The sequence below is a fragment of the Acipenser ruthenus genome, chromosome 25, assembly GCF_902713425.1.
Source record: "Acipenser ruthenus chromosome 25, fAciRut3.2 maternal haplotype, whole genome shotgun sequence".
Lineage (NCBI taxonomy): Eukaryota > Metazoa > Chordata > Actinopteri > Acipenseriformes > Acipenseridae > Acipenser > Acipenser ruthenus.
Genome location: NC_081213.1, coordinates 27,684,027 through 27,806,654, shown reverse-complemented (window position 1 = coordinate 27,806,654; position 122,628 = coordinate 27,684,027). Strand labels below are relative to the sequence as shown.

General features: G+C 43.1%; 1 protein-coding gene across 8 annotated transcripts; it reads left to right on the top strand.

Moving 5' to 3' along the window:
- The first annotated feature begins 41,248 nt into the window (after positions 1-41,248).
- Positions 41,249-87,029, top strand: LOC117412230 (cyclin-dependent kinase 17-like). 8 transcript variants are annotated; one of them, XM_058999952.1, is made up of 18 exons: positions 41,249-41,745; positions 53,355-53,513; positions 56,642-56,803; positions 67,642-67,775; positions 69,683-69,808; positions 74,102-74,158; positions 76,978-77,092; positions 77,565-77,659; positions 78,102-78,164; positions 79,881-80,004; positions 80,671-80,791; positions 81,774-81,871; positions 81,968-82,073; positions 82,624-82,666; positions 82,905-82,995; positions 83,328-83,405; positions 84,068-84,185; positions 84,972-87,029. In XM_058999952.1, the coding sequence occupies exons 2-17, from the start codon at positions 53,384-53,386 to the stop codon at positions 84,166-84,168; spliced, it is 1,644 nt and encodes a 547-aa protein (XP_058855935.1). In that variant the 5' UTR covers positions 41,249-41,745; positions 53,355-53,383; the 3' UTR covers positions 84,169-84,185; positions 84,972-87,029. The 8 variants fall into 8 exon arrangements, 7 of the variants coding, with proteins under 7 accessions (XP_058855935.1, XP_058855934.1, XP_058855931.1 ...); XM_058999951.1 differs by having other exon boundaries at positions 41,250-41,996; XM_058999948.1 differs by lacking the exon at positions 41,249-41,745 and adding an exon at positions 42,307-42,383.
- Positions 87,030-122,628: the final 35,599 nt, after the last annotated feature.

Sequence of the window (122,628 nt, the reverse complement as noted above, 5' to 3'; positions counted from 1 at the left end):
GCCATCTGAAGAAGGCGGAAGACGAAACGTTGTAGCTGATTATTACAATAGGGAGTTGTCAGTTTATCAATGACTTTTCGTCTTCATTCAGTATTTCTAGTGATTGGATCCTGATTGTCCTTTGATATAGAGCTGTTTGCTGTTTCTGAATTCTCTGTACTATCTATCTATCTATCTATCTATCTATCTATATATATATATATATATATATATATATATATATATATATATATATATATATATATACAAGCTTTTCCTGAGAGCTCTAACTGTCTTACTGCTGCTGATGCCCTCTCTTCAATACGATCAGGTTACAAATAGCTGCGCTTGTTTGGAACTTATTGGAAAGCGACTCAAAAAGCAGCTGAACTTGGCTGTGAATCCTGTCTTACCTCCCTGTCAGCTAAGCCAGCTCTCACTAAAGTTCCCCATGTCCAGGCTTCACTTTCCACTGTGCTTTATGAATGCTCAACGCCGATCCCATCAGATTTGATATATGTTGCCAGAGGCATTAGATTAGGAAATATTGCAGTAAGTTGTTGTGGCGTGGAATGTAATAGCTGGCATTAAGTGCTGTGGTGACAGGTAGGGCCGTTTGGGGTCCCCTATCTGGAAGATTAATTATCCCACAGCAGTGTTCAGCATGCAGACACCCTGTCAGCGTGGCTTGTTTACTGACAGAGCCTGCCAGCCACCAGGTTAGCAATCTTCTCTGGATCTCTTCCCCTTGTACTCAGTGGAGCATGTCAATTTAGCAACCCTGCACTGCAGACTGCTCCGGGCTAGGAATTTAATCATGTACCTCTATTTCTGCCATTGGTTATTATTGAAAAGTATCTCATTCATGAATCTAATCACTCAATCATAGAATATTAAATAAATGTCAAGCCTCTGATGACGGTGCATATAATACCAGCAGTTATCTTTATCACCATGTGTTTTGTTATTTCATACTTATTAAAAGGATGTTCTAAGGATAAGATCAGTAAGATTTAACACAAGGGTTAGACTAGAGTCATTTTCTGTGGTATTTCTTGAAACGTTTGTCTGCTAGACAAATGTTTTCTACAGTTTTTACATTATTTTGATGAATGTATTTACTGATTTTATCTGAAAGTGTTCCACAGTGTTTTGGACGCTGTAATTTGTACTAGTTCATGTTAGGTAATTGCTGGGTTTTAATGTATTTCATCTTTTTCTATTTTGTTCTTCTTAATAATGCAACACTTTAGCGACATGTATTGAGAAGCATCTCACATCACCTCTAGAAATGTTAAAAATCTATAGTTGCAGGGACGCTGGAACTAGGGGTGCTGGGGGTGCGGCTGCTGTGCACCTGCTTCCATCATATGCAGGGGTTGCAGTTTTGTTCAATGGCTTTCAGCACCCCCACTATAAAAATTGTTCCAGTGCCACTGTATAATTGTATTTAACAGAATTTTAACACAAATCCACTTCTGGCCTTTTTATTCTGCAATAAGGGGACCAATTCAATGATCTTTTGCCCCTTTTCTCAACAGATCAGTTTTGCTGCTCAATTCTTAAAGGCTGTCATCTTTTCAAGGACCATCCTCTTCAAACAAGCATTGCTGGAGTGAATTGGATTCCAAAGTATACTTGATGTTTCTACCCCAATGTTAAAACATGTACTCAAACTCAAAGTTTATTGCATGAAGTTTCACTGGGTGTCAATTCTTATGGGAGCTGCAGTGATCAGCTTGTAAAATACATTGTTACCAAAAGGAATAGTTAAGTTTTTCAAAAAGTTCTTACAGTATGCCTGTGTCGTTTCACCTGCTTCTGATATACTGAAGTTATAAAAGGGTTTCATTTGAAGCCTACTGTTCAATTTTTCAAACTCAAATTCCATCCTAGCCTCTGAAATCTCCCCCATCACTCACTGTGATGAAAAGATTTAGGAGTGCCACAAAACCAGTGCAGAATGACTCGCCTTTTGAAATGCAATTTATGTGAGGCCCTGCGGTGAAAAGGAAATGGGTTATTTTTAGAAAGTGTTGGTGAGGGAGACAGACAGTGAGTGAGGGAGCAGGAGAGGTGTTCAGCGAGCTTGTCCTCCGATGTTACAGCATGAGTCACACGTTCCTCACAGAAACCACCTCTATGATGCCTGTCGATATCACAGTGCAGCCCAGCGCCCCAGCGGGTGGTTCACTGCACCACATTTCTTCTGGTCTTGGGAAAGCCTCACTCAAATGAACGAAACCCCCTAAAGAGGTCTGCAACCTCACAAGGGTCGGTTTAGCGCTTGCATTTGTAAGAACTCTCAAGCTCTCATCAGGCATCGGTTTGGTTGTTAAAACTAGACAGACCTGGGGGTACAACACTAGCACACTTGCGTATTAACATCTGTGTGTTTTGTAACTGCTTAATTAACATATGGTGATCACGGTTATACTCTTTATTTCCCATGGTTTACCCCGGTTTGCCATGTTTATTAATATGCTTTCCCATACCTCGTTATTCTTTATAATGCTTCCCTACCCTTATACCCCATTATAAGGGTAGTTTCATATTGCACGTGAGCTGAACACGTTTTGGCAGGATGCTGCGTTAAGCGAGCCTTGCTCCATCAGCAGACACATCAGACACAGTTAGTACTCAGCCACAGAAAGGACAGGGATTAGGAAACTTAGTAAAAGCCCCCCTCCCTCCCCAGCACTCAGAGTCTTAATTAAAGAACACAGTGCTGATTGCGATCATGTCAAGAACTCCCCTTTTGACTTCACTCCAGCTGAAACTGGGAAAAAAAGGCTGCTTCAAAATCAAGTTGGGTTTCTTTCAGTAAACAACGTGGCACTGAGGAGTTTAGGATGGGAAGCCGAGCTGTCTGCACCTGCTGCTAATTAACTCAATCTGTCAGTAAAGGCTGCATGTTCATTGCTTTTCATCTGGCAGCGCGGTCAGCCTTTGGGAGCCTGAACCGGGAGGAGGTTGAAACTGGTCTTTCAGAAAGATCATTGTCAGCATCCTCATTATTATTATTATTATTATTATTATTATTATTATTATTATTAGTAGTAGTGGTAGTTACTAGTTGTAGTTACTAGTAGTAGTTATTTTAGTAGTAGTTACTAGTAGTAGTTCAAACTAAAATGTGCATCTGCCTAGCTGAGACATGTTTTAGTTTTGCCCGGTGCTCCTGAATTGTTTCTTGTAATTTGATTAACTTGTTTGTATCGGTTGTGCTCATTTGAATTTTTGTGGGGTTTTTTTTTTATTATATGCCACCTTCTTGACCAGATCTCCCTTGCAAAATAGATTTGAATCTCAACAGGACTTTAAAGGTTAAATACAAAAATGCATAAGTGGTAGTAGTGGCTGTGTAAAGTAGGGTTATATTAGGGGTATCAGTGAGTCCACTCAAAACACAGCTGATAAGAATAAAACAAGTTGTATTTTTGGGGGATGAACGAGACAGATGGGCGAGGGATGCGCTGGAGTGCACTGCATGTCTTCTGATCTCGAGAGGATCTTAGAGCTGAAATCAATACGAGCCGGGTTATCAGGACCGAGCAGATCCCATGAGGATTAACTGTCTCTCTGTGCTGACCGGCCCCTGCAGTCTGCTGCTTTCTTTCCTTCTTCCTGTGTTTCACTTGGAGGTCCCTCCGAGATTCAAAGGCACCTGGCAAAGCAGGTCAGAGCCACGCCCGCTGTATTGTATAATGGTTTAAACTAAATCCAGGGTGCAATTTACATTGTGAGAATGGATAATGGATAATGGATAACCCTAACCCTAACCCTAACCCAACCCTAAGTGCTGCTTTGGATCATTTTGATAATTGGGGTCAATTGTGTATTATTATTATGAATTATATCAAAATATCTTGCCTACCTGCTCAAAACCTGACAGATTTTCCATGTTTCAGTTAATAACAAATGGTAGGCTTTTATGCTGATGCTGTTTAAATCTTAAACTGTAATTACCTTGAAATCTCTGCTGATGCTACACCACAAAAGTACTGCTCACTAGCGCACATGCTTTGTGCATACGTTTTAACAAATCAAAACAAAAGCTTATTTTCTCTCCCCAAGGTTCAGGATATTTAGGGCATTTAAAAGTGAGTGTTTGTGTTGAGTCCCGTTGCTCTTCACCTGTCACTCTGAAAGCCATTAGAGGCACGACAGCTCTGCAGATAGCTGAGAGGACTGCAGATGATCAGCAAATTAAAATCACTTTTATGGGGAAATAATTGGCAGTAAATGCGCCCGCTGATTTACCTCTGAATTAGCTCCCGACGACTGCGGCTAAAATATAAGCCAGCCTGCGTAGGAAGCTAATGGGCCAGATATACAAACAGGACAAATCTTTTTTATAGATTGGCTAGGAAATAATAATATTCTCCCTGCGGTCTGCAGTTTACCATGGGAGAGGAGGCTATAAATATCCAGGCGTATGAATGATAACATCATTATTTAAATGTCCCAGGTGGCACAAGAGACGATGTTTGAATTCTCCTGCTTATACTGTCCTTTTCATCACCATCTCCAGTGGCTGTTTGTCTAGAGCTCAAGGAAGAGCACATGTTTTTAAATTAAGCTGGGGTCTTGATCCAGATACCCTTTTCTGGGGCAGATTCCTTTTTGGGATACCCCATCTAGGGCAGTTCCTAGAGGGGATACAAGTCAATGGAACTCATGTTAAAACTACATAATGATCTAGACCTGTCCCTTAAAGTTTAGCCTGGTAAATTTGCACAGTAATTCTTGTCCAATGGTTATAATATGAATTTACCATGTTTTTTTTATTATGCTTTACCATGCCTATCTGGGCTGACCTATGCTTTAAAGTGCTTTATTGCACTTTGCTATGCTTTTACTGTGGAACCTTTAATAAGGGCTATGCTGTATGAGCTGCTATCTTTAGCAGAGCTACGAAGTGGAAGCACCAATAGCTGTGCTGATCTCCACTACAGTTCTACAGATCGGCCCCCAGTTACATTATAGAATGATGTAGATACTGCAGAAAAGGGCAACTGGGCTAACCCCAGGACTAAATGGCAAACACAGGGGACACAAACGTAATCTTCTTCTTCTTGAGCAAAGAAAAGTATATCATGGAAAAGCGATTCAAAATGCAGTGAAGTTATAGCAAAAGCATAATCAAAGCATGCCAGCGCAAGCAAGCATGTTAAGACACAGGTGAGTATGGTAGCTCTATAGTATAAGCATGGGGGAAGCAGAATTACAAGGGAAGTAACTGTCAGGTGTGGAACAGGACCTGCAACGCCTGCCCAGCTACTCTTTGGAATACCAAGCAATGCCAGAAGCCAGAGGCACTGATGTGATGGATATGCAGGTTAGGAGAGGGGATCCCAGGGGAGGGGATCTGTGTCACCCCCCACAGTCAGAGTGAGAGTGACTGGGCGCCTGCATTAGCACGCTTCAGAGCCGTGTCAGCGAGGTCACTGCTCTGCAAGACTACAAAAGAGGGGCACGTGCCTTACAGGGGGGGTTAGGCTTTTACTGTGACTTGATATGGACACGGGCCCCTCCCAAAGAACAAGCAGACTCATTTAGACAAGAAACATATGTAATGAGCTTGGCCCCTTTGGAACTAGGCTTGTGAGGCTCTGTTTCAATATCCCCGAGCCAGCTTTAAAAAACAGGAAGAGTTATCCCGGGGGTTCTGGTTCCCCAGGACAGTTTTTTGGTGCAGCATACAGTATCTAACCTGTGCAGGATTCAATTCCTATCTTTTGGAAAAATAAGGTAATTTTATTTCTTTGCATATTTGTTTTCATCCAAATATTCGATCTACAGTTAATTGATTCCTGTACTGTATACTTTTTCACATCCAGCATTCATCACTTACAGTGCCATTAAATTGTATACTACGCTAATGTACAGTATGGACAGCTTGGCCATGTTATTAGGACTGGCACCTAATAGCGGGTTGGGCCAGCGTTTGCCCTGATTGTAGCCTTGACACGTACTCGACTCTGCAAGGGGCTGGGAGGTGTTTTGAAGGATGCCAATCCATTCATTCCATCTTTAATATTTAAGATCTGACAAGCCTCTCGAACAGGCTTTTTTCACCCACTGGCTTTCACCTTTCCCCATTCTGGGTAGACTGTTTGCAACTGTGCTGCTCCCACAGCTACATAGTGCTGCTCTACAGTAATTTGCATCTCTAATTCAGGGTGGTGACTAGTCCTAATAAAGCATTATCCTTACTGTGCGTGCGTGCGTGCGTGCGTGCGTGAGTGTGTGTGTGTGTTAATGCACAGTAACAGCTCAGGGTCTGTTTCTGGTTTTGATTGGTGTAGCACATCTGTTCTGATCATCTCTCCCTCAGACAGGTGACCACTCCGCTGCTCTCGCAAGAGGTGTGCAGGGTCCTTCTGGACCCTGCCGGCAGCGTCTCAAACCAAATCGCTTTCTCCGGTGAAGCGGCTGGGTTGCCAAGCACCTGTGGCCCCTGCTGATTGCACACATGCAAGGATCAAAGTAAGCCCTGGATTTGAGACGTGAGAAGCATGTCGACACCGGGGACTGTCTGCAGACAGAGCATCTCGTGATCTCACAGCTCTGCACTCCAATACATCCAGTGTGTGTGTGTGTGTCTGTGTGTGTGTGTGTGTAAAAGTATATGTACATTGCGGTATTTCTAACATGAAAACAAACAATGGCAGTACTTATAGGCTTTTGATGCCATGGTAACAACACTCATTTATTTCGATTTCAATCTATTAATGTGTTTGTGATGTCATTTACTACATAGTTAATGATGCAGTGATCTACTGTTCCTTTCTATTTAAACCTTCAGGCATCTCGGTATATATATAGAAATGGTTGTGTAAGGCAACAAATCCCGTCTCTCAGGGCAACTCCTGCGATTTAGAAAATAAAAACAGTTGACAGCATGAATTACAGAATGTTGTCTTGGCCTCGCCTTTCTAGACTCATGGTGATGTCTTGAAATGTAGGCAGGGGTTGGGGAGGAGAAGGAGGAGGAGTTAAACTCAAACGCACTGCACAGACTGAAATAAGAGGCAGGGTTTTAGGAGTTAACTCCCTCGTCCAGTCTCTGACTTTTGGAAACTGTTGTAAAGTTTAAAATCTCGTGGTCATATTTGCAGGTGTATTTAGTTTGCATGGCTTATTTCCTTTTTTTTGTTTGCTTTTTCTTTTATTTATCCTGGGAAGTATAGAGCCTTACGGATGGTCTTGGCTGATTAGGCTGGGAGTAAAGCGATGCGGTATCAAGCAGGAACGTCCTCTGCAGAGAAGAGTGATGTTCTGTTAGAAAGTATAGGGCAAAGAAACTGAGCATCCAGGTGTATAAAAGGTTGATATGGATTTAGAGTTTGCTTCTTGGTGGGTTCAGCATTCTATCCTGAAATACAGATTCATTTAAAAATGTATAAATAATACACTTTTTTTTTTCCTTCTTTAATGTCCATGATGGACAAATCCAAAGAAATTCCAGGACCACAGAGGTTAAAGCCCCAGGCAGATCCTGTTGTAACACTATTGGATTTCCTGCGATACTGGGAGAACACTGCAGCACTTTTGCATAATGCTAAGCCTGAGGAATGACAGCGGTACCACTCCTCACCCCGGCAGCCTTTGTCTGTCTCCCAGCACCTGACAAGCTTTTCAATCACTTTTTCAATGGTGTGTGCGGCTCGATGCCATGCCAGCCAGTCTCTCATTCTCTGGCCCTTGTTTGGAGAATGGCTGGGGCACGGCTGCGATAAAGATGTTTACTTCATTCCATCTCTCTGGCGTAGCCATGGCAACCATTGCAACTGCAGGAATATCAAGCTGTCTTGTAGTGGGCTACAGAATGGAGTTTGGAGTGGGGGTAGTGTGTGCAGGGGAGGGGGGAGCTGGCATATAAATACCTGTTTGTCAAGCTGACTCTGGTCTCTTAGGGAACCAACAGCAGGCTTCTATTCATGCCTGACCAGACATCCTCACCCCTACTAAGGTCTGCAGACTCAGTGCTGTGCTGCTTCCACTGTGCTCTCTGAGAAGTTACATGCAGGAGTACAAAAAAAACCTCAAATACATTTTATATTACTGTTAACTGGAAAAGTTAAAAGCAATAAAAAACAAGCTTTTTAATGTACTGTGTTTTGAAATCCCACGTTGTATACTTTCAACCCCAGCTTATCTGACGGTCCTAACTGCCTGGCACTGACTGCCTCATTCCATTCCAATCACAGGACAATGGGACTTTTCAACTCTGCCAGGCCCGTCTACTCTCTTTCTCTCTGTCATATATGTGACATGGAGTAGGCGGGGCTGGCAGAGTTGAAAGGTCTAATTGTCACGTGATTGGAATGGAGTGAGGAAGTCTGTTCAATACTAGGCAGATAGGATTCTCCAGCCAAGCTCAAAGCCAGATCACGGCAAGGTAAAAAACAGGCACAGAAAAAAATGATTATAACTTTAATATTGGAGAAACATAACCCGGAATCAATCAGAATGATTGCATTTATCATAAAAAATAATGGAAATGGAAATATTCAATTCAAAAGACATTTGAAACTGGTACTATTTAATATTCTCCTAGATTAAGCACAAGAACATAAGAAAATCTACAAAGGAGGCCATTCAGCCCATCAAGCTCCTCTGGTTCCTAGCAGCTGTCAAGATGGGTCTTGAAGGATCCCAGTGATTTCAGCATTAACAACATGACTAGGTAACCCATTCCATCCCCTCACCACTCTCTGTGTGAAGAAGAGTCTCCTTCAACAACATGACTAGGTAACCCATTCCATCCCCTCAGCACTCTCTGTGTGAAGAAGTGTCTCCTTCAACAACATGACTAGGTAACCCATTCCATCCCCTCACCACTCTCTGTGTGAAGAAGAGTCTCCTTCAACAACATGACTAGGTAACCCATTCCATCCCCTCACCACTCTCTGTGTGAAGAAGTGTATCCTAACTATTGAAATATACCAGAAGAAAATGTAAGGAAATATAAAGAATCAATCAAAAAAAAAAAATTCCTTACTGTATCCTGCGATCTTGTTTTCTGCGCTGCTCTTGAAGTATACCAGAAAAAAATATAAGGAAATGTAAAGAATCAATGAAAAAATATGACACTAACTCTTTAAAAGCAGCATTGCAACTGCACGGGAGGCTTATTGTGGATGGCAGTGCAGACGCAGGTTTTACTGGGCGTTTCTCAGCACAATGCTGTGTGCACTCTGAGGAAAGGGGTGCTAGCCTGTACTTGGAAGGATTGCATTATTAATATGTAATGCAGGGCCATGTTTGAGAGAACGTCTGCTGCTGCTGTGCTGTTCCTGCTTATGCATAATGAATGCCACAAATTTCTATCTGGTGGCCCTGTTGTACGGAGGCGGCACTTTTGGAATTGGATACACCGCGTGCTCAGAATACGTCAATTGAGGAACCACATTGCACAATCAGCCACTCTGCATCTGTAAGACCACTGGTTTTAGTTTAAGCCGTTTAGTTAGATTTTAGAAGAGTTTATGGTGGGATCTTTCTGTTAGAGCTTTCAGCCTGTCAGTGGTGACTGTTATACTGGTTTCCAGTTTGTCTTGATGGTTAAGAATGGCTGGCAAAAAAAAAGACTAGTTTAAGATCACCTGTTACCCTTATTAACGTTTACCGCAGTGTCTTTGCATGGTATTTTTGCAGTTTACCATGCTTTTCCTGTTGTTATGCTATGCATTTACCATGTACCCTGGTTTGCCATGTTTATTAATATGCTATACATTAACTTGCTATTCTGTACAATGCTTACCTGTGCCTCACCATGCTTCCACTATGCTTTAAATACATTGTAACTATGCATAATAACATTGTAATGATGTGTAAGTACACGTGTATTTACAAAGTAACTACCATGTAAATCCACAGTAATTAGAGAAGCTTCATGGAAAGTGTTACTGCCTTTTTCAACTTCTGAAGTTTACTTTTATTTCCTCATCAATAAACAGGATTGAAACTCGGAGGGATACAGTGACGTGCCCTCAGCAGAGAAACCCAGCATGCACTGCTCCCTTGCCAGCTACCAGGCTTGATCCCTGACTAAACTGAGTAAACACAGTGACTCCATTATCTCTGAACTCATTGTATGCTGGGAGCTTTATAGGAATGAAAATGGCCTCTCAGTTCCACCTCTCGCATTTTGTTAAACCATGGTAAACTATTATTATTATTATTATTATTATTATTATTATTATTATTATTATTATTATTATTATTATTATTATTATTATTATTATTTTATGCAACTTACTGAAATTAAACAAAATATAAAATACATTTAAAAATTTCCAATGTTTTTTGTAAGAAGGAAAAATAAAATAGAAAAAGAAAAATAAGCATGAGAGAAGTGGCAGATGAAAGGACACAGCAGACATATAAAAGCAAATGAAGAATTATAAACATTTAAAGTACACAGCTAACTAACTAATGAAATAACAGCTCCAAAACACGCTGCCGCTCACACTGGCAGGGAAGACGAATCCGTAGCAATCCTTCATCGGAGGCAGCACAAACAGGCGTGTGATGGACGCAGGTGAAAACAACAAAGTCCAGTTACTGCTTGAATGAGAATTGAAAACAAAACAGCTTTGCTAAATGCATAGCACAACTATGGGAAAAAGCATGAGGGGAATCTGCTAAATGACCATGTACACCTACTGCTCTACAGGGTCCTGCAGTTCAAATCTTGTGTTTGGCTGTTTTCTGAGTGATTTGCACTTTTTACTGTATTTGTTTTTTCAATTGACATGGCACCTGTGCAAGTCGATGATGTTTCCGCCTCAGTTTTGCGAGTTTACTTTTATTCATCATAATGACGTCATGGTCGAGTTACTAAGCTCCCCCGCGTGGAAACATGAAAAGGTTTATTTGTCAACTAAATGAATCGCAAAGCTATTGTTTGACCGCAGCTCCCGAAACGCCCTCGTGAATAATTGCCCCAGTCACCACTGTGATTGGGTGATTTAGACTTGCTAATCCGCATGCCTTTCCAGAGCTCTGGGGAAGGGGGTCTGTTTCCTTGGAGCGCTGTGGAGTGCGGAGATTTGAAACCGGAGAGGTAATTAAAATAATTAGAATGCTAATCAAAGGCAGTGTTGCAGGAAATGAGATTCAAACTGAGGGGAGAGGAGAGAGGTTCATCATTGTGAGCACTAAATGTCATCTCTCAGCTAATCGCCTCCGAGAGAGAGAGAGAGACAGAGAGAGAGAGAGAGAGAGAGAGAGAGAGAGATAGACAGAGAGAGAGACAGAGAGACACAGAAAGAGATAGACAGAGAAAGAGAAGATAGACAAAGAGAGAGAGATAGACAGAGAGAGAGAGAGAGAGAGAGAGAGAGAGAGAGAGAGAGAGATTGAAACATTTCAGTACAAGAGCCAGCCCAGCACTAAGGATCCCAAAGAGCTAATGCATGAATTCCAGTTTGTTTTAAAAGTTTGCATAGGATTGTTTGAGTTATATCATGCATCGACCATGCTTTACTTGTTTTTTGACACCTTACCACACCAATCGGCGCTTTAACACATTTTCACTATGAAATCAGCACTGCTGAGCTGAAAGCTAGCATATTTCATGCAATGTGATAAACATAGTACTGGAGATTTGAATGCCAGGACACCCATTACAGTATAGTATAGAGAACTCAGAACTGTCAATCTGAGAGCCAACAAGTTCAGTATAAAATAGAGATCTCGGTACTGGGGATTTGAGAGACAGAAAATTTCCGACTCAGTATTGGGGATTAGATTTAATACAAGGATATAAGTTTTGGAGATCTGACAGTGACCGCAACGAGGGTTCAGAATTGGTGATATGAGATCCAGCAAACTCAATTCAGAGCCTGCAGTGCGGGAGATCGTATTTGAGATGCAATGAGACCAGTTTCCGTTGATTTCTGACCTCAATAAGTGGTGTAATTCTGCTGAGCTGGGGCAGGCTTGCTCTTAATGAAATCCTTATCTGTGGGTTTGGAGGAACATGTCTGGTGAAGTTAATCAGAAACCTGCCTCTCTCTTTTTACCTTCCGCTCAGGACCATGTTAAAGGCCAAAGTGCTCTTCCGTGTAACATGGGTCGCCTGCAATAAGCAAGCGAGTTACACGCTTGATCACACAAACCCATACACCTGCATGCATTGGTCAGGGCGTGACCCTTAGACAAGTTTCCCATAGTAAAAGCATAGCAAAGTGTAATAAAGCAGTGAAAGCATGGTAGCATAGGTTAGCTTTGTAAAGCCTAGAGAGGTATGGTTAAAGCAAGTTAAAAAAAAAAAAAAAAACATGGCAAACTATTGTAAATGCATAGTATAGCCATGGGAAAACCATGGGAGAACTGCACAATGACATGCAAAACTACTGTGGTAAACTGTGAGGGGAAATGATTGATAAAGCTGCAAATAACAAAGGCAGTGTTCTAAATCATTCTTGTCCTCGCATCATTTTGCACAGTACCATGCTGGCCTACGCTTTTCTATATTTTGCTAACCTTCACAGTTCTGATGGACAACACTGTAGTCCTGTTATTGTTATTAATAATACCTATCTAATATATACAGTACATGTATATATATATATGTTAAAACACCTCTTCTTAAGACATTAAGATGCATCACTGACTTTTTATCCATAACTTGTAAAAATATTAGAATGGTATAATCATGGGAGGCTGTGTGGTCCAGTGGTTAAAGAAACAGGCTTGTAACCAGTTGGTCCCCGGTTCAAATCCCACCTCAGCCACTGACTCACTGTGTGACCCTGAGCAAGTCACTTAACCTCCTTGTGTTCCGTCTTTTGGGTGAGACGTAATTGTAAGTGACTCTGCATCTGATGCATAGTTCACACACCCGAGTCTCTGTAAGTCGCCTTGGATAAAGGCGTCTGCTAAATAAACAAATAATGGGAAAAGCCTGAGGGGGTAGACTGCAATGAATAAATACCGTGCTGAATATTTCTCAAGGATTACATTCATTCAAGATGAAACTATTCATGCTCTTGTTCTCCCTGCAGCCTGTCTACTGTACAGCAGCAGCACTGGACTGACGTTGCAGAGTGACGTTGGACAGTGCTGTTGGACAGTGATGTTGCAGAGTGATGTTGGACAGTGCCGTTGCAGAGTGACGTTGGAGAGTGATGTTGCAGAGTGCTGCAGCATGCCCAGCAGGTCTGCTGTAGTCTCTTCTATGTTTGTTCATGCTGTGATGCAGCCCCGGAGCCACGTACTGTAGCGCCTCTGCTCCAGCCATTAAAACCCTGACATTAAAAAGATGATGTTAACAGAGTAGGGGGTGACGGCAATGCACAAAGAGAGACTCTCTGAACCGTCAGCTTAAATAAATTCATGAAAATAAAGAAAGAAAAGAATAAATAAGCACATAAACTCAGCGCTGGATTTGAATCTGTCACTACTGACCTTTTCATCGCTTCCCAGGAACCTCTTTCGAAGCATGTACTGTATTCCTCTAGGAGGAGTAAATCAGTGGCAGCAGAATAAAACCAGCAAGAAACAACGTAGACCAGGGGTGTCCGATCACGGTCCTGGAGGGCCACTCCACTCCAGGTTTAACAGGTGCAGTGAGATCATGAACCATTCCATGGTCTGGATGGAGGTTTCATCGGTTCAATTAAACCATTTAGAACAGGGTTGGAACAAAGACCAGGAATGGAATACCCCTCCAGGAACGTGATTGGCACACCTGACGTAGACGAAGGAAGCAGCAGTATAATGATAGGTTGTTTTATACAGCTGCAATAACCACTCTGTGTTAACTGCACTTTCCCCACAGTTATCTGCATTTACCATCGTTCACTGGTTTGCCCTGTTAAGCATTGTGCTTTGCCACACCTCTCTGCTTACCCATGCTTTACCATGTTTTAACTGTGCATTATTACACTTTGCTATGCTTTTACTATGGAAAACTTTTATAAGTGTAGGGCCCTAAATTACAAAGAACAGATTAATACTTTAATTAATCTATTGCTTTCAGCTTTTTTGTGTGTTTGTTTGAATAAAATGAAAGGAAATACAAATTTAAAAAAACGCTGTTTAAATTTGCAATCTATAGAGTACTGAGGGATCTGATTTCAAAAACGCCCACACAGGCAGTGATTTCTTTTCACTTTGAAAACAAACACAGAAGATGACTCCCTTGATGCCTTGAGGAAGTGGGTTGTGAAGAGGTGATGTGGAAAGAGGCAGTTAAACGCCCTTTTCACCGTCTGTCTGTCTGTAATCTGTACCTGCGTTTCAGCAGTAATCCCACACTAGAGGACTTCAGCTCTGTACCAGGGGCACAGGGCGTGAGAAATCCATAGTCCGAGTCTACATGCCCATACATGGCATTAAAGGATAGCAAACAAACTCTACGAATCCACCTTCTCTAATCTTTCTTTAAATTTAACAGTGCCTGTTTTGTTGTTTCAAAAGAATACTTTGAATTCCATAACCTACATTGGGTAACACTTTATATTATGTCTCTAATTACTGTGTATTTACATTGTAGCTACTTATTAAATTCATGTGTAATTTCAGATAATTACAATGTTTTTTATGCATAGTTACAATGTACTTCACGTGTATATTTTTTACACTTAGGGGTGCGCTGAAGCTCGTACTCGGAATTGCCTTTAAGAAGTATTTATCGTCCGGTATTGAATAAATCCATTCATTAATGTGTTGATTTCAAAACACAAGAAAATCGGTCCTTCCCTCACCTTTACAGTTGGGTACCAATCAATGGCAGTGAACTTCCGCATTGTGCTTAGAAGCCAACTGGAAGCTGACATTTCTACTCCCAAATGCAGCGCCCCGGATGAGAGGAAAGTTTGCTTCCAATCTGCTTTTAATGAATAGATTTATTTCAAACCTGACGATTTATACATACTTCTAAGAGTTACAAGTACAGCACCAGCTCACCCCTGAGTCCCTGCCAAAACTGCTTCTGGTAAGCTTCTTCTAGGCTGGTGGTGGGGGAGTATATTTGGGTTCCACTGTGCTAATAAGATCAGTCTTTTATGGGATCTTCTGCACCCATAGTGCACACATGAGACACTCTTCTATCATATTGATAAAGGGTCCGCAGTACATATCAACTTGTATTAAAAAGATAGATGTAGATGAAGCAAAGTGTATGGTTTACAAGCTCAGCCCCAAAGGCAGCAGCAGGGGGATCGACAGGGCCAGCCTGCTCAGTTAGCAGGATTCAGTGCTGAAGCAGGCTTTTCTGGAAGCGACGCTGGGACCAGCCCAGAGAATAGCCCTGCGCTGTGGCTGCACAGCCACTGTCCCCCGATAATGCACAGCCATTGTTTCTCTAAATCCCCCTGAAATTAGCTGCCCTTTGTCGCTTCCATTTAGGGCATTTGGCAGAAAGCTGAGATGGGATTTTTTTTTTTTATTGAAAACTTCCAAATCAGATGCGATGACCAAAGTGTTTTTATTTTCTTTTTGTCTTGTTCCAGAGGTCAAGCGGTCAGCACTGGTGCACCCAAACCCTGCTGTGTGTTTGATGTGTTGCTTTGCTCAGTAAACTGTGAGTGTCTTTGATTGTGTTTTTACAATGCAATAGCACATTGGCATTGGCAGCACATGGGCTTGCAGGTTGAAGCAACGTTGCAGAAATTAAGAGTCTGTTGCATGTTTCTGTCAAGCAAAAGCAAACTGCATCATACCCTTTCATAGCTACGTTGAGGTGCAGTTTGCAGTTTGTGTTCTGGAAACTGCCTATTAGCAGAGACTGTACACTGTCTCTAATTAAGTTGTGTTGAAAAACTACCCTTCATTTAAGTTATATAGCCCAGTTTAAGGGAAATGCATTAAAAAATAATATAACAGTAAAAGGAAAATATAAAACCAACATAATTAGAGAAAGTGTGATTGTAGCATCATTTTCTTTACCTTACTAAATTAAATAAGTCACGTCTTATCTTTACAGCACAGTGACAAAACAGGAGTTTCATGACTGATGTATTTTTCAACGGTTCTGTGTTATCTGTGTTTGATAGAGCCATGGATTTTTGCTTTGAGAACCTAGCTGGGCCGACACGGCAGTGCTTTCTCAAGTGTTAGGAAACGTGTTGCTCCTTTCTGTAGCTAACAGTTCCATTAGATACTAATTATCGCCTCAGGCATGGCGGATGTTACTGCAGATCTCTAAAATTACCAAAGGCTCATAGAGAAGTAAATTACGTCTCCATTGCTGCCTACATTTTCTTGCAATAATCTGTCTGAGGAAATAAAGTACCGGTAATTGTAAGTGAGTGTTATTTTATGTCTGTTTGCGCGACTTCTCAATGCACTCGATGTATAAATCCACTTAAATAAACACAGTCTCTGCACAATCTGTTCACCTCTGGAGGCTTGGGGAAGAAATGGCTATCATCCCAAGCAAAATGATTTTTGTAACCTGAAAAAACAGCAGACAAATTGGCATGACTTTATATTTGAACATACAGTAGCCAGTCTGGTGGCAAATAGTTTTTTTGTTACCATGTTCCTTACGCCACTGTTCCTTACCATGTTTGAGACCTATGCTCTTCCATGCATGCTCCACTACACTGTGTCTTTACCTTTTACATCAGCTTTTACAAGGGGACAGATCAGAGTCCGCTCCCTGCCTGCCCTCGGCTATGAAAAGCAGGGACAGCATTGGCTTGCTACTCCTTGCCAGTCTCCCGGGACCCCACTGCCCTACTTCACTCAATTAAAACTAGGTTACTACTCTTTCTATTTTTGCAGCATTTTTTTATTTTTCTTTTAGACCCCACTGAACGGCAGGCAGGAAAGAATGAGCCTTGGAGTGCAGCCGAAGGGCAGCCACAGCTCTCTCTCTCTCTTTCTCTCTCTCTCTCTCTCTCTCTCTCTCTCTCTCTCTCTCTCTCTGAGCTGCTGTGAAGTGGAACAAACCTGCAATCTGTTACAGGCGAACTCTTGATGCACAGTTTTTAATGCTCTCATTTTTGCCACTGGAAGGCAATCAAAAGTTACAGCAAACAAAAGCATGGCTGATGACGGCCTTGACACGACTGCGTTGGAAGGGTTTAACCCATTCAGTCCTGGCGGTTCACACAGGCAGAGCCGGGGAGGCGGGCAGGGGATCTTTGTGACCCATGCGTCACTCCAGTTCATCCCAAGCATGCTCAATAGGATTGAGATCAGTGGATTGCGATGGCTGTGGAGGATGCCTGAACTCTCTCTGTCACGCTCCTCAGAAAAATGATGATCAGGGTGATGCAAAGTCCAAATACGTAGACAGGTCCTGATATGCAGTATATAAATATATATATATATATACAGTAGATATAGATATAGATATAGATATAGATAGATAGATATATATTGTTTTGCTCTTGCAACTTGCCTCAATGTTTCAGTATGTATAACACACATATATAGGCCCTGTGTTTGCAATAACCATTGGTACCAATTATGGAACTATTACTACTGAAGCTGTCCGTGGGCTGCCATTGGCCATTGTATGATTCAGTGGGACAGAACCATTATCACTTCTATTGCCGCTGCATGGCAGGTTCCCTTCTGCTTATCGGAATTCGCACATAGAAATGTTCTGCAGGGGTAAGGAGTGGCCAATTGTTAAATGTTTGGTTTCCATGAAGTAAACACAATCCTTTCTTGTGTTCTTCTTAAGCTGCTCCTGCCTTGTCCTGTGTTTGTGTGTTTTCCAGCTGTGTGTTTAGAAGCGGGCCAGGATGGGTTGGGGGGGGGGGGGGGTAGCTTTCATTTTTGTATCCTCCCTCTTTTTTGTGCCTCAACACCCTTTGTTTCTCCTTAGTCCCCATCTCTGTTGTCACGGCAACCAGTAAGCATGGCCGCATCTTGTTATTACCATCGGAATCCTTCTTAGCCCAGTGATTGCAGCACACACAGACTGTACTCACCTACTACTAATGAATAGGAACATGGAGCTGGCATTTCCAACCCCACTTAGAGAGAGAGAGAGAGAGAGAGAGAGAGAGAGAGAGAGAGAGAGAGAGAGAGAGAGAGAGAGAGAGAGAGAGAGAGCGAGCAGAACAATGCTTTCAAGCTGTGTGTATATATATTTGTCTCTCCCCATTTCTCATAAAGAGCCCCCCACACTACAGGGAGGTTGACTCAAAATCAGGTAGGCTTCAGGAAGGCGTTCTTTCATTCACCGTCATCGCTTCCCATTGGTTACCCAGCCACTCAAGTCTTTTGTTCCGCTCTCTCTCTCTCTGCGCTGCTGAATTGATACAGCCCCTCAAGCAGCACATTCTGCAAAGCACAACTAGTGAAAGTGGAGAGAGAGAGAGATTGAACGGGTAAGAGCGGAGTGCGGTAGAGGGTGCATTCACAGGGTTTGTAAAAATCCACCAGCCCGTTGCCCTGCTCGCTTGCAACCTCCAGTACCTCCCCTTCACCTGTCGGCAGCCGCTGAATACCAGCGGGTCTTTTACTTACTCTACGCAGTGCAGGAGACCCGAGGCGTCAAACTGGGTGCTTGCACCCCGGCGATACTATCGCGGCGGTCTTCTGCAAGGGGCATTTCAGAATACAAAGGTAAGATTGTTATGTCGTTGTTGCATGCAATTCCATCAAAATGATAAGTAGTTTGAGCACAGCTTTGCAAAGAGACTCTTTTTTTAAAACATAGGTTAACTTATTTTGTACTTTGAAAGCGTTCTTCTCTCTTTACGGATAGCTGCGTTTTCATTCTACACTGCGATGCACAGATACTAATGCCGATGCGCACCTGCATACATGCAGCTTACTTTGTCCGAAATATATACTTCTTTCCCCAGGTGCACGGTTACCAAGTACAGTAGCTCCCTCCTTCCACTCCGTTATCTGGTGTTCGCTGCATCCCCCGCGGGTATGGAACACAAGCATAGAGCAGCCCAAAACAGTGCGCAGTGAGCCGGGGAACCCTGTCAGAGACCCGGGGCACCTTAAACACTCAGGTGCGAGTCACTGCAGTGATGCATCGGCTGCACATAAACACAATACCGTCTTAAACCTCTCAACAACACATAAACAAACAAACAAATAAATGCATACATACATACACACATAAAAGAATCCGCCGTGTGATTTAATTAGTTTGTAAATCGAATCTAAATATAAACATGTGAATAATGAAGTATATGAAGTATAATAATCACACTGCCAGTTTGTATCTCTGAGCGGCACCTTATAGTACTTTCATGGACAAAATGTTCAATTAAGTTAATCATGGTAGTTGAGATTTGTATGCTGTATTTTAAAGTGTATACATTAGATTAAAAGTAATTTCTAAACAGAAATAAACATGTTAAAAAATATGTATTGAAAAGCTACAACATTTTGATTTTGCTTCAGATAGCTTAGATGTTATATATATATATATATATATATATATATATATATATATATATATATATATATATATAAACTGTGAGCTATCAATTACTTATTTTTTTCATTAAGGATTGCCAGTGATTGATGAGTATCATGTTGGATCCTTATATATTGGCTATGGAGCTGTTTGCCGTTTCTCAATTCCCCTTCCAAGACTGATCAAACATCAATGCATTATAAAATAAGAGAGAGACAGGAAAGGTAACATGGTACAATGACTGAAGAGTCTAGTGCATGTATGTAAAGCACAGAGAGGACTAGAAGCACAGCTAATAGCAGCCTCACTGTTTCAGCTCGGGTTCGATGGGGGCTTGACTTCCTCACACTACATGCCTTCACTATCTCTTCTCTATAGAGCCTGCCTGTACACCTGTCTGCCTATCTGTTCATGGCCAAAGGTTTCACATCCCCTACAGTTTTAGAACCGAGACATTAATAATAATAATAATAATAATAATAATAATAATAATAATAATAATAATAATAACTACCGGAAGTAATACAGTATTTCACGTTAGATTTTCCAAATGTCACATTGTTCAATTTGTCAGTTTCTCATTAAGTATATGGAAAATTACAACGCGGTGCACAATTCAATATGTTAACTTAACATTATTCAGCAGGTTAATTCGACTTTATGAAGCAAATCGAGTTAATTCTATAGGGTGATGCAAAACATTTAGCCATAGCTGTACATAAGCTTTAATTTCTGTGCACAACCCCAGCGGACTGATTGCGTTGGAGTCCCACTCATGGATGGGTTTCTGCATGTGGCTCTTTGAAAATGAACCCTACAATGCACGTTATGCACCAATGCATTATTATTATTATTATTATTATTATTATTATTATTATTATTATTATTATTGTTATTGTGCTCAGAAGAGCTGGTTTATTCCCAAACTGTATTTTTTTAAACCTGAAAACTGAAACATTAAAAAATGGATTAACCTAACAGATCCCTTCAAAAATATCTATATATAAGTCTGCTTTTCAAGGCAACCTATCTTTTTGTGTGTGTGTTAAGCTTATTTTAAATGGAATTATTTTCAAAGTTTATGCAGCTTTATTTGAATAGTTATTTTTTTTGGGCAAAAAAATATATGAGTTTTCTGACTACATTGAACATCTGATTGGAGTTCTGGGAGGGAGGGAGGGAGGGACAAATATCTGATAATCTCTTTTCAAAGCTTTAAACTCCAGCCGAAGAGCCCTTGTAAAAGTTATGAAAGTTTCCCATGGTAAACGTGCACAGTGAGATTGTTTTTCTCATGGTTACACTGTGCATTTGTAACAGTTTGCCATGTATTGCCATTCCCCATGGAACTGTAGCCTGTCCCATTGAAAATGAACCGGGGCTGAAATTGAAAGGAGGCTCCTTAAAACATAGCTGGGTTACAGCTTCCCTGAGACGCAATTCTCAGGGATCTGTTTTTAGCCTGGGGGAATGGCCATGTATTCCTCTGGAACAATTTGACAGTGTTGTAGCTGGTGCTTCTGCTTTGTATTTATTTATGTTCATTTATGTGCCAGTACATAATATACAAGGCTTAACAATTTCTACTAAGTCATTTCAGCCTTTATGTAAAAACAACAACTGTGATACATACTATAGAGCGGCACTGTAAATTTCAATCAGTAGGTGGCACTGCTGTGCTGCGTGCTAGCAGATATACCCTGCGTATGTAGGACCGGGATCGATTGCTGTGACTAGGGGAAGGATCAGTGTTTTAGAGTAAACAGCTAGCTCAGTGGAAGGGTTTCCAGTTGGATTAATGTGCACTGTGGAAATCCCAGGTGTGAGTCTGCAGTTTGAATGCAAGTGAAATTAGAACTTCCCTCCTCGGCAATGTATGCAAATATATGTGGTCAAGAACCACCTTTGCTCTTGAGGCCCTTGTTTTGCATCTGCTCCAGAGCAGCCAGGAAAACTTGTTTCAGTCACACTTAATCTCCTGAAATAATCACGAGTGGCAGTTCAGTTTAAATGCTGTTTACCTGGCCTGGGATGCAAGAATCCGTTTCCATTCCTCTGCCTGCTCCCTGCCTCCCTGGTACCCTGTCTCCCTGCCTCCCAGCTCCCTGCCTTCCTGGTACCCTGTCCCTGCCTCCCTGGTATCCTGCCTCCCTGCTCCCTGCCTCCCTGGTATCCTGACTCCCTGCATCCCTGGTACCCTGTCTCCCTGCCTTCCAGCATCCCTGGTACCCTGTTTCCCTGCCTCCCAGCTCCCTGCCTTCCTGGTACCCTGTCCCTGCCTCCCTGCCTTCCTGGTACCCTGTCCCTGCCTCCCTGCCTCCCTGGTACCCTGTCTCCCTGTCTCCCTGCCTCCCTATCTCTCTGCTCCCTGTCTCCCTGCCTCCCTGCCTCCCTGGTACCCCCACTGCCCACTATGGGTCCCCAGTTAGTTCTGCTGCAGTGTGCGTTATTAATGCGCTCTCTTAATGAGCACTCCGTATCGCACCCGGAAATTCAGAGTAATGCCCTTTATCTTTCAGCCGCGAGATTAATTCTCCTCATCCATAATTAAATTGACTTTCATTTTCTCTAAATTATGTCTGCATGCAAAAAAGCAAAAAAGAACAACATAACAAAGTGGGGAGGGAAGCAGACCTTTTCAGTGTCATCTCTGCTGCAGATATTGAACACATGCAGAGGTCCTGAAGCAGCAGAGAAACAGATGTGAATACTGCCGGCAGTGGAACGCATGCTGTTTCTGGGGGGAATTATTTCATGTTTACTTATCAACGCTATTGCAGAGATGTCGTTTTGCACTGTACTTTTCATTGGTTATAAAAGATTGACACAATGTACAATTTGAAGTTTTTATTTGTTCCTTGCTGCCGTTTTAGATGTTTAGAGTCCTATGATATGTAGTGATACTTGGCATGTAACATATACTGTACTGTCTCTAAAAGAACACTCTATCAGATCTACTGTCGTGTCTATTGTGACTGAAATGGACAATTGCAGACTTTTAGTTCAGTACTACAGCCCTAAAAACAATGCTGCTGTGTCAGAGGTGTGCATGTGAGGCATGCAAAATGGGTGTTTTATTACCTTTCAAATGAATTGTAAACAGCTGGCTTTAGTTTAGCTGCATGAACTGCTTTATTTATTTATTTATTTATGTATTTATTTATAGTGCAGAAGGGAAGGCATCAGTATATTTCACACTGGTTTAAATAACAATTGACCACAAACCTGTAAAGGGTTCATCTTAATTTAGGCAGAGTTTAGGTTTCAGGATTGGAGAGGATTTAATATATTGACATGGAACTGTCCGGCTGTGCATTACAGCTATCTATCTCTAAACAGACAGAGCCAAGAGAGGTCCAGACCTGAATCTGGTGTTACCCAAAGCTGCAAAATTGACTTTTTAGCTGCTGTTAGGCGAGCAAGTAGAGTTCTACACTGAATCAAAGAAAGATTAACCAAAGAGTCGTCATTCATTAAAAAAAGAACAAGATTCAGCTACTAACTGTGAGCCAGTCAATTTAGAAACACCGAAGCTACACAGCTCCAAAAAGAGGCAATGACGGGACAGTCCCAGAACACATACAGACTGGTGTTGGTGTGCCAAGTTTACAATCTCGGTGTTTTTGAAGGCTGGGGTATGTAGCACTGAGGTATACGTGCCCTGGTGAGACTTTGCTTTTGAAAGAAAAAGACATTTGAATTCCTTCATAAGAAGCAACAGTACGAACGATAAAAAAGAGAAGAAACAGAGTCAAATAAGGGTATGTATATTCCATGCACGCTTGTCTGTATTTCTGGCAATTGAGATATTTAGTTGAAGCGAATTTCGCTCTGAGATGCTTCAGCGCTTTCCCCACCTCCTTGCTTCTCATGTGAGCCCGAGCCCCAAACCCATGCAGGCTAACTCTGCTTCAACACCAGGAAAGAAACACAACTGCATGCACCATCACCCCCTGACAGCTTTCCTGCGTTTACAAAGAGAGAGAGAGGGAGAGAGAGAGAGAGAGAGAGGGGGAGAGAGAGAGGGGGGAGAGAGAGAGAGAGGGGGGAGAGAGAGAGAGAGAGGGGAGGCTGGATTAATTGGCAGCTTGCTACAGGAGCTGGAATGTATCTTCTCGCTGGGGAGGGAAAGGGGGGGGGGTCACGGTTGGTCGAACAATAGAGATCCAAGCTTCATTCTGCTAATGAGCTTTGTTTAGTTTTAATTCACACTCCTTCCTAAATAGTTTGACACTGTTTTCTTTTTCTTCTTCTTCCTCTTCTTATTCTCGCTGTTAATTGAATTGTGTAAACACCCGTAGGCTCCTGGGGCTCTGGCTAGAAATGATTTGGTATTTAAATGTGGCTGACTGACAGCGGGCGGGATGTACACAGTGAAGACGTGGAATATCTCTCATCAGCAGCCCTGATCCACGGGGAATGGACACCGCGCGTTGTTTGTATGCTGTCAGTTTTTAATGGAGAAGCTAGTGGGTCCTCAAGGACAACATGTCAACATTTACTAATCAACATTAGTAAACTTCTTAATTAAGGTAGTTTAGGTCAGCCTGGTGAGGATGTCGGACGCTCGTGAACAGTAATTACATTTACAATCATATATATGCTATAATCATTTATCTAAAGGTACTTCCAGATACATTATCATAGTTTAAATTGTGTGTTTGCAGTCCACTGACTCTTCACTCTGATTTGGTTCTTACAGCAAACAGTAAAACACTGTGTTTTGTTTCACGTGATAATATAGTTTGTACCAAGGGGCATTTTGACCTGAATTCAGGAGCAGCACTTCAGCTCTGGTTACCAGATTCTCTTTCACCATAGATATATGTAACACATGCTAGATCTGCAATCTGTATATATCTGTATAGTTGCAAAGGACAGTGCCATCTAGTGCACAGCTAATGTGTATTGCCAGAGGGAGCTGTCTGGTAATCCTATGTGCAGGCAGTGTTACATAGGTGTGTGTTGAAAGAGAATGGAACAACTCCATCTAAAGAGCTGCTCCTGAGCCCAGGTAGAAGCATTGTGCTTGTGCAATACCCACTCGATGGAGAGAGAGATTGGAGAATGGACTCTTTGAGTAGAAAGGGCTTCCTTATAATAAACTCTTCCTGTTATTTCCCTGTGCAATCTGTTTTACTGTTGCAGTTTTCTTTGGATGCATGTTTACATGTTGAGGTTCTTTAGCACCCTTCTAAAAGTCTACCATGGTAAAACTGCACAGGAAATTACCCTCATGCTTTTTACCTGAGCAGCAGCTGCTTCAGAGCATCCTGGAGCTATGCACAATGTAAAGCTATACCCTGGTCCTTATAAAACCACTGCATCTAATGCGTGCAGTCTTGCACAGCTGGCCTTGCAGCCCAGGTTGATGACTAATTGCTGTGGCAGGAGGTTAAGGGGTTCATTTTTAAACATGTGCCCATTTGTTTATTTCTCTCTGAGTGAGTCTCGCGTATAGAAAAGAAGGAGAAAAAAACTATTTGTACTCTGAAGCCCTAGTCTGATAACACAACACATCACTCGATCCATATTAGATAGCAACGAAAGGGCTGCGTGTGTGGGTGGGAGTTCACAGCAGTTTATTGAAAGTGGAAATAAATACAGTGTAATTACATCCTTCAACAACAAGCAAACACTGCTTATTTTTAAATACATTGTTGCTAGTATTGCATTTTTCAAGAGTAGTACGAGTGTAATGCAGAGTTGTTCTTAAGCAATCGGCACAGTCACCCATACGGGCCCCTCACCCTGATCTTGTAGTGGGTGACCCTGATGGGGTTTCTGGGTTGAAGATTCAGCATGTAAGTGTTTAAACAGAGCGTAACACCATAGGGGAGAGTGTCAAGCTGAAGTACAGATTGCAGAGTTTTAGTTAACAATATATGTATAAAACATCACCTATATAGTGCGTGCCGGATTTCATAACTAGCTATTTGAAATGACAGGTCTAAGAGCTCGCTCTACATTCTTTTGTTTTGACCTCCAATAATATGACATCTATATTGGAGAGAATCAGATGTCTCAGCTGTAGCTGGAAGTGTGGAGCTGTGAAGCATTTCAAAGTGATTGCCCGATTGCTAAGTCTTTGAAATGTTAGCTCTTGAAATTTCAGGGGAAAAGGAAAAAAACAAACAAAAAAAAAAAGAATGTGATTCAGTCTGCCTGTCATTTTCAAGGGTTCTCAGATCAGCATGGCAGCTGCAGTTCAAGGTGCTGTTTGTGAAAGGAGCTGGAGACGGTCAAAAAGACCCTCACAGAAGTGTGTCACGGTAAATTTGCACAGTAATTTTGCACTTTGCCATGCCTCCCCTTTGCTTTCATGTTTGGTTCACCATGGTTAACCACTACTTTTGCCAGGCTTTACCATACTTAGCTGTGATCGTGCTCACTTTCACTTTGCTATGCTACGCTTACACAGCAGCACTTTGACCATGTACACCTCAGTAAACTTTTATAAGAGTATACAGTGCTTCCTTTATACAGAGGCACAGGTTATAGGCGGTACGGTAATGGCTCCCCTTTGCACCATAATCCTATTAGACTCGCACTTGAATTGCGCAGTCTCCTACCTATGGCTCCCGACTGCAGTGTTATAAAAGGGAGCCCTGTATCTTTCCTCACTTCATTTCAGTCCCTTTGCCAGGGGTCAATGTGAATGGCAATGCAGGACCTCAGTGTAAGAACAAGATTACTGCATGCGTTGAAAGCCGATGAGGAAATGGCATGAGTCGGGGTGCAAAGTCTGAACTGAGGGTGAATATCTTTATGGATTCCAAGCAGATTCCAATGTAGGTTATTTGAAGGGTTTTTAAGTGTTGTCTTTATTAGGATGTTGAAGCATAAGGATGGTCTCTTGTTGTCCATGGCATAGTTGAATGAATGTGCAAAGTTGTTCTGAATGGGGAGATACAAACTCACAATCAAACCTTCAGTCTTCAAATACATGCTGCAAGCACAGTGTCCCAAAAAGCACCAACAAAAGTACTACAATATAAAACTGAGCAAATTAGCCATGGCAGATTTAAAAGATTACTGCCAGGTAATTGCAAAGACGAGGGACTGGCTTCTATCCAGATTTTTCAAGTTTGCAAAATACTAGATGAGTTCTCCCCCTTCTCAGAACAGTGTTTAAATATCTTTTGTCTCCATCCCATCTATACTGTGTAAATGGAAGTCAGATAGCAGCTCACAGACAGCAGTGAATTTAGCTGAAGTGAGTCAGAGACAGCTATAGGGGAACACATTATTAAAAGGCAGAGCTGGGGTTAGAGCAGCTTGGAGACACTCTGATCGATTGCAAACATCACAGCAAGGTAAAGAAAAGGATGTTTGAAGTAAAGCAAATCGCCTACACCTGTTTGCTTTGATTCGTTTGAAAAGGAGTTCCTTTAAAAGTGAATCCTGGGTTCAGTCCAAAGGGTCCCTGGACAGTGCCCTCCTTCTCGTGCTGCTATGATAGGAAGCACTTGAATCTCCTGTGTGAATTCCTGCACACAGATCTAATAATGAGAACAAGTGGGATCAGCTTTAACATCCACTTTCTCTGAACAGAGCAGAGTTTCTTTTACTGCAGTAATTGCCCAGCAGGATGACCTAGACCTTCAGCTCTCCTTTTACAGCCCTTGCTTTGTGATAACGCGTTTGTCAGCTGTAATCCCCCAGTACATATATAAACTTGCCAGATTTGAAAAACATTTATATACTCTAAAACATGAAATGTTTGCAGGCAAGAAATATGCATTAATTGTTTTTTAAATAAAAAATCCACAAAAATAAATGCAGATTTTTGTGTGTGAGTTGCTCTGTGATGTGAGGCTGACGTGTGTTCATGTGTGTGTACGAACACTTTTGGGCAGTTACGTGGTGCAGTGCCACAAACGACCATTAGGAGGGCACTCCTTATTAGACTGTAGATAAGGTTTATTCAGTGTGCATATTACACACTTTATACTACACTGTAGTACATTTCAAAACCAGTAGTACCTTACCTTCAGCTGCCCTGGACTCTCGTATGGTATTTTACATTGTGAGATGAAACCCTGTCATCCTTGTCATGTTTTGAGTCACAGCAGATTGCAATTGATTGTCTCTTAAGCGTTTCTTATCTTATTTGAATTCAGCAAGCGTGACACAGCAGGGAATACGTGTAGGCAGATACGGTATATGGAGTCATTACATTTGATTATTGTGTGTGTGCTTGTGATCTAGCAGGATTCATTCATTCTGTTTCTTTTGAAGAAACCTTGCAAGCAATTTTCTTTTTTCCTTTTTCTGCTATTTTTTCCACCATTTTCAGCTGGGACTGATCGCTAGCTCTCCATATTCTCCTTCTGAAATCATCCTTTGAAAAAAAACATGCCTTCTTTGTAACATAGAACCGTCACTTTCTTTTGAACTTCCAAAAGCTCAAACATCTATAAATAGTGCTTTCTCTTTGCTGCCATTGAACTGTTTCTTTGCTGAGTCTTTGTAGCAGCTAATAAGCTATTCCAGGTGTCACTCTTGACTGATTTAATAGACAGTCTGTGGAGATCAAAAACTCAGGGCGATGACAGTGTAACAGGAAATGTTGTGTGATGCACTGCCATTGCAGATCTGCCCCTTGTTAGTGAGAAGTTTAAAACCCTTTGTGTTATTAAAAAAAACAGCACAGTGTAACAAAGCATAGGTAAGCCCCAAAACACAGAGAGGTATGGTCAAGCATGTTAGAAAAAACCATGGCAAACCATAGCAAATGCATGGGAAATGCAGACAAGCCCCGCTCTTTTGCACTGCGCTGAAGACGATTGCTTCAGGTGTGCGTAGTCGCAGGTTTACACCCTGTTACAACATAGAGCTCGTAGTAAAACCTGCAGAAGATTACACACTGCACACATCCATGGTGTGTGTGTTCCCCAGTGCATGCGTAGCTTAATGTTACTGTGGAAAATATATTAGTATTATTTATTTCTTAGCAGACGCCCTTATCCAGGGCGACTTACAATTGTTAGAAGATGACACATTATCTTTTACATACAATTACCCATTTATACAGTTGGGTGTTTACTGGAGCAATCTAGATAAAGTACCTTGCTCAAGGGTACAGCAGCAGTGTCCCCCAACTGGGATTGAACCCATGACACTCTGGTCATGAGTCCAGAGCCCTAACCACTATTCAACACTGCTGCCCCATATATATATTAGAGTGGAGGTATGGAGCAGCTGCCTAAAAGCATGGGGCTGCTTAATGGATGGGAATGACCTGCATGAGGTTTTTGCTATTAGATTTGTCACGCTTAGCATGGTGAAGTATAGGTAAGCACTGTAAAGAAAAACGAGGTATGGTAGATCACATTAATAAACATGGCAAACCAGGGGAAACTCTGGTAAATGCATAGTATAAGATGGGAAAAGCATGACTCACTGCAAAAATACAGTGGTAAACTTTATAAGGGACATTTACTACATAAACAATTACAATGATAGATTTATACATTTTAGGATCATGAAAGTAGACCCCATCTGTTCTTGACTGTAGATGATGTGGATGGATTATGACAATATTCTTTGCAGGTAATTGACTGAATCGCTAACAAGTTTTCAAATGGATTTTTTTTTTTTTTTAGTTCAAGTTTGGACCTATTGTAATATTTTGTGTAAAGTCTTTGATTCAGGTCACAAGATCCAGAGTTGTGAAATTGAAAAGAAAGTATAAATTTCAACTCTCAAGGCTTCCATTACCCTTTAAAAATCAATATAGAAGATCTCATATTGTACCAATTTGGACGAGGCCAGTAAAAACGCAGAGCTGTATTCATGACATTTCTACCTTCTAACTCCCTGTGGAATCTGGTCTAGATGAGAATTTCAGAATAGAACGGGAAAACCAATCAACTTAATTGCAGTACTTGTAGTAATTCTTATTTAATTTGATTTTCCAGTAAATTAATTCTACCATGCAACTCATAACTCGATTTAGCAAGATATTCAATAGCTTAGTTATAAAATTAGATGTTAAACCTTTCAACATCAAGCTCTTGTTGCTGAAAATATTATTTTGAAAATTCTTGTCTCATTTTTGTAAGATGAAAAAACGACAGGTAGTTTTGCAATATAGACCCGAACAGCTCTTCAACATCCTCATATTTTTTGTTTCTCTTTTTATATAATTATAATGTCCATTTTATGAAAAAATCAAATAAATTACATTTACAAACTGCAGTTAAATGGTTTTAAAAAAAGGATAATGATCTTACCCATCTGTCATTCATGTTTTCAATTCCTGTCTTTTTCTCTGTCATTTAAGCTTATTTTGAAAAAGTTTAGACTCAGCAAGAACTGGGAATCAAAGAACACGAATGACCCGTGGGTTAGAGAATAGTACTTTATTTATTCTTCAACCCTTTCCTTTCCAACTTTGAAAATATGACCTCTTGCTTAACCACATTAAGTACCAAATTCATTTTTCTTTTTAAAAATCTGAACCCAAGCTCTAATGTCATTCTGATACATTCTAAATCGATATGCTTCCATTCTAAAAGTTTTTAATCATTTTAATTTGTAAAATGTACAGCATATATTCCCGGCGTCCTGTTCTGAGGACAGTTAAGTTAGACGTTCCTGTGATCAGACCAGCGAACTGGATCATTTTTAGGCTTCAGTTTCTTATTTTATATTGAGAAGGGCAAAATTTGCTAAATTAACAGTTACATTCAGACTTAACTTTTAAAGTTAATGAAATTAAAGTTATCATAAAGAGAAAATTCAAATAACAGGTAGATACCAGTTAAAAATGTGCTCAAATGAGGACAATGGCACTTAATGGGTTAAGCTTTTTTTTTCTTACATTTTTCCCGGTCAGCGATTGTACCCTGCTGGTCCCCACGCCATTTAAAAAGAAACCTTGAAGTAAGAGTGATCCTCTTGCTTAAACCCGGGCTGTATCTAAAGGGCTTCTTGTGTTTGGCAGACTGTCTGTTGCCAGGGACCCCTGTTCTGGTATCCGCAGTCCACACACAGAGCACCCTTAACAGCCTCCCTGGCTTTGAAAGCAACGTGACATTTCTTTTGAGTGCCTTTTTAATGTATATCTTTGCTTCGTTTCTTTCATGTGCAGCGGGTGAATGGACAGAATGTTCTGGTGTACTGTAGGAGCACTTACTGCCCAGACTTACTGCCATGTTTCACACTTTTCTATGGATGTGTTGCTCCCCTGAATCGTGAGATTCTTCCTTCTCCTCGTCCTGTGTCTGCGTGTGCTGTTAATGGAACATTGCTTGGACAGGGACATTTTCCAGTTAACCTTTTCTCTGTGTTTGCGGGACTACCTTCAAGACACTTCTCAATTCTCAAGTTACCCGTGTGAATTCAATGATATTGCACTCTAGATGTAAGCATTAATAGCAACACTTCCCACTCTTTAAGAAATATTGGTCTTGAAAAAGTATTGTTTTAGTTACATGTCTTTAACTTGATCCTTGGACCAAGCCAACAATACTTCTCAATGCTAAAATATTGCTGTCACTTTTGCTATTGAAATCCCTAACTTATTCAACATGCAGAATGCTGAGTTCATACTGCATTGTGGCATTTTTAGGCAGTGATTCACAGCAATGCAGAGAGGTTGGCTTGTACTAGATTAGAAATGAAGTGATTGCCGTGTCCTGGCTGATAGCGCTGCCATGCTGAGAAGTGTTGCTAAAGTGATCAGGTGCCAACAACCTAAGAAATCAGAGTTGTCAAACCTGTGAAGGCAGTCTCTGCTGAGTCTGGGGGGTGCTCAATTGATTCATCCTATTCGCACTGCCTAAATGTGCGATCAACACGCACGAAAAACGTCCTTGCCACGCGACTGCCATTTACTCAACGCGTGATGAGCACGCACTGTTTCAGTAGCGTGAAAAGAGCGTTAGTTGAAGCAGGAAAAGAACCAGGTGCATCATTGATGGGTTTAGCATGGGCCTGATTGCTGACACAGTCCTGATCGTTTTAGTAGTTCTAAAATTTTTTTTAAAAAAAACGGACAAGTACAATCCTTCCAGTCAACTTTGGTTGGATTTTCTCAGAACTGTTCTGCAGGAGAGCAATGCACTTTCCCAGCATTCGTGACATGCATCTGGAAGCGGACCAGGAAACGGTGTACTGGAGTTCATAGTTTCTACAGAGTGGTTGTTAATTAGTTTTAGGCTTTTTGTTGGCCAGTTTTGGGCTGTTTGAAAATGCTGAGTCCCAGTAATCCATTCTGCGTTTACAGGGACTGCACTATTGAATCAACAGCAGAACTGGAATTGAATGCTTGACTCAACCATCAATTAGGCAGCCAGAGCTGGGAAAACAAATATCGAACAAGGTTTCATGAAAAACGGAGTTGAGGAGAGTTGTTTGTGGCACACCCGAGTGGTTTCCTGGTTTTGCAGAATGAAAATCAATAAAAATTCAAATGAGACACGGAGCTGTTAGTTTAGAGGAAATTTCTTGAATTTGAATCTGATTTGTTGTATGCTGTCAACTATAAGTCCTGATCAGATGTCTGAATTCGCCTCACAGTGCATTGTATTAGCAGTGTGCTTAAGGCATGCAAACAGTGCGGAAATGATAACTGCGGATACTGCAGTCCCTGGCATGACCCAGACAGGTGCAGTGGCAGTGATAAGGCACACTGCAAAGGGAATGGTGTTGAGAAGCTTGGTGTAGCAGGATGGAGGCTGGCACGAAGCAGCAGCCAGGCAATCCCCAAGCGAACGTCTTAACCACTGTGCAAGAGAGCCGGGCTGACTTGCATGGGCAGTTATAGAGCTTACCTCATAACCTCGTCTCACCAGCAGAGGTCAGAAGACGAAACAGTAGTGCACCACATGTCAATGGCTTCCCAAGCCATACTCACTGCAAATCCACTTCTAGTTTAATTTGCTTTTCAGTCAGTAGAGTGTTATGTTGGTAATTTGGTCTTGTCTCTGAGTTTTGTGTTGCAGTGACAGAGCGGCTGCTTATTCAAATACAGGCAGAGAGACCAGGAACTGAAACAAATAAACACAATGAACTTAACGAGTATCTGGTCTGGTTACTGGAATCGATAAGACCTTCTCTACTGCAGTACAGCAAGGCTGTATCACATCTCTTCTGAAGTGCACAGCACTGACAACAGCATGCTGGGGTCCTTATGGGGGCTCATAGCAGGTAGCCCTTTAGGCCATGTATGTGCATGCTAGATTAATAGGTTCACTTTTTATTCCTAACTAAGGCCCTCCTTAGAAAATAACATTCCTGCCTAAAAGGGTACCTAAAAATAAAAATCCTTCCTGACTTCTCCGTCCCATGTCGGTGCAGATCAAAGGAAGACCAGATCCCCCCTCCCCATCCCCTCCTTTCAACTTAACATCTATTTCCTTCTTGGATGGCTACGTCGTCAATTAAAGAAATGAGCCTTCCAGCGTGTGATTTGGGGTCGTCACCTCAGCTCCCAAGCTGCAGCAGAAGGGTGGAGGTGCACCCTTGCGTGTTCTCTGGAGCTGATCAAATGAATCACATTAATTACACATGACCTGCTGACCTTTGGAACTTTCAGAATTTTAACTCTTTCAGCACCCCAGCTCACTGTTCAGGTCTGGGAAACTCTGCTGAGATAGGAACATCACTCTGGTTGTATAAGAAAGATAGATAAAACAGACAGCTGCTTTAGTTTTTATTTGGCTAGTCTGCGAGTCTTTCTGCAAAGTTACACAGCTCTGAAAATTGATCCTGTGAGTGCCTGCTGTCTCGTTTTGACCATTTGGAGGTTATTAGGGTAACCCAGTTTCCCAAGGTTTAAGATTAAACCATAGGAAATGTGTTTACATTAAATCTCCTGAATGAACATGGATTTGAACATTCCTAGATTCTCTTTTAAGTTTCAGTGAATTCTTCAAATTTCTCTCGTTTCTATTATTACACCCTGAACATCATTAAAGAAATGCTTAATTAAAGCAGTTTTGTTTCAGTGGGTTAGGTACTTCCCAGGGCTTTGTGGTTTATGGGCAGCAGTGTGGAGTAGTGGTTAGGGCTCTGGACTCTTGACCAGAGGGTTGTGGGTTCAATCCCCAGTGGGGGACACTGCTGTTGTACCCTTGAGCAAGGTACTTTACCTACATTGCTCCAGTAAAAACCCAACTGTATAAATGGGTAATTGTATGTAAAAATAATTAAATAATGTGATATCTGTATAATGTGATATCTTGTAACAATTGTAAGTCGCCCTGGATAAGGGCGTCTGCTAAGAAATAAATAATAATAATAATAGTAATACTCACATAAATAAATCATGTTGGGCACCTTTTGATTTTAAAAACCTTCGTTGCTAAACCTTTCATTTTAAAACGTGTAGAAACCTCTAGGAAAGAAACTGGAGCTGTTTGAAGCGAAGATGTAAAAATGCCAGCATCCAGCATCCTGGGAATGAGTGCTCAGTGCTCAGTGATACTGTGCTGGCGCGGGTCTCCGGGGAGCCGAGTGTGCTCCTGCAATGCAGTGCAGTAAACAGCTGCCCCTGCCTCCCGGCTCTTTATACAGAGCTTACAATGCCGATTATTTACTCATAAACCCAGCTCCCCTGAGAGGCACTGCTTCATTAACAGCTGCTTTTCAGATGCTAATTGCAATAGGATGCACCCCATTTAAAAGACACAGCTCCTCAAGAGTCAGAGAAAAGATTCCTCCTCACACACACACACACACAGTTACTGACACATGCACACACACACACACACAGGAAAGGCAGACAGGCTGGGTTCCATGGAATCCGAATGTTCAGCCACACTTACCTGTGTGAGTCATCATCACCAGCCATTGAGTTGCGTCTCTGCCTGTCTTTCACTGCACTCCGGGCTTGGGGTCTGCAGTGCATTCAGCGCCTTCAGAAAATGAAGCAGGTCACAGCGGCAGATACAATCAGGGGCACTTCAGAGGACGAGCGCTCACAGAGCAGGCAGCAGGTTGCTGCTGTTGTCTTTTTGACACATGAAAAGTGCATTACTCATCATGCTATTCCCAGTTTTGAATGTCAGTCTAATCATTCAAGTAAAGGTTGTGTGTTGTTGTAAATGTGCATCATACTGGCTTTGCTTTGATCCACCACCCACTCCCCAAGGATATGTGTGCCCAAACGCCCATATCACTTGTGCGTTCTGTATGCAGAGTTAAATTGGATTCTGTTTGAACTTTTTCTTCCAAAAACATCACTTGTCAGCAGTGATCCTGTTATGTGCTGCAGCTGTTAAAATGCCTTGTTTAAGTTTGAAAGAAAAATGGCATGAGAGTTGTACCCTGTATTTCAGCAAAGCCCTTTACCAGACTCCCAATGTCTTGGGGTCCCTCACTTGGGGGGCAGGCAGACAGACAGGCAGGCAGGCAGACAGACAGGCAGGCAGGCAGGCAGGCAAACAGACAGACAGACAGAGAGACAGGCAGGCAGACAGACAGATGGGAGCTTCAGTCTACAACGCTGTCAGCCCATCATGTATCCAAGACATTAAACCCACCCCTGCTATGATCAGACAGAAGGCTTTCTTCTCACTGCTAGTTTTTTTTCAAGAGAATACAATTCTGTAATGATTTAAATATATATATGAGAAGGGAAAGCACATATTTAAGGTATTCTGCGCAAACCTGCCCTTGCCATCAGTGACAAAAAAACAAATACTTTAGCAAGTGACTCCTGATTTTAAAAAGACAACACTTCCCAGAGCCCTGTTAATGAGGCTGGCAGGAGCCCTGGGCTGGATGCCTTCAGAGTCATTAGTGCTGGTGCACAGGGGCTCCATTCCATATGAGAAATATCACACCAGCCTCATTAAGAGCACAATGTGCTGCTGCAAGAAACACCATAACATTGCAGGGCGAGCAAGACACTGAAGCCCGTGTCAACACAAGAGCTGTTATTTATGCTCCTGTAATGGGTCTCATTAGGAGACTAAGCAGATAAGAATGCAGTGTTCCACTAAAAATACAAAATACATAGAAATCAGAAACGCGTCTCCTCTGGGTTTCTCCTGTGCGGTACGGACTGGGGCTGAGAAATCTGGGCTACAGGAACACCCATTGCAGCTCTGTCTGCAGCAGCTGGGATACAGCGACATACAGAGACAGACCAGACCTCCTGGCACAAATGCTTGAGCTAACCCTCATAAACGGATATTACAGCTGATCAAAGCATGACTAACAGTGAAAGCAGGGTAACAGCCATGGCACATGCACAGTATATGGAGGGAAAAGCACAGTGAAGTACATAGTGAGGGTTCAGTTTGTTATCTGCATTACTGGGTTGTTACGGGGTTTGCAGTTTGTGTTTGTTTGTGTTTTGGATCATTGAGTAATGTGTCGTGACCCTGAAATTTCATTGTGTTCAGCTCAGAACATTAAGCAGAGTCACTGAGCCCCACAATGCAGTCATGTTTCCAGTGTATGAATTGTAACATTTTCAGCCTTATGTCATACTCTGTTTAGTGAGGAGCCTATAAGATAGGCTGTAGTGACCCCTTGTGGTTCAAACGAGGAAATGCACTTCTACAGTGTGTGAAGATGAGTGGAACCCATTGACAAGGATTCGGGTTAAGACTGCACTTTTAAAGTTATAAAGTTGTTGTTGTTGTTGCTGTAGACATTTGACATTTTATCTGACATGCTTGCTGAAACGTTTATTTAAATTTGTGTTGCATTACGTCAGTAGGAGAAGCTGAATCTTAAGATCCTGTTTCTCGCAGTATGCAGAATTCTACCTGTTACGCTTTCTGTTTTAGGTTCAGTGCTGCCAGATCCTGGATCCACTACTGTAAGGAGCATGCTAAAACCTGCATGGAAATCCTGCTGATCTTTACAAACATCCCAGTGCAATGTCAATGGTCCCTTCTCCTCTCCTCTTCTCCTCCTCCCCTCTCCTCTCCTCCCTTCTCCTCTCCACCCCTCTCCTCCCCTTTCTCTCCTCCCCACTGTGTTCTATGGCTTTTTATTCCTATCTGATGGTAATGTGGATTCATATAGGGATGGAAGCCATGCAACACGCTGGGTAATACTCAGCCAGGATTCTATGAGAAGAATGGCTCAAGATCCTTGAGAACAAAGTCATGGGACTCCAGTGGCATTCTGTGCTGAAGACACTCAATCTTTTTGTCCTTTCAGATTGAACCGTTTTGATGCCCTGTTGCCAGTATATGTCCAGCCAATCTGTTTCAGGGCCCCCCTTTCCCCCTGTTTATTTAAGCTGACACACTGCTGCAGATATTCTGTCTGAAACAGTCTCTTTCCCAGCCCTGTTTACAGTCAGTTTTCTGAAGCAAACTCCGAGCAGCTGGCCAGTTTCGGGGTGATGGGATCAGAAGTGGAACAGACCTGGGAACAGTATTAGAGATAGAAATGCATTCAGTAATATTTCTATTGTAATATAAATAAATACATAAATGGTGACCTCTCTCTCATGGTGGCTCGTTTACACCAAATGATGGGAAATGATTCTAGAACTGCCGCCATGCGCCTGTGAGAAGTGCTGTGGTGTTAGCTGCATTAAAAAGGCTTGTCTCAGAGAAGGGTGCTAGATGCTGCTCTTTCACAGGGACGCACCACATGTCTTGTCTGACAGCATCCTTCAAATTGGTTTGACGTGTTTTTCTTTTCTTTTCACAGCATCATTGCTATGTAGCAAACTGACCTCCTAGTCACCCTGTCCTATGACAGTAAGCCTTTACCAGAGTATAGGGTTTAATCCCTTGTGGAGCCCAGCACAGCAGTTGCATTCGTACTGCTTTCCACTGTGCTCAAGTGAAAGGCATGATTTATTCAATAAGACTAAAATATAATGCTGCTGTGTATTCACGCTTTCTGCAATTGCATCTGTTTTCAGAGTTCCCTTAGCCCTTCAATCACATTTATTTTCATAATGTGCCTCTCTTAAAGTTTTATCTGAAACGAAGGGGAATTTTTCAATTGAATTAGAGGAGGTGGTAAACCCAGCCGCTTTTTCCATTGTGATGTGTTCTGTTTTGTCACTGTTTCATGTTTTTGTTTTATGTTATTAACAGACACATTCACATACTTTATATTCAAAATAAGTAGCATTTGTAAGAAGAGCACAGAGCCCCCACGCACATTGTGATGAGGTGCTGATAGAATGAGGTTATCACTAAATCAGACAGGGCCGTGCCCACTCACATCATACCCCTCGCTGGCTTCTAGCGCAGCTCATTCCCTTTGGTTTTCTTATGACAATCTATATGCATTTTCAGCTGATCCTAATAAAAAAAATAAAAAAAACACGTTGTTGTACATTTTTCACATGTTACCGTTATGGAAATGTAATGTGTTTGAATGTTTCCTTAAGGCTCTTGATATAAGAATAAAATACTAATCGGAGCCACAAGCTTCCAGTGCAGCACGGATCCTAGAAGGACGCAGGTTTCAGGAGGAGAGGTAAACCGGCATGAAACTTCAGTCATTCACTTGCACATCAGTCACTGAATTGCACTGTTTTGCGGTGGTGGTTATTTTTGGTGTTTCAGCAACCCTACAGCTTTCGGTAATGTAAACCAACTTACCAGTCAACGACATGTGCTTTCCATCAGCTAAACTACAGAACCCCAAAGTGGTTTATATTTCAATATGATGGTGAGGTTGTGCAGCTTTAAACACAACTTGGTTACCCCTTGTTAAAGTTTACCATAGCCAAGTCTAATAATAGTGAAAGCATAGTAGATCATAGGTAAGGTCTGCCAAGCCCAGAGAGGTATAGTAAAGCATATTAAAAGTCATGACAAGCCCTGCAAATGTATAACCAGAGTGAATACATGAGATCCTGCAGACACCCTTTCTCTTTGTCATTGTCACTTCAGCACCTTCTCTCTAATCCCTTCACACAGGAGTCTATGACACGGCTCTTCTCATGCTGATAGCTCACTGTGGAAATGTGAAAACCACATACAAACAGCAACCTCTGATCACACACACCAGATACAAACAGCAATCCTCTGATCACACACACCAGATACACACAGCAATCCTCTGATCACACACACCAGATACACACAGCAATCCTCTGATCACACACACCAGATACAAACAGCAATCCTCTGATCACACACACCAGATACAAACAGCAATCCTCTGATCACACACCAGATACAAACAGCAATCCTCTGATCACACACCAGATACACACAGCAATCCTCTGATCACACACACCAGATACAAACAGCAATCCACTGATCACACACACCAGATACAAACAGCAATCCTCTGATCACACACTAGATACACACAGCAATCCTCTGATCACACACCAGATACACACAGCAATCCTCTGATCACACACACCAGATACACACAGCAATCCTCTGACCACACACTAGATACAAACAGCAATCCTCTGATCACACACACCAGATACACACAGCAATCCTCTGGCAAGAAAACAGACATTGAATCTGACGAAAACAAACAAACACATCAAAATATCTGCACCAGTATCGCCTATTTAAAACTTGTGTGTGTTTCTTCCTGTGGCCAGTGGATCCTGTTATACAGTTGAACAGGGGTCCCCAACCCTGGTCCTGGAGAGCCCCAATCCTGCAGTTTGTCGAGGTGTCTTTACATCATCACTGGCTAAAGATCTGGAACACCTGTTGCTCTTGACTAGTTAAGCCAATAATTGGTTCAAAGAAGTAACGGAGCGCTGGGTTGAAATGAATAGCAGGAGAGTCAGTCGCTCTCCACCAGGGTGCAAACCCCTGCAGTAAGCAATGGTGGCTTTTATATTTTGGAAACCACAGTGCTTTTAACATTCTTTTCATCAGTTTAACAACACTAATGGTACAGAGCTCTGTGAAGCAGGGCTGCACCGTCCCCTTTGCAACAGCCTCGTTCGGCCTGGGGCTCTCACAGTCTGCTTGTGCTTGTGGAAACCGGGTATAACAGCCCCATAGCGGATTCAGCTAACAGGGTACTCACACTCACAGAAGCTAATGAGCGCTTCTTCGTTTACTGCAAAGCCATTCCTACAGCCAACAAGCAGTAAGAAAATGGATGGCTGTACTGAGAACCTGATTGGCTGAGCTATTTTGTGTGAGGTTTGTTATTATTTTTTTTTATTTTTTATTATTTGTTTATTTAGCAGACGCCTTTATCCAAGGCGATTTACAGAGACTAGGGTGTGTGAACTATGCATCAGCTGCAGAGTCACTTACAATTACATCTCACCCGAAAGACGGAGCACAAGGAGGTTCAGTGACTTGCTCAGGGTCACACAATGAGTCAGTGGTTGAGGTGGGATTTGAACCAGGGACCTCCTGGTTACAAGCCCATTTCTTTAACCACTGGACCACACTGCCTCCTGTAATAAAGGATTAAAAAGAAATGCATGGGATGACCAGGGGTTTGTATGGAATATTTTAGCTTGCACTGCCCTCTAGTGGCCAAGGTTTCTGTATAGTTTCCAGTGACTGATCTGTAAATGAGAGTTGGGGGCTCTGTTACAGTATAGAGGGGTACAGATTGAGGGAGAGTTGGGGGCTCTGTTACAGTATAGAGGGGTACAGATTGAGGGAGAGTTGGGGGCTCTGTTACAGTGAAGAAACACGGAGGAAGGGCTCAGTAATGTGCTGTGCATATGCTACACGGAGACTGCAGTTCACAGACTGCACGGCAGGTGGCAGCGAAGGCTTAAAGAAGGACGTGATTCTGCAGGGAGTTCATTTAATACTGTTAACATTGGGCGGTGCTGAGCTACTTTGAGCTCTGGTTTGGGTTTGCAATATGGATTGACAGCCACCCGTTCGGCGAACATGGATTAAATCTACCTTTACTTATGTCAAATCAAGTAAAGTGAATCTCAATACACGCCATCATCTGAGTCTGCTTGCATATCATCACAATGAATGAACCAGCTGGACCTGTATCTTTGATGTAGTCGTCTGTTTGGGAGTGCATAACCCACACTGTAAGGCTGACACCAGAGATGTAAATAAGACTCCCATCGCATAGCAGTTCGATCCATTCCTGGTTTCACTATGAGTTCAGTAAAACACACCTGAGCGTGTTGCCTATACACACTGTGGCTAATCAAGCGTGCAGTAAAACCTGGAATGAGAGAGGCTGATATGCAATAGGAGTCGTGTTTCCATCCCTGACTCACTCACTGTATATACATAATGTGAGTGCCAAATCCAATCTGCTTGATCTGTGCCTCTGTTTGTTTTCCAGGGATTTAGTTTAATAATCCGCCTATCTGCAGCCGTGTAATCTCTGCGCAGCATCTCAAACGATACATCCCATTTATTTTACTTGCCAGCAAACTCATTGCTTTCCTCCTTTTTTCCCCATTCGAAAGGAGTTTTGTTGGCAGTCGTGGTGCCAGTACAGTATGTTTTGTGGGCCCAGGCAGTTTACAAATAGGATTGCTTTGGCATAAAGCGATTGGTATCACTTAGGCAGCCAATTTGGCTGTGGGCTTCTTTAAAACAAAATGTGATCCAATTTTCAGATGGGCTCAGACTGGTTTATGTAATCTGGTATATGTTTATACATAGCTTAATAGGGATGCCACCTAGTAGTGAACAGATGTGTTCATTGGAATACAAACCAGGGAACCGTTTGAAAGTTTAACTAAATTATCAAACCCCGCATTAATTAAGCCCCCCTCACAACTTCCCACACGACACAAACCTTCTCTCCTGTGTGTGTGGATGATTGTGGGGTGGGTCATGTGAGTAGTCCAGACCCGTTGAGAAACTATCATCATCATCATGTAAGGAATACAATAAAACACGATTAAACAGTGGCGCCAGAATTGAATGTTGCTGGCGCTCTATGAGGTACCCTAGCGCCAAATGCGTACCCTTGCAAATCACAAGAGGCGAGATATTCCAGTGTGGGATAGACCTTCAGTCTGGTGGCCTGACTGACACAGCTGACCAGGTCACTGGTCAGCTTCGGGATGATTACAGTAATAGACTAACACCCCGGGGCGTGCACGGCGTGGGTGTGTGACTGTGATTAATATACCACAGACAGTGTCGACACTGTGTGCACAAGCGCTAGGGGACTCCTGTACCTTGCACTGTTCAACACCGGCCGGGCAGTACCGCCTCCGGACTCCACTCTAGTGTCAGAGCGAAGAAACTTTGTGGTGTTGCGCTTCGTCTCTGTTTCCACCTCGCCACTGGGATTGCTGTGCAAAGATCGGTTACAGGAATGTTTCTACCTGCGATGCCGTGTTGGTAGAGGCGGGGAAGCAGTACTACACAGTACGCACCACAGCAGCGTTCGCTTTGCTGGGTTGATTTCTAGGAACCCTAACTTGTAAAACAGAACGGAGATCCTGAGTGCAAAATACGACACGTCTGGAGTTTGACAGGCGTTGAAATTATCTGTCCTGCCAAGCATTGACTTGGCTCCGCTGCTGATCGGTGGGTGACAATCGAAAATAAAAGATTTATTTTGGTCACGGCGATAGATGGCTTTCATGCAGACTCCTCTGTCTTCGGGTTCTGTAGTCAGTGTTTTCCGGGATCATGAAGCTGCCAGCCTCCTGAGTTTTATTAATCGTAATAACACGGCAATTTACTAGTAGTAGAACCAGCCCGAACAGGAGAAGCAAATTATTATTACAAGCACGACCCGAGATACGATTCCGTCATCTCTCACAGTTTGCACGCTGGTAAGTGGTGAATGTGCAGTTTGGATGTCTTTATATACATATATATAATTGAAATGTTTTGGTTTGCAGGCTACTCTCCTCGTTTTTTTGTTTTTGATTTGTTTGTTTGTTTTATTTACAAATACTACGGTTTTGCAAATAATGTCAGTTGTTTTTGGTAGTTTTATTCCAAAACATAAACAGAAAAGCTGGACTTGTTAATCTTTATGATACAATGTATATATTTTTGCTGTTCACAGCGTGATACATTGTTTCAGAATTGCTCGGTTTTTGGTATTGTTTGGGTTCATTGTTTCTCGCAACATGCCGGGATTAAACAAGCAGTCCGGAGTATGCAGTGTGTATTGTGCTGTGAAACTTCTGCTGGAATACCTCTTAACTGCTTTGGTGGGTTTTGTAGCCTAAAGTTAACACATTATAAATGACAAAGAGACGTATTTAAAAATGAAATGCCGCAGAAATGTTTTTTTTTTCCGCTAATGAAAATTGCTGTGTTATTTTTGGCTACATTATTTATTTTTTTTAACCCAAGGCCAGGATTGTAGAGTCGCTACGCCGTATTGGAGGGAGCGCCTCTGGCTTCTGGGAAGCAGGAAAATGCGATTGAACCCCGAAAAGGGAGGATAGGCCTAGACGGATTTTATTTATTTATTTATTTATTTATTTATTAAAACCAGTGTTTTGTATCCACTCTTCTTAAACCATCCAGTTTTTAACAGTCACGGAATTCCCAATAATACGACACATTATGAATGGGCCATTTTTCGGGTTAGGGTAGGTTTGTTTCCTTAGGCAGTGTGGAATAGCGCATTTGCCTATGTTTTCTGTACAAATAATAATAAGACTATTAATTACCAGTTATACACTACAATAAATAGCCCTCCGTTGTCCTGGATCATGCAATACATTACAGTATGTGATACATCCTCTTAGTATCTTAAGACGTAGCGCGTCGTGTATGTACAAACAGCTGTGTACATGTATTGAGCTGAGGATGCGGTCTGCAGCGGTGGTTTGATAAATTGCGATTCTCATTATTGTAGAACATACTGTGCTACGACATTGAACTACACATAATACATACATACATACATACATAACATCCTGGCCATTTTGTTTGTAATGATGCATTTTCGCTTGTCAAGGTCTCGTTTATGTGATAGAATTAAACAAGCATGTATTTAATTTGAGTTGTGTGCATAATAATAATAATAATATAAAAACGTGTTTAAATAGGTTATTGTGTAAGAAGACTAGTATAAAAATAGCTCTGGTATATTTTTTTATACATAGATAAATAGGGATGACACCTAGTAGTGAACAGAGGTGTTCCTTGGAATACAAACCACGGGTGGCGAGATATTCCAGCGTGGGACAGATCTTATTTAGGGCTGACTGACACAGCTGACTAGTTCCCTGCCATGAAACGCCGCCAAAACATCGGTATCATTCCAGTATTAAACTAGCACACAGCAAGCAAGTGAAAAGATCGTAATGAAGACACATTTCACCAAAGCTATTGCAGCATTAGTAATGTGCATGCTGCTGCAAATCAGACGTGATTGAAAATGTGCCTCTGCCTGCCACGCACGCACACACACACACACACACACGTGGACACACACAGATATGCTTGCCCAGCAGGGATAATAAAAGTAGTGTTTTGGAACAGCAAAATATATAGCTTTCAAACCAGGGAAAACAGTATCAATTATTGTCCATTTTGTTTACTATAGTTGCAGATTAACTGTAATAGCAGCTCTAAGCTACAGAAATAACTTTTATGTTTTCAGCAAATTACTGTTTACATGAAAGATGTGGCTTGTTGAAAACAGGATTGTGGGGCTCAGTGAATCCCAAGCTCTGACTGACTGAATTCCTTATTTTATTTATTGCTTCTTAAAAGAAAGTCTGAAGCCACTGGCAGTTTAGCAATCCCAAACTATCAAGATGGTCAATAACCTGCAGATGCGCTCTCTCTATTATTATTTGATGCACAGCATGTCCTCTACACAGGAGTCTACCTTGCTGTGATTGAGGTGTGAAGTAAGGGGGTATCGCAATAATTAAAATGTAAAATGAAAATCTGTTTTCATACCATTTAAACTCTTCCAGCCTTAGTCGAAAGTTACCAGCGATTTCGGTCAGTACTAGAAAATGTGGAGGATAGCTGCTGGAGAAATGACCCCTTGAATTTTTAGTAATTAGTCCCTGTGTCTGCATGGGCAGTAACACTGGAGTGGCTCTACATGTCTGTCCTGCGTCCTGTCCTGTGCAATCGCAGAAAAGATATTGCACACAGCACCACCTGTATGTTGTTGACTAGTATTGTCTGCGGTCTTGCTCTTTGCCCCTACGCTTTCCTTTGCCATAAAGTTTGCTGATCAGCTTGTGTGTTTTATGGGCCTGTCTGGTTTATGACGCTATAAATTCTGCGCTGTCGTGTTGGAGTGGGTGTGCAGCCACCGGCCACGTGCCAATGATATATCCGCGGCCCTGATTAAACCCTGAACTTTGACACTTCCCAGAACCAGAATGTGTCTTTGAGTGAAAATGCGACAGAATTTAAAATAAAATGTAATGAATAGGGGTCTGGGAGGCAGGGTGGGCTAGTAGTTAGAGATGAGGGACTGGGAGGTACAGTTGCCTAGTGGTTAGAGCTGATGGATTGGGAGACAGTGTGACCTAGTTGTTAGCGCTTAGTGATGAGGAGGAAGTGTGGCTCTGATTATCCAGAGGAAAATGTGCTTGATATTTGCATTTACTGGTCTGTGTGTGCCTTTCCAGTTAGAGCCGAGGGAGTGGACAGCTTGCGTAGTATTTAATGCTAGTAAAGGGCTTGGTGGTAGGATCTCAGTAACCATGCCTGGTGTATTAGTTTCTTCCTGGTGGGCCTGGGTACTGGACGAGCAGTGGCAGGGATCCCAGCTGGAATCTGGGTCAGTCTCTAACAGCTTGACACGCAGACTGGGACTGTGGTACCAATTCAATAGAGCAGAATGCAATAATCCCATCTAATATACATGCACAGTAAATGCTGTGGATTTCTTCTTCTCTCAAAGTACCCTTTTTGCTGTAAAGGCATAGACGCAACAGCTTTGCTGTAATAGAATTATTTCTTTCAGCCGTGCTTAACCCTTTACCTGCTGGGCAGCCTTCCCAGAAAGCATGGCAGATTCCAGAGCTTTGCTTTTACTTCCATATGCTGTGTTTTATTTTATTTATTTTTTTTAACAGTTTTTTATTTTCTTAAGTAAAGTGCTTAATATAAAGTGATCTCAATTTTAGCTATGAATACACACTGATAACATGTAACACTGCCATGGTAGAATTGGCAAACATTTTCTGATTTATTTTTTTATTATATACCTTTCAGGAAGGCTTGAAAAGCCTGATTTTTTTTTTTAAATTGCTGTTATGTTTTTATATGGAGGTGTATAAAATGATATACTGTTGAACAGTCTTTGCCTGAGTTCTCGTGATTGCTTGGGTCATAGTGTACTAATACAGCTGTCGCCTCAGTTTGATGAAACATTACATGTACTGTAAAGGTTACAAGAAGTTTAACATGCTGTGAATGGAGGTCAGGATCTCCATATTTACTGTATAACGTCATCTACATTCCTTTCATTACATCAGAACAGGTTAGAATTGAGGAAACAGTCCACATTGTTGAGGTTATCAGCATCTACCTCACCTACAGTACTAGCAGTATGCGTGATTGTTGGATTTTGATTTGTTTACTGAAGGCTGTGTCTCAGGAACTGCTTCACCTGGCATTGATAATTTGTTCCAAGCAGGGATTTGATCATGCAGTGCACTCTGTGCGACTTGCATTACAGTAAAAAATCTGTTTATATGCTTGTGCTTGCATACAAGGCGTTTCGTGGCTTATGGTGTGATTATAAAAATGCTCCTGTGTGAGATGACTATATCCTCTAGCACGGTGAATCCAATACCTAAAGTCATTCGGAGCTTAACAGTTACACGGTTGGTCTTGCAGGGCAACATCATGCTGTAAGCTATGAAAGTACAGTACCATGCTATTAAAGGTGAAAAGCGTTTGAGGTAAAGATGCTGGGAGCCGTACCATCGTGTTGTATACAGTGACCGTGAAACAGAATGCATCTTCTGATAGAATGTAATTTACTGTAGCAGGAATTGAAGTAAGTGTGTGCGTGTGTGTGTGTGTGTGTGTGTGTGTGTGTGTGTGTGTGTGTGTGTGTGTGTGTGTGTGTGTGTGTGAGTGTTAAAAGTTCCAAACTTCTAGAACACCATAGTGTTCCGGAACGGTGAGATCAATAGATGAGGTAAGGCTTCAGGCAACACAGCAGCATTGCACAGTGTTCAAAAACAAACCCATCTTGTTATCTGCAGTGCTTGAGAATCCAGCTAGCTTAATTGGAGGAGAGCTAGCAGTGCACCACATGCAGCTGGGCTAATCACCTGAAGCTGCCTGCACTGCACTGTAACTAATGTTGCATATTCAGTTGTTGTTGTTTTTTTTTTTTTTTTTTTAATTATTGCTGCTTATAAGGGTTAGCAGCAGGCTTCCAGTCTGTACACACTCCAGCCACCACTCCCATTCCTCATTAGCCAGATGAAACAAACAGCTTCATTAGGGAGGAAATGTGCTTCTTTCTTTCCCGGGGAGGCACTGCACAGGCCGTTTCTCTCTGGGGACGGATGCTTTCTGTCGGCATGATTTATCCAACCGCAGACAGTCCTGCGTCTCCTTTTTCCAGTGACTCAGATTCAGGCTTTATTGCTTGTTTTATTGGATGTAGCTTTATGCTCAGTCTATGTTTTCCTGTCAGGACAAAGCTGGGTTTTATTTCATTGGCGTATTCTCTGTGGTGTTTTCAGCAGTTGCTGGTGCCTTAGGCATAGATGCTAACTGCTCACGGTTACTATAGGGCTTAGTGTGGACCTCTCAGCTACTCCCTCTTGCTACAGCTGAAGAGCTGCTGGACAGAGTGGCTAAACTGATCTGAGTCTGCAGGGAATACTGCACCCTCTTAAACCAAGAGCCATTTTTAATACAGCTTTACTAGAGGTGGATAAAGCAGCCCCAACTAAAGATGCATTTGGACTGCTTTCGAAAGCGTTCTCTGTGGTGCTGTTCTGAAGATTGCCATCCCCCCCCCCCCCCTCCTCTCTCTCTCTCTCTCTCTCTCTCTCTCTCTGCATGCAAGTTCGTTGAGATCTCTGCATGGATGGTTTACTTAAGCAGTTAAGAGTGCTTAAATAATAAGAGTTATTAAACCACAGTCTCAATAAATACTTTTTCTTTACTGCTGGTAGAAAGCATTATTTTAAAATTTTGGGTGTACTGTACCTGAGCAAGGCAGCTCCGGGCAGGGAAAACGTGTGTCTGCTCTGAGTTTCTGGGCTGTTTCTTGGGCTGGGGTATCTCCACTTTTTCTAGGATGAAGGTATGGAGTAGCTAACTCTGAGGCTGACCAGGAATCTGACCCTAATTGAAAGACGATTTTTCTTAACATTGAAAACTGGCTTTGCCGTGCTCGCAGTGCGAGTTGAGAATTTAAGAGCCGTTGGGATGTAGTTAAGATGATACATTATTTGGTTCAAAGCAGTAATAAACACACAGTACTATGCATAATTTGCAATGGCTTGTTTGCATCAGTAAATCAGCATGCTAATTACAAGTAGCATCTGCATTACTGTTTTTATAAGATGAAGAATGTTTTAATCCCGGATACCCTGTGGTTGTAGTTGGAGGAGAGATTACCCAAGCATAAATTGAGGTCAGAGAAAGGGAATTGATGACTTGCTGCAGATTGCAATCACTATTTATGCAGATCCATTCTGCATGTGGAGTCTTGGTTGGTCAATCTACGGCAGGGGTGGGCAATTCCAGTCCCCCTCCTGGTGTTTGTTCCAACTGACCAATTAAGCTTCTAATAAGCACTAAATTGGTCCAATTAAGTAATTTAGGGAACAAAAACCAGGAGGGACAGCGGCCCTGAAGGACCGGAGTTGCCCACCTCTGCTCTATGGAGTTGTCAGGTATGCAACAGTGTACGGATTATTAAAAAAATAATAAAGGGTTACTACACTACTGGAGTCCTGCCATGCTCTTGCTGTAGCACAGTTTAATAGCACTATTTTAAATGGTACAGTAACACATGCACAGCCATGGATAAAACAGAGGGGCTGACTCAGAGTTTCCTTCTCAACTGTAATGTGTTTTATAATCTGCTTTTGTGGTTCTTTTGCATCAATGGCAATGTTGTGTTTTGGTTCCAGTTTGTTGTGTTTACAGTATGGTGATGAAGGGACAAATGACAGGGCATGCCAGGGGAGAAGTGTGTGCTGTAGCATGATGAAACTTGGCAGGCAGCAGCTGTATTCCGTTGGGACAGCTGACCCTCCGCAGTCCTGCAGTGAGCTGTGCTGTACAGTAGCAGTGCTCTGGCTCCCTGACTACCTGTTGTTGTGTGGAGGAGAAGCAGGGAGTGCAGCTCCCCACAGACACACAGCTCTGGTTGGGACACCGTGCGGAGGAGAGGGATGGGATCTGAACTGCAATGCAGGGGCTGGCTGTGGACCAGCATGTCCCTGACACACACACGACACACCAGATGTTGAGATCAGGCACTCCATTGTGAGGCTGTTCCACCGTGCCTGCTTGAATGAGTCATAACAATTAGAATGATTGAATCAGCATTTATGTAAGAACACTACCTCTTGATGGATGGTGTCCTTCAAATATGTTAATATTGTGTGTGTTTTATTTTTATATAGCATAAACTGGCCAGTTCTCTCTATAGCTACCCTGGATGGACATTAACCCTTGCACCTCCGTGCCTCACCGTTATCGCTAGCAGTGTCTGTTTCTGTCTACTGATCCTTTTAAAACTAGTTGTGTTATTCTTTGCTGTCATTAATCTGTACAGTGGATGCAGGGAGTGCATTTTGCATCTTTGTTCTGGACAGACTGGAAGAAACGGAGGAGGTTCAGGTTACCCTACAGGCTTCCAGTGGTCGGACTGCTAGTCATCTTACAGCTCCTGTCCTCGAGGTTGCTAAGCTGTTCATACAGCTGTCCTGTAGTTAATATGCTGGTTCCCCGAGGTGCGGGGCAGAGTCAAAGCTCATTCTGTCTATTAGTCAGAGCTGCACTTTTCAACTAAAAGCCACGGCTTGAGTTTCCAGATCGATGCTCTCTGCAGCAACTGCATGTTTTATAGCCTTCCGCTAATTGCCGTACTGCAAAACCCTCCATTTCAGACACCTCCTTCTCCAAATCCCAGCTACTTGAAGGTATTTCTAGTACAGCTAACGTGCTACCCTCATTTCCAATCTCCGATACAAGGCTGCAGCTACTCTCTGTGCTCTAATATTGTCTCTGAATTATCATGCTGATTCACTCCCCTGGTCCCTGGCTCTGCTATCGATTCTGCTTTTTTTATTTTTTGGGCTCTTAGCTATATTGAGTATAAAGCTGATTACATGCAGAAAACTAATCTGATTCAAAAGATTCTATGCACTTGTACCGCTGTCTCAGATTACAATGCTCCTTTTGTATTTCCTGTCTGACTTGCACATCAAAAACTCGTCCGATTTTGAAGATGGGGAATTAGCAAAGGGCTTTTATGCGGTGGAATATAGCACCTGTACAATTCAAAGTCAGCGTGGCCAATCCGCGAGTTATCAAAACGTAAAACGATAAGGGAGCGCTGTAAGGCTGCAATTCTCTTCACCCCGTAATAAGGCTCCATGTTAATGTGCATACCCTTATAAAACGTTTACCATAGTAAAAGCACAGCAAAGTGTAATAAAGCATGGTGAAGAATATAGAGCTAAGGTACTATGAATAAACATGGCAAATCAAGGTAAACTGTGGTGAATGGTATAACCATGGGAAATGCATGGTAAAACTGTAAAAATACCCCAGTCAATTTTATAAGGGTATCGATTGACTCAATTTGAATGCCACGCTTCTCTCTGCAGCTGTCATCTTCCAGCTCCCCCCGATAGGTCACCAGCCTCACGTGGGCAGGTCTGCAGTTGCCTTAAATGGGACGTGTGCAATGCATTACAGACGCGGGACACAGTGGTCCTTGATTTCCTGTTGCAATTACAGTCTAGGAATACTGATCAGGCCACTTGGAGCCCATTATCATGTCCATAAATCTTTGCTGCTGCCCACCAACTGAAATTAACCGCTAACTGGCCTTCAATAATGCATAGTACTGTAGATCCTGTAATAGATCAAGATCTTTTGAATATCACCCCCACCCCCCCTCCCCCCCGATAAAGTTTCCACACCCTGCAGGATACTATACTCCCACTCTCAATGTGCTTTCCGCTGCTTTAAAAGCTTACATTTGCTGCTGTAACAAATGGAAACCGATGCACAGAACAGTACTGCAGGTGCCTGTTTGCTAGACGTGCAAAGCGAAAGCCTCCACTCAGCTTGAATTGTGTTTGCAAGCGTTCCTCTCTGACACTGCAGTGGGGTTGATGATGGTGCTTCTCTGCCCACCGCAAGATCAGGGGTCTGAATCGCAGCGCCTCCGCACTGCTGCAGCGACTGCACTGTGTATATTAAATAAGGAGAGCGGACCGCCCTCGGATAAAAACAAGTTTTAAAAGTTTTTAGGAACTGGTGTGCAGTTAAGTGTGATGTTTTAGGAATGTTTTTATTATTATTGCAATGGCCAGGCAGGTTCCAGGTGATTGACTGGAATAAATTATTACTGGATGAGTAAGTCCTGTGTGAGTCTGTAGTTTTACTGATAGGAGTTATCCATGTCGCTATAGAGGAAAAGCATGTGCCTGATTTGCTCTGGCTGTTGATCATTTTAAATAGGCTAATATACAGCACTGAAACCCAGGACTGGGTGCAGGACCGGTGTGGTTTTTCAAACCCTGTTCACGTTTGCATCAGTGTGGTTAGCTTGCTGCTTTTTTTCTGTCAATTATTCCACCATGTTTCCTGTGGCTGTACCTCTAGATTCACAGCTTTCCTATTGCACCTGAGCAGCAGGGCACACCCTCAATCTGGAGGTGGGTGGTTCTTCTGGACCTGAAAAACCACATTGCTGGGGGTGAGCACAGCGGATGTTTCCAGCCCCCCTGCTGTTCTGCTTCTCAGCTTGGGGGTGAGCTCAGCAGGGCTGAAGGGTGCATGTGGAGTGCTTGTTCAGACAGGTTTCCATGGAAACGAGATCTGAATCAACACCAGCCTTTTCTGACTCGCCACCTCTCCTAGGTGGGAGATGGGACTGCAGTGTCAGAAATCTGGCACGTGTAAAAAGTGCCAGGGGAGGAAAATGGAAAGTAATGGGGGGGGGGGGGGGGGAGGGGTTGGTATAAAGATGTAATCAAAATTGGGGCTTGTGTCTTTATATTTCGGGGGTGGAATGGGGTTGCTTTATATTTCTGTAAAACTAGCACAGATGACATCTTGTTTTATTGCAGCTGATGATTAGTGTGATTCGGAAACGTGAACGGAATGGAATTCTAGCGATTTGCCGTCATTCCATTAACCCACGACTTCCCACAAAATTTCACAGCAGAGGCACTTTGCTTCTTTCACATTCCTGTTGTATTCAGCTGTTTTTCTTTCACCATGGTGGATCTATAGACCTCTAGTGCTTGGATCATTTAAATCAGGGTGCTTTGTGTGCCAAGGGTAGGAAAATGAAACGTCCAACAGGGCTCGTGTGAGCCTCTGTTAGTATGTATCTGTCTCAATGTCGTAGAGGCCCTGCTTTAAAACTATGAAGGTAATTAGATCAAATTGATTGATCTGTTGTGTGTTATAACTCTGCAACTCTCAGCTCTACCCCTGTCTAAGCAGCAGACGGTATGCAGGAGGGAGAGAGACAGAGAGAGAGACGGAGCGAGAGAGACGGAGACATTACCCTTACAGTTATCCTAGAATAGACTGCAGAGAGAAGGCTAATGTATTGACCCACAGCACCGCTGAGAAACAGTAACCCATTTTGTTGCAGTACATGATTCTAAACAGTAAAGCAGAATACGTTTGTGTTTGTGGTGTCAGGGCTGTGCCTAAGCTAAGCTGGAGTTTATCTTCTACACCCATAGCGTGCAGATTCTGGCAGAGCTGTTATCTGTTAGAGAAGCCAGGCTGAGGCAGTCTGGGGTTCATCAATACCTAGCCTCCCTCATAGTGCTCGTATACTGGGGCTGCTTTTTGTGGGATCCTTGGGGAGGTCCGTGTGTCTGTCTGGGATCTCCTCTTCAAACCAGCTGGTCTGGTAAATGTCGTTTTTTTTTTTTTTGAGGATTTTGCTGTAAATGGGCAACACTTATTATAATTTTGGTAAGTCTAGTGGCATGATACTGTACGTTGGCACACGTATGTTAATGACACTGCCAAAAATGTCCTTATATTAACTTTAGTACTTTTATGGTTTTTGTATTCGGAGGTTAAAGTAAAGTAACAGAAATTGTGTGAGCCATCTGGAGAACTATAGGAAGGGGAAATACAGTACAGCATGTGAGTTCATCGCAAGCAATCTAATCAACAGTCTCATAAAGCAAATCTCATCCAGGATCTACAGCACAGCACACGAGATGCACAAAGAACAGTAAAGCATCTTGTGACTTTGAAAGATGTTGAAGTCGTGTCTGTTCTGTCGCTGCATCGGGGGGATTGTCGGTGTAGAGTGTGGTCTCGGCTCTGACAGAGCTGTTCTATTCAGCCTGAAGGCTGAGAGACCCGTGTCTCTGCATGTGCTGCTGCTGCTGCTCTCCAGCTCTGGGATTCTCTGCCACCTGACAGACACTTCACATTGATTCTGTACTGCAGCTCAGTCCTCTGTGTGCCCTGGGGAAGTGACGAAATCTAAAACTTGGGTTTGTGAGGAGGGACAGCCTCCCTCATGCACGCAAAACGTGTCTCTCACAATTAACCAGTAACCTAGAAATATAATCTGCTTGCAGTGTGTGTTCGTGAACCTTTGTAAAATCTCCACTTTTGCAGCTAACCCTTGGTTTAACTACTAAAGCAAAAGAGGTGGTTCTCAGTTGTTCTGTAAACCCCAGAACCCACATACAGTAAATGACAAGGCACGTTTACACTTGGAAAATATAAACATCGCTACTGCAGGTAGGGAAATAAGACTCCTACTGCTTAATAGTTTCACCCATTCCAGGTGTTACTACGAGCTTGATTTGTCACAGTTTATAGGTAACAAGCTCAGGAGTATCTTAATAAGCTCATCGCAAAACCAGAATGGATTCAACTGCTATGCAATGGGAGCCTTATTTCCATCCCTGCTGCTGTACTGTACAGCATGCATCCTAAGGTGTTTTGAGGTCCGTATTTCATCTCTTTCTGCTCTCTATCTGCCCCTTCAGGCACTTCCCCCCCGCGAGGCTCTGACTGGATGGATAGGATGAAGATAATCAAGCGTCGCCTGTCAATGTCTCTGCGCAGCGCCCGTCCCGTTGACGACTCGCTGTCCGAGCTGGCAGAGCAGATCACGCTGGATGAGCCCAACGGTGCCCGCGACAACGGTAAGAACCACAACACCCCCAAAACCCCAGACCAACCCCCCAAAATCCATACAGTACGAACCATCTGTGCTCACCACTGCCTGAATGCTCACCATTGCAACCACCAGCCAGGGAAAAGCATGTGAAGGGTGTAATGCCCCTTAGAGTTTTAAAAAAAGAATTGTTACATTTCAAGGATGTTGACTCACAATCCACATGTTTTATCATATCATCTGTCTGTAAGGGTAAGATTTTTCTTTTTTTTTTTTTTCATTTTTGTTTTGCTTTCTTGACCTACAACAGGTCTTAAAGATTGCATTATATAACCTCCAGCTGCTGCAAGTTGTAACAGAAGAGCGGCTGGTTGGTTCAAATAGAGGGACAAGAAGGCTTCAGAGGGGTTCAAGGGATTAAAACAAGTTGGAAAGCCAATAGAATCTGGTTTCAGTACAACACACAGACAGGTAAACCAAAGGGTAGCAAACTCACCAGGCATCATATTTTAGTATAATAATAATAATAGTATTGATTTGTATGTTGTGGTACACTTCAGCTTCAAGCTGTTTTGTGCTTCACTCTGGACAGTCACAGACCTTTATGCTGGGCCTGTGTCCAGTGAGTCAGCCAGTGTAATAATTGCACAGATCTTGCTGTCCCAAGGTTTTCTTCCCTCTTGTCTACGTGGCAAGAATAATGTCTTGAGTTTTCTATCGCTGCAATGTCAGGTTTGTCACGCGCGTGCAGTCAGTACATCTGCAGTAATTCCTGGCAAGTTCCCATTCAGTTGAGGAATTCAGACCTGCACTTGGAGCAATGCGAGGGAGAGCGGAGGGGATGGGCGTGCGGAGGGGATGGGCGTGCGGAGGGGATGGGCGTGCGGAGGGGATGGGCGTGCGGAGGGGATGGGCGTGCGTGGGGTGAGCGGTGCGAGGGAGAGCGGAGGGGATGGGCGTGCGTGGGGTGAGCGGTGCGAGGGAGAGCGGTGCGAGGGAGAGCGGAGGGGATGGGCGTGCGTGGGGTGAGCGGTGCGAGGGAGAGCGGAGGGGATGGGCGTGCGTGGGGTGAGCGGTGCGAGGGAGAGCGGAGGGGATGGGCGTGCGTGGGGAGAGTGGAGGGGATGGGCGTGCGTGGGGTGAGCGGTGCGAGGGAGAGCGGAGGGGATGGGCGTGCGTGGGATGAGCGGTGCGAGGGAGAGCGGAGGGAAAACAAAACATGGTCATGCATGCATTGTATACATACAGGACAAAGGAAGTCCAAGGAGATTTCAGTGATACGTATAAACAAAGGCGATGCTTTGCCCAATGTGTTAGCATTTTTTCTTTCTTTTTTTTTCTGTGACAGTCTCTCCCCCCCCCCCAACCACCAGCACTGTGGGGTCAAATCAGAGTTTTCTTTTTTAAAAGTCTACTATTAAAAATGTTAAAAGATAACACTTGCATCAATGCGCTATCAGAAGCATGAGGCGCTAGTAGTACACGAGGGACATTCCATGACATCATGTGTTGCCTGGGGAAATCATAAATACCAGGCAACTGGCCAACCCGGTTTGGTGATGAAACGTCTTTGCCATCTCCACAGAAATCTTGCCATTCAGTCTGGTTTTATGAAGGTTGTAACAAAGGTACTGTTTTCATGGAAAAAGACCAGCATGTGCCGCCTTTGGTACGCTGTGAACATCAGGGATCAAAATAAGACCCCTATTGCATAGCAGTTTCACCCATTGCAGGTTTTACTGCAAGCTTGATTAGCCACAGAAACAAGCTTGGGTGTATCTTATTAAACTCGGTGAAACCAGGAGTGGATCAAGCTGCAATGCAATGGGGGTCTTATTTCCACCCCTGAACATGTGTAACTAGCAAGGAAGGCCTTTGACTAGGTAGGGTGCCCTGGCATTGTGGAGGTTAAGAGACCACTCTATTAACGTGGTATTGTTGGGGTTTTTTAGAATTCAAACAATCAAAAACAAAAACCCATTTGAAAAAACTTCCCAATGTTTTTTTTTTTTTTTTTATGACTTGGTTATTTGCTAAAGGAGTCAAGGTCCATGACAAGCAGCCTCATTGGAGTTCTTTGATCTCGGTGACTTCGTTCTCTATTCAAGTTCTGAATGGTGGTTAAAGGTTAATTTGTCGTCGGGTGGTTTGTGTGTTTGTTCCTTAGTTCTAATGTAACTTTGTAGTTAAGTAGTTGTACAGCACTTTGTGTTTGGGCATTTCTTTTTGATGTGCCTGTCTGTTTTTGAAGGGGTTAGCTGCAGCCTCATATTGGAGTTTCGTTTCTTTAGTTTCACACAGTAAATATTTAAAGCTCTACTAGTAGGTGCAGAGTACAGTGTAACATTTTGTCAGATTAGACCAATTTTGACAATTAGTCTTTCTCAATGTCATTTAATTTCTTGTTGCAGCTTTCTAATGAGACAAGCAGTCAACTTAGGATTAGTCTTTGGTTTGAGTGTCTCCTTGTGAGCTTGCTAACCTAAATATGTCCATTAAGCACTTTCTGTTAGCTTCAGTTTCGTGTCAGTCACGCAGCATGTTTCCCTAGGTCATCAGCACCACATGGTTCCATTGCCTGTCGCCATGGATTAATGCACACATTCATATACCGGTATAGCAGGGATGGATATAAGACTCCTATTGCAGAGCAGTTTTACCCATTGGAGGTTTTCTATGAGCTTGAATAGGCACAGAGTGTATAGGTGCTGTAGCAAGCTCAGATGTGTCTTATTAAACTATTAAAATATTAAATAGTGAAACCAGGAATGGATCAAACTGCTGTGCAAAGGGAGTCTTATACCCATCCCTGGTATTGCCTCATTCAGGCCACGTCTTGCCTCTTCCTCCTCTAACCCTGGCTGTTGAGTTTTCATTGAGTTTTGTTTCAATGTTGTCGTGTCTGTGTGATTCAGGGGTGGTGGTGGGGGGCTCCATCTTGATTTGAACCTGGATCCCTCGGCCAAAAAGACCCCTTCCAGTATAATTGGAGCCCCCAGTGCTTAAAGAGTCTTGTACTGTGTCAGCTACAGCCAGTACACGACTAGAAAGCCTTGAGTACACGTTGTTTTTGTTTTGTTTGTATTTTATTTGTTTGTGTTGGCTTTTTCCTCTCTCTCTCTCTTGTTTTCCTGGCCCCGTCCCTCTCTTGAGCAGAGCCGATGGTTCGGGTGGCACACCCCCCTGCCTCTCACAGCGCCCCCTCTTTCCTGCGGCAGTACGCTGGCTCGTTGGGGCGCGCAGCCCTGCTTAGGGACCCAGGATCCGGCCGGCTGGGTGAGCGGCCCTACCTCTCCCTCGAAAGGACAAGCTCGCTCGGTGAATCTCTCTCTTTCTCTCCTTTTTTCTCTTTTCTCTTTTATACGCAGGGCTTGAGACTCCCACAAACCCTGTCCCCAGTCCTGGGTTTAAGAATTTTATTGTTTTAGGTACTGTATTGAAATGACCAGCTGGAAACTGGAAACCAGACTCCTATTGCATAGCAGTTTCACCCATTCCAGGTTGTACTATAAGCTTGATTAGCCAGTGTATAGGTAACATGTTCAGATGTGTCTTATTAAATTCATAGAGAAACCAGGACTGGATCAAACTGCTGTGCAGTTGGAGTCTTATTTCCATTCCTGTCTCAGGAGTTTGAACAGTCAGTCTCACCTGAGTGTGTAGGTTTGCCAATATGAGGAGTTCATGCATCTATAGGGAGAAACAATTGTTTTAATATACTTAATTTAGTTGTGAAACGGGGCAGGGTGCAGCAGACCAGGGCTAGTTAGTTTCAAGCCGTGTATATGCATGGTAACAGTCGCTTTGTGTCTGTCTTTTACCCGCATGCACACAACACGGTTTATCAAATGGGACACATTTTATCATGCTTTTATCACCATTGAGACAAAGAATCGTATCAGTTGCACTTTGGTCTAAAGACCTGAACACATCCAGCCATTGTCCCTGTTTCTGTATCCCTATATCCATGGAATACGCGGTTTCGAATATTATAAAATGGCTATTGAATCTACTGAATAATTGACAATGACTGCACCCTGAACATTACAGTACAGTGTTATTGAAATGAACAGCTGGTTAATAAATATCACCAGTCTGTAGGGTTTTCAGTTGGTTAGCTTTATTGTGAGTGTCCCGTTGCTACTTTGTTTCAAGCAAGGCACACCTTGCTCTGTGTTTGCACTACTGAAGTACAGTTCAATAGAGTAATTGCACGCCTTGGCTCTTGTTGCCTCACGCGCTGTGCCACTCCTCGCTGGTGCGCTCACACTCCTTGCTCTCCACTTCTGTTCTTGCAAGAGCAATGAGGTGTGCGTGCGCGCGTGCGTGTGTGGTAGTGCGCCTTACAGTACCTGACATCTATGTTTTGTGTTTTTATTTTATTTTATTTTTTTTAATTGTGCAACATGTCACAATGACCTGAGTAGCTCAAAATCACAAGCCCAAAGCTTTGAACAAGGCCAGGAAATCTTGCTTATTTCCCATATAATCAGGGCTGAGGTCGGAGATGTAGCTCGGAGATGTGCCCATGTGGTGCAAAGATTTATTTTTTGTCCAAAAACAAAACTGGTTTTCAGATGGAGCATGGTGATGCAGTACAGTGTCTGCAGAAGCCTACGTCTTAATTTTAGAAATTATTTTTCTTTTGAATTTTCTCTTTACATTTTATATAAACGTAATCCTCATCAAACGCCTGTTTACCTAAAATGGCCACTGACTGAAGTTTTGGGTGCAGCAAAGTTTACCAGGCACTGGGCAGTGTCGTACTGGTAAGCAGATAGCTGACGAAGGGCAAGGCAGTGGGGCGGATGGGTGGGTGATGCAGGCTGCTGATTATAGCTTGGTAATGCTGTGACAGAGGTGCGGATCCAAGCGGTGCGCTCAGTCTGGCTTGTAATAGATACTGTTGAGCTGGAGTCTGTACTGGGGTTACATTGCCCTCTAGAGGTTACTGTTAGCAACATCATGTACGACTGCAGTTTATGTTTGATGTACTTTGGGTTTGCCATATTTTTTTATTTTTTGACATGCAGCACCATGTCACAACAAATGAAAGCAGCGGTGGTAAAGCTGGCCTTTCCACTCCTAAATCGTTTAATTGAACCCATTAAACATCCATCCAGACCCTGAAGTAGTTAGCTGATTGATTAGCAAATTTGACTTGTTAAACCTGGGGTGGAATGGGCCTCCAGGGACTGTGATTGGACACCCCTGCCTTAAAGATGAACTTCCGCTCAAGTAGACCAGATTTCTAGATCTGTGGTTGGTGATTTTATAATGGTGCATCATCTTTTGAAGCGTGTGCAAAACAAAGAGCTTTGCAACTCATTTCGATGACTCATTTAGAAAGCTTGTTTCAACAACAGTTGACTTAATTGTCCTTTTTTGTATCGCGCTCCACACCGCCTGCAGCTAACGAATGCCTTGAAACTTTTGAGGTGAGGAAATTAAATCAAAGGTCACCTTTACTGTAGTTCTGAACCACTGTAATAATTCAAAGTCTTCATCTGACATTATAGTTTCGAGCAGGCGTTTAACCACAGACCTGTCAGGATAAAGCTGGCATTTGATTCAGTGGTTCAAGAGGATGAATGACTGATGAATAAAGTATCACTCTGGCTAATGCCTTAATTGAATGAGTAGTTAAGAGATTTGCACAGCATTGCGTAATCCTAATTTATTGAACCATGTAGATTAGGGCTATGCTGTAAGTAAAAACACAAGTACAACCTCAAGTCAAGCAGATTTATTAAAGACAGCCACTTTCACAGTAATGGCCTCGTTTTATTAGAAGTACGACTTGCCTTGTCAAATAAATCTCCAGTTGGGTGGCATGCAGGCTGCCTGAGCAAACGATCCTGTGCTCCGAGTGTGTGATCAGGAAGAGAGTGGCTCGTCTTATTTCATTTCTGTTTGGGAAATACCATGACTTATTTCCAGTAGCAACAAGGCTGCTTTTTTGGGTTTTCCAGCAAGACAAGCCCTGTAGGTAAATTGTTTTTATACACAGTGGCTGGCGTGTTGGAGCAAGGGATGCTATTGTGATCCAGGTGATTGCTGTGAACTCTGGAATCGCGTCTTGATGTATTCATTTGATTTTTTTCTTAGAATGTGCGTGTGTTGCAGAGCCTTAACCTTGATAATTAGTTAACAAGATTATTAATCGATAGAGAGTAGGTATCGAAGGCTATCCTCTCGAAGCGGCAAGTCTTTGCTGTTGAACCAGATCAGCTCATCAAAGCGTGCAGGAAGACCTCTCGACAGTAAGGTACGAATCCCATCTTTTGTCCATATAAATGATGAAGGTGTCCGTTTTACTTTTGATTTGAATTTGATTTCTCTTTGGCTGTCCACTGTAAAATGCTGATCCAGATATAGGTCTAGTAAATGATTATAAAGTTCACAATGAGATACTTTTTAAATGTATTTTCTTGAGTCATCTTGTATAGTAATATTACACAATCTAATAATCCACGAAATAAATCAAACTGTATTGCTGTGTTGGACTGACGCTGGGCAGACTTAAAGATCACATGGCTTCCGTGTTGGAACCCATACTGAAAACACGAGAAGACAACAAGACAGAGTAGTGTACTGTAAGGGTTAAGAGCGACTGGAGTGAACTGCCTGTCATATGAAGCATACTTGCATCTCATCCATCTCTGGGTGCTGAATGGGAAAGTGTATTTAGTTTGTTTTGTGTGAACAGAATCCTGCAGCTGCTTGCCTCTACCTGCTGAGGGTGCTGCAGAGCTGGCACTGTCAGCCAGGCAGACATGGTGATAATTAAGGGGAAGGAAGCCCCTCATGCTGTATCATTTTAACATGTGTTTTCAGCGGAATTAAGTTAGGATTAGTTCTGCTAAATAGCTAATCAGGGGACGCTAATCAGACTCGCTCATTGCCGGGGACATCCGTGGAGATTTATTATAGAGCTGCTGGAAAATGGGATCATCGCACAAAGAGCCACTTGTTCTGACGGAATGGAGTAGGTGTGATGCTCTTAACTGGTCTCGCTGAATCCCCGCCCTCAATCCCTACTGGAACTGGAAGAGACAGCTGCCAGCACCACAGACATTCACATACGTTGCATTGCAAGCTGCTACAGTCATTTGACCACTCACTACTGAAGCATACAGGAAGCCGTTCTCTACAGACAGGTCCTCCATGTAGTCTTAAACTTCCAAAGTGGAGTTTCAGTGTGACGAGGGTTCTATTGGGACTGTATCTAAAACCACCTGTCATTTCAAGACGATAGTGATTTTCTTAGAACAATTGATCGCAAAGTACGTTCACATGAACATAGCTGTTTGTGCTAAAATAAAGTGTTAAATATATCATGAATTTATCGGCAGTTCAGTTGGACTATTTATGCTGCTTATCATAAAGTCCTTGAGTATAAAACTGGAATTACTAAAAAAAGCATGCAGATTAGACCCGTGGAGTGACTGCGCTCCCTCCCCCTGACACCCTGTAAGTTTAATTGGATGACATGATTCCTGAAGCTCCCGCCAGCACCCCTGCTAATTTGATTTGTAGTGTATTAGAGCAGAGTAGCGAGAGAAAGAGGCAGGCAGGCTCTGGTTCGGGAGCGACTGTGTCTCCGTGCTGGGTGATCTGGAACAGACAGCTGTCCCCCCAATCTCTTCCATCAGATGGGATGTCTTCTTTGGGGCTTGCAATGCATGTGGCAGTGACAAACAGATTGAAGCTTTCACACAGGGAAATCCAGTGAGCTCCTGGATGGTCTACAAAAGGTCTTGAAGGACAGTTGCTTACGCTCTAGTCTATTGATTTCCTGTAACTGGACACCAGGGTAGCGCACCCATGTGTGAGTTGTTGTGCTGTGCTGTGGATCTCGCCGATGGCCGAGTTTATTGATTGGCATTGCTGCGCCAGCGCAGTGGAAACTGTCTCCCCTCCAGAGCTGAATCCAGCTGAGGCAGCACAGCTCACAGGAGCTGCCTCTTTCGAAACAGGCATTAGTTCCTCTGGTTGGAGGAGAGTCATCACAATGGTTTTGCCTGGAGGGGGTTCCTGACTGTAATGAGGCTGGCGAGGGAAGGTGCACACACACACACACACACGCTGTGCAAACTGTAGTTCAGGCCACTTGCGCAGCCCATTACCCCGGCTAATGCAACTAATTGTGTCTGTGGCAGCAGGGCAGCTGTGTCTCTGCCTTTTGATAAGCCAATCCACCGCCCGCTAGGTCTAGACTAGACTGCCAGTGGGGGAGTGATGGAGAAAAGGACAGGAGCTGTGCAGTTTGTTAAGTCTTGTTTTTTTGGTGTACCTGCTTCCTTACATCCCTCCTTCCTCCCTCCATCCATCCATCCATCACTCCCTCCTCCTAGACTTGTTCCCGTCTTCCCCTGTGGTGTTGCCTGAAGCTTCTCCTTGTTGTTTCTCTCTGCCTGACTGAGTTTACAGAAGGCGGTGAGTGTTTCAAGGCGTTTCTTGCACAGGTCTCGCACATAATTATCCCAGCCTCCGAGTTCCTCTAGCACACTACAGACTCCAGTAATCGCTGCTGATGAATATTTGCAATAACTGTGACAGTTCTGCTCCAAATGAATTGTGCCAATATACGGCAGTTCTGCGTGCAGAGTCCCAGCCATCACTGACTAAAGGCTGGAACTTAAGCAATTGATTTTGAACTGCTTCTTTAAAAATTGCCTTGCGGATCAATTTGCGGCATCCAAAATAAAGCTAATATAATTTAATAAGCTGCTTTCTAAGCCGTTTAACCACTCCTCTGTAGTTTTTTTCACGAACACGCTGCATGGGGGAAAATATCAGATTTGAATATGAAAGTGTCATTTAAAATCTGCAAACGAAAATACTGCGTGAAGGCATGCAAATCAGTATTGCAGTGCACCCCCTTTGCAAGGCAGCCCTTTCACACTGCATTCCATTGCAGTGCACCCCCTTTGCAAGGCAGCCCTTTCACACTGCATTCCACTGCAGTGCACCCCTTGCAAGGCAGCCCTTTCACACTGCATTCCATTGCAGTGCACCCCCTTTGCAAGGCAGCTCTTTCACACTGCATTCCATTGCAGTGCACCACCTTTGCAAGGCAGCCCTTTCACACTGCATTCCATTGCAGTGCACCCCCTTTGTAAGGCAGCCCTTTCACACTGCATTCCATTGCAGTGCACCCCCTTTGCAAGGCAGCCCTTTCACACTGCATTCCACTGCAGTGCACCCCTTGCAAGGCAGCCCTTTCACACTGCATTCCATTGCAGTGCACCCCCTTTGCAAGGCAGCTCTTTCACACTGCATTCCATTGCAGTGCACCCCCTTTGTAAGGCAGCCCTTTCACACTGCATTCCATTGCAGTGCACCCCCTTTGCAAAGCAGCCCTTTCACACTGCATTCCATTGCAGTGTACCCCCTTTGTAAGGCAGCCCTTTCACACTGCATTCCATTGCAGTGCACCCCCTTTGCAAGGCAGCCCTTTCACACTGCATTCCATTGCAGTGCACCCCCTTTGCAAGGCAGCTCTTTCACACTGCATTCCATTGCAGTGCACCCCCTTTGTAAGGCAGCCCTTTCACACTGCATTCCATTGCAGTGCACCCCCTTTGCAAGGCAGCCCTTTCACACTGCATTCCATTGCAGTGCACCCCCTTTGTAAGGCAGCCCTTTCACACTGCATTCCATTGCAGTGCACCCCCTTTGCAAGGCAGCACTTTCACACTGCATTCCATTGCAGTGCACCCCCTTTGCAAGGCAGCCCTTTCACACTGCATTCCATTGCAGTGCACCCCCTTTGTAAGGCAGCCCTTTCACACTGCATTCCATTGCAGTGCACCCCCTTTGCAAGGCAGCCCTTTCACACTGCATTCCACTGCAGTGCACCCCTTGCAAGGCAGCCCTTTCACACTGCATTCCATTGCAGTGCACCCCCTTTGCAAGGCAGCTCTTTCACACTGCATTCCATTGCAGTGCACCCCCTTTGTAAGGCAGCCCTTTCACACTGCATTCCATTGCAGTGCACCCCCTTTGCAAGGCAGCCCTTTCACACTGCATTCCATTGCAGTGCACCCCCTTTGTAAGGCAGCCCTTTCACACTGCATTCCATTGCAGTGCACCCCCTTTGTAAGGCCGCCCTTTCACACTGCATTCCATTTGCACTTTCATTCTCACTATAAGGCGTAACACAACTGGCAAGGTCTTGTAGCTATGGCTCCTGATTATAGCATTATAAAGGGGCGACTATATGCCAAAAAAATCACTTGGTGCATCTTTGTCATCTTCACTCTGCCACCACTTAGCGGTGTCATTAAAATCTGGGAAACAGCAACCGATTTACATCTTAAACTGTTAAGAGCACATTGATCGGAAAGCAGTTTCAATAAATCAGCAAGCTGTGAACAGCACCACAAATAGGTCAGCTCATAGTAACCTGTTCATGATATTTTTTGTTATGCTTGTTTTAATTTCAGTTTTGCTTTGTGCCGTCAACTGGCAAGAAAAACAGTAACCCATAGTGACCAATTTGGTCAATGGAGAGTATTGAAAGCTGCTGTAATTGCTGTACAGTAACTGTTAATGACACTGTCTGTGCGTTTCCCGATCGTGCGATCCTCATGCAATACAGCAACCATAATAGAATTGTTATGAGCCCATTTCTCTCGGCAGAAATAAACTTTGAATGGGGGAGGAGACTGTGTCGCATCTTGCATCCAAGAGTCTCTCAAGGGGCATGCAAATGAGGTCTCCCATCGAGTCATTCATCACCCATTACATCACGCTAACATGCGGAACACTGCACATGGAAGATAATTAATGGCATGTCATACTCTCTCTGATGTATTAGGTACATGTTTCTATTACAGTCGTCTGAATGAGTGTTTTTAGTTATACATGGCGAGTGATCTGTTAAAAATGTGTCTGAGTTTGCAGTCTTCTTTACTTTGTCTGGGAAAGTATTACGTCAAGTAATCCTAATATATTACAGCTGGCTTTAGAAGTACTGTTTGATTAACGCTCTAAATAAAGGGAGCTCCTTTCATTTGTTGTTGTAATCGCTTTGCTCTTCAGTTCACATCTACTGTATTTTGTGAGCTTGTTTTGTTGTTTTACCCTCCAATACAATACTTGATTGTTCACATTGGTACTGTTATGGCAGACAATGCACATATTTCCAATGTATTTGGTGTGTTTTTGCGTTCTCTCTCTCTTGTTCTGAAACCTTAATAGTGAAATACCCTGCCTATTCCTAATACAGTAGCAGGGCGTGCCTGTACAGTGCTGTGTAGTGTGCTTGTTTTAGGTTGCACCCAGCTGTACACTTCTGGTGGTGCTTTTTCATTTTTGCACAGGCTGGAAGGCAGGGTGGGTTAACTCTCTTTTGGGTGTTAAAGCGTTAACTCTGCCTCGGGTCCCCCTCTTTCCAGGGGGCTCCTGTCTGATAAATAATGGCCTGTGCCGGGGCTGTCCCTGGGGAGGAGTGCAGCTCAAATACAGGCCTGTGCTGCTGCTGCTGCTGCCGCCGCTGGGAGACAAGAGCTGCTTTGATCTCAGTGCTTTACATTGAGAGACAGCAGAGGTAAATAGAGTGCTCTCATAGAGATCAGGTTTGGCTTTTCTGCTGTACTGTATTGGGGACAGGGAACCTGAGACTGGCTTTGTCCTCTGTTCAGGAGAGGGAGGAGGAGAGGGAGGGACCTAAAGAGCAGGTCTGTATTTACTTCTTTATTCGGGGAGGGGGGTGGGAGAGACCACTGCTGGCATTTCGATAGGAGGACAGGCAGCGTAGACAAAAGAGGAGAGAGAGAGAGAGTGACGGAGAACAACAAACACAGACAGGAACACACACAGAGAGAGGGAGAGAGAAAGAAAACAAATAGGAAACTGCAAAGAGACAGGGAGAGAGAGAGACGGGAATACATTACTCAGAGAAAGGGAACGGGAAAACAGAATAGACAAAGAGAGCGATAGAAACAGAGGGCCCATGCAGAGCCAAAATAATATTGTGGTGTTATGATAGGAATCCTGTTATCGTGCACCTACATGAGAGCTCAGCTTGCTTCTTCCCGTGGCTACAGGCCACACTAGGGAGTCATCGCCAGCCTGCCCCCCTTCAGAGGCACGGAGAGCATTACAGGACCTCTTCTGGATACGCTCAGCTGCGTTGCATACCTAAGGTGCTGATCAAAGGCCTCTCCGCTACTCATAAGGAAGAATCGGCATCTTAGCGTTGATTGATTGCTGGGATCCTGTGTGAGAAAGTGAGAGAGGAGGGAAGTAGGGAAGGAAGAGGCTTTTAGTTGCGTGCTCCACAGTCTTGTGGCCGTGGCGCTCTCCCCTCGAAACCAGCTCCAGGGGTCCCCCCGTGGGGTCAGGATGGGGGATACTGGCAGGGAGCCCCAGCGCCTCTCCCCGTTCAGGATGCTTAAGTTACTGGAGACGTGCCGGCCAGCTGCCAACCGCATCGGTGAGTCATGGAGAAGAAGGGGGAAGTGGGGTTGTAGGTCAGTGGTACCAAACAGCGTACCTCAAATTTTACACAAATACAAATGGGTCTTTGAGACACTGAATCTGGCTGGCTTGGGTCATTAAAATGCAAGTAAATGCATTGCAGCTTGTAACAAGACTGTCGAGGAGAACCTGGTTGTTTTGATAAACCGAACGTATGAAGCGAGTCGATGGCTGCGTTAAGAACTTTCTCAGCTGGTTATTTGTGATTTGTAGCCGAGCTGGAATGCTAGAAATGCATTCCAGTCTCTCAGGAGGGCTGGGGTTATGGTCAGTTACTGGGCTCTTCTCTCCTTTTTTTTTTTTTTCTCTCGCTGTTTTGTTGTGATGTTATAGTGTATCACTAACAGATCCTCCTGCGTCTATCTTTATCAGATTAAGAGCGTATTAGTTGAAGTTGGGTGGTTTTCACAGGGGCCTGTGTGCAGCACTGTATTATTCTCAGAGCAGACAGTCCCTCAAACCCTTTGATGCTTCCTCCCACCCCCTTCCCAGTGCGGTTTGGAGGCAGGCAGGCAGCCTGCGAGGAGGTGGGTTATTATCCAGATCCCCTGCAGTCCTGGCAGTGACTTCAGGACCAGCTCGCTCACTGCACTCATTGGATTAACTGGAGGAATTGAAAGCAAACGCAATCCAAGTCCCTTCCTTTTTAAACCGAACAAATCAAACTATGGTGCAACAAACAAAAATACAAAACGAATATGCACAAAATTCAGCTCAGCGTAAAACATATTGGTTTTGGTGAACTGTTACTGTGCCGCTGTTTTAAGTTGAGGTCCAAAATTAAAATAGCTTTGTCCTTTGCATGTTATACTGTGATGCGGAAAGCACTGCGTGAAAATTGACCTTTTTTGTTCTCTGCAAACTTGCATTTTGTAACTCGGGGCAGTACGTCTCCTAAGCTAGCCGTTATGTCACGGATAGCTGTGGAAACCTCCTGCCGCCCCCGCTGCTTCATCTCCAGCCCACCTTAACAAAGAAATATGGCTTGTGTGCTCTGTTCATTGCTCTCTGTATGCTGCTGATTTAAGTTTGAACCGCAAATGTTTTTTTTATTTATTGTGTTTTAGTACATGTCTTTTTATACATTAATGAATGAGGCCTTGGTCTCGATGGGTAAAACTCCTGGTTACATAAATAAATAAATACATTAATTAATTAATAAATAAAAATTGAAAAGGGCAGCTTGGAGAACGTGAGATTTGTGTCTGCATTAATATTTCATACACTGTATAAACAGTACACACTGGGAAGCAGGAATCTGTCATTGATCAGCTGTGCTATAAGATTGTTTTCTTGCAAGCTCCCCAAGCTATTTAAAAACAAAACAAACAAAAAAAAAACTGGTGGATTATCTTCCCTAAGGAAATAGGGGCAGGGAGGGGAGTGCTTGCCGTTTCCTATTACCCCATAACAGCGGTACAGGGCAGCAGTGTGGAGTAGTGGTTAGGGCTCTGGACTCTGGACTCTTGACCAGAGGGTCGTGGGTTCAATCCCAGATGGGGGACACTCCTGCTGTAAATAATAATAATAACAGCTGTGGCTCAAAACCTGAATCAGAATCTGATATAGTGAACAGACACAACTAAATAAGGCAAACCTGCTGAAATTTACATTTAAAAGTGATGCAACAAAATGCACCTGTTTTGACAGGCCTCTCTCTCTCTCAGGTATCGTCCATGAGAATGTGAAGATGGGCTCCGACGGGGAGAGTGACCAGGCCTCCGGGACGTCCTCAGATGAGGTGCAGTCCCCGGTACGAGTGCGCATGAGGAACCACCACCACCGCCGCATCTCCACCGAGGTACGGCACGGCAAGCTCTGTAAAAACAATACATTCCACTTCTTACTATTGCTCTTGCCTACACGACCTACTGTATCGAGCACCATTCACACATATGCAATCTCTGATACATGCAAAACCCACACCCATACCACCTTCTAATGAGAGCCTTGACACTGCAGGGACACACGTACCACCTTCTAATGAGAGCCTTGACACTGCAGGGGTATCACGAAACCCACACCCGTACCACCTTCTAATGAGAGCCTTGACACTGCAGGGGTATCACGAAACCCACACCCGTACCACCTTCTAATGAGAGCCTTGACACTGCAGGGATTAACATATCACCCAGTGATTATAAAAATGTGAACCAAAACTCATTTCAGGGCCTTGAGAGCAGCCTGACTCTCTCTTACAAGGGGGGGTCCTTGTGGGGTGAACCACACATCAGCAGTCTGTTATAAACACAGGAATATTTTTTACTTTTATAAAAATTGCATTTCCAAGGATTCCTTGGTGTATCCCAAACTGCACTGTTGCTTTTGTATTGTGTGAACTCCTATGGGGTGATTATATTTTTATTGGAAAGCCAGGGGTGCTTTAGCCCTGTTCAGTTATTTACACTTGCGCAGTGGCATGCACTAAGGCACTAAGACTCTCTTCCTAGACAGCCGTACTGTATCAAGCATTCAGGCTCTTTGTAATTGAGTCGGTGCAAGGTGAAAAGCTGTAGTAATAATTTAGAGGCTGTGAACACGTTGGGGCATCTATGCATACAGTAGAAAAGGATGCAAATCAAACAAGAAATGAATCTCTTGTTATGATTGTGCCCCCCAGTGTCTCTGGTTTTCAAAACCAATCATCGCAACAGGATAGAAACACACCTCCGGCAGTCAAGTGTACAACCTTGTTTTATTTCTGCTGCACTGTGCCCTCTGGTGCCCCCTGGTGCAGCGGAGGTCCAAGTTAGAGTCCTGGGGCTCTGTGTGACCTGGTTACCAGTCAGTCAAGCCATCCTCCTGGTTTAGTTTATTCAAGCCTCCTAATGCAGCGTGCTCTTCAAGGCTCTGAGCAAGCCTGCCGCCCCCTCAGCTGAATAAACCTAGGAAATCTATTGTAGCTGTGTGATTTGCCAATGACCTTGTATTGAACCAGCACTCAAAAACAGCGTGGGATGTTTACTGGTTTTGACTGTTGCAACCACTGTGCTTTTAAATTTACTGCTAATACCTCCATTGTATTGTACTGTACTGTACTATATTAGAGAATATATTGTATATGACCATTTAATAACCATTTAACCTACAGTGCAATCTGATTTAAGAGAATCGCTGGTTAATGAGATCAACCTCCTGCTGTAATCAAGAATTGGGAGTCTTCTTTCCATCCCTGTACAAACGTGGTCACATTTAAGATATTTGTATTCCTCGGCACTCTAATGGTTAAGCATATTTTTATGAAATGCCCCAGGTCAAACTTTAATGCTGATTGTACGACAGGACAAGTGAACCGGAAACATTATTGGCTTGATTTAATTCAAATGCAGTTTGTCAGAATACAAAAAAAAAAAAAGATAGAGAAAATGAGACAGTAGATTTTATCCAGTGAGCTGTCTCTTATCTCCTCCCCACCCCCTCTCTCTTCTCCATTTTATTTCTCTCTCTCTCTCTCTATCTCTCTCTCAGCCATAACATACATTTTTCATACTATACAAATATAATCTCTCAGGAGCATTGTACATGCACATTTAAAAAAAAAAAAAAAAGGAAAATCTCTACTAGCTAGCATGGACAACCAAAATCTGTTAACCGATGTACGGTTTATGTTTTAACAAAGTATTTTGCTGAAAGCAAAATCATTAAATACATATGTGCATGCATGCAAGATGATGTGGAACTAATAACATGTTTGTGTCTCTGTTGCAGGACATTAACAAGCGCCTGTCCCTGCCTGCGGATATCCGGCTACCAGAGGGCTACCTGGAGAAGTTTGCCATGAACAGCCCGCCCTTCGACAAGCCCATGAGCCGGCGGCTGCGGCGTGCGTCCCTGGTGAGTGAGGAGGGGTGTGCGTGTGTTACAGATTGCAGCAGCCGCTAATGCAATGGGTCCTATTGACAGAACTTTAAGGACTGTTTTTTCTTTTCACTGCACAGTGCTTCACATAAAGTAAGACCCTCCTTTGGGGGAGGAGGTGGGGTGTTAACCCTTTGATGAGAGGTACGTTATCAAAGGGTTAACAGAGGGAACAATCCCCAGGTCTCTGCACTTTCAATCGGTTTTGGAAAGAGGTGCGGTGCCTCTGCTTCATTACAGCACATCTTCTCTTTTTTTATGTCCCTCGCCACACTTACTGATAGGAATCAAAAGACAGAGAGAGAGAAGGGGAGGGGAATGCTGTCGATCCCTGATCCCTTTCATTCCCCGAGTGGATGATGTCACCTCCATCTATAATTCAGCTCATCTGTCAGCTTCAATGAGTCGGAGTGGGGAGTGTCGCTCAGTTGGAATTTCAAACTGAAAGGGTCCCGTTGATGCAAAGTGACTTTGCTGTAATGCAATCTGAAGGCTTGGATGAGGTGGGGGTGCCGAACTGTCAGCCTCTGGGGCTTATATGTTGTATTGGTACTGATATAATGTGGTCTAGAGCTGAGGGACTGGGAGGGAGGCAGTGTGTGCTGGTTAATGCTGACGGACTGGGAGGAAGTGTGTGCTGGTTAATGCCGAGGGACTGGGAGGGATGCAGTGTGTGCTGGTTAATGCCAAGGGACTGGGAGGCAGTGTTGTGTACTGGTTAATGTTGAGCTACTGGGATGCAAAGTGGTTGGAGCTGAGGGACTAGGAGCTGTTGCTATCCTGTCCTTTGTATGTTATTACATGATTGTTAGTCAGTAATTGTACCACTTCTGATTTTGTGTCATGAATTCCAACACAATTGAAGGAGGGTTGCAGATCGATGTGGTAGAGTGGTCCTTTTGTTTTGTAGGGTGAGTTGGTAGACTAAAAATAACCCCACAGTTTATCAGCTTGTTAAAAACTGAAATAAAAGAATAATGAAAACCTTGCGGATCGACTCAGCCAGCAGAGCATTCATTATCTCACGGGTGTGTGCCCTCAAAGCTCAGGGCCTTCTGAAAACTTTAAACTTGCTTTTAGACTGCAACATGATTATCAATCAGCCTTAAGCAATACAGTCCAAAGTATGGTTCCTAATTCCAAGAACGATTACAAACCTGCGTTGTGAGGGCTTTCACTTCTCAATCTCCCTCCCTTTGGAGCTCACTTCCAGGTTTTATCCAGAATGCTGTCATATCTTTAAATCTAGGCTTAAAACACATTTCTTACATTAGGCCTTACCCTAGCGAGCAGTTTGGCTCTCTCTTGGCTTGCTGTTCATTTCTGTACAGCACCCTGGGAGGAGGCTATAGAAATTAACTTGACTTGGTATGGTATGGTGTACTCAAACATTTGTTTTGGTTTTTAATAGCATTAATCCCCTCCGCAGTGGTCATTGCCTGTAGATAACTGACCTAGTTTTCGACTGTGTCGCGTGGTCAATAATCTAGAATGTACTGTAATGACCATTGCATTGCTGCGATTCTTAATTCGGACACTAATTCAACTTTGCCCCAAGCATGAACCAGTTGGTAAGTGTGCTCAGAATTGCAGCTTGCAGATGGCAGTAAAGACATGGCTGACCATGTGGACCTCCAGGTCAATGCGTCGGCTGTCGGTTTAACTTATTTTTAACCTTGCGCAGGGAGAGGTTTGATTTGAGATGATTTGATGTAATGGGTGCTTGGGGAAGGAAATCTCGGATGCTCTCTTCCAGCATGCTCTTTGATCATTTTGCCACTGGCTTTTTTTATTAAAAAAAAATTAAAAAATCAGATGTTGACCCAGTTCTGTATGCCACTCCAGCACCCGGTGTCAGAAGATTCCATTGAAGGCCATCTCTTGTTTAATTATATGTTGTCCTGTGTTTTCACTTCCTCTTAATCATTGTAGAGTGTTTTTAATAAAAGGTTTTAGTTACTACTAGGCTGAATTCCACTTATCCATAACTAGCTTTACAAAAGAAAACTACCAACTAACCTTCACAGTGAGGATGGTAGTTGAAAATGAAGCTGTGAAATCATGAAGGCTCTCTTTTAAAGTGGTGAAATGTATGAGTTCAGGAGAAAGTGAATCATGTTGTGTGCTTGTTTGTATTGCTGCCCCTGCGCTTGTTTGTGAGCCCTGGTGGTGTGGGGGTTAATCTGAACGCTGCTCTCTCGCAGAATGGAGCTGGCCTAATTGCCCTCAAGTAATAATAGCTTTCAAACAATGGAATAAAGAAGAGAAAGTAGGCCTTGTGTCGATTTGCAGTGAATTTGCTCCAGCAGTTGTCATGAAAGGAGGTTTGTGTGTGTCGTCTTTCAGTGGTGTGTGTGTGTGTGTGTCGTCTTTCAGTGGTGTGTGTGTGTCGTCTTTCAGTGGTGTGTGTGTCGTCTTTCAGTGGTGTGTGTGTGTGTCGTCTTTCAGTGGTGTGTGTGTGTGTGTGTGTCGTCTTTCAGTGGTGTGTGTGTCGTCTTTCAGTGGTGTGTGTGTGTGTCGTTTTTCAGTGGTGTGTGTGTCGTTTTTCAGTGGTGTGTGTGTCGTCTTTCAGTGGTGTGTGTGTGTGTCGTTTTTCAGTGGTGTGTGTGTGTGATCTTTCAGTGGTGTGTGTGTGGTCTTTCAGTGGTGTGTGTGTGGTCTTTCAGTGGTGTGTGTGTGTGGTCTTTCAGTGGTGTGTGTGTGTGTGGTCTTTCAGTGGTGTGTGTGTGTGTCGTCTTTCAGTGGTGTGTGTGTGTGTGTGTGTGTGTGTGTGTGTGTGCGTGTGTGTGTGCGTGTGCCTTTGTGCCCCCTTCCTGAGTGTTGGCCTGTATTTGTACCACTCATGAACATACCCGTAAATACTGTACATTACGCTTGATTGTCTTAACCAAAAGATATGCAGCATTTAAAAAAAAAAAAAAAAATTAATTGACCCTGTCTCTCACGGAATAAGAGTGTCTTCTCATGAGCACAATACATGATCAATGCGTTATCAATTTTTTTGTGAATTGTCAGTCTAGCATGCAGGAGACGACACCAGGGTTTCAGTTCCTGTTTTTCAATCAATTCCAACATGTCATTGATCAAAATTGCAATTGGCGTATTCTGTTAAAATTTGCTTCCCACACAGTGGCAACAAATTACTTACATTGAAGTCCCTGTCAGTCAATTAAATTGTCTTCAAATGAAAGCAGTTGAACAATCGCAACAATTATGTCTCTAAACTATCAATTCCAATTCCTTCGAAGGAGCTGGAATTGGGAATTGGTTTTGAAAAGGAATTAGAATTGAAAAACAGGAATTGACCTCAACTCTGGACAACACTGGAAGTTCCTAAAATGTGTCTCTTCAGTTGGCTTACTATACTGTAGTTGCTTTGTGGTCTACAACTCGTATTGTAAACCTGTGCGTGTGAAAATACACGTGCGCCCACCCATGTCTATGTGTGTTGATGGTGTGTTTGGGGCGGTGGGAGGGGAGTGTGCTCTGACATGTGTAGGGGGTCGCTACGTAAGCCCCCCCGCCCCCCCTCGAGCAGATCGCTGACAGGAAGGCGGAACGTTTCAGAAAATGAAAGTGAATCGTCACTGACCTTTCCCTGATTCCTCGGCTCAGCGAGCAGCGCAGAGCTCCGGGTCCCCACCTTCAGCACAGATGTATTCCAATTACACTGCCTTTCTTCAGAAGCTGTTGGCTTGCATTGAATCAGGAGCAGCAATATAAGAATAATGATGCATGTGTCTGCGTAGAGCAAGTGTTCTCATAGCCGAAATACCTGTTGCATCACACAGCCCTCTTCTCTGTTGCTGTTTTTAGGTATACAGTAGAAAGGGTATGTAAATGTCATCCAAATAAATTGAGAGATAGCATGTGGCACAGTGAAGTATTGTTGAAGTCCTGGAAGTATAACAGCATGCAGTGTGTACTCGTGGTCAGAGCAAACTTACTGAGTGACTGGTGAGGAAGTGTGGCCTAGAGCAGAGGTTCCAATTTTTATTTCATTTGTTTAGCTTGGGACAACGACCCCACCAGTGCGTTTTGTTCTCTGTTTAAGAGCCACTAACCTGGTTGTCAGAGCTGATGGACTGGGTGTCGTGGTAAGGTACAGAATGGGTTAAGGGAGAGGTACAGGGGAGTAAGAAGTGTGAAGTGGTGGGTGGAGCTAAGGGAATTGCAGGTAAAGCCGAGTGACCTAATGGTATGAGCTACTGTAAAGGGACAAGGAGCTGTGATACCCACTAACTGTTTGCCTGTTTGTTTTTCATGCAGTCGGAGATTGGCTTCGGGAAGCTAGAAACTTACATCAAGCTGGACAAACTGGGAGAGGTAAGAGAAACACTTCTGTAGCATTATTTATCCTCTTTCTCCGTGGTATATGGTGATTTTCATGCATACATTTTTAAATGACTGAAGTGTCAATTTTTAAGTGTGGCTCAGTTGACCAATTATTTTTTTTTTTGGAAAATGTAATAGTTTATACACCTTTTTAATTTTCAATCTCTGTTGCTGTAAGAAGCATGACACAGCAGTTAAACAAATAGTGCTGTGGATGTTTCATCCAGATTTTAATTATAGATGGCAAGCAACCCAAAGCTTCATCCCCACAGGTAAATAAAACAATGTTCTTAATATAGAAAAACACATGAACACATTTATTAAGTTCCAAATTCAATCCAGCAGATTTAAAGGATGCAGTATGAATTCCTATTTGTTTGCTGAAATTCAGCACATGTGTTCAGCAGTGAAGTTCTACAACGCGGACGTGTTGCAACTGAAAATGTAAGGCCTGTGCTTGCTCTATAATCCCTCCCCTGTGCTCTCGCCCGGGGCAGTTTGATAGAACAGCGGAAGGTCGAGTTCTTCTTCCCATTCTAGATCTTCTGTAAACTCAGCGCAGAGGTAGTAAACCTCGGGAGGGTCTTCACTGTCGATGTCTGAATCATCGCGGAGTTCAGTCTTCATTCTTGAGGCTATCAGGCCGAGGCCGGTCTGTTCTTCTGGGACGGGGTTCGGAATCTCTCGAATTTCTTGGAGGTTGCGTAGGACCCTGGCGGCCCGCTGCACGAGACAGTTGATGATTTGCTCTGACAGTCTGTCTGCCCCTGTCTCGTTGGACGCCCCGTCGTGGACGTTGGGCTCCCCTGCTGCCAGGTCATTCCACTGGAGCCCCTGTTCCTGCAAAGCCAAGGCTTGCTCCAGGTAGTGAAGGGCCATTTCGGAGCTCTCCTCCCCAGTACAGGACAGGCTCTCCGTTGTGCCTGTGCCCAGGCGGCTGCGTCTCATTGACGGGTCATGATCCAGACTTTCTCCTGGTCTGCCTGAGCCGAGGAAGAACTCTGATGTTCCCAGCAGAGCATCAGCAGGTTTCAACACACCCAGCCCTAGCCCAGGAGTCTCCCCTTTGGGAATATCGAAGGGAGAGGTTAACTTGGACAAACTGGGGGCTGAACTGGCCTGACCACCTCTGCACCCCTTCTGTGTGTTTTGGAAGCCCCTGGCAGTCCAGGTGTGGTCCTCTTGCATTTTACTCCATCTGAAAGGATCTAGGATAGAAAAGGCTGACCTTGCCTTTCTTCTGACCTCCTCATTGTGAGTCGAGGCCCGTGTCCGGGTTTGCGTTCTCCTGCTCTGCAGTGACTTGGCCTCATCGAGGACCAACGCTGGGGGAGCCGAGGTAGTTCTTTCAAAACTCCTGGGCTGAAAGGCTTCCGAGCGCTGGGAGTACAGACCCACAAAGTCCACGGCTGGTGGTGCTGAATTATTTGGCATTGTAAAATCCTTGGCTCGGGCGGTCCAGCGACATGCGTGGGCAGGATAATAAAGATTCTCGTCCATCCGGACGTCTGAGTCAAGGTTTTCCGCCTGCTTGCACGGCTCCAACAGGTTGTTGCTCTCCTGGTTTGGAGGCAGGGTCCCCCTGGATTGGTAGTAGAGGTAGTAAGAGGAAGCAGCACAAGCACAGGCCCCAACAGCCAGTCCCGCAGCGAAGATGACCGGTTTCACACAGAGCATGGGCGCTGGCTTGCAAATATCAGACGAGTCCTTGGTGCTGGGCCACATTCTTCATATGGGTATGCTGAATGAACAAACAGTTAAGACTAACTTTCCATAAACTCTCCTCACCCAAAACAAGCAGGACTTCAGACATAATTCTGGAGCTCCTGAACATTCCAGCTTTTTACATTCTAGAATTCTGGTATGCTTTTACTGAACAATGGTCTTGCCCTGTATCTAGGCAGCACACAGATACAAAGGATATCCAAAGAATGGTTATTATTATTATTATTATTATTAGTTTTTAACTGTATGGCATTGATGAAAGAACAACCGAAGCCAGATGTAATGGCTTCTATTGGTCATGTCAACAAATACAATCAAAATTGTTTTATAACCCACAAGCTTATTTTGTCTTCTACTGTATAAGCGATTTGGAAATCGCACACGCACACAATCTGCCACACGCAAGCATGAACAAATGAATAGCATCTGCTTGTATTCAGGGACTGCAATTAAACATAATGATCATTCTTTTGTTAAAACTGCACAATGTCTTTTATGCAGTAAGAGAAACACATGCACAACATAATCACTTATAATGCAGATAGAACACATTGCAATAATGAAAACAAAATGAGTTATTTTCTTGGACAACAGCCCCCCTCTTTCCACCCAGTCTGTAACCATGCTACTGATGCCTAGTCCTACACTCTGTCTCTGTCTGCTGTTGTCAATCAGGGCTTTGGGGTTTCTCCAGGGGAGGTCAGCAGATGGCGCAATAGTTTCAAGCTTATTTGTGTTTCTCAGCTTCTAATTTATAAACATCATTTTCAATTCAATTCAATTCAAATTGGCTTTATTGGCATGACAATAAAAATAATTGTGTTGCCAAAGCACATACATGGCATAACCGACTCAAATATACAGACAAAGAATTTTTTTTTTTTTTTAATACTAACAGTATCCCTCCTCCCTCTATATTAATACAGCAAACAGAATCCCTCCCTTCCCCTCTATATCAAACAGTACCCCCTTCCCCCCTCTATATTAAACAGAATCTCCCTCCCTCCCTCTATTAAACAGAATCCCCCCTCCCTCCCTCTATTAAACAGAATCCCCCTCCCTCCCTCTCTCTCTCCCCCCCGCAGGGGACCTACGCCACAGTGTTCAAGGGCAGAAGCAAACTGACAGACAACCTGGTGGCACTGAAGGAGATCAGACTGGAGCATGAGGAGGGGGCTCCCTGCACAGCTATCAGAGAGGGTAGGGGTGCACTCTGACAGCGTGAATACACAGGGTCAGGCAATGTCAGGCGCGCAGCTCTGATGCATGAGGCAGGACTCAACATGGCTAATTGGCCCTTCTATATTGACCTGCTTTCATTAAGGTTAATGTGACAGGCTGCTTTTTGTATGGTGTGTAGTAGATGAAGTGAGCACTAATGGATGAGATCCGGATAAACATGTGCTCATACGAAACGGAAGTCACCTTGACTGTACGGCTGGTTTCACAGACCCCAGTTTCACTAATCCTGGACTGCCTTATGATACCGTAGTCCAGGATTCATGCTCCTCGGTGGTCTGAGAAACCAGACACGAGTCATCATTCAAGAAACATTTGGTGACCTACATTAGCTGTTTAGTGCTATGTAGGTCATGTATGGAATGAAAAACCGCTGTGAAATGGGGGTCTTATTTCCATCCCTGGCTGTGTGCCTCTCCCATCTCCCTTGCAGTGTCTCTGCTGAAAGACCTGAAGCATGCCAACATCGTCACTCTGCACGACATCATCCACACGGACAAGTCGCTCACCCTCGTCTTCGAGTACCTGGTAAGGGACCTTTTCAAATTCCCAGCTGTTTCCAATCTAGTTCAATAGTACTAAACCAAAAGGGTGACCCGCAGCAGATCCCAGCCACTGAAACAAGCTTGACTGCGCAGTACTGCTTTGGCTCAGTACCAGTCCTGTGTGGGTTCAGCCTGTTGTGGGTGTTGTTCAAACCCTGGAGCGCACTGCAAACGTAACGAGAGGTGTTTTTTGTCTCTCTTTCAGCCGTTGATTTTATAATATTATTTCTTGCCATCTTCTCTTGCCAAGAGCCCCTTGAAGATAAGATGTGTATCACAAGGGTTCTATTCTGGTTAAATAAATGCATTTGCAATTTGAAATACTGGCCTTGTATGTTGTGTCATTACATTTGCTTGTTGCTGATCAAGGGATTTCTTTCCCTTTCTCCTCCTCCCCTCCCCCCCCATCTCATCCAATCCCATAGGAGAAGGACCTGAAGCAGTACATGGATGACTGCGGGAACATCATGAGTGTGCACAATGCCAAGGTGAGAACGCCCACCTGCCCACCTACTAACACACCTTCAACACTGTGGTGCTGGGGGGTTGGATATGTGCTGTCTGTTTCACCCAACCCAGACTGCATCCTTAATAAACAACGTGGTATCCTTGAGTAGGTAATAGTCTGATCTTCAGATTTGTATATTTTAGAGACTTAATAATGGTTGTGATTTGTTCAGCTGTTTTTTTTTTTTTGCTTGAAGCCAATTTAATTGACTGACAGTGACTTCACGTGAAGTAATTTGTTGACTCTGTGAAGAATACTGCTAATTGCAATTTTGATCAATGATCTGTTGGAATTGGGAATTGATTTCAAATATAAATTGGAATTGAAAAACAGGAATTGACCCCGACCCTGCAGGTGACTCATCCAACCATTTAAAAAAAGAAAACGCTTGATTTCAAAACAAACAAAACTCAATCTGCATTGTGATGTTACAGCAAACAGTACCAGAAGGGCTCCTCCGATCAGTCAACACAGCTGTACTGAGGCCATGGGGTTTGTTAGGTTTGAATCTGTTTACCCTCCACAAACCCAATCATATCTGTTGTTTGAGTTACACAATACTGCCCTTTTGTGGGGGTGGTGACCTTTTTAAAAGTTGTCTTTTCTTTACCCTGATTTTGATTATAAAAGTGAATATTTTCCCATTAATAACCATCGTACCTAGTTAGGGTTGGAAATAAGACTCCCACTGCATAGCACTTTGATCCATTCCTGGTTTTACCGTGAGTTTAAAGACACCCCAGAGCTTGTTCCCTGTACACTGGGGTTAATAAGGCACATATTAAAATCTTAATATGGGTGAGACGGCAATGCAATAGGAGTCTTGTGTCCATCCCGGCTTGTAGCTTTGAGACCGATGGGCTTCGGTAAATCAAGAGCAAGTTGCTTCTAATGTAATGAGTTGCTTTCTTGCATTCCTCTTGCTAGTTTATGGTGTTCGCAGAGAAAAATGGTTATAAGTCAGTATTGGAGCCACACAACCCAGAGCCACTCGGAATGACTGCAAACTGCAGAATGGTAAAGGGAATATAAACATCTAAAGCATAATGACACTATCACTATTTCAGAACAAGAACATCTATGCATTTAAATACAGTTTTGTTAATTTTGGGCGTCAACAGGGAGTTTAAACGTCATTAGACAAGCAGGCAGTCTGTAAGGTTTGTATTGGCTTGTCCTTTTAATAGGCTGATCTGCAAGATATGGTTTGAACAAAAAAAAAACACGAGATGACTCATGGACCTTTGGCTCCCTCCAGCGGTTGCCTGGAGAACATCTGCTGTCGCAGTTGCTTTTAATGTGTAGTAACCAAAGTTTAAAGATGTGTTTTCCTCCTCCTAAATTGGATTAATGTAGTTCAACTTTTCTGTTGTAATAAGTGTGTTTAACCTCCAGTTCTTGGCATGCATGTAGTTGTGTCAGTACTGCTTGTGTCAGTGTTTATACGGAGGGACTGTCCGTGCCATGTCTCCTGTACCTCCTGGTATCTCCTGGTTCTATCCTCAATCTCTGACACACCCATGTAAAAGACATCTTCGCGTATTGATTGGAGGGTAAAAGTGTACAAAGACTAAGCGCTCTTATTGAAGAGAAGTTAACGTCACGGGTGCTTTTCTGAACTGTAGGTAGTTCTTCAGTAGGGCTGCCAGATAGTCTGTGTGTTCCACTCAGGTTTTCAATGCGCTCTCCCCGACAGATCTTCCTGTTCCAGCTGCTTCGCGGGCTCTCGTACTGTCACCGACGGAAGGTGCTGCACCGGGACCTTAAGCCGCAGAACCTGCTGATCAACGACAAGGGGGAGCTCAAGCTGGCTGACTTCGGTAAGACCCTGGAGCAGGGGCAGCGAGGGAAACGCTTCTCTGCACTGCGCGGCGCGCTGCCTGGAAGAGACCCAGAGCTGCAGTGCAATCCAATTAGCGGGTGGCGAGGCATTTCTACTTTGTCCGGCTCTCACAAGGACTGCACTTAGGAAATTATATTTCCATTTCCATTTATAGCTTTTGTTGAGTATAGCTGAAGGTAAAGGTAGCATTCAAATTGGAGGTAGGCCAATTTCCAAGGCATTACAAAGGGTACCACTTAAGGTGGAGTTTTCTAACTGCAGTTTTGTCTCTCTTTCTTGTGGATAGAGCATAACCAGGCATCATCATAGAGCTGCTTGAACCAATTTATTCGGATTGTGACCGCCACAGAAATCAAGTGAAGGTCATTGGTGTTGATTGGGACCATTTATCATTCAGAGTGAAACAGCTGCCTGGATTTGTGTGGATTGCTGTTCTCCACAGTCTCAGAAAAGCAGCAATCATCTTCACTTGTTTTGCTTTGGTAAATTAGCCCAATCAACACCAAAGAGCCTCGCCTGGTTGTCTGTGCCTGATTTCTGTGAGGAGCTCAATCTGAACCGTCTGTTTGTGCAGCACTAGTCTAATGCAGTCTAATGTAACTCCCCACCCCCCTGCCTGCCCTGTGTTGCTGTTGTGTTCCAGGTCTGGCTCGGGCCAAGTCTGTCCCCACCAAGACGTACTCCAATGAGGTGGTGACGCTGTGGTACCGGCCCCCCGACGTGCTGCTGGGCACTACAGAGTACTCCACCCCCATCGACATGTGGTGAGCATCACGGGCTAGACTGCTAGCACGGAGATCACCACTGTGCACGAGGGGGGGCGGGGGATCATCTGTGTGTGTTGAAAGAAGAAAATCATAAAACTCTGCTTTTGAGTTTCTATATTTGGCTTGTACTGTACCTCCTGTAATCTCGCCATGAAACAGTACAGATTTCTAGTCCTGTTTTTTTGTTTTTTTTACTGGATTTGCTTGTCGTTTACGCCTCTGATTCACTTGAGATGCAGATTCCCGAGGGTATCCGGCATGCTTCACCTCCTTTGTCATACGTTCAGTTTAGTTTTTTTGTAAATGCTATATACAGTACATTTCACAATCGCTGCGCTGTCTTACAAACTGCCCAGAGGGGTTTTTATGTTGTGCTCTTACAGAGCTGTTTGATACTCTCTAAATTCAGAATATGAATCCCAGTGCGTCATCTTCATGAGAGCACTGCTGTGTGACCTCTAGGGTCAGGGACTGGTGCTTCATCTCCTGCAGTTAAGCGCACAGGAGTGTTTGATGTCCTCATTCTTGCATTGATTAGATTAATTAGCCTCCCGTTCTGCGGGAAAGCAGACTAGCATATTCTGAGAGCGCACTAGAGGAAAGTACGTCTTTGCATTTGGTCAAAAGTCCCGTTCCCACATGTGTTAGCCTATTTGTTTTTTTTTTTTGGTAAGGAAAAATGTACAGGCAATTGTACGTGCTGAGCCTGCAATGGCAGCATTACAAGTACAGTCTTGGTGTATTTTGATTCATTATAAAACAAGTTTTACAAATCGGAAACAATTTTAGAGACAAACTAGCTTATGGTTCTGAGCCTTTATAAGGCTGTTAAACGTTTATATGAAAATCGGAGCGCACCGGTTATACGGTAGAACGCCACTCCTTTAAACTGCTCACCCCAACGTTTCCCACTGTGTGCTTCCCTTTATCTGAAGAGCTCTCGTTCCTGTGTTATTATTAACCCTCTCTCTCCCCGCAGGGGTGTGGGCTGCATATTCTACGAGATGGTGACGGGGCGCCCTCTCTTCCCCGGCTCCACAGTAGAAGATGAACTCCATTTGATATTCAGGATACTGGGTAAGAGACGGCTGCAGTGCCCAGCTAGGGGGTGGGTGGAATGCATGGAAGCCGGGGGCCTCGAGTGACATGGTTCTTCCCGTTCTGTGTTTCCAGGGACACCCACGGAGGAGACGTGGCCAGGGGTCGCCACCAGTGAAGAGTTCAAGACGTACAAATTCCCCCGCTACCGAGCAGAGCCGCTCGTGAACCACGCCCCCAGGTGCGTCCCAGCTAACCTCACCACTGCTTTAAAAACCACAGCCGTCCCTCTCTGCCCTAACCCTGCATTTTAATGTGCTGAGAATCTTTTGGTTCTTCACTTGTTAGTTCAAGAAGCACAGATATTGTGGAGATAACGCTTTAGATAAACTGCTTCCCGATAACCTGTAGGAGGTCACTTAGTCTGATGGAGTTTGAACCAGTACACATGAAGGGACCCTGGAATCACCATTGGCAATTTTTCAACTAGTCTTTTGAGAGATCTGCATATTCCAAACTGAAGTATAAAATGCAGGAAAAGAAGCAACAGATCTGTGATAATATTGCCAGTGCTAATAAAAGGTAAGAACTTCAAACCCTTGCTTGGCACTCCCTTGAGAAGTTCAGGTTAGTGCAGATAAGCGTTTTTGTCGATTTTCTTAAACAGCAGGGGCAGCGCTGTGTGTGTTCTTGTCTGCTGAGGGGGAGCCTGTCTCTGTAGTGAGCAGTATGGGGGATTTGTGTGAGAAAACGAACTCTGCTCACAGAGCTTGTTCTTCCTCTGCCTGCAGGATAGACAGCGACGGTCTGGATCTGCTGTCAAAGCTTCTGCAGGTAATTTGTTTCCAGCTCTTCATTCATCACGTACTGCGCTTGGGGGACGCAAATGCATGATAGCCTCACGTGAAGATGCCATCTCCCCCCCTCCCCTATTTATAAAGCCATGAAAAAAAATGTCAATAAAAATGTATATTTGTGTATTTTCAGCTATTGGTTAATGTGTTAGTTGGGTTTTTTTTTGCGTTTCGTTGCTGACCCCGTCACACTCGGGTCCCTCTTGTCTCTTCTCTAGTTTGAAGCCAAGAGGCGAGTGTCTGCGGAGGAGGCCCTTCGGCACCCGTACTTCAAAAGCTTTGGAGAGGCGGTGCAGACGCTGCCTGACAGTAAGTGTGCCCCACTGCAGATGCACTACCGAGGGGCTGAGCACTTTGAAACATGTGCCCACCACACAGCTACTTTGCTGTATATTACAGATACGCTTCTGGACAAAAAAAGCAAACGATGAATTCATACACAATGAATTAATGTGTGCAGCGGTGTGCCTGTAGAACATGTTTGTAATGATGGTATATATTTAAATGGAAGTCTGGTAATATTTTGCAGTACAGCTAGACATCCTTCTGCTTCACTCCCTCTTGTGGTAGTGCTGCAGCAGGAATCTGGAGCTCCCTCGACTCTTCATCTCTCTGACTCGCTGTGTTTGATTTACCTGCAGCTGCGTCCATCTTCTCTGTGAAAGAGATCCAGCTGCAGAGAGACCCAGGGAAGCGATCGTTGGGGCACCCTGAAGCAGGTGGGCGAGGGGCAGGCAAAGCGCTGTGTTGAGAGGGCAGGCGACGGCACTCTGCAACATCTATTCAGTGTCTGGTGCAGTTGTGTTGCATGACGGTACTTTTGTGTTGGTTTAGTTACCCCCCCCACTAGGGACAAGAATCTTGACTTGGATAAAGTGTACAAACGCCCTGTCTCCTATACACACAAAGCTCACAGGGCTTTACATCTAGAGAGTCGCTTATCTAGTCGTGTTGCAACTTGTTCAAGACGTTCTCTCTAGTGAAGGTATCATGATTTTATTGATGTAAGGATGTGCCTGCCTCCCTCTGTCTGTTCTTTTTGTCACGCTGCACTTTTACTTGTATCTAATGAACCAGTTTTCCAATTCTGGTAAAACATGTCTAAATATAAAGTGAAGTGTTTTGTTTTCTTCAATGCTGCCAGCTTTGCTCCTTTGTGTAGTGTGTCTGCTGCTTGTGCATCTTGCAGGAGTAGTATTGTTTATGTGTTCTGTGCCTCTCTGTTGCGCCACAATCTCCGCTCCTGATCTGAAGTGTTTTCACTTGTCCCCTTTTCTGTGTCAATACTGTCTTCTCCTCCTTCCTCCTTTTCTGGTGTTCACTCGTTCTCTTGCTTTCTTTCTTTCTCGCCGTCCCTGTGTCTGTCTCTTTCTCTCGTTAGCATCTCTTAAACTTGGCTCCGCCTCCTCAGAATATTTCCAGAAAGACGGAGCGAAACCACGGACACATTCTCACGTTCTCTCCTCCCCCTCCACCGGCTGAACTCTCGTCCCACTCCGGTAAATACTGCCTGGCTCTGTCTCTCTGTCTGTCCATTGCTCTATCTGTCTGCTTTTCCATTGCTTCTCTACAGAGGGAGTGGCTGTGACTGGTATGCAAAGTTGATGGATAATGCAGAAGCATCGGGTCACCAGGTAGATATAGTGACCCCCATATAGTGCTGGCGTGTTGCTAGGTGAAATTCGGGGAGCTAAATAAGACTCCTGCTGCAGTTTCTCCCATTCCGGGTTTTATTATGAGCTTGATTACCCACAGTGTAAACCCATTAAACTATTAAGCAGTAACTGCTAAGTGCTATGCAGTGGGAGTCTTCTTTCCATCCCTAGAGTTGTTCCAGGATATCCCTGGATAGATTAGGACTCTTACCGTATGTAAAATAACAAGTTCTCAATTTCTAGCATGCTCTGAATTTGGCGGTCTCCCTTTTGAAATGTAGATTTTGCACGTCTGTCCCAGGTCCTGATGTTTTATTCAGATCCCGAAGCAGGCAGTACCTTGTCCGCTAGGTCATGGTCAGAGCCCAGTGTCGAGTATAATTTAAATCAGCCTCCAAAGCGTCAGGTTTGGGTGCAGGGATGGAAATAAGACCCCCATTGCATAGCAGTGTGATCCATTTCTGGTTTTACTGTGAGTTTAATAAGCACCCGAGCTTTTTATCTATACACTGTGGCTTATCAAGCACGTAGTAAAACCTGGAAATGGGTGAAACTGCAATGCAACAGGAGCCTTATTTCCATCGCTGCAGTGCATCCGCCCCTTCACTGTCCCTCTCTGTTTCCCCACAGCCCAGGGAAAGAATCGACGGCAGAGCATGTTATTTTAGCACGTTGGTGGTGAAGCCAGCGCTGCATTGGAAGAGGACCGGCTATCCGGAGGACTACAAAGAAACCAAATCTGTGCTGCTGAGGACATTTTTTTTGGGAGTGCCTTTCCATCACCCATCCCACCCCCCATCCCCCATCCCTCCCCCACCCCCCTACCCCGCCCCCCACTCTGCAGGGGAACCAGAGAACCCCTGAGCTCCCGAGAAGCACCGAGGGGCCTCCTGTAAATAGAACAATAGAACAGACCCTCCCTCCCACTGCCACTGATGATGGACCGACTTTCCAGAGAACATTCGCGATCAGGCAAAATCCCACCATCTCCTGTGCCAACTCGTAGATATATTTATGTTTTGTTTTATTGAATTTTATTGCTTCAGGAAATCATGTAGGAGGACTGGAAATTCAAGGGGGGGGGGGGGATTCTGAGCTTCCCATATACCTCTGATTGCTTGTACGGCTGGCTTCAGGTTTCGGGAGAGATGGGGGTGTGTGAGAGGGAGGGAGTGGTTTTGCAGCCCCATCAGGTTTTTTTGGGTACGTACAGATATATTTGGATTTTCACATCCCCTACATATGTATGTTCAAATCATTTGCAGTTTTAATTGACTGAAACAAATATTTATATTGTATATTCAGGTTAGTTTAAAAAATGAAGCATGCCTGGGCTATTAACAAATGAGCATTTGGAGGGCGGGAGAAGTGGAGCCTTTGCATTGTGCATCCAGCAGAGGGCGACCATGCAGTATGTAAAAATCGATTGCAATTTAAAACTAAGTGATTCATTTCTAATTTAAAGGGGATGTGAGATTAGCCCCACTTCCCCCTCTCTCCAGCCTGCTTCCCCTGTACCAGTACACAGGGAAGGGGTGATGAAAAGGTCATTACTGGCATGTTTTTGTAGATGTGATGATGTCTCCCCAGTATTGTCTCCCAGTCTCTGTCCTGGGATTAGTGCTGTCTCCCATTCCGTGTAATAAGAACCCCCCCCCCCCCCCCAAAAAAAAAAAAAACTTGAACCAATCATGAACGCCATACTGAGGCCGCTGTGTTGTCTTCCAGTCCCTTTTTTATACTGTAAGAAAACTTGTTTCGATGTTTCGACTCCCAGTCCAGTTTCTGTTTAGGATCCAGTGTTGTCTCCCAGTTTCTTTACTGGGGCCAGCCACTTTTCTTTTCATTTTTTTTTCCATCTGGGACCAGTCAAGTAACAGATGAGGAAAGCGTGAAGCTGGAGGAGTTGTGTGAAATAAGATGAGAACCGGATTTATGAATAGGCAGGCACAATAGAATGCCTGTCAATTATTTTTAGAAACGTAGTATTTTTTTTATTTATTATTTTAGGATGATTAAACAATGCTGTGATCTGACACCCCCTCCCCCTAAACACTAACACAGAAACAAAACAAAATAATTGTTTCCTACATTTTAGCAGGATTGGATTTTATTTTTTAATTTTTAATTTCGGGTTTATATATATATATATATATATATATATATATATATATATGAATATATTTAAAAACTAGAATCACTTGATACTAGACACGGTTGTAAAAGTCAAGACTTAAATGTGAAATGTATGTATTTCCTGAACTTCAAAACGGGAAAAAAAACAAGAAAGTAACTGGTGGGCTAATATAGGGTAAGAGTCGTGTGCACTGTGTAGTGCTGGGGTCCAGGGAGGTGAAACAGGTGAAGCCTGGCTTTGAGGGGTGCAGGACTGCTTGGAGTCAAACCAGTTGAATAGGCCTCAGGCACTGGCAGAGCTAAGTGTGTTCAACACATTGACTGCTATGACAAGTAAACGGTTGGGATCAGTTGAATTCTGCTGCCCTGCCCTTGAGTTCTGGCACACTGTTTCCCCTCCATTGCTCCGATCGCTCCGGGTCCTGCCTGTCTGTGCCGGATAAGAGGGGTGGCCATGACCCCCTTGGTAATGTAAATGTGTATCTCAACACCCGCCCATCTCTGTATCATTTTGTACATCACCGCTACCAATAAACCCGAAATGAACTATCAGACTTTGTGTGTGATGTATATCCTTTTGTCTCTCTTAATGTTTGTCAAAAAAAAAAAAAAAAATGGAACAGATTTTTTTTACATCAGTATTTAATTAATGGATTTAAAATGTCTTTAGGGGAAAAAAAACTAAACACAATGAAGTTTAGCACTTCACTTTCAGGGGGGCTGTACGTGGCATGTGACATACTGGGGGGACAAAAAGCACAAGTAAAGTTTATTTTAGTGGTCTTATACCTTTACAACGGAGTGTTTTAGAGGGATGGGTAAAGTGATATGAAACAGTAGAACCACCTGCATATTCTCAAGTGCCTGTCTGTTGGGCTTTTTTTTTCATTTGGATCCTAACATCTCTCTTTGTAGCTGCCTGCCTGCCTACCTGCTTGCCACCTGTCTGCTCTCACTGCGTGTCGGACCAGGTGGTACTTGTAAATGGTTTCAGTAAAGCACAAACTGAATAAATCACCGTGCATGCTTCTGCCAACTACTGCATTACTTGCACTGCCTTGACAGGTGAATTGTCCTGGCAAGGGTGCATTAGACCATTAGATGAACCTGTGTTGCTATCGAAGAGCCTGCAGTGAGAGTGAGGTTTCGGAGTGAGGTCCACTTCACTACAAAGACCTTATTATAGTGTCATTTGAGGTACCGGTAGTCACTGACTCCATGTAAAGGAACTGAATTGAACCATAACTGGGAATGGAGCTGGGGGAGGAATTAGAATGAAACAATGCATTGATGCTGGGTACTCTATAGCCTCAAATTAAATGCATGCTCAAGATTTATATTTTTTCTTCTTGGAGGGTCCCTGACCCACCACCCCTATACTGCAAAATAGCAACTCCGTAATGCTGAAGTTTTTGTGCATTTATTCCATGGTAGTCTGCAGTAGGTGGCACTGTTGGAACAAGCCAATACGGAACTGAAAATCCTACATTTGGCCAGCCAAACCAAAAATGATCCTATAATGGCACTTAGCACAAGCAAAATGACATTAAGCGAGCACATCATGCATTTAACACTCGTTCTTGTGACTACAATGCAGTGTCCCGCAACACAACGCTGAAGTAACTCATGATTTCTTACAAGTACAAGTGTGACCCTGTAACAGCTTTCATTCAAATTAAGGGAGGTATAAAACTGGACTGTCAACAATGTCTGCTTTCTGATGAAGTTGTAAACTGTGGAAGACAGCCACAGTACAGCTGGTGGTACAGGAGTCGTGGAATTACCCTCATTACACATTAGAAGATTTGCATTGTCATCTGTAAAGCATTGAATCAGTATGTGGTGCACAGCTGTGTTACTCGTGTCACATGTATACAAATCCTTCTTTTTCACTTGCAGTTTGTGAATAGCCAGCAGATGTAAACACGTGGCGGTTTCTGTGTGTCCCTGTAGAGCAATAATGCATTTTTACTACTATTTATTAGGAATTGTGCTGTAACATTTGCAACATAAAAAAAGGGGGTGTTTTTGGACCCATTGCGTGTGCAAGGTTTAACATCTTCAGCCCCGCTGAGAGGGGAGTTCTTCATATTACAGTTGTGGATTGCTCGGGTTCAGAGAGGTGGAGACTGAGCTGTGGAAAACTTTGCTGCTAATTCATTCGAATCCCATGGATTTTTTAATACTGAAAAGCTGTGTGAATGATTGTCTTATAATTGAGCCTGCTTGAACCTGTGACCCCAAAGTTATCAAAATGTGTGAGTTTTACGCTAATACCACATTCAAACTACAGTGAAAACGAGATTGTGAATGGCAACCACATGGTTTCAGCACGTGTACTAACCCCATTTGCATTAGGTAGTGTGGAAAGGATAAATTAGCGAGACTTGTTTGGCGAGTATATTAAGCAACAAGCGAGGTCAAAGACATGTTCAGAAATGAATAAAACAAGTTAACTTTATGAGGGTTAGGGTTATTCTAATCGGAAAACTTTCCTTGCGCCACTTGCTAAATGTTTAATTTTAACAGTGGTTTTTTGCTGTTGGTTGACAATGAAAATCAGGTGTTTTAAATACAATCCTCTCACACTCTCCATCGCCAGAGTTATTTCCAGCACTCAGACTAATTACAGGCCTTTAGCAGAGGCTGTGAACTGTGCAGTTGCCGGGGGAGAATAACTGGAAATAAATTAGCAATTTTCATAACTACCGCACATTTAATTAAAATGCAGCCCCGACAACAAAAGCCTTTCTGAATCACCCCATACTTTTTCAATGGCGTCTTATGAAGAACAGAAAACATCATTGTGTCCTAATAGCCCTGTTTCTTTCACAGGCTTCCAAACGATCATAATCCTTTTGAGAAACTCACACACACTCATAAAAAAAATAAACACTGTTTAAATTCTTCAACCCTCCCCCCACCCCCCCACATTTATAAGTCTACTGAAGTCATACCCAAACCCCATCCTTCTGCTAAAGTCTTTCTTTCTGTGTGCTCATTCCTCAGCCCTCCCTCACCATTCACACCAGCCCGCAGTAATCTTAACTTTTATGTAGGACAGAGTCACTCTGCCTTTGAAACACACAAAGGCCTATTGAGGGTCTGATTTAGGTAATAGCTCATTTCCTTTGTGAGGCAAAGTTAATGCCCGGACTGACAATGCCAGAGCCAGTCCTTCAGCCTGGCACACTGGACTGCAGAGCAAGGTTGAATCCAAGCATGGAGAATCTGTTTTTAGCTCCTTTAACTCTGCTTAACGTAACAGAGAGAGCTTCAGTTCTCACAGTCTGTAAAACCCACCAACAGGTCCAGCTCAGGGATGGATTTAGCTTAGCAGAGGGTTCATAGCTCTCAACATGCTCATTTATTTAATTCAATTCCTTCTGCTTCCAGTCCCTCAGCTCAAACCACTAGAACACATTGCCTCCCAAATTCCCCAGTCTCTCGCAGCTCACCCCTGCAACGTCCAGCATGTGACGCCCGCAAGCAGTCCAGCTGGGTGGCTGGGCCTCTGCAGCCTGCTTGTGTTTCCACTTCTCCCGGCTCGATACGTTGTTAAAGTCTTGGAAGCAGTTGATTTGAAAAGTAAACGTCTGAGGGTAGCCACTCTGAACCAATACATTACCGAACAGTAGCGTTGCACCCGTGATCGTTTATCCATGAATCCGACATGAGAAAAATGGAGTGTGTTTAGCGGTGGCAGCAGCTGGGATGCAAATTATATCCTTGTTTAACTTGCAAGAGTTTGCATGCGCTCTTGGTATAGGAACTCCCTCAATGCAGTTCCTATAACTGAAAAGCTAAGCAGAGGAGACTATCAATCAATCAGGTGTCGAGGAGGGTAATTCCACATTCAAACTCCAGTACTTGAATGGCAACCACATGGTTTCAACACGTGTACTATCTCCATTTGTATTAGGCGAGTATATTATTAAGCAACACGCTCAATGTTAATTTCACCCACCGGTTCCCGTTGATTCCGAACAGGAACTTTCCCTGCTGTCTGACTGCTTTCATTTCCCTACAGCTTGCCAAGTTCCCTTCCTCTGTAGACCACAGAGCTCTCTCCAATTACTTTACAGCCACTGACTGACTCCTAGCTTTTCACTCACATCGACAGCGCCTGGTCTCCAGAAGCAGCACAGACAATGTATACTGCAGCATGCAGGAAAACGGCAGGCTCTGAAAAGAGGGCAAGAATGATGGAGTTCCATTAGCCAGGGATCCCCGCGGAGAGTAGACCTTCACACCTGAATACTCTCCCATTCAGCAGACCGTGAGGAGCGGGGGGTGCTGAAAAGACCCCTCTGGTCTTGTCAAATACTGTGTTGTTTTTTCATTGCTGTCCCCAGCAGGTCCCAGGCACAGCCAGACTGAATAACCCTCTCATGGTAGTGTAGGCAATCCTCTTCATAAGGTATTTATTTTCAAAGAGAGAGGGGTTTGTTTTGGAGGGTGGGTGAATTTTCTTTGAAGAGAATCTCTGCCCAGGTCATTGTCTGTGTGTCCTGTGTGGTTTGTGTGTTTTGTGACTTTTTGTCTGTCTTTCTTTTTTTTATGCAGCAAAAGAAGAGTGTTTGTTTTTTTCTATGCATTCAGCACTGCTGGATTTGATGGATAATTAGGGACCCCCCTCGCTCCCTCAGTTTCAAAACATGTCGAACAAAAGCTTACTTGGTTTTCTTCCACTCCTAAAATACAGGATTCTTTAAAACATTTGGGCGGAACAGAATGAATGTAGTTGCTGATTGCTTGAAGAAATATTTGGTTAAGCGTACAGCATGTGCGCAGTGCAGCAGGTGTACCTGCTGGTAATGGGGGGTTACAGGGAACGCGATTGACCGAAGAACTGGAAACTAATTTTTGGACCTTGCTGCACAGCGATAGCAAAGCAAACTGAATTATAAATTGCAATGTTTCAGTCTTTAGAGTTTAGAAGCCCGTTTTATAAAATGTGGTTTCTTCTCATTTTGAAAGAATGTAGTATTACAGTGAGTCCTGTGAGTTTTTATTAACTTTCATAAGCTTCAGCATCTCCTGCAGTCGTCCTCGTTCACGGGTACCGAGAGCAGTGACTCTCTCCAGTCACGTGTGTATGTTTTAATCAGATTCTACTGGTTCTGTGAAATGAATACTGGCTGAGATCTGGAAATAACAAATACCTTTTTTTGCTACCTGGCCAGGTAATCCTTGGCAAACAGATCTTTCTGTAAACGTCAATACGTTTTTCATCTTTCTTCAAGTTGGCTCACGGTTTATATATTGGGCTTCACCGCTGGAGGCTTGGGTTCCAACTGTGTTAGATAGAAGTCTTTGCAGAGGACATTTAGAGAATATATACTGTACTTTCCAATACAAGCATGTCAAACAGTATTGTATAAATAGTAGAATCCACTCAACATGGAACTATATATACAATGTACTTAAATATATGTGAACATTACTACATGAGTGCTGGGACAAATATTCAACAAACCGAGCTTCAAATGCATTCAGTGAAAAACATGACCATCTGTAGTTCATATAACAGAATTTATTAAAAAAATGTATTGTGCAAATGAACGCATGATGTCTTGAAAGAAATAACACCCATTCTACTGCACAGAACAGCTTTCTCTCCTTTATTTAATAGTTTAATTGACTCCCAATAGATTTGTTCAACTGTAATATGGTATGAATTTGACTTTTGTTTCCCAGCTAAAAATAATATATATATATATATATATATATATATATATATATATATATATAGTGTGTGTGTGTTCATTTCAATTTTGTAAAAATATTCAAACGTGAAAACCCCATGTTTTCTTCAGCGCTATAGTAAGACCTGCTTGAGTTGCTCAGATTGCTCTGGAGATCAACCCTGCTCCAGTACATACAAATAGCTGCCACAGCCTCCACACCTTTGCCAGCTGTTGTTCCTCTGAATCGGGTAGGTGTGGCTCCAGCTTTATCATGGGAAACATTTGTAATGATTAGCGGAGGAATGCACTGGCCTCAGCCTGTGCTTATGAAGGCGGTGGAAGCTTGGCTCTCTGAGGGAGTCAATACAGTAGCTTGACTATCTGCTGAGGAGCCGGCACTCTCTGGGCATGCACTGTGTGCAGTGTTATGTTAGCAGGGAGTACTTTCAGGAAAGATATTAAGTAGAAATCGCATGCTGCTGCTGCTGCTGTTTTAATATTTGCTGAGACAGTCAGGAGCCACGTCCTTAATTAAATCCTTTCATTTTTAAGTGCTGAGATTAGGGTTTTGATTCTGGGTCAGGGTTCAAGCTCTTCCAAGGTAACCAGAAGCTGGGAGTTTATACAGGACACAGGCTGTTTTCTACACCAGAATGTTATGTATTGCCACACAACTATAAGTTGTAAAAACGCCCTTCTTGAACTCAGCCTCCAGAGGTCACAGGGTCAAGCCATTCAGAAGATTAATACAGCTTCCCTTCACTTTATCTGTTTGTTTACTGCTTTACAAAACTGCTCTTCCAGCAACATTTGCCCTTGACGATGTGATCTTAAAGCAGATGTGTGAAATCGTATGGTCAGGTGTCAGAAGAAAATATTCCTTCTGAGTAAAAAATAAAGCTTCCATATCTGTGGGAGTCCAGAGAGACTGGGGCACCATACATTACAAGCCTTTGAAAACTAAGAGCAGTTAGAGTTGGCTTTGTGGTTCTATTGCTGCCCTGTTAGTAGAGGAAGGCACTCTCAACAGCGTTTGCTCTAGATTAGCTTGTACTGTACTTCACCTGCACATTCTTGAACAAACCTTTACTCAAGCATTGTTCAAAGCCAGTATTACTCAACTGTTTGCGAACCTGTCCCCCTGCACTTTACAATAAACACTAAACCCTAAACCCTAAACCCTAAACACTAAACCCTGGGCAGCAGTGTGGAGTAGTGGTTAGGGCTCTGGACTCTTAACCGGAGGGTCGTGGGTTCAATCCCAGGTGGGGGACATTGCTGCTGTACCCTTGAGCTAGATACTTTACCTAGATTGCTCCAGTAAAAACCCAACTGTATAAATGGGCAATTGTATGTAAAAATAATGTAATTGTATGTAAAAATAATGTGATATCTTGTAACAATTGTAAGTCGCCCTGGATAAGGGCGTTTGCTAAGAAATAAATAATAATAATTATAATAATAAACACTCCATACTCAGCTCTCCAGCATCTGCTGCAAATGATAACTACCTCCTAAACACTGCTGCCCTGCACCGAAATGAATTGGACAACGCAGTCCGCTCTCCCAAACCTGCCATTCTTCACTTTAATGCTTTGTCAAAACAAAATGAAAAAACTGTTTCTTTGATGTAGGGGTGATTCACAAGCGCGAGATGGAAAGGGAAACAGCCTGTTTAATATTAACAGGATGTAATAGAGAGTTCACTGTCTCTGTCGGATGAGTTCATTTCAGCTCCGGAAAGATTGCACAGGCATTTGAAACGAGCGCTGTGTCATCCAGGCTATATATAGGACAGCGTTAGGATGCTATCTGTGTTTGCCTCGCTTCTCATTTCCCAACAAGTACATTTTCTACAATAATAATCTACAGAGAAAACTGGTACAGCTGTGAGATAAGATGTCGTTCTGTGTCCCTCTCTTAGTTATTTACATTTCTCATTTCCTAATTACCGTTTCCAAAAAAAGTGTGTGTGTGTGTGTGTGTGTGTGTGTGTGTGTGTGTGTGTGTGTGTGTGTGTGTGTGTGTGTGTGTGTGTGTGTGTGTGTGTGTGTATATATGTATAATAAATAGTAGCAGTGTGGAGTAGTGGTTAGGGCTCTGGACTTTTGACCGGAGGGTCGTGGGTTCAATCCCCAGTGGGGACACTGCCGCTGTACCCTTGAGCAAGGTACTTTACCTAGATTGCTCCAGTAAAAACCCAACTGTATAAATGGGTAATTGTATGTAAAAATAATGTGATATCTGTATAATGTGAAATAATGTATAATGTGATATCTTGTAACAATTGTAAGTCGCCCTGGATAAGGGCGTCTGCTAAGAAATAAATAATAATAATAATAATAAATAAATATATATACATACAGTATATAAAGTCAATTGGTAAAATTTGATGTTATGATGACATGTCTGTCTTTCTCTCTCCTCTCTCTCTCTGTATTTATTTATGTATGTATGTATTTATTTATTTTGTGGCAAATATTCCAAGACTATAAAGCTAATAAGACAACCCCTTGGAGCCCATCTCTGAACTTTGCTTTGTTTGTAGCTGCTGTCAGATTTTCCTATTGACACACATGGCGTACTGAACCCCTCCAATGTTCCTCTCAGTTGTAGAGCTCCCTGACTATTTGTTCCAGTTAAATGAGGCGGCACAGATATAAACAGAAGGGTCAGTTCCTGTGTAAAACTTGTTGGTCTCTTCTTCCCTGGACGTTGTATTTTCAATACCCGTACTGACATTGCGTGAATACTCAATTAACCAGCTATTCTGAAGATGTAATGTGTGTCTTTTAACGGCTAGTTTGAATGGCCTTTTAATGGCTCAAGTCTGAAGATTGTAGGTGTAGATGGCTTAAGTATGAAACAGAATGCATTGAACTGTGCAGAAATGAAGCAGTATGGAACTGTATTAATCCAGAGCAGGACCGGTGATATTACAATAACAGCCCACATTGTTTCTCAGTTGTAACAAACACACTTAGAACAGCTTTCTGATGTTTATAGACAGCCCGTTTTTGTTTGCAAGCTGTTGCATCTTTGAATCTTCAGTGCCGTTTATAAATGCTGCTATTGTACTGAAACTGTGCTGGAGGGGGAAAAACAAAATGCTGGAGCTGGCTGTGAACTTCTGAACAATGTACAATAGGGAGCCATCAGTATATCTGTCTGAACCGTGATTCACACAGCGTGCTGCTGGTGCAGTTCTTGAAAAACATTCACTCGATTCACAACGTACTGTATATGGGACAGACTGTAATTGATAAAACCCAGATCGATAAAGTTAAGATGTCCTGTTTAATGTTGTATTTCATGTTTCAGTTACAGAATATGGAGCGAAACAGTTTGTAGTATTTTCCATCTGCAGAGCCAGACTACCACATGTCTGTAATGTATAGATCACTATGTGTGGAGTGATGGTCTGGATTGGGAGTGTGATATCCTACATGCATTATCGGTTACATTTATTTGGAAATATTTGTGCACGATATAACCCCTTTCTACACTTCTGTACTTACATATATCGTGCAGAAAGATTTGAACTATGCATAATAACATTCAATATTTAAGCACACGTGTATTTACAAAGTAACTGCTATGGAGACACAATGTAGTGGCACCTGTTGTGTTTTTTTGTTTTTTTTTCGTAAAGGCCCTTGGTGAGGATGGAGCTGGAGAGAGGGTTAGACAGTGTTTTCATCCAGAATAACAGACTCAGCCATTCAGGGTCAGTGTGTGTCCTGTGAGTCTGTGACATTCAAGTCTGTCCACCGAATTCCTTCCACAACAAGGGAAGGTCATTGTGTCCACGCAGGCTTTGCAAAGGGCAGCCTGTGCTTGAATGGCTGTGTTGTGCTCAATGTGTGGTGGTGGGCTGGGGTGGAATGCTTGGTTTTTCACTTGGATGTCAGTGTGTGTGGGGGGGGGGGTCTGTCTCTGGATCAGCAGTCTGAAGTATTGTGGTTTAGAACCGGATCTGCAGACTTGGCAGGACTGTAGGGTTCAGAACTCGGGCACGACCTGTAATGAGGCAACGTGATTTCATCTGATAGAGCTGCGTGAGTGCTTTGAAAAGATGAGGTCATTTTTATAATGAGCTTGTTGTTTCTCTACTGTTTGCTGCTTTGTTGCGGAAAATGCAATACCAAACTATCCTGTAAATGAAATGAAAATGCAGAAATATCGCTTCAAACAACAAAGTGACTTTGAGCGGTGCTCTTCACTCATTAAGACCTTCCAAATCTTGTCAATCTCACAGGCTGTTTCGGCTTAAAGAGTGTAATTACCTAATAAACGTGCAGCATGTTGTGTGCAAATGGGTATCCGTGATGCACCGAGTTAAGTTGGCGTTAATGTCAGGGCTGTAATTATATCCGCCTGGAAACAGATGTCCCGCTAATGCACTGTGTACCAGCGCTGCACTTCTCCAGAAACCAAATGTTATTGCACCGTGGCAGCTGCAGATGGGTGAAGCCCCCACCTCCCCACCTCCCGTGGAACAGTGGATTATGAATTCCTGTTCCTTACAGAACAATCCCTTTCTGAGCAGGGGTTCCAGTGCTCCATCTGCCACACCTGGTAGTCCAAGCTCCATCGAAGAATTAAATGTGTTTTGACAGTCTGATTTGTGAAGCTAAATTAGTTACCAGTAACTGGATCAAATGTCCTTAATCTGTTAACATTGTATGCAAAGAACCACCTGTACCAAGTTCTGCATTCCTTGCCCCTTCGGATACATGTCAAGCAGTGCCTGTTCAGATATTTGTCCAGGCACTAAGGCAATCATTTTTGTTTCCTTACACACTGGTATGGCATGTTAAGGTTTCTCATTGCATTGGCACAAGGAGGCAACACAAAACCAGCAGGATGAGATTCCTCACTTCACATGCAGTCCAGTCCTAACTGGAGAAAGAGTGACTGCAGGCCAGACCCGGGAGCCGGAGAGCACTCACATCAAAGGCCCTTTCATTATTTGAAACGGGAAGTAGGAGTCTGTCATGTGGGCATTCCAAGGCAGTCCTGTCCATGTGATTTCTCAATCTCTCCAGAGCAAACCAGGACACGAGGGAGGGAAGCAGTGTGGAGTAGTGGTCAGGGCTCTGGACTCTTGACCGGAGGGTTGTTGGTTCAGTCCCAGGTGGGGGACACTGCTGCTGTACCTTTGAGCAAGGTACTTTACCTAGATTGCTCCAGTAAAAACCCAACTGTATAAATGGGCAACTATGTAAAAAATAATGTGATATCTTGTACCAATTATAAGTCGCTCTGGACAAGGGCGTCTGCTAAGAAATAAATAATAATAATAATAATAATAATAATAATAATAATAATAATAATAATAATAATAATAATAATAATAATAATAACAAATCACCAGAAGCTAGCCAACTGCACGGCCTCTGTCAGCAGTTTAACTTTGGCAAAGGAACCTCCCTGCATATCTGAGATTCGTTTCAGTTTTATAAACTATTATTCTTTGAAACCGATGAGCACGCTTGTATGAAACCTCAGCTCTCTGGAAATGTTTTGCAAGCTGTACGAAACTGGATTAGAAAGTTTGCAACCGCAGTAGACCCTCTCTCTTTATTGTTAGGTGTCCAGTAATCTATTGAGTCTCTACAATGTGTTCAATAAAGTGTTTTGAAATTACTGTTTGCGGAGTGGCGGGATGGGGGATTGTAGGGGCGTCGCAGTATGAAAATCCTAGGAACCCCGCTGGCTGGCATTATTACTCTTTACCGCTTGGGTGAGATTGACAGGATTGTGTCGGCTTCTTCAGACTCACTTAGACGGGTTTCTTTGTTGTGTTAAGCCACTGAATACATTTGGAGGCAGCAAGGGAATTCAAGCCTTGATAAGCCAATTGAGTGTTTGATTGTATCGGCCAGCTTGACATCACACTCAATCAATGTGATGTCCGGTTGAGCCACCTCTAAGATAAATAACACTGAAGATTTTTTAGCATGCCATCATGGTCGTTGCTTGGCAACCAAGTGGACCCCTCGGCTGTGTCCACATGCTGTCCGTTGTGGATGCCAGAAAAAATAAAAAGAACGGCATCAATATGCTGTTCTTTGAGCCACATCTGGCTGACTTGGCAGCCTGTATCACCAAACTTTTCAAAGCATGCCTTGGCACCGGCAGCTTCCAAATTGATAGTCAAATGTTTTCCTGGGGAAGGAAAGCTCATTCCAGCATCGCAGCTAACTCCTAACTCTTTCTGTATGTGTGTTTTTTTTATAATTTATATTTCAAGCCTTATTTTCATTATGTTGGTTTAAAATAAAATCGCTGGATTTTCTGAAAGACCAGGACAAAGTAATTGAAAGTCATGCCGCTGCTCTGTTTAGTATTTGAACCTCATTCTTCCCTGTTTTATTTATTCTTGCCTCTTCACTGCCTAATTGAAACACCTGCTGGGTCGTGAGAAAACAGACTTTAAAAAAAGAAAGAAAAAAAAGCTTGCTTTATTTCATCTTGGAAAACAGTCTTTTAAAAACACATGAATTTCATTTTTTTCAACAATTTAAAGAACCATTGTACCTGGCAGGGTTATGTAGGCGACAATGTCAACCAATACTGTACGGGAAACACAGAAACCAGGACCAGAAGACACACACAGTTACAAATGAAGTAGTGATAGAGAGGAGCCAGAGAGTAGAAAACACCTTTCACTGAGATTACTGAGGGTATGGAAAAGGTTGCCTAGCCATGTTGATGATGCTGAATCATAAAGTAACTATGGTAAACCACAGTAAAAGCACGCTGATAAAATGGTTAAGTGATAGAAACTACAATGCAGATTTTGAAATCGAGCAATATCCTCAGGGCTGTAGAGATACGTTCTAAAAATCTGCAAAACATTTGCTGCAGAAACTCACTCACAGCTCTGGAACACTCCACACTGCAGTGCCAGCACTCCACGCTTGAATTGTTCCACTACTCCTTTTGAAGCATGCATGGTGTATTGTTTGTTCTCTTTCTCTTTTTTAAATTTTCATCTGGTCCTGGACACATGAAGAGATCTCCCTTTCAGATTTCTGTTTTTTGGTTTTAATTTCACCCTCTTGTGTTTTTTTTATACATTGATGAAAGATCAATCTGATAAGCACGCGAGGCAGAAAGAGGGTCAGGTTACAAGTCGTTCAGTCCAAGAGGCAATAAGCAGTTGCCTCCCGCCATACCTCACAGAATCAGCTTGATCTTGTGCGATGTGAGAGCAAAGCTGGGCTGTCTGAAGAGTTCTTGGATGGGATACCACATGCTGAAGGCTTTTTCTGTTCCTTGTTAGCATGCCCAAATCTATTCACCTATCTTTGTCTTTATCTACCCCTCTGTATGTGCCTCCATCAGTCTCCATAAACCTCCCCTTAGGACCTTTTCACTGCTTCTGCTTCCTGGGGTCAAACCCCTCCTTGGGTTCTGGAATAGTAACTTTGCATGGTGAAGGTTTTCAGTAACTTGTATCAGTAAGAGAATGCTGTCAATGGGATGCTGGAGCAGAGAATTAACCAAGGCTGTTTGGGAATTCTATAAAAAAAATTTAAAAAATCTAAATTATTTGAGAAACCTTTAGACTATTAGACTTATGATGGTTATGCACAGCAATGCCATTATGAAAACATAATTTATTAACTTGTTTTTTTTTAAGCAAAATCAAAAATGCAACATACTGCGCTACTGAATGAATGAACCCTGACTAAATGAAAGACGAGGCCTCTTGCAGCGGTGTGGATCTGACAGCTCCGGTCCAGTTTCTGCTCCAGTTGTTGACACCATGCCAGGGGGTGCCTTGATAAGGTCTAGAATGGGAAATGTCATTCCATTTTAAAAAGACAGAGCTGCTATGTTTGATACTGCAGCACACTGAGAGGTGACCTGAGATATACAGCCAGGCTCTTCAGAACAATAGCGTTAACTCCGGTCTGTGGGGACCAGCCTGCTCCAGGTTTGAAGAGGTATCATTAAATAATTACCACTTCAAGACCTTGCTGGTGGCGAAATAATTGAGGATGCGCTTAGTACAAAGACCTGGACTAGAGTACCTCTTGGAGCTGGAGTTGCCAATCCCCTACATTACAGCAAACCCATGTGCACGATTTTCCCTTTGTATTCTATCTTGTGTTATAGTTCTGCATCCTGCACACATCTTATATCATGGGGTATCTGTGTCTTTGCATAATAGTTAGACCATAGGTTTGAATGAAGATTCAGATCTTACAAGCTGGTCCAGTTTTATTTCTGTAATGATGCTAACAAGCAGTTTCATTGTTTATCTTTGCTGTAGCATTTGTCTTTATTTGTCCATTAACGAGTTGAAACCAATTCAACAAATACAAAATACAAGTCACATGGTTTGACAATCAATTATGGAGCTATACCGTAGGAATCCAGAACATGTCAGAATTCTGTTTTGATTCCGAGTAAATTGCTGACATTCCAAAATAGTTCCACAACAGTTTTTTTTTTTTTTAATTGTTTCATTCCTAGTAATCAAAAGTGTCTGGGGTACAACTGTACTCGTAAGGAACATTTTAAGATGCATGCACACACAAGTAAAAAAAAAAAAAAAAACACAACAAATTGTGCCAACAAAGTTTTAAAAAGACAAGCTTTAATCAACACAAAATGGCCCCAGAAATATATATAAGATGAAGGTTAAGATTCTCTCTTAATATATATATATATTAAAATATTAGAAGGTATTAAGGTCTTAAAGGGTAAATGACTTTAGCCACAGCATTGAGGCTCTTTTCTGTACATCTCTAATTACTGCACTAACAAATCCTAAAAAATCCTCTGCACAAGCGCCCCAGCTCTTGTGTAATCACTCCTCTTGTCAAACTCTAAATCAAGTTAGAAAGGACAACAAGCACTGGCTTTAATAAGAGTGTCAGAAAGGGTGTCTGTTTTCAGCAACGAGTCTGGACCTGACTTCGTTTCTGGCTGCAGGCTCATGAGTGGCAGCTGAGCCCAGGGAGGTAAAGACTCTGAGAGATGATTTAAAAAGATAAGAAGGAACAGGAAGACAGCAAAGGAGTAACGATTCTATGTTCAAAAGAGATAAAAATTAAAAATGAAACGTGAATTAATCTGCAGTGACCAAAGGTGCTGCTCATTCAAGGCACATCCCAACATGCACTTGTGTAGGAGGATAACCCTGTTCTGGGGTATAAGCGAGGAGTCAGTCATATATTTATTTATTTATTTTATTTCATTTGATATTTTACCCCTGATTTTCTCCCCACTTATCCAATTATGTTCCCTCGGCACAGCGGTTCCTCACACAGCTCAAGAAAGGTTCAGTGGGTGTCCTCCGATCCTCCGATCCTACGATCAAGCCAGTTTCCTCTTTTACACCCAAGGACTCGGGAGCAGATGGAGAAACAGTTCTTGACGGTTTTGTCCCAATGTGAGGCTTCCTCTGGAATCTCCAGCAAAGACCGGTAAGTTTGCACAGCCAGGACAAGAACTGCTTATTTACATGTATCAGAATGACCACTACAGTATTGTATCGTCATGCAACATGCTGCATGGGCCTATACATTGTGTGTAAATATAAACACAGAAAATTGAAAAACCTGTATATAATATATAGGGCATAGAGACAGAATGTCTTTCTGGAATGAGGAAATACAGTATTCTGGGTAGTTAGAATTCCTCTCCGACACGGGATTTAGCTGAATGAATTACTGGAGGGAGCTGTAGGGCAAGACTAAATAATTCCCTCACCCTGCCATATTCCAGTGTGCTACAAACAGGTGGCATCATGGCCCTTCCCATGCAAGATATTCTGTATGACTTCATTTGATTGATTTCTTTTTATGGTGTTTTTCTCCTGTCAGATTTTCCACATGTGAAGTGATCGGCTTGCTCCAGCTTGGAAGAAGCTTTCCCCAGGTGCTGAGTAGACGGGCGACTTGTTAAAACAAAAGCAACAGTTTGAAGAGACTTCCACTGGTTTGTCATGTCTTCTTGATGAATATCCGTACGGTTCAGTCATGTTCACAAACGCTCCGAGGGGTTTCTCGACGTTGTTCCCTTAAACCGCAGTGTTGTTGATACAGCGCTTTGTGGAGTAAAAAGAACACTAAGACAAATGTTTATCAAAAAAAAGGGAGCAAGTAACTAAATCATATTAGTGAAAGGCCATCTATGCTTATTAAATGGGTCTGTGCTCGGTGTATTTTGACCTGAAAAGTAACTGCATAAAAAAAATTCTTTGCCATACATTCTAGGTTAGAATCTCTCCACGTGTCAGCCCATCAGTGGAGACTGGCTAGTTAGACCAGACACAAACACAGCTTTGATATAATCCACGCTGGATAGATCAGAGTTGGCCAGAAGCAGTTCATAACTCCATAGAGGTACTGAAAGTTATTGCAAGTGAACTAAGACGATAGGAAACAGCACAGCAAAGTCCAATACAACCTACAGGTATTGTTATAACTTGTATGGACGTGATGCTGGCTCTTTATATAAAGTTATAAAAACATCTATCTCTATGGAGGAGTTCCATGTGTGAAAGGGTTTCTCAAAGCTCACTGTCCAGCCGTTCCATTGTGTGGCCATTAACACTCCTGGACGTATCCTATCCAGGGGTTTGATCCTAACCACGGAGAGCAGACAAAGATGCCCCTTTTTGGCAGCCGCAATGTCTGTCCCAGCCCCAGGCTGCGGCCGGTCCCTGCTGGAGTCTAAAGCTCTCTCATTGTTCAGAGGTTGAGGTTGATAGAGCAGAACCACTCAACAGGACAGGAGATGAGAACACTGACAATAACAAAATTACATTTTTATTCCATAACTTTAACCAAGCGAGATGAGAGTACTGCAAATATTGTGGTGTCACATTTCATATTTCAATTTTCCAGACAAGCTCGCACTCAGCTATTTTTAATTTTGAGAAAGACTTCTAGAGCGAAAAGTATTCTATAGCAACATCTCTATTGGGATGGTGTTCCGTTGAAACTCACAGAAGTTCTCTCAAGTGCTCCCCTGATCTCCCGCAGCCCTGGCCCATCCTCGTTCCCAGGAGCTGTGTGGGGGAGCCCACCCTGCCTCGTCATGGCTTTAAGAGATTGTTTGAATTCATGTTTCACATACGCCTGAGCACCCTGAGAAACTGCCAGTCTTGACTCCTCTCCAGGATCAGTAAACTGTGAGCTGAGGTAATGACATCTCTTGGCTTCAGTCATTTTTCTTTTCTTGGTTTGTTAGAAACAGGAATTACAGTATCTGTCTCTCTGGGAACTAGAGCACACAATGTTGTGGGAACTGGAACACACAATGCAGAGATTTCTTGCTGTAGCAATGGTAATTTAAGCTATTATTGTCATAGCTCTCTTACAGTTTAATTACAGTAAAGGCTGCAGTGCGTACGACCACACACACTGTATTGTCACAGATTTCTTTTTTGACTAAAAACAGAACAGAATTATTTGGTCTTCTTAATATCATATGGCTTCTGTCTAAATAAAGAAACCTACTAAAACCATGTTACCTTTTTTCTATGTTTCTACGCAGTGCCGATACTGCGTTCAAAATGAAGGTGTTCCGAAGGCAATAGAAATAATGATTGAGTGCTTGGATAACACTTTGCTGGCCCTCGGTGAGTTTAGTCCTCTGTTTTTGTTGCTAGTCCCAAATTGCTGCTCGGAAAGTCGGTTCTGCTTTCTGAAGGTACAGAAGCATGTGTGACAGTCATCCGATGCCAATTTTTATACATTTCTTCCCTGTTTGTTATTAAATGCAAACAGCTGTTGCTGCATTGCCTGGGTACTAGAGATGCTGAATAGATGAGAGTTGCTAACAGTCTAGAAAGGCATGGAGATGTGGTGATAACAGATGGATAGAGCTCTCACTCTGTTCTTCCTCACTGCGCAGAAACACAGTGCTGTCACAAACGCACCTTTTTTCGCAGTTTGTAAGCCATGAGTCTGATGTTTGCCAGTTACTCTCACAATCATATACAAGTTAAACCTGTGATAAGAGCTTGGTCTCTTGATAAGAGAAGAACTAGTTATTGAAATTGCATATTGGGAATACTGCAAAAGTTGTACCCATCTAATACCTTGTGTTATATCTTGTGTTAATCATTTATCGTTTTCTTCTTAAAAGTCTTATTCATGGAAGGTTCTTCAGGAACAAAGCAAATCCAAAGATAGTACAGGACACAATTGCAACAGTACTGCAAGCACATTTCCAGGTCTCAGCAGATGGAATCTGAGCAATGAAATACCTTTTACAAGTATGTACTGCAGCAGTTGCAGGGACCAGTGTTATTGTATACTGTTATATTAATGAAGCAATGGAACACGCAAGAACAGGGGTGTTCAACCACGTTCCTAGAGAGCAAATTTAAATAACAAGCTACTTTAGGGGCTGGACGGAGGTTTAGTGGGTTCAATTAAATATTTTAGAACAGGGTTGGAACATAGACCAGGACTAGAAGGTCCAACGTTGGTCACCCCTGAGCAAGAGGTATCTGGGACAGATGATTCAGGACATAAAGAGATTAAAACAGCTAAATGATTGTGCCAGACCGACACAAAATCAGGTTTAGAAAGAAAAAATGTTGGCTTGTGCTATGTTGTTAAATCTGCTAACATAAGTTTTTGGCTGGATGTTGTAAAGTAGAATGAGCAATTTTGCTTGTGCTCTGATGGGTTCTGCTCGTTCTCGCATGTTGTCAAGTTAACCGGAACATGCCTCTGTCTGTCTTGTGCTCCTGATACACTTCTGAACTTCCAGCAACACATTTCTAAAACCTAAAACTACCCACACAAAGTCCAGCCAAGACTTGGTTTGGAACAACCTTAAGTAGGATTAGTGGAATTTAAATCCAGGGATTTGGTATCGCAAAGACGCGGTGGATTTTATAACATTCTTTCGTTCTGGGAATTCTTTCCAGTCTACTGTGGGAGACCAAACCCTTCCTACCTCTTCACTGGTAACATCAGACACAGTTAAATAAGTGTATAATAACAGTTTCCCATGTTATTACACACTTATTTCAATAGTAGCTACCATGCATAAGCAGTTCTTCTGCTATTATCATTTTAATACCATCTTATAGTGTACCTCCTCTTACTGATTACCTTTCTGTTTTATTGGATCTAAACTGAATTTGAATCCAGGTTCGAGAGGCATAACACACTGTGCCACCTTGAACCCCTTGGCATTGCAATCTCTAGACTGAGATCAACCAGACCAGATCCTGAACCAAAATCCTTCTCCATTCTATTGATCATGGGGGCCGGTTATGCAATATGGGAAGCTGTCGATTCTGTAGGACAAGCCACTGCAACTCAAGCCGTAACAGAAGAGATGTGAACTCACACGCAGGAGGTCAGCCAAACCGAACAGAGCCTTGATCGGCCGGCCTTGCTTGAAGTCTCTCAGGATTTTTCAACCCAGACATGAGGTTTTAATTACTTAAAAGGCTCAAGCTGTAATTTCTTTAGAAACATCTATTGTGCTGTTTTTAACAGTCAGGGGCTGCTTGTTCTTCAGCATATCTGTGAGGTGTGTGCGGTTTCTTAAGTTAATGTTGCAAAAACCCAAGGACATTTTGCAACCCTCATTTTGCTTCTGTAGCATTAAGTGTTTGTTTGAGAGATTGATTGCTGCATTTAAGAAATCAGGTGCTGTACCCATGAAGAATGCCTTATACATGCTTAGCATGGTATATTTGATGGTAATTTTGCAGTCTACCATGGTTCTACAATGCATTTATCACCCAGTTATTACAATGTAATTATTTTGCTATCAGTGCCCTGTAATCTAAAACGCGACCACACTTTTTATTAATAAATGCACACTTTAAAATCGGCAATAGATGTAGACAGTGACTTTTGAATTGATGGTAACTGAATGCTGCTGGCATCATCATCCACAATCGGGGCACTATACTGGTGGGGTGCGTGCCCTGCGCTTTGCTAAGCTGGATTTCATCAGACGTCTCTCACACAGCTGTTTGTTGAGGAGCTCGAGGGCATGTGGATAGAGTGGATAGAGTCATGCTGTATTCAGAGCTGGGGCCAGCGTGTTCTTTTGTACATAATGTAACCATCAGAAAGAGTATCGCATTTCACTTTCGGAACTGTTAATTTGCTCCAAAAAGAAAAACAAATGTATCATTTGTTTGTCTGCTTGTTTATTTTTTTAATGTATCTATTTAGTTAAAGTTGCAGTATTTTATTACAGGAAAGTAAGCGCCCTGGGACACAAACACCTCAACATAAATCAAGCTGACAGCAAAGCATCTGTCACTGTAAACCCCTTTATACCAGCTTTTCAGGAAACTTAATACAGTTTAAATAAAACAGTATTTAAAAGGTAAACAGGGGGACTTTAATCATGCAGTCCAGTTATCTTGCCATAACTGAACCACTCATGATGTACAGCTCATACTCTGTGGTGATGACATCACAATATCAAGGTGAGTGAAGACAAGCACAAATACATGCAAATACAGTGGATGTGGCTTTGACATTCTCCTTTTCTTTCTGCTGTTTTTGTATTTTCAGTGGTCCTTTGATATGAAGAGTGGAACTTAATTACAGCGTTTTAAATTCTTAAAACACCAGAAAGACCTTGAGTACACCGAGCATGATGGGTATCTGATGGGCATCACTGTTCAAGGGGGCAGGTGAGGTTAGCCAGGCTTGAGAGGGAGAGAGGGCAGGGATAGAGGGAGAAGGAGAGGAGAATGGTGCAGGGGACATAGGAGGCTGAAGCAGACAGTGAAAGTGAGAATTGAGAGAGGGAGAGGAGAACAGAAGAATGCTGAAAGGTTAGTAAAAATGCAACAAAATATCTGAGATAGTTTTGTACATGCTTATATTTCGTATTGCTTTCTAAATCACCCATCACCACTGTTCTTCTGATTTTATCCATGCTGTATGTTGAAAACACTGACATTCTGTCAGTCAGCCTGAAGCTGTTAAGTGTAGCTCTTGCAGCAGCATATCTTACCTAAACAGTTTCAGCCAGTCCATTATACAAGCTTTGACTTGTCCAGGTGCGCAGCATCTGTCTTTTTATATAGAGGTACAGTAACAGTGATATACTTTTGTACTGCAACCTAATCTCCCAGAAGCAACAAGACAGTTCAGGGGCTAATGCTGATGCATTTACAAGGGGGTCCTTGTAGGACTATTACACTAATGATTAAATAAAGCTGTTATTAAAAACATAATAACCTACAAAATACACTGTGTTAAAAACACCTTGTAGTGCTCTTGTCTATGGGGGGATAGCAATACTTGCACAAAATCCAGAAGTAAATGCACCTGAATACCAGTGCAGGTAAAATACTATACAATACAATAAGACAAGCCTGATGCATAGGTATTATTGTATGCAAACTTGCAAAGTAAAGAACAGTAATAGCATGGTATAGGAGATTTGCAATTGAAGGTAGATATTTACTAGCTGCAAAGCCAGGCATGGGACATACACTCTACAAGCAGAAGTGTGGAGCACTTTGTCTGGGTCAGTGTTCTGACAAACACCATGCATGCTAGTACTGGTGCTGTAGGTAGTTCTGACAAACACCATGCATGCTAGTACTGGTACTGTAGGTAGTTCTGACAAACACCATGCATGCTAGTACTGGTGCTGTAGGTAGTTCTGACAAACACCATGCATGCTAGTACTGGTGCTGTAGGCAGTTCTACATGTGGACATTACGTGGCAAATACAAAAAAAAATATCTCCATCTGTTAAAGTGTAACTGGCACACAGACAAAAATATTTCAGATTTTTTTCCTCTCCCCAAACTGCCAAGCCTTATCGTATGCTGCTAGTAGCATACATATTTTAAAACTACAGGTCTGTTTTTGTGAAGCGAGCTCTTAGCCGTGGATTGCACTGTATCTCAGTACTTTATTAAATGTGCTTTGCATGCCAGCAATATCCTATAACTCATTCAACAGAGTTCTTAACTGCAAATTCAGCACGGGTGTGCTGATACTCGTAATAGCCTTTAAGAAGTATTTATCGGTGGGTAGTAAATAAATCCATTCATTGATGTTTTTTATTTAAAAATGCAAAGGTTAATTGTCATTGATTGGTGGTACCTGCCCTGTAGACAGACCATCAGACAGACAGGATCAGACTGGGAAACGTCTGGAAGGCTGGCCTGTTTAAAAGCAGGATTACAGTTCGATTGGGACAGGTGATACAGCAGCACGGCCTGTATTTACTTGCAGGGCTGTGGATAATGGAAACGGCTCCCCAGGACTGCTCACCCATAACAATCAGGGCTTGCCAGCAAACCCTGTGGCAGGCAGGTGCACCATCGAGGTAGGTCGGGGCTGATTTCATATACTGTGTTTCCTCCACGGTTCAGAGAGCAGGCACAACGTCTGCTTCATGCAGAGAGCAGGGAGCTGATCAAACAGGGTTTCTGTTTGCAGAAGGCGAGGCAGAAACTAGGGCAGGACCCAGTGGCTGAGCCTGAGTTCAGGAGGGGGGCCTTCCTTCTCCGCGGCTAGGCAGAGTAAATGAATATACACAGCTTCAGTGCATTGCTAGCCCTTTAAAAAGGCACCCTGTGATTAATGTAGATTATTTTGTACCTACTCTCCTAGTTGATAAAGCAAAAGACTGACAATTGAGCTTATTGTGACCAGGCAGAGACGCTAGTCTTATCAGGAGTTCGTGACCACAAAGCTCCTGTCAAACAAAGAAAACTCATAAATGATGTGCTGCCCCTTTGCCTCAAGACATTTATTGCAGAGGCAGTTCCCTACGTGTTGCTGCCATCTTCGTACTTCCCTGCCTGTTACTGTGACATGAGCACTGACCCACCACTTTGTTTTTTTACATTAAAAGCAGTTACAGAAACTTTTCGGCTACTATCATCAGTCTTACGTTTGCCATCTCGACTTTCATTGTGATTTTACAATGCGTTGCTATGTTTTTAACCATGGGATGCTTCCGATAATGTCTTTATAAGAAAAAAGACATGAGTATCTCTTCAATGTGAGAAATCTGTTTAACCAGGTAATACAAGGGCAAGAGCAAAAGCAACAGAGCCTCACAATGCAGGGAATGAAAGGAACGCAGGATTACAGCTCTGTGGTGAAAGAGAGAAGGGAGATTACGAGCCTGTGAAGGGCAGCAGTGTGTGAAGAAACGCACAACAGTTTTAAAAGCCAGCAGGGCACGCATTACAAAGTGGACAACGCACGACCGCTCTGTAAACCACACTGTAAGGGGTGTGGAATGACAGAGTGACGATGCAAATGCAACGTTCACGCAATCCGCTGGTAATTAAAACCTGACCTTTTTACCAGCGGCTGCTACCACGGCATTGTTTACACGTGTCACTGCATAATGAACTGCTATCATTGTGTAACCTATTAACTGCTATCAATGAGTACCCTACAGGTGGTCCATTTCTCTTCTAAAATCTACCCTAAAGGGAATTAAGAACAGGCATTATTTCACGCTAATTCCCCCAGCCCCCAATCCCCTCGCCTCCCAGCTTCCACTGGCGACTGAACACTAGCTCACAGCAGCAAGTTTGTTCTGTGGGAACTTATTTAATTTTTAAAAAATGAAGTTTGCCACAGTTAATTAGTCCAGTAGCTATGAAGCTTACCATGCTTTTAGTGTAAACAATTACACGCTGAAGTGAATCACTACTGCCTTAGGGGTTTTCCTTGTGTGGTGCACAGTAACATACCTGAAGTGCACATGCACAGAAATGTGTGATGGAATCACTCTATTCCAAGCAGCTCTTAAAAGAGAACTCTCTTGATGGTCAGCTTCATATGATGCAGGTCACAAAGCGAGTTTTTACTGCACAGTATATACATGCTTGAGGGATCCTGGCAGCTGTTTTGTAAAAGGTTTCCTGATGCACAGCATTACATCTTTAGTTTTCCTGAAGCAGCCTGACATCTATGCATGTGGGTATGCACTTTAAATGGTATTATTTTTTTAGTACCAAAGCGGCTGCAGGGAAAGTAGGGCAGATCAGCCTAGTTTAGCTCAGTCTGGGGGATGTGGCTTGGAAGTGATGGCGAACCTGATACTGTCAGAGGGAGTCTGGACAGACAGGCTCGCACCTGGACCCCAGCCAGACTCGCACAGTCTAAGTAACTCTGCACCAAAGCCCATGACGTATACCCAGAGAGATTCCCAGAACCTAGGTGGTCTGACTCAGATTGGCACCTCCTGCCTGCCTGCCAGGATTCTTCAGAGAAGCAGGTTCTGTATTTGGGAGGTTTCTTATCCCTGCTCGTTGGTGCCGTAAAGAGCAAACACAGTTCCACTTCCAACGTCTGCCCCTTATTGGTTCCATATGCGGTGGAGTCTGGCAGTTAGGTTTATAGACGTGTTTTGGTCCTGAACTTTTAAGAGTTTAATAGATTAGGGACCTGGAAGCACTGAGGACAGAATGCACCCGTGAGGCAGTTTGTCTGTGTGTTAGCCTGACCAAAGGAAGGGAGACATGCAGTCCCTGTGAAGGGTCAGGAAAGGAAGTGACAGCACTGGAGACTGAAGCCTGCAGAGCAGATGCGGGTCTGGATTGAATGGCTTTGTTTTCCCGATGAGGGTTGAATGAAAGAGACCAGTACCGTTTACAAGCAGGGATGGAGAGAGAGTCCATTTAGAATGGAGTGGAAGTTGGGACTGCGGTCTGCTCAGTGGAGGTAGTAACATCAATAGCCCTGAAATATATGCAGTAATATTTCACTGTCAAGACTGTGAAGCCACGCGCAAGCCAGGAATGAGATGAAGTCAGAAGCACACACTGTGCAGTACCGCAGGGAACAGGATCTAGGGATTAACCACATAGTTACTGTGCAGATTACCAAAGCACCAGCACTTTGCTGACTTTGTTGTTTTGGGCAATCATCCAGACGCAGCCCTTTGAGTGAAGTCTATTGTTCTGCTGTCAAACCAACTACAGTCTAGAACAGTTTTGTGAATTTGAAACGATACTGGTAGCACCTTTAATTACAGGGCATATACAACCTTGTAAAAACGAGGTAATAGCTCAGTAACTACCGATTGCAACTACCAACTGGTAGTGGAATACGTGTGTAATTACCTGTAAATGTCCCGTGCCGTGGTTGTAACCATGTCTGTACATCGAGTAACAAGATGTAGTTCACAAGCCCATTGCCATGTTAATTCATAGTAGTTACCATGTACGAAGAGGGATCATTGGTAATTAGCCAGTTATCACAAGGTAATTACAAGTCTATTCATGTCCTGAAATCTAATCCAGGGCCCACAGACATATATAAATATATAAAGTATATTATCTCAAATTCTTTTTCGACAAATTGTCTGATTGCAGCATTAGCAAATTAATATCTTGGACAAAATGCTTTTGGATTGCTTGTTTCCTTGAACGTGTACCAATAGCATCCTTCATGTGCATCCCAGGACACTTTCCAAAAAAATAAACAGCAAGCCAAAAGAGCTCCAAACTGCTTGCTCGTGAAGGGCCAAATCAAAGAGATATGTTTTGAGCTTAGATTTAAAAACTACTGACAGACTTGGCGCTCTGGATACTAATGTGGAATCGAGTTCCAAAGAGAAGGAGCTGTAGTTTGTCTCAGTTCAGTATTACGGAAGATTCAATGAGTGACGCTACTTAAATGTGATGGCAAAATTGCTTCAACCTCCCCCATAATTTCAGTCCTTGGCACAGGACCTGTTTTTTTCTGTCATGTTGTTTTGGACCTGGTTTGCAGCACCTTGATTCCTGCGATGGTTTCCTAACACTGACCAGAGCCCCCTGTCAGCCCCCGGCAGGGTAACCTGATGAGGACAGTATGCCGCGCATGTGATTGCTCCAGGGGGGGCACTGCGAAGCTGCTTCTTACCCCTGTCAGTGTGCTCGGGACCAGTATTCAGATTGTGTCCTCGGGCCGAAGCTGTTAGAGCCTGCTCCCCCTGACTCTTAGGAATAGTTAAGATCTCTGAGTACCTCTTACCAGAGGACAGAGCTGAACAAAATCTGGAAAACCTTTTTAATGGATGAACCTTTAACAGAAGAAAAGAAAAGAAAAGCTTGAAGTGAATGTGCCAGCTGTTCTCAAACCAAGCACTGAAATGATCAGCGTTTACTCGAAACTGTCAAACCACAGGGATACCGCTACTCAGGTGTGTGTGTGATTGCTTATCGTTTAATATTCTAAAGTAAAGTAGGTAAAGTGCACCTGTTAATGCAGCTCCGTCATGTTTGATTTGCATTTCAATTTTATTTGCAACCTATGATTCATGTTCTGAGAAGTATGCATCACTGCTTGCGTAAAACAGTATGACTAGTCCACCTTAAACAGTGTGGTGTGCAGGGGTGAGTCATACAGTCAGGACAGCGTAGGTTCACTTCCTGGTTGTGCAAAGTTGCAGATCTTCAATTGTGTCTCATTGGCTCTGGTGCTCCCATAGGATGGGTGGGAAAAAACTGTCAGGGACTAAGTCACCACCCAGTCCCTCAGCTCTAACCAGTTTGCCACAATGCCCCCCCCCCCCCCCCCCCCCCCCCCCCCCCAAGTCCTCCAGCTCTAACCACTGGGCTACACTACCTCCCAGTCCCTCAGCTCTACCCACTACACCACACCGCCTACAAGTTTCGTGTCTCTAACCACTAAGACCACACTGCCTCTCTTTCCCTGACTTCTAACCTCAGAGTCCTCCACTCTAAACAGTAGACCAGTTTGCCCATGTCTTACTCATTGAGCTCTTGGCTTTCTTTCAGGTTTGAATATCACCAGGACAAGGGTTCATCATGCCCAGGCAGTTCCTATTAATGCATGCATGATACATAAGCACACAGGGGGAGGACCGCCAGTTCACCAGACGTGGTTTGACTGATCATTCCTTTCAGTGCTTTTAGTCTGCGATAAGGAGTTTTATATCTAAGGTTTCAAAAAATTGCCATCCCTCAGCCTCTCTCTCTCAAGTGTGGTTGAGCGTTGGGGGTCAGGTGAGCTGTAGACGTGAGTTTAAATGATTCCACAGGGAAGGGTAAATCCCCCTTGTTTGGACAACACTTTATAATGGGGCAAAGTACTATAACTGTTATGATTTCAGATACTGTATGATGTGCATTGTTTAGATTGCTTAACTATGGATAACACACCTCTTTTTTTGTGTAATTGATTCTGGTCATTAGTGTTTGAAGCTGTACATTGTAAACTCACAGATCCAGGAGGATACAATGAAGCAAGATATTTTGACCTCAAACATACAGGGATTCTTGAGAGAGAAGAAGCCGCTATGGAAATGGGATCCTTTTATACAGATGGTGACTTTATCGAAAATCTGCAGCCTGTAGAATTTAAATCCTGACGTGAGCTTCTGCTTAGAAAATTCTGGCAATGATTGTATCTTTTGTAAATGCGACATCTGTTTAAAAACTGCGAATATCGGCATCACGAAACCAGAGGATGGCCTTTTTTTTAAAAAAACAAGGCGATTCACAATATTACAATAGGTAAAAATACCCTGTTGTTTTGCTGTTCACAACAAGCTGCATCTTGGTGTCTGTCACTTTCATTAAGAGACCGAGGATGTCTGGACATTGGAGTGTCTGAGGGTTAGGATCACACCTGGCTGCAGTTTTTGGTCATGCTTTATCTGTACTAATACCCATAACTTCAAAAAGCTCGATCAGAATTGTATCAAACATCTGTAAAACATTAAGAAACTTAGTGAGGCAGACACCTTTTTTCACTTATTTTCCTTTAGTTTTACCCTATATTAATACCCTTCAACATATTTTCCAAAATTTTTCAAACCTACCAATTAGCTAAGTGCAGTTCTCACTCGTCATGCAATGGCTTATACAGCTGACCCGGTTTCTATTTGTCCAATTTCATGCAATTCCACTAGAAGCTGCATTCTTGATATAAGGCAGAACAGAAATATAACGGTCCCTTTACTATGGCTTCCGATGGCAACGTTATAAAAGGAGGAGCTCAGTAAATATACAGTAACTCAGGGCATCTGGAGCACTCAAGTAGTTTACTTCTGGTTTAAAGTTAATGGGTAATAAGATTCAATGAGTTGTGTAAATGCTTGCTAATATGTTCCTTCTGTGTCCCAGTACTTGTCCTAGGGCAGTGTAGTCTCTAGGGTTCATATTGGAGTCCTGTGGAAACCATGCCCTAGAACATTGCCAATGTTCTCCTGGACATCTGGAAGGACCGGGCGTGACACACACACAGAGCTCTCATGCCCAGACATGTGACTCAGAAGTGATTCCATGAATGAAATTGTGCATTAGATGCTGCTGCCAGTTTATTTTTAGTGCGTTACAACATTTGGCCTAACTTGGGAGAATTCCCAATACCGTCTTTCTGTTGTATTCCAGATCGAATCCAAATATTTCATGTATACTCTTTGTACAATAGCACCATGCTCTACAATCCTTTGTACAATAGCACCATGCTCTACAATGCTTTGTACAATAGTACCATGCTCTACAATGCTTTGTACAATAGCACCACGTTCTACAATGCTTTGTACAATAGCACCATGCTCTACAATGCTTTGTACAATAGCACCATGCTCTACAATGCTTTGTACAATAGCACCATGCTCTACAATGCTGCCAAACAGCAGGTTTGCATGGCTGGAATATTGCTTCCTGAATACAAACAACAAACCCGATTTGCATGTAAATGCAATGAAAGGAAAAGCTGCTCGGGAGAGACCATGATACTGTGGGGATACTGTCGGGAAGGAAAGAGTGAAACAGAAAGAGCCCATTTGAAGTGCTCCGGTCTGTCTCCCCAGAGGTGTGCTCCAAAGGGCTGTGTTAATGGCTGCACCATGTGTTGACTGGCATCTGTTTTAACAATGAGTGACTTGGGCCCGCCTACCCAGTGAACAAAATAACCCCATTATGCCAGAACATATTTCCCACTTAAAGAATCACCAGACCTACAACAATTCTCTCTTATCCTCTGTCCTATTCTCCTATTCCCTCATTATGTAAATTAAGCGAAGTTCATATCTAACACAAAATCAGCATACAGTATATTCCCCTTGATGGGACACTTTACCAGTCAGAGGTGGAATCCACATCACCCAGTGATATACTATACAGTAAGTATACAAATCAAAACCCATTTTAACATTGAAAACCCAGACAAAGACTTTCAGTCTAAACGTTTTCCATTGAATTTACAATGCCGACAACAGTATTTCCTCTCTTTTTTAATGAGGGGTGTATTTGTGGATTAGTGGCAGATTGCTGGTGAGCAGTCAGCAGGTTGCTGTGTGGGTAGGGTGCTGCTTGCCGGCAGATTTGAGGATCAAGAGAGTAGGACGCTGCAGAAGAGCAGACAGATTGCTGGCAAGTGGGCAGGATGCTACGCAGGAGCTAGCAGATTACTGATTAAAGGTCTTTAAAAATCCATACTCCTGCCTCTTATTAGCATTATACACAGCATTATTCATGCACCTACTGTATGTTTCTTGTGTTGAAGATCTACTGGGTTTTTCTTCTTTTTTTGTATAGATTAACATTATAGATAAAAAACCCTAAAGGCTGCGGTAGAATTGACACAAGGCAAACAGAGAGCGGGGGTACTTTTTGAACAGCTTTAGGGTTTTCCGTTTTGTTCCTAGTGGTTTTGACGTTGCTGCTTCTCTGTTTTAATTTCTCAGCATCAAAGTCAATTCAGAGTCTACTGTTGGCTTGACATCAGGAATTGCCATGATATCGTGGAGCGTTTGTTCCTGGAGTCTGGAAGGAATTAGTTATGATCAAAAAGCAAAGAGGGAAGAGGACTTGGGTGCCGGTAACTGAGAGAAGGCAGTGCTTCTGAGCACAATATGTGTGGAAAGCCAACATCCATTAACAGGAAATATACTGCACTATAGCAAGTATGCCAGTACTGTAGCATACATCCCTGCCACAGCTGAAATCCAAAACGGTCAGTGACATGCAAAAGTAGACCAGCACAACCTACATTGAGAGTATATTATAAAAATATAAGCGTGTGTGTCGACAGGCACCTCCATCTATCCTCAGATCCTGACCCTGATCTGGGGCATCAATCCTAATTTTACTAAGTGACGGATTTGTATACAAACATCCAGAAGAAATGGATTCAACATGTCAGACCAGTACCCCGCTTGTCACAAGCATCTGTAAATAAAGGAGGTTGAAATAAGTGTTTATTACTACAGTATATCTGTTTAATGACACTAGCTGCACGTTTTCTTAAATTTCCTTAGCTATTAGTAACACTGTGTTACTGCAGAATTATTATAAATGACCAGCCAATATAATAATGTATAACACATGTATAGATGCATTATTAATTCTCTCATAAAAGTTTTTCATAGTAAAAGCATAGCAGAGTGTATTAAATCATAGTGAAAGCATGGCAAATTATAGCAAGGCAAGGTAAAGCATTATATTAAAAAACATGGCAAACCATAGGAAACTATGGTAAATGCATGGAATACTGTGGTAAACTTTTATAAGGGTTATGAATCCTTAAACTTATATAGACGTGCGATGCATTACAAAATGGAGTTGAATTGCTTTTGTTTTTTCTACTATTTGCACAGCATTGTAATATGGGAGTGTGCTGTACTTGCTAGGGGCATCGTTGTTTTATCTATGCAGCAAATCATTTATAGAGGTCACAATGCCTTGTTTTGTCTGCTTCTCACAATACAGACTGCGTACTGCACCCAGAACTGCAAATGTTCTGTCCTAAACTGAAGGAGGCGACAACGCTGGCTCACATTCTTTCTTTCAGGTTCTTAAGAGCCCGACCCACATGGCATTCTTCAGACTGAGTCACAGAATCCACATTCTGTACTGATGTCTGAAGGAACAGTCATATTGAAAACAAGTTCATAATGAAACTCCAAACAGGGAGGGGTGGGAACACACTTTCCATGCACAGACTCCAGAGGGGAAAAATGACAAATCCAGGAATATCCACAGTTAAAATAAAACGTTCACGTTAACTCAAACCAGAGAACGATCAATCAAATGTAGACACTTGCAGTAACGAATGAATGTTTTAATATTGACTGCATTTTCCTGTCTGAAACAGTTACGGTAAAGGGTCATCTTCACAGATGTTTAGGGACCTTGTCCTCTACATCAATGAGCGCAAAGTTATTTCCCATGTTCTAAATTCAAGTTTGCCAATTTGTAAGTCAATGTACAGCTTTCTATAATGAACCCCATGTGATATGTAAGCTCTGTGCTGAATCACATCCCAATAACATGATCCGATCCAGGAACATTACAGGCTGGAATGACCTGCAGAAAGAAATATTATTATTTATTCTGATACTAGGCTCGGGGCGCCTGTCACTTTCTCCAGCATGAAGGCTAACTAAATATGGTTAGGTCTACTCTGGAGCCAGATTTATTCAGTACTATGAAATAAAACGAATTTGAACTAGTCAAAGAGCTCCACAAACTGCCTCTGTCTGTGTCTCTCCTTCTTTGTTTAAAGGTTTGTCTTCAGTGCACAGTGATAATGTTTGTGTCGAGCTGAAGAGTGCGAAGTTATGAAATTAAAAAAGGAACTTGAGAACAGGACAAAACATTATTCTTTTTTTTTTTTTATAAATGGGACTTTAAAGTCCTGTCAGAACTGTAAACAGTGTTGAGACTGAAAGGGTTAAGAAAGCTTCACAGTTAACTTTTAAAGCAGCTCAGAATAGTAAAAAACTAAAGAGTCAAACAAGGTGTCCTTTTTCAACATCGGACTGGCAGCTCCCCTGCATGTCAAAAGCATTTTGCTATTTGTTTGAAACCAGCACCAAGGCAACCCTGTCGTGTCACTCTGATCGAATCCCTTGCTGCTGTTTCTCATATCGTCAATGCACGTCTGATTCAGATCTGTCCCATGCTACTGTGCTGCACAGTCCCTGAAACTCAAAACAACAGCAGCGCAGTTTGATCGACCCAGCTCTAGCAGGAACGGAGTCCTGGTTACCTAGTTTATCAGTTTAATTTATTGATGCCTTTGCTTGCTGAATCTAGGGTTGCTTGCACAGCAGAGCCCCGACTCTGCAGGGTATTGCAATATGCTTATTGAGGTCTCCTCTCCACTGATGGCAGAGCAAACCCCAGAGGGGGTGTGATCTCGCCGGCTCAGCTTCTGACCGGACACTGCAAAGAGCCTTTCACTGCTGTGTTTCCACCTCGTGCTGTCACAGCTCTGCTTGGTGCGGTAACACTAGAGCCCCAGCCATGCGTGTAAATCAGCCCCCCCCCCCCCCCCCCCCCCCCCTGACCTGACACCCGGCCCTGTTCGGGGGGAAAGCTAACACCGCACTGTAACTATTTCAGACTGTGATCAGGTCATGGGACACTGGGAGAGGGCTGACAATCGCTGAGTTTGAATTGTTATTGGGCATAACAGTGGTCCAAATTTGGTTCTAGTTTAATTTAGGCGTCGCATATTAGGGGTCATGAGAGCGCTGGCAGACAGTGCTAGGCAGCTGAGAGTGTTTTATTGGTTGTTATTAAGGTGCAGGGTGACAGGAGTGAGAATGGAGTGTGTAGACTAGTGCACATTATTATTAAGGTGCTGGTAATGACAGCGCTGCAGAGCTGAGAATGGAGTGTGTAGACTAGTGCTCATTATTATTAAGGTGCTGGTAATGACAGCGCTGCAGAGCTGAGAATGGAGTGTGTAGACTAGTGCTCATTATTATTAAGGTGCTGGTAATGACAGCGCTGCAGAGCTGAGAATGGAGTGTGTAGACTAGTGCTCATTATTATTAAGGTGCTGGTAATGACAGCGCTGCAGAGCTGAGAATGGAGTGTTTAGACAAGCGCTCATTATGCCAGTGCTAGTGTTCAGGAGAATAGTGACAGCATTGGAGAGCCTGGAACAGTATGTTTTAGTGTTTATTAAGATCCAGACAATGAAGGAGATTTTCAAAGGATTAAATACACCCGTTTTTTTTTCTTACCAGATTTCTAACATTAACAGGTGTAACATTTTGGCACAAATCAAAAGCTTTAAACATCTGTCAAAGCGCTGTTGAAAACACCTGGGGCGTTGTGTGAGGAACCCGCTCTCACTTTTGGCATGGACATCAATTCTGTAAGAGCAAGCTATCAAAAAGAAATACATTATTATGACTGCTTTAATCTCTGCGGCTTCTTCTGTTACACACCGCAAGGACAGACTTACCCAAGAAGAGCACACATTGTAAACTGCCTTATCTTTTCTTTTTGAACAGTTTTTAAAGTGTTTTCTTCTGCTTTAAAACCATGACTATATCCTCTGAGGCTGGTTTGCAGTAGGAGCAGGTTATACAGTAGAATACTGGATGGTGATATAATACCAGCGGCACACAAAAAAAAAAAAAAAAAAGCAAGAAGTTATCATTCTTGTAGCAAAATCAAGATGTATTTTCTTGTGTAAACTGGCCGAAATTAGCCATTTTTCTTGTGCTTTTGGCAGTCAGCAATTCACTTCACAGCCAAAACATGTGAAAGTATCTTTGTTAAACGTCTATCAAGCATACATGAAACCCGGTAACACTTTACATTAAGTGTCTCGAATTACTGTGTTTTCACATTGTAGTTACTTAGTAAATACATCTGTGCTGACACATAATTACAATGTTATTATGTATAGTTACAATGTACTTCATGTGCAACTCTTTTTGCACAATATAATCCTAAACCTTTTCTGATACCATTGTGTACTTACATGTATCGTGCCAAAGCTATGAGGTGTCGAGGTTAATTGCAATACGCTAGCCAATCGGTGTGCCTGGATTCACTGCTGTGTTAGTGTCTGGATGCATCCTTTAGAGTCACACCCTCAGCAGGGCTGAACTTTGACTACCAAGAAGCACCACTTAACGCTTACGATGCAACCTCTAGGGCTGCACAGGGACTGAATATAGAACAAGAGTTCTGTTCCATAACTCATTGCAGGCATCTGCACTGTACCTCAGTTTCAGGGATAAGAAGGTTATATCACGCTTTTACTGTAATTATTAGAAAATATGGCATGGCTTTATTACTGCTTATAGCCCTTACAGCTAGCCATCCTTTGAAGCAGCAGCAAGTGTAGCCCTGGACACACCACTCTATTGTTCTCTGAGGACACAGAACAGACTGCCTAACATAAGAGACCTCCACTTGTCTCTTGAAATCAGAGCTGGTGATGACAGAGAAAGAAAGAGAGTGGGAGAAAAAAAAATTCACAAAGGGAAAGTGACATATTGAGAGTGAGAAAGAAAGAGGTGGAGAGGAACAGAGAATGTGAGAGAGAGAGAGAAGAAAATGCATATGTGTGTGGGAGAGAGAAAAAGAGATGGCAAAGGATGAAGGAAGACAGAAAGATGGACAGTGAAAGAAAATGAAAGAAGAAGAGAGAGAAGGAGCTGAAAAGACGATCGAGAGTTAGCGGCAGAGAGAAAGAGAGGGGCAGCAGACTTCCATTCTCTTGAGTGTTATTGACTGATCTTGTTTTGCTGTGAATCGGCCCATTGGACTGAGAGAGCCTGGGAACAGAATGTACTCTTCTCCCCAACACAAGGGCTCCATTGTGGCCGAGAGGACTTTGCTCTTTCTATAGATCTGTGAGTTGCTGACCGTCAGCAGAAAGGCCAAATGTCAAGTGTGACCCATTCTGAGACTCTCGAGTAATGCAATAGAAATTATTCTGCTGCCAATAGCCAAACCATTAAAAGCGATGAGTCCCATGGAAAATCCCGGGGCGGAGCAGTATGTGCAGTTTATGCTCTGCAGCTGTAAACTTGTAAAAGCGGTACTTCAAAGAGTTCTACGGCATACCCCTTTGAGAAAGACATGGCGATACAGTGACAATTCTTTTAAAGTGTACTAAACAAGGACCAGGTGCAGTATTCAGCATTAATATCATAGCGATATCACCTAGCCTTACAAATGAATTTCACGCTGGTCAACAGAACACTGTGTTTGCGGGGCTGCATTCCTGCTGCAAGGCCGGTGATGTCAGCAAATCCCAAAGCGCCACTATTGTTTTTTCTCCACACAGCCAGCAGTACACAGAGTCAAGCCTCACTCTTCCTTGGACTCCAGCACAGGTACATTTTTTATTATTTTTTTTTTTAAAGTCCCTCAAATCCGAAGCAGGTGCTGGGAGGCGAATCTGAAATGAAGCCCAGGCAGGTGGAGAACGTGGCCAACTTCAAAAGGCAAGTCCAATAGAAAATATGCACCGGAGCTGTAAGCGGCTCTCAGGTTACAAAAGGCAGTAATCTGTAAAGATGAAAACATGCGTCTGATTGATCCGAATGCAAGGCTATGGTACTACAGCGGGAATGCTGTAAAAGGAATTGAGCCACACTGGAGTGTATGGGACTGATCTCAGGTGGCTCTGTAATGGCAATGGTAAATCACCCAGCCACATTGACAATGCCAATAAAATGGTGCCTAGCATTGTTTTTGAAACAAGAGAACTGTTATATGTTAATGGACTAGAAACAAAGAATCTAAAAGCTGCACCGTGATTCTTTGTAACCTAACTCCACCGTGTCTTCATTGACTTGTCATGGCAATTAAAGGTCTGAAAACTGAAAAGAATTTCAAATCCATTACCTTGCTTTTTATTAACACTGCACCATTATCACTTGTCCTCTTTTTTTTCTTGTGTTGAAGAGCTCTCTGTTCTTTGTACTAGAGGTGCAGTATGCAGATATTTTAGATACTACTATATCTAACAGTAGCTGTTGCTGTCTGGTGCCTAATCACTTCCTGCTGTATGTCAGTTTTACTCCAGTGGTCTTGTGCTCCAGGGATCATTGCGGCAAGCAGTGATTATGTACCAGGAAGCAACTGCGTACATTTCTGGATCTGATGCTGTGTATGAATCAAATCTAAAAACGCAAAGAACTGAAAGATTTTTTAATCACAATAATATTTTACTGGAAAATGTTTAAACAAAAAATGTATTTGAAACTAATAAGTTTAAGTAAAAGCAAAAAACGGAGTTTAAAGCCTCTGTTCTCACCCTACAGTACGCTTGTGTGTTTGTGTTTCTTCTTCCTCTCCTGTCAAAGGGTCTTTTCTGGCTCGCTCTGCCCGAGCAGGGCACCACTGCCTCCCCCTGCAGGTCAGAGGGCAGCTCCCTTGAGCTTTGGACTACCCTGTGTTGACATGAGCACAGCCTCTAACACAACAACAAGCAGCAACACCTTCCTGTTCCTTCGCAGAGCCACGATGTATTTATGGCCATCATTAGAAACAGATCCTTGCATTGATCCTCTGTTCACTGTCTCTCTGTGCTTTCATCCGGCCCTCTTTATCTCTGACTTTGTTTCTAAAAATGCATGTATAAACCACACAAGGATACAAGCATACCCCACAAGGACAAAGTGCCTGTCTGCTGCTTCCCTGTGAAAGATTTGTTGCAACAATTACTTCCCTGTGGTTTGCAGAAGTTAAAGTTCCTCTGTTATCAATCGGAATTTAAAGGTTAAAGAAAATCTAC

Coding starts and splice junctions, on each gene's coding strand:
- LOC117412230 (XM_058999948.1), top strand. CDS start 42,329: ATGCAGTGTGTATTGTGCTGTGAAACTTCTGCTGGAATACCTCTTAAC. Junction 78,165..79,880: donor TGAGTGTGCACAATGCCAAG/GTGAGAACGCCC, acceptor TCTCCCCGACAG/ATCTTCCTGTTCCAGCTGCT. Junction 83,406..84,067: donor GTTGGGGCACCCTGAAGCAG/GTGGGCGAGGGG, acceptor TTCTCTCGTTAG/CATCTCTTAAACTTGGCTCC.